We start from the raw sequence: 133,769 nt of genomic DNA on the forward strand, positions 1-133,769 counted from the left end.
GTGGTGATGCCATCTGGATCCCTCTCCTGACCAGACTGGGCCTTTGTGGTGCTGATCTCAAGAGAGATCTTGGCCCATGGGTGTGATGGTAGATCTTGGGGGTCCACGGAGATGGTGGGGTGGCAGCTGTGATGGAAAACCCCCTGCAGTGGTTGTTGGCAGCAATTGTTGCGTTTGCCTCCCCTCCTCCATCCACCTAGTTCCCCTCCCCCCCAACACACACAAGTCACTTATTTGTTAAAGAACCCCAAAGGGAGTGATGGGTAGGATAGCCCATCGCCTTATTATGTTGTTCACCAACAAGTTCTAATTTCCGACATCCCAATTCGGGTCCACTAACATCCGCTCCCACGCGTGTTTACCAGGGATGATCTTAACACAGTCCTTGAGTTTGGACTTATCTCATCTTTTTGTCTCTCTTTTGCATCTTTCCCCATCAACGTTTATTGCTATTGGTTATTGAGATGCTTTATGAACTTTTATCCACATTCCTGCAGTGAAGCCCACAGTTGAGATAAGCTTTTAGGCCCAATTATTACAACAGTGACCCTTCGTTTTGGTGCCACCACTTTCTCCCCACCCCCAGTCAAGTCCAAAGAGCCACGCTTAGCCATGGGCAGATTAAAGCCCCATCAACAGGGAACCCAGTATCCTGTTAGCCACATGATCATACTTTTAACATCTGCACAATCCACTGAGTCATCTCCTTGTGGCAGCTCACGTGGGTGGAGCTTATTTTGTGGGTGGCGCTTGATAGAGAACCGCTGCCTTTTCTATACCTATATGACCCTTAGTTAGAAGACCCTGAATTACAGAAAATGTTTGGCATTGGGATGTTCTTCACTCCCTGCTCAGGAGCACAGAGGACTCTGGAGATGATCCTGGAGCAGAGCCTTGACTCCAAGCAACCCTGGACTTGGGGGAAGTTTGGATCTGCAAATGGCTTTCCACCCTGATGTGGAAGACTCAAAAAGCTTAGATCGTTCAGATGCAGTTTGTGGTGGAACTTTTGGGTTCTTCTCTTGAATGGGAACTGTGACCCTTCTGAGCTTTGCCCAAAGCTCCAATCATTCCATTTCTCCATCTAGGTTTTTATACTATGCTCATGGCTATTCTATCAAAGCTTTTCACGGATTACTAGAGTCTTGACCACGTCTGTAGCCTATAAAATATAGTTCTAAGAGGAGATCTGTGCGTGTCTCTATCTGCCTGGTAGAATCTGAACCCACAGCCTATGGAACAGTTGGTCAGTAATGATATTAGTAACACAATACACATTTGTCATGAAGAACCTGCCATTTCTCAGCAGCTCCGAAGCTCTCATGAGTTGATGCCATCACTTCTCTGACTCTCTTGTGAGTGATGCCCCCTCAGTGTGATGGGACGGGGCTAGTGAGGGTAATTCCAGAAGTGACGTCTGATGCTGTGCTGAGCAACTGGCATTGACCCAGGGGCTATAAACAGCCTGCATGACTCATGAGGAGCTGTCTGGAGAGAATTATTGCACTGCAGGGAATGGCTCTAGAACAAAGGTGGAAAAATGAGGTGCAATGGGGAAGGAATTCTCCAGGGATGCAGTGGTAGTCCTGATGCATGTTGCGGCTTGGCTGTGAGACTAGACATTTGGACTGAGATAAGAATAATCAGAATGCGTTCTGCCTATAGAACGCTGACATTAAATTAGGTCATTGGACTGAAGCCTCATGATGTTCCCCTGTGAAGTATGTCACGATCACCCTCATTTTACCCATGGGAGGTGTGAACGGGGAAGAGGCCATGCAGGGAATCGGGGATAGGGCTGAAATGGAACCAAGGTGTCCCCTGCTCTAACCACTAGCAAACACACTCCTGAGTAGATCTCCAGATGAGCTCTGGATTAAGAGCCAAGGATGTAAGTGATATCTCAGTCCCATCCTCGTTGCCAGCAAAAAGCAACCGCCAACACTTCTGCATTTTTATTTTTTAAATAGTTATAAACTTTCTGAATGAACGTCGGGGCTGCCCCCGGACTGCAATAGGGGTATGCACGAGGATTTGCGACAGCGGGCTGGGAAGTTTTTGCCAACACCTTTGTTGGAAAATGCTGATTTGTTGAAACCAAAAATGTTTGCCAGAAATGGATCCGTCTTGAAGCGTTGGTTGGAAGCTTTCTGGGGCCAGGGTGGAATTTCTGGTCAAAACCGCAGCACAGGTGAGCTCCACCCCAGAACAGCCAATAGCCCAGGGGTTGGGATAGTCACCTGGAAGACCCAGGTTTAAGTCCCTGCTCTACTTGATTCAGAGGGTCCTGAGCCGGAGTCTCCCACATCCCAGCTGCTGGGCTGTGGGGTGTCTGCCTTGCTGGGTTTCCAGGAACATGTTTCATCCTAATACTGAAAGAAACCTCAAAATGTTCTTGTTTTCTGACCAGCTTTACTTGCTTCTGACACTGACCAGCACCTGGTTAAACAGTGAAGTCCATCTCAGGCTAGGAAGGGTGTACGGGGCACTGGCTGTCCCGCGCCCCAGGCATTCAGCTCCTATTCTAGCTCTCCTAAACAGACGCTGCCAGTTCTGCTGAATCATGTTTATTTGAGACCTGGATTCCTGCCTGCTGACAACCGGGTCCGAGATCTATCGTACTCGTCCCACTACGGACCTGGGATTGGCTTGGCTCTCTGTCCCAGAGGAGATGAACGAGAGAATCTCTGGTTGTTGATGAGCAGGGTTTGTTAACCCTTTCCAGGCTGTGGCTGTGGACAAATGGCAATGGCTACTCAGGTGAAAGCTTTGGGAGACTTCTGGAACCTGCCTGGATTCCAAGTGCCAGCTCTCCAGGCTCCGAGAGTCTCTGGGATTCTTTTCAGGTCACTAGCACCGGGCGAGTCTCTGTCTTGGAGTCTGACTCAGGAAGGGGGATTAGCTCAGGGATTTGTCAGAGCAGTAATATAGTAACAGTGAGTGAGACCGTGCTGCCCATCTAAGGCTGTGTCCCTGCGTCGGGCTGTAGGGGGGTTATGGGACTCCTCCCTGCCCATGGTGTCTGTGGGGCCATTGGGAATCCCCGTCAGCTGCTCCCTGCACTGGCAGCCCGGAGAACCCCAACCAGTCCAGCCTGGTGCTGGCTCTGCCCTTCCCAACCCGGAGAGGTCAATGCGACGTGCCGGCTTGGATTGGTCTGGTACGGTAATCCAGGGACCAGCCAGGGGTCCCATCGCAGCCCCAGTGCACACCTAGAGCAGGGCTGTGGGACGCTTGGCGTTGCCGTTTCCCAGAGCTGCCCTAGCAACCATGCAAGGGACTCTGGGAATGTAGCTCATGCAATTGGTGGAGGCACCTTGGAGCACCTGACGAGCTTTCCACAGCGTGATTGGGCGTCCTCTGCCCTGTGCTGATTGGGGCTTGGCTCCAGCCATCACCTACCCCCTCCATCAATTGCTTCATGCCGCACCTGCCCCTCTTATCCTCTTCTGCCCTGTCCCCCTCAAACCCTGCCCTGTGGCTGTTTGCTCTGTCGATTGAAAGCTCTTCAGGGCCCATCTGTAGCTATTTGTACAGCACCCTGCACAATGAGGCCCTGTTCTAGGCAGGTCCTCGGGCACTATCCTAATAAACCCGATTAATAACAGCAGCTGTGGTGGATGGGCAGTGCCTCTCCCCAGGGGCCTGGGTGTGTCTGGAAGGGGCAGGGTGGCCGCCACTGGCTGAGCTGCGGGCAGCCTGACTCGATAGCCACCCTGGGTGCCCTAAGGCTCAGCAGGTGGGTGGTAGCCCCTGGGGTCCTCTCTTAAGGGAGGGTGGGGCCTGGGCAGGGCTGGAGTAGGAGCTTAATTTCTATTTCTTGAACCTGAGTGTAGAAATTGGCTCCCAATCCCAGGAGATGGATCGACATCCAACCTCCATCAGGTGTGGGGTGCTCCAGCTTGGGCCTGTCTGTCGGGGAATCACCCACCTGGGGAAACTCCTCCGAGCTGGCCATTGGCCCAAGCCACGGCTCCAGGCACCAGGCCGTTCAGGGGTTTGCTGCCAGCATTTGGCCCAGCTTGGGACAGCTGGTGCTGTTTTGTGCCCAATCCGGCCTCCCCCCCCCATGAGGCTGGGGGGACGGCTGCCTGGGTGCAGCTCTGGGACCTGCTCTGTTGGAATGGCTGGGCTCCTCCGCAGCCTACGGCTTCTCCCCCCGGAGAGGCTAGTCTCCATTAGCCCTGCTAGGCGCTACCGTCCTGTAACTAAAGACGAATAGTCATTAATGCCAATGCTAGCACTGCACTGGTGGGGAATCATGGGTCCATGTTTCCTAGCGTGGCTAAAACCCTACTGGGCAAACTGAAAGGGCTGGAAGCTCAGCAGAGTGTAAAGGTTGCCTGGAGGTTTCCAGAAAACAGTGGCACGTTGGAGGAATGCCAGGGACGTGCGACTCCCAGAGCCTGGGTCTCAGGAGCCCAGCAGAGAGCGGTTCCGGGCAGGCGAGTCAAGTTAGTGTCGCTAAAACCAGGCCTGGGTCCACCCTCCGTCCTGCCAAGCAGAACAGCAAACCTTGGTTGCGGTTCAGAACCGATCCCGGTCCCCCGTTAAAATAAAGGTTCTTCGCCAAATCCTGGGCAACTGCTGCGCCCTCAGGGACTTGAACGGGGTTGATTCCACCCAGCACCGCTCAGGATTTGGCCCATTGATTCTAATCGCCGTCAGGAGGCGACAGCGCTGCAGCGGGTTTCCCGGAGTTCACCCCCTGAACGCTAAAGAGGCGGCCTGAGGCCTAGAGGACAAGCTCATCTCCTTCCTTATTCCCAGCCCGCTGCTGCCAAGAGACTGGGAAGTATCAGAGGGGTAGCCGTGTTAGTCTGAATCTGTAAAAAGCAACAGAGGGTCCTGTGGCACCTTTAAGACTAACAGAAGGGACTGGGAGAGATTCATTTCCTCTCTGGTTGCATGGGAATGGGCCTGTGGCCACGCCCCGAAGGCCATCACCAAGGCCACAGCAGAACAAGCCATGAAGTGCTGCTAGGGTGACCAGATGTCCCAATTTTATAGGGACAGTCCTGATTTTTGGGTCTTTCTTATATAGGCGCCTATTTCCCCCCCACCCCTCTCCTGACTTTTCACATTTGCTGTCTGGTCACCCTAAGCACTGTATCTCCTTAGTGCCACGCGTGCTGGAGCTCCTGCTAGCCACAGGGCCAGGAACTGACATGGTCCCCACTCCCCCATGACGCAATGCCTCGCATGGAAGACTGGTCTAATGCCTAGAAGCCCCAGGTTCAATTCCCAGCTCAGCCACTGACTCTGTGGGATCTTGAGCAAGTCACGGAGCCTCCCTGTGACGTAGGTGACAGCTATACAAGGAGAATAACGATTCCCTGCCTCGCAGGAGAAATACCCTGGCGCTGGGACGTTATGGTAGAGAGCATGGAGAGCGTTTCTCTTGGGTTTTGCAGCACTCGCTTACAAAGCAATCGGCCCCACCAAGGACGTGTGGATGGCTACACGCTAGCCACGGGGGAGGGCAGAGCACAGGGGAGAGGCAGCCGGGGGTTGCTTTATTGGATATTTTTTTTTTCAGATTTATTTGGGCAACTCGGTGAATGTGCTAGTACAAAATAAAAATAAAACAAAACATGGTTTTGGGGTGCAAGTGGCACCAGACAGGCCGCGATCTTCCTCCGTGCCAGGTGCCTGCTTATTTCTTGGCAGCTTCCTCAGGCTTTTTGGTGTCCGTCGGGGTGATCTGGGCATGGCTCTCAAAGGTGACGGGGATCGTGATCTCGGCGGACTGGATGGCTGGCTTGGGCAGGGGGGCTTCCACCGTCAGCATGCCGTCTGGGGAGAGCGAGGAGCGGACCGAGGTGGCATCGATGCCAGGGGGCAGGCTGCACAAGGGAGAGGAGAGTGAGCTCGTGGTGTCAGTGGGCTTGCCTGGTGGCGGATTCCTGTCTACACTAGTACCTGATTCCTGTCTACACTCTTCCAGCAGCACTCCTGTGATGCCACCCCATCCTACCCATAGAGGGCTGGAAGTAGATCCCTCCTGGAACCTGCCACCACTGCTCTCTGCACCACCCTTAGCTTCTGCCAGCCCAGGGAGAGACGTGGCCAGGAACCCAGATTCTGAGACCTGCCCTCTGCTGCGTTGCTTCTCACAAACTTTCCATGAACTCCTTGCTACCACAGGGCTAAGCTGGAGCTGGGGGACTGAGCACGGGAACCTTATCACATGGGAGCCTGACGGCCTGAGTCTCCCTGGAGAGCGTGTTCCAAATGGTGCATGGGAATACCAGCCTTCCGGGGATGGCACCATCTCCGCTGCCCCTGCCCCACTCAAGCAGCCACTCATCCCAGTGCCAGGGGTTGTCAGCTGATGTCCTTCCCCTAGGGCTAGCTAGACACCCCTCCCCCCCCCCGCGTCCAGTGTGGTGAGCTGCACCGTGCTTCTTGCAAAGAAATCTCCCCGACCTTCCGTGGCTGGTGGCTGATGAAGGCCAAGTGTCTCCCAAGAACCTTCTCTCCTCCAGCCCCAAGCTGAGCCAGCTACTTACGTGTATTTTCTGGTGAAGCACCTGGAGATGAAGCCGTGCTCGTCCTGCTTCTCCTCGTGTTTGCCTGGAAGAGGAGGCGACAGACAGTTTCAGGGGGTGAGCGATGCATGCAGGGGAATGATGCGTGGCTCAGCTGGAATTCTGCAGCTAGAGCTCCACAGGGCTTACCCAGCCGCTCCATTGCACCAGGAGAGTGGAGAAGGGAATGACCCGCCCCAGGCTCCGGGCACTCCTCCCCGGCCATCACGCCCCCCACAGGACTGCAAAGGTGACTACGAGCTGCTTGGCTGGGGAAGCAGAGAAGGACATGCTCCTGTTGTAGCTTCATTTCAGAGCTGGGAGCCTCGAGTCTGAAGCTGGGGGCGAGTGTGAGGACTCAAACCCCAGATCAGCCCTGGCAGTTCAGTTTCTCCCGCTCGGCCTCCAGCGAGGGGCAGCCTGTTTTCCACATAGCCGCAATCCTACGAGATCAGATTCCCACTACTGGGTGGAGAAGCTTGCCCATGGGCGGGACCGGGCAGAGGACTATGATGGGACTGTCTGGTTTTTATTCTGTGTATGTACAGCACCTAGCGCCATGGGGTCCTGGTCCAGGACTGGCCCTTCGAGGGGCTACAACTAATAATGTAATATGATCTGCCAATGCTCCTCCATTGCCCGGCCTGCCAGCCCGGAAGCTCCTCTGAGCTGAGCCTGCCACGGTCTTAGGAACGAATAGGCTGAGACTGCCAGGCTGGCTTCCACCGTGGTGTCCTTGAACCCAGCTGTCCAGTGGTGAAAAGCTGGTACGTCCCTAAGTGCAGGCAGCTTCCCTGGCTTGCAGTGGGAGCTCCCCCGTTGGGAGCCAGGGCCAGAGCCAAGCTGGGCTGCAAGTCTTACAGCTCCCAAAACCGCTGCTTGGCCTCCATCCTTCTAGTTCTGATCCTCTGCTTCCCTGTTACCATGGTTACCCTGCATGCGGGCGGGGCGGCCTTTGCATCTGTTATTATTGCCAATGGAAAAAACCAGCCCCCCCACTCATCAAGGCGGCTCTGTTACAAAACAGGGAGGCGGGACGCCTCTGAGCAAGGGCTGCAGCATCCAGGTTGCTCTGTCTGGTTTGCAGAGCATGAGCCAGGCAGAGCTGAACAGAGGGGAAAAGACCAGGAGAAACTACAAACTGAAGAAAAGCCCTGAGTCTCTCCCCTCCCCCCATCAATTGCAAAGGGAAGCTGGCATCGAACTCATCTCCTGGATTTGTGTCCTCAGGAAGGCAACACGCCAGCTGCAATCTGGGTGGTTCAAGCACGGGCTGGCTCACATGGTAGCCCTCCGCTCCCCCTGTCCACAGCTGCCAAGCCCCACATTTCAGAGGCAGCCTCGTTGCATCCCCCCCCCCCCCCGAAGTCTGAGTGTAGGGGCAGGTGCCTGGTTTGCGGTCCCTGTGCTTCTCATTAGGAGCTGGCTTCTAACCCCCCCCCCCCCCCCCAATTCTCTAAGGTACTTACGCAGCCCTTTACCTGGCAGGAATAGATTGAGGTGCTCAGATACTACAGTGAAGAGAAGTGCTATTATCCCTGGTTTACACAGATGACGGCCTGGGTCCTCAGGAATTTAGGCACCAACTCCCATTGATCTAAATCCCTTTGGCAAGCTGGGGCTAAGTCCATACCAGGCATCCATAGCAGAGCAGGGAGGGATAGCTCAGTGGTTTGAGCATTGGCCTGCTAAACCCAGGGTTGTGAGTTCAATCCTTGAGGGGGCCACTTAGGGATCTGGGGTAAAATTGGTCCTGCTAGTGAAGGCAGGGGGCTGGACTCAATGACCTTTCAGGGTCCCTTCCAGTTCTGAGATAGGTATATCTCCATATATTATTATATTATATTTGAACCTGTGTGCTGGGATCTCTGCCCAGCTGGGTCCTGACTGCCGACCTATTGTCCCACCGGAGCAGTGGGGCGTCCCACGAGTGAGCACTGTCTACCTTGGATTGAATCCGTCGTTTTAAGCTTTGATTCTGACGGCCACCGCTCTGAGTCAGTTTCACCTGCATGTTCTCAAACGTGCACCAGCCCTGCCAAGGGTTAACCACAAGAGTTTCCGGCTTTGCCAGGAGCTGCTGAGGTCAGAAGTGTTGTCTCGAGCTGGAAGGGACCTAGATCCTGTCCTGTAATCCATCGCTTTACAAGCCCAGCAGGCATTTCCCCCCAAACTGTCGAGGTGTCTTCTCTGTGCTGCAGATCCTTTTGGCTGGTCTTAGCAGCTGATGGCAGTGTGGGATGGCTCACGCTGGGCATGCAGGCATATAGCCTTTATTCTTTAAAGGAAAATGAACTCCCAGGTGTCAAATAATCAAACTGTTGCTTGTCAACTCCTTCTTAGCCAATGAGGTCACAGGCTAGTTGTGAGGGCTTCGGCGCAGAAACAGAAGTCGCTTTGCACACCAAAAAACCCAATTACCGCAACTCACCTGCCTTCAGGCTTCATAGCAAACACGGACCAGATCCTCAGCTGGTGTGAACTGGCATCACTCTATTGAAGTTTGTACCAGCTGATGACCTGGCCCTCAGACAGCTGGCTGCAAAAATTCCTTGAACAAAGTGGGGTAGGGGATGGCTCAGGGGGACCAGGGCTGATCTATACATGAGCCGATCCAAACCACAGCAGTTTTGTATGGTTGGGCCAAACCACACTGTGCTTTGTTGTTTGACTTAATTTCATGGGGTGTTTCTCAGTTGTAAATTTTTTTGGGGGTGGGGAGGAAGGAGGAGTTGAACAGAAGTGGCTGAAAATGGAGGGGTGGGGGAGGATTCGTCATAAATTCCATCCTCTTCACACACTTTGCTTTTCTCCTTGAAATGTTGAGGGAAGATGTTGGGAGGTGAAAGATTTTTGCCCAGCTCTCGTTTGGGATCTGATGCAGTGAGGGGAGGGGGAGAGGAGGCTGGAAGGAATATATTCAAATCCACCAGCAGCGGTCACCTGATTCCCCTGAGAACCAACGCCGCCATGTTTCGGGCCGCTCTAGAAAATGCGCCCTTTGCTGCCAGAGCATTCGCTGCCAAGTACGTGCGCGCACGAACGGAGCACTTGGGCCCAGATCCTCAAAGCTATATAGGCTCCTCGCTTTCATTGGAGGATCCTAGCAAAATCTATAGGCGCTGGAGGTAGCGTGGGCTGGAGGTTAGGCTGTGAACCAGACTCTCGGAAACCTGGTTCTGTTCCCAGCTCTGTCACTGACCTGCTGGGTGACCCTGGGCAAGTCATTTTCCAGCTCCGGGCCTCAGTTTCCCTTCCCGCCCTTTGCCTATTTAGACCGTATGCTCGATGGGGCAGGGCCTACTTCTTACTATGTGCTTGTCCAGTACCCAGCCCAATGGGGCCCTGATCTAGGTTTAGATCGTTGGGTGGGCATGGAATTACAGATAGTAACACAGGGTGGTACAGCCAGTTTAGTCCCTGTGTCAATTCCTTCCCCCATCCCTGGGGTCCCATGTATTGTATGTGCCTAGGTGGGCAAGTCCTTTCCCTCTTCTTCCATCACCGGAGCAAACGCCTTCCTGGCTGACGGCAAGGAGGAACGTGGCCCCTCACCCTCACTGCAAGCAGAGCAAGCAACGCGCTGCAGGCTGCATCCAGTGTGTGATGAGGAGTGGGGGCAATGGGTAGTAGCCTGCTCGGGGGGGGGGGGGAGGGGGGCTGAGCCAGAGGAAAGCGAGAGCTGCCAAGCCGAGGGACGAAGGTTTGAGAGGGCAAAGGGTGCACCTGTTCCCCAGCATTCCCCACGCAGGGACCCGCCTGTGCCACGGTCAGCGCTGGGGATAGAATCTGGGCTCTCCAGTGCCACGGGGAGCTGCCGCTGCCTCACATGGACCGGCCCGCCGGAGGCTGGGTCACGGACACCGCCCCGGGGGTGGCATGTGCAGCAGGCATAGGGCTACGAACAGGGCGAATGGCTCGGGTTCAAAGGAGACCAGGCCTGAGACCGGAGGAGCCAAAGGAAGCACTCACCGGTGATCTCCACCACGCCATCCTTGGTCTTCACCAGCAGCTCCTCCGGGGCAAAGTAGTTGACGTCCAGGGCAACCTTCCAGCCGTCCGAGGTCTGCCGGATCTCCGAGACGCCGCTGCTTAGCTGGCGGCTCAGGGCCCGGCTGTAGGCCGGGTTGGGGGAGGTTGGCGAGGTGACGATGGGGCTGGCGACAGCTACCGGCTCGGCAGCCTGGCTGGGCATCAGGCGGAGGTAACCCGGCCAGCTGGTGCTGCTCGGCCACTTGCCCCAGTCCTCGAGAATGTGGGGCATGCCGAAGGGCTGGTCGAAGAGCCGGCTGCCCAGGTACCAGTCCCGCCAGGGGTCCCAGCTGGGGCTGCGGAGGAAAGTGAAGGGCACCCGGCGCTCTGACATGTCGCGCTTCCTGCCCTTCCCCGACGGTCCGGCCTCGCTGCTGTGGCTGGAGGGGGAGCGAGCGCCCGCGTCTCTCTAGAGCCGCTCCCGCGGGCCGCCCCCTTATGAAAAGGCAGCTGGTTATTTTTAGCTGAGCATTTCAGCTGGCTATTAATGGAGATTACACAGGGGCTGAGTCACTGCAGATGAACAGCAGGTCAGCTGTCAGGCTCTGCCCGCTTTCTCCCAGCCCCTTTGTTATCCCACAGCTGCTCTGTCTGCGAGCGGGGGAGAATGGGGCTGGCTCCCCAGTATCGGGCAGCAGGAAGGCTGGCTTGGGAGTGAAAACACGCCACTGGGATACAGGAGTGCTGAGTTTAGTTCTCGGGCCCTGCCACAGCTTCTCTGTGTGACCCTGGGCAAGTCACTTAATCTCTCTGGGCCTCAGTCCCCCTACCTGTAAAATGGGGATAATGATGCTCGTGTATTTGTGCTGTGACCTCTGCAGGCTGGGGACTGTTTCTTACCGCATGGTTGTACAGCACCTAATGCAATGGGGCTTCGCTCTCGGGGCTGCAGTGTCAAACTGTTGGGGCACCCGGGCTTGTGGACTTGGTGTTTCCGAGCCCATGGTTGCACGTCCACACTGCGTAGTAAACCCGTGTTTCCAATGGCTGGACTCGGGTCTCACAATACTAACCTGACTCAGCTCTGCGGCTTGAGCTGTGTCCACACTGCACCATGACAGGGCTTGGCCCCAAGTCCCAGCAGGACTCTGGCTCTGACGCTCCCACTAGCCGGAGTAAAGGACCTGGGTGCTGAGTGCTTGTCAGACCGATTTCAGTGTGGACAGAAATGGGGGCGGGGGGGAGAGAAGTAGGCCTTGGACTCAAACCTGAGTCAGAGCTCAGGGTCAGTGTCCAGGGGAGATTCCCAAAGACTCCTGCAATGTAAATGCCCTGCCCAGCTGCAGCTGGTGGTCCAGGGCTTAGAATGGAGGGGCTCTTCACCTGCCCCTGGGACTTACCCTGGCTTTGGGGCTTCAGGGATGCAATGGTCCACCAGGGAGCCCGCTTGCAGAATGGCTTCGTAGGTAAAATGCAACAGCCCAGAACCACTGGACTCTTTGCTGCAGCTGTATCTCCCCCCCCACCTCACCCCCGTGCATCTAGGTCTGGCTGGGCTCCCTTGAGCTACTGGTGTAGCTTCTTTAACTCCCGTTGAAAAACGTTTGGCTGCTGGTGGTGGGTGCCAGGGAGGGGCTGGCTGCGTGCAGAGGCTTTGGAGCCGCATTCAGCTAGAGGCTGGGTGCAGGAGGGGAAAGGTGAGGGGAAGAGGGCTGCGGGTGGGTGGATGGAGCAGTGACGGGGAAGGGCCCAGATGGGTGGGGGAGGCTGTGTGGGAGGAGATGGAAAGGGGAGGTGTGTGAGCTGGTGAATGAATAGGAGGGCAGTGGAGAAATAGGTAGACATGGCCCAGGGAGTTCAGGATGTGGGCGGCTGTGACAGGCCAGGGCATGATCCCTCTTGCCCGTCCCTTCTCCCAGATTGCTGCCCTCTTCCCCCACTTCCACTGCGCCGGCCCCTCCTCCCGCCGCTTAGCAGAGACCGGTCCGTCTCCACTGCAGCTGGGGTTAATGCGCCGCTCGGGTGGCCGTACCCTCCGCTAAATGGAGCGGTGTGGCCGGGGTGGAGCGGGCGGTAGCTTGGGCTGGCTGCCCGCGGACATGACTAGGGGCTCGGATGGGGCCTGGGCAGTGGAGAATCCAGTCCAAGGGGTGCACATATCCTGTGTGCTACACAGGGGGTCTCTGGAGTCCTGGGGTGAGGGGCAGGCAGGAGAGGAACAAAAGCAGTGGGCCTACTGCTATGCAGCTGCAGGAGATGGGGGGGCTACCGATGCCAGCTTGGCTGGGCTGCCCAGTGAGGGAGGACGCAGGGATGGCCGACCAGCCGCTGCATGCCCCCGTGGTTACAAACCCCCAGCTAGCAGTCTCAAAGCAGACTGGGTCTCAGGCACGCGTCCGGCTCCCAGCCAGGCTGAGGGCAGAGATGGGGCTGGTGCCAGAGCGGGCAAGGTCACAGCCTCACCTTTCCCGGCTGCCTCCCTTGGCCGCGACCCGCACAGGGGCCGGGGTGTGTGTGCGAATATTGCTTGTTGCCTCAATTACCGGAGAGTGACAGGGCCCATCTGCTATGCAACATGCTGCTCCTACAGCTGCAATAATAATAGAGTGTGATGAGGCGGCTGAGAGCGGGGGAGGCAGGGAGAGACGCTGGGAATCATCCAGCACCTTCCCTCCCTCTCCCCCCACGGGGGACTCCATTCCCAGAACACACAGGCACAGCCAGCGGGATCTTCAAACCCATCACCCCAGCTTCCCCTGCCGGCCAGCTGCAGCACCAGCACCGGGCTGGTGCTGGCAGGGCTGGGGTGGGGGGGAAGCCCCTGGCCTCTCTGTTCTGTCCCCTGCTCCTGATCCCTTCTAAATCACCCCAGTAATGAGCCCCCCCCCCTCTTTATGGGCCTGGGGAGCAAATCTAATGTTCCCCCGGCAGCACAGCCATACCCCCACCACCACCACCGAGCAGAGGGCAGCCCCAGCTGAGGGCCAGAACGTGCCTGTCCCTGTGGGCTGGGGCGGGAGGTGACGGTGTCTCACCTAGGGAGGCAGTGGTTCAAAGGGTCGGGGGAGCTCATGGGTTTCTTTCTCCTCCGCCACAGGCTGATGCTGCCCCCCCCCTTCCTCCCACTAGGCAGATGTGGGGTGTGGTGGCCCTGGGGGCGGGAGCCGGTCTGCCCCCTCTGGCCTTGTGGCTTTTTATAACAGCTGTTTTTTGTCTGAGGCCTGTTGAGGTTTTGGTGGGGAAGGGAGAAGGGTCCCCGAGAAGCAACCTGCACTGCTCTAAGGAGATGCCCTGGTGATCCCAGCCTCCCCTCCCACCACCTGCCTGGCTCCGTGGCTCAGCTGGGCTGGGCTATTCCGCCAGCGAGGCTGGGCAGAGCTCCCAGGATGGAGGAAGAATGAGGACCAGGGTTCAGGGCATTTTCTGGGAGTTAATGGTGGGGGAGCTGGTGGCCATGTTGAGTGGAGGAGGGCTTAGAGAGCCCGTGTTCATGGCAATCTTCCCTCTCTGCAACGGTGGGACCAGAATCCCAGCGGTAGCATAAACCGGGGACTCTTGAGTAGAAGCAGAGATGTTATTTCACCTCTGTATTTGGCACTGGGGCGACTGCTGCTGGAATCCTGCCCACAGTTCAAGTGGGATGGTGATAAATGGGAGAGGGGTCAGAGAAGAGCCCTGAGAATGATTAAAGGATTAGAAAACCTGCCTTATAGCAATAGACTCCAGGAGCTCAATCTATTGAGCTTAACCAGGAGAAGGGTGTAGGGTGATTTGCTCACAGGCTATCCGTAGCTACATGGGAAACCAATATTGAATAATGGGCATGACAGCCCTTTCTCTGCTAGACAAACCCGATCCCATGGCTGGAAGTTGACGCTACACAGATTCGGAGTGGAAATACGGCGTGCATTTTTACCAGTGAGCGCAATTAACCATTGCACCAGCTTCCCAAGGGTCCTGACGCCGACAATGTTTAACTCCCGATGGGTTGTTTTTCCAGAAGCTCTGCTCTAGGGATTATTTTGGGACTGTTCTGTGGCCTGTGCAAGGCAGGAGGTCAGACTAGATGAGCACAGCAGTCTCTTCTGGACTTGCAATCTGTCTTCAGAGACGATTAGGGTTGGAAGGGACCTCAGGAGGTCATCTAGTCTAACCCCCTGCTTAAAGCAGGACCAATCCCCAACTAAATCATCCCAGCCAGGGCTTTGTCAAGCCGGGCCTTAAAAACCTCTAAGGAAGGAGATTCCACCACCTCCCTAGGGAACCCATTCCAGTGCTTCACCACCCTCCTAGTGAAATAGTGTTTCCTAATATCCAACCTAGACCTCCCCCACTGCAACTTGAGACCATTAAACCTTGTTCTGTCATCTGCCACCACTGAGAACAGCCGAGATCCATCCTCTTTGGAACCCCCCTTCAGGTAATTCAAGGCTGCTATCAAATCCCCCCTCACTCTTCTCTTCTGCAGACTAAACAAGCCCAGTTCCCTCAGCCTCTCCTTGTAAGTGCCCCAGCCCCCTACTCATTTTTGTTGCCCTCTGCTGGACTCTCTCCAGTTTGTCCACATCCTTTCTGTAGTGGGGGGCCCAAACTGGATGCAATACTCCCAATGTAGCCTCACCAGTGCTGAATAGAGGGGAATAATCACTTCCCTCGGTCTGCTGGCAATGCTCCTACTAATGCAGCCCAATATGCCATTAGCCTTCTTGGCAACAAGGGCAAACTGTTGACTCATATGCAGCTTCTTGTCCACTGTAATCCCCAGGTCCTTTTCTGCTTAGCCAGTCAGTCCCCAGCCTGTAGCGGTGCATGGGATTCTTCCGTCCTAAGTGCAGGACTCTGCACTTGTCCTTGTTGAACCTCATCAGATTTCTTTTGGCCCAAACCTCCAATTTGTCTAGGTCACTCTGGACCCTATCCCTACCCTCCAGCATATCTACCTCTCCCCCAGCTTAGTGTCATCCACAAACTTGCTGAGGGTGCAATCCATCCCATCATCCAGATCATTAATGAAGATGTTGAACAAAACCGGCTCCAGGACAGACCCCTGGGGCACTCTGCTTGATACCAGCTGCCAACTAGACATCAAGCTGTTGATCACTATCCATTGAGCCCGACGATCTAGCCAGCTTTCTATCCACCTTACAGTCCATTAATCTAATCCATACTTTTTTAACTTGCTGGCAAGAATACTGTGGGAGACCGTATTCAAAAGCTTTGCTAACAAGATATGTCCACCATTTTCCCCATATCCACAGAGCCAGTTATCTCATCATAGAAGGCAATCAGGTTGGTCAGGCATGACTTGCCCTTGGTGAATCCATGTTGACTGTTCCTGATCACCTTCCTCTCCTCCAAGAGCTTCAAAATGGATTCCTTGAGGACTTGATCTATGATTTTTCCAGGGACTGAGGTGAGGGTGACCGGTCTGTAGTTCCCCGGGTTCTCCTTCTTCCCTTTTTTGAAGATGGGCACTACATTAGCCTTTTTCCAATCATCTGGGACCTCCCCCGATCGCCACAAGTTTTCAAAGATAATGGCTCTGCAATCACAGCCAACTCACTCACCACCCTCGGATGCATTAGATCCAGACCCAGGGACTTGTGCTCGTCCAACTTTTCTAAATAGTCCTTAACTTATTCTTTCACCACTGAGGGCTGCTCACCTCCTCCCCATGCTGTGCCGCCCAGTGCAGCAGTCTGGGAGCTGACCTTGTCTGTGAAGAGCGAGGCAAAAAAAGCATTGAGTACTTCAGCTTTTTCCACATCTGTCACTAGGTTTCCTCCCCCATTCAGTAAGGGGCCCACCCTTTCCCTGACCACCTTCTTGTTGCTAACATACCTGTAGAAACCCTTCTTGTTACCCTTCACATCCCTTGCTAGCTGCAACTCCTTTGGCGTTCCTGATTACACCCCTTCATGCTCGAGCAATATTGTTATACTCCTTCCTAGTCATCTGTCCAAGTTTCCCCTTCTTGTAAGCTTCCTTTCTGTGTTTAAGCTCACCGAAGATTTCTCTGTTAAGCTAATTTGATCCCCTGCCATATTTGCTATTCTTTCCGCACATCGGGATGGTTTGTTCCTGCGCCCTCAATAAGACTTCTTTAAAATACAGCCAGCTCTCTTGGACTCCTTTCCTCCACATATTAGCCTCCCAGGAATCCTGCCCATCAGATTCCATCCTGCCTGAGGGAGTCAGTTTGCTTTTCTGAAGTCCAGGGTCTGTATTCTGCTGCTCTCCTTTCTTCCTTTTGTCAGGATCCTGAACTCGACCATCTCATGGTCACTGCTGCCCAGGTTGTCACCCACTTCTACTTCCCCTACCAATTCTTCCCTGTTTGTGAGCAGCAGGTCAAGAGGAGTATAGCCCTTAGTTGGTTCCTCCAGCACTTGTACCAGGAAGTTGTCCCCAACACTCTCCAGAAACGTCCTGGATTGTCTGTGCACCACTGTATTGCTCTCCCAGCAGATGTCAGGGTGATTGAAGTCCCCCATGAGAACTGAGGTCTGTGATCTGGAAACTTGTTAGTTGTCCAAAGAAAACCTCGTCCACCTCATCCCCCCTGGTCTGGTAGCAGGCGCCCACATCACCCTTGTTGCTCTCGCCTCTACCCTTAACCCAAAGACTCAACAGGCTTTTCTCCAATTTCATGCTTGAGCTCTGAGCAATCACACCGCTCCCTTACACACAGTGCCACTCCCCCACCTTTCCTCCCCTGCCTGTCCTTCCTGAACAGTTTATACCCATCCATGACAGTGCTCCGGACATGTGAGCTACCCCACCAAGTCTGTTATTCCAAACATGTCATCATTCCTTGACTGTGCCAGGACTTCCACTGCTTCCTACTTGTTTCCTAGGCTTCTTGCATTTGTCAAAGGCACCTAAGATAAGTAGCCGATTGCCCTGCTTTCTCAGTATGAAGCAGGAGGCCTCCCCTGTTGCACCCTCCTCCTTGTGTTTCCTCCTGGTATCCCAATTCCCTACACGCTGCCTCCCTGCGGTGGGTCCCTAGGGGGCTGTTCCTGAGAGCTGGGCTGTGCGCACTGCCATCCCCATGAGGATTTTAAACTGTCCGTGTTTCTGTCCTGCCAGCCTGGGTGACTGAACCCCCTAGAGCACGCACTGCCTAGACAGCTCCTTCCTGGGGGGCCCCAAAGATAACCCTTTCCCCAGGTACAGCTTGTCTTCTGAGTCAGGCAGCCTGTGGGCCAGGTGTGCTGCTGGGCTTGTGAGGCAGACACACTCGTTCTCAATGGACAAGTAATTGATTCCTAGGTTTTACAGCCAGGAGGAACCATTCTGGTCACTTCATTGGATTCCCGGCAGCTCCCCCAGGGAGTCCCGTCCTGAGCCCTCACGTGTGTGGCTGAGCGAGTGTATCCTCTCCAAAGCGTGAAAGCCTCCAAGTGATGGAGGATTTGCTGGACCCATGACCCTAGAGCAACCACAACAGCTTTCATCACTCTGAATTGGGACGGGTTCAGGGAGAATCTTCCTTTCATGTCATGCCTGATTCCCTCCACTCCCGTGCCCATTGCCAGTTTGTTATTGTAGGGTCGGTCTTGGGCCTACAGCTTTTGTTACTGTAGGGCCACTTTGGAGCGCTAGCTGGTTTGTTATAGGATCACACGTGCGGAATTGACATTGGCGAGAAATGAGATGAGCCTAGAAACCAGGTGCCCATTGTTAACAGAGGCGAGTGGCCATGGGAACTGGCTCCCGAGGGAAGAAGTGTATTCGCCTTCTCTCGAGGGCTCCAAAGCCAGACTTGGAGGCCTTTTGGGAAAAGATGCTTTAGCCCTATACAAGTTACTGGGGTAACTGGGTGAAATCCGCTGGCCTGTGTTGCACAGGAGCTCAGACCAGATCAGCCAAAGTTCCCTTCTGGCCTGAAAACCCCCAAAGCTACAAATACTGAATAATTAGTTATGGAGGAACCACCACCCCCCAGCTAGCAGGGACTTGGCAAACATCAGCAGAGCTGAGCTGCGTCCCTTTAAAGCTGGAGACTGACGCGCCCCCCACGGGGACTAATCATGTGCCCAGACTGGAAAGCCAGACTAGGCCTTATTAGCTTTCTGCAGCCAAGATATTACCATGGCAGCATCTCCCCTGCTCACAATAAAACTGCCTCCAGGCCCAGCAGCTGCTGCGTAGGGGGCCTCAAAGAGCATCATTCCCTGCACCCGTTAATGTACCTGCCCTGACTTCAAACAGCTCTGAGTAACACTCCCAGGTCTCAGGCCCACAATCCCTGCTCCGTCTAGCAGCAGGGTGACTTCTTCAATTATCGCTAAGTCCCAGCTCTTAGTACTTGATGTTTATAGTCCCATGAGCCATTTCTCCCTCCGATTTGGATCGCTTCCCTCTTGGAAGATGTTGTCTGTCTTTCCTGCTGTCTTTCTAGTCTTCTTCTCATGCTGTTCTTTCATCTCCGTTGTCTGCTCTAGCTTCTCTACGCCTTTTTCTCTCCTTTAGTATCCACTTATTTTGTTCTCCCCTCCCTGTCCGTTCATCTTTGTGCCCCTGCTCCCTTTCCACCTCTTAAATGAAAATCAAGCAAATCACCCTGCCAGCTCCCAAAGGCCCTGGTTGATTTCATGCAACCTGCAGCGCGGAGTTGATTTGCAACGTCTTTCTCCGTTCCCCTGTGGCATGGAGCTCGTCGAGGAGGGAGCGGAATGACTTAAGGTGGTGGGATGGGGTGAGGGCAGGAACCATGGACTCACTCCTGCTAGCAAAGCCCTAGATGCTTTGCAGACGGGGTTGGTATTGACGTCACAGGTGCTGCTCCAGCGTAACACACAATCACAATGATGAGCCCTAGCACCTACCTTCTGTCTGCGGCCTGACAGATCCCTGGAGTTTTGCACACCCCCCCCCCGCCCCCATGGTTGCTGATGTCTGTAGGCTTATTGGTGTCAGGGCAACTGCGCTTGGAGGAGTGAGCGCTGCCATGGAAACGGCTGCAGGGGAAGAAAAGCGGCTGGCGGGAGTGAGGAAAGTACTACAAATCTCAAGGGTGTGATCCTGCCAGGTGCTGAGAACTGCGCCCCGACCGCAGGGGTGAATGGAGTGGGAGATTAGACAGAGAGCAGGGAAACGGAAAGAGACAGAGGGAACCACTGACACATGGAGAAACCTAGAGACAGACATGCTGATGGATTAGCTACCTGGTGTGTACCGGGCCTTGAGCGAGATCTGGAGACAGAAGACAGCCTTTGCAAAACCCATCCCCATGCACTCTCCAGACACAGACCACTCGGCACCCTGCGAGTCCATTACAATATATACTGTATGTTTTATTAGACTCCATCCAGCTCACTGAGTCTACAGCTGTACTCACAACCCGAAAAAGGGGGCGGAGGGGGGTGGGGAGAGGAAAAAGAGGCAAATACTGAAATATTTCTACAGAGTATTTGTTCCAGTCAGCTCCCTCTGCCGAGCAGGGGACAGACACTGTAGAAGAACTCGAGGAAGACTGGACTTTTTCCCTGATGCGCTGTCTTTGTCTGGTGTGTCGCTGCTGTTGGGTGTGTCCGAGTAGTAGAACGCCAGGCTCGAGGGGGCTGCTTGTGGGGAGGAGGGTGTGGCCTTTCTTAGTACCTCATTTCACCCGTGGGTCTCCGAACGCAGTCACTCCAATGCATGCGTCTCAGCCTGACCGGTGCAGGACAGCACAAGGATTTGTGTGTGGGAGGGGAGGGTTTGTTGTCGGTACGTTGTCCTTGCTGTGGTATGGGGCACACAAGTGCAAATAAACCGTGACAGCAGGAAATCTTAATGGCAGTTGTTCAAACACGCTCTAGAATATCGTTTTTTCAAAAGCACGTTCCTTGCTTTGTATCTCTGCAGCAGCCAGTTAGCACAAATGTCCGGGAACGAGGTCGTTGACTGGAGCAAAGCATCGCTTTCCTCCACCGGGAACCTGTAGAGACCATTCGAGCCATAACCCCACCCTCGCTGCTTAATCTTGCCAGCCAGGGTACGCCAGCCCCGGACGGCGGAGCAGGGTGGCCAAGTGCGTTGGAGAGAAGGCCAATCGCTTCCGATGCGAGTGTGACGCAGGTTGGAAGTGCACAGTGATGAAAAGGGCTGTTTGTTCAGGTCACACGGACCACGTGCCCCCAGGCTCGCAGGACAGACTGAGTTGGTGATGGGCGTTGCGTTCCATTGCAGTGGTTGTGAGCTGCCCCTGCGACCTGCCCTGGGATAGCCATCCCGTCTCAGCAGGAGGGAATGCAGCGTGGGTTGGGCTGTGGAACAATTGCCTATGGGAAGTGGTAGAAGCCCCATCACCGGGGAGAGTCAAAACTAGGCCAAGTAAACACTAGCCAACAGCCTGGGATGAATAACCCTGCCCTGGTCAATTGATTTGTTCCACCCCTACCTTTTAAGGGTGGGTCAGCCTTTGAGAGTGGGGCTTAACTGGGGAGCTAGAGTCTCCCTCCCAGAAACAAACATGGCGTGACGAGTGGAGATGTAACAGGAGGCTCTGCCTATATAAAGCCCTGGGGCACTGGGGCCAGCCTGTCCTGTTTGATTACAAAACACAACTGGGAAGGCATCCAGCGTTCCCTATCCAGGGCTGGGAGAGCACAGTAGGCAGGAGTGTGGGGTCTGTGACTAGCCCTGGGGGCGGCATGTAGCGTGATCGGCCTCTGGGTCCCGGCAGCCTGCTTTGGTTGGGAGCGTTGTGTTTTGTGAGGTTTTGTTTGAACTGACAAAGCGGTGCCCTGGAGGAAGGGCCTGGGCTATGAGTCCTCATGCGCTGGCCAGACAGGCCAGCGGCCTACGGGCTGGCCAGCCCTGGAGGCTCACTGGAGTTGGAAGCCAGGACGTTGTCATTGGGATGTATCGGGGCTAGGAAAAGAGGTGCTTGATTTGCAGAAGTGAAAGCCTCAGCTCTCCTCACCACTCACAGGGCTGTAGGGCGAGTGCTCAAATTATTGCGGGGCTGGGTCGCCTTACTGCTTCTAGGAGCTACCTCACTCCTGGCTTATGGCCCCATTACTTCTCACTTCTGTTTAAAGTGAGCAAGCCACTTGCTAGTCAGGACCTGCCTTCTTTCCCCCCCTAAAATTCAAGCACTGACATTAGCCAATTGGGTCCCATCCTCCACCTCTGGCCCGAAGCAATGGGTCCACTACCCAGTCACTTAATGTGCCCTTGCTCTGTAAAGAAGCCACTTCAGCCCGTGCTCCAAAGTCAGTCCAAGTCTTAACCCCACTGGGCAATAACTTAGCAAGGGGGGAGGGGATAGTATCTGGTATCGTACAAGAGAGTGACGCCTTAAAACACGGTCAACCTGTGGAACTCCTTGCCAGAGGATGTTGTGAAGGCCAAGACTAGAACAGGGTTAAAAAAAGAACTAGATAAATTCATGAAGGATAGATCCATCAATGGCTATTAGCCAGGATGGGCAGGGATGGTGTCCCTAGCCTCTATTTGCCAGAAGCTGGGAATGGGCGACAGGGGTGGATCACTTGATTACCTGTTCTGTTCATTCCCTCTGGGGCACCTGGCATTGGCCACTGTCGGAAGACCGGATACTGGGCTAGGTGGACCTTTGGTCTGACCCAGTATGGATGTTCTTATTTCTCTTTAAAATCAGAAAGCACCCCAAGTCTTTGGAAAGTTGTTCTGTTCCTAATGTCAGTGGCTGGTCTGCAACGTTTGCTGAGACCAGATTGATGATCTAGGGATGCAACCTGCTGTTATCCATCCCTCGGCACTGTTCATTGCCAATTTCTCCGAGGATGCTTCGTTCAGCCCAGTTGGGGAGCACACTGCTGCTCTCCCCCCTCCCTCCCCCCGGTGCTCCGTGGCCGATCTGGCAGATGCTAGATATGTTTGCAACTAGTTTCAGTTCAAACAGCCACTCTGGTAACAATGAACATGTCAAGGAAGGACCAGACATACCCCCATAATCCCCTTAGACTTGGGTGACTGAAACACCAGAGTGGATTCTCCCTTGAAACAGCTCCTTTGACTGCAATGGAGCCTTGCCCATTACACCATCCCATGATCTGGCCCTCTGAACATCCCTAATCAAGAACCAAGCAGGAGTCAGAGTTATCTCCTCTTGGACAGCCTGGTCCATGCAAAGCTATAAGACGGTAGCTCGCTCAATTGGCAGTACAGGTCGAGACGGTGCCAGAGAACAAAGGCGTTTGACAGCCTGCATTTACAGAGTGAGGGTTTGTTCTTTAGCAGTGGATACAGTACAAGAAGCCTCCTTGGCGAATTTGATTTACTGGTCCTTATCACGTCTTTCCCGCTGCAGCTGCCAGGGGGCTCGGAGCTGAGGGCCAGGAGATAAATGCAGCTCTATGATGCGTTAGGATTTTTGAGACCACACCGCTGGGCTGTTCATTAACCATTTCTTCTCCTAAACCTATAATAGAGACGGGCTTGAATTGGAACCCTGGATCTGAGCACTGGAGCTGTTTGAAATATGAACCAGAGCCCTCTTTTACCCAGCTTTACCAGTGGCCCCAACCTGCAGGGTGCTCAGAATCTAGCTCAGGCTCTGTTTAATGGGCTGGGCCCATCTCTAATGTTAAATATCTATTGTGTGCATGGCGCCGAGACACCCAAACGTGCAGATCGATACCCAGTGAGATGTCTTACTCATTTGCACATGACAGAGATGCCAGGATTCAGGAAGTAAAGTTAAGGGCTGAGCGCTTCAGGGCTGACTAGGGGATTTAGGCACACAACTCCCCTTAGAATTAATTAGTGTGAGATCCTGGCTCATTTGAAGTCATCCTTTGAATGGCAAAACTCCTACAGACTTCAGTGGGCCCAGGAGTTCACCCCAGGTGTTTAAATCCCCTAGTCAGCTTTGCGGATCTCAACCTGGAGGTTCCACGTGTTCAGAACGTCCCACTTTCTGTCCGCGTTCCTATAATGGGAACAGCGTCTCAATGCTGTTCCCAGCCCCCGCTTGGCCAGTTTCTGTTGCCCAGGGAAAGGCTGCCATAGCAACACGAGCCCATGCTTTCAAGCACATGATCCCTCAGGAGAGGGAAGAGGAATGTTCCTGTCGAGAGTAACGCTGCTACACTCCAAGACTGGACCCGAGTCAGACCCCTTGCGGCGGTGAGGTTCTGCTGAGCCGCCCAGTCACCATGCCCATTGGACTGGGCTATTGTGATCCATGTCCCTCAGCGGGCTGAGCGAATCACCCAGAAATAATTGAGAACACTTTGCATGGCTGCTGGGCCCTTTCTCTGAGCGCCACATCGCTCCTTACCAAGGCAGGCGTCTGCCACCCTGGGGCCCACTCAGAGGTGCTGAACGCCCTCAACTGCCACTGACTTTGAGGGCATTAAGGGTGCTTAGCACCTTGGAAGATCAGGCCCTAGGGGTGCAAAGTACCATCAACATCAGACTGCTGCATAATGCCCTGGGATGGCAGCTCGTAATGCAGCACCTAGGCGTGGGAGTCACAAAGGGAGTTAGGTGCTTAACTCCCATGGAAATCAACTGGTGCCTAAATATCTTTTGGGAATCCCACCCAAGCAGCAATGGCCCTTCGCTCCTTGCGCGCCATACGCTTTCGCAAGGGATATGGTATTTCGCAGTCTGCACCTCGGGACCAGGCTGTGGAGAAGCACTAGAAACCTTTGCCTCTGATGCCATCGGTGCCCGCGCTGGGATGTATGACGGGTCAGGTGTGCAGATCTGACAGCATCCCAGCGCCTAGGCGACAGCACAGGTATGCCAGCAGCCCGGTTCTCACTCTGAACACTAGACGTTTCAGGCTAATACAGTGGGATGAGCCAAGCTATTAGGAAACACTATCGTTTCTCCTCCTTACCTTTCAAAGCTATTTGTAACTGCCTTTCTTTCTAAGCGATTGGCCCAGCCCCTCTCCAGATGAGGAAAGGACCAGCATGGAATAATAATGAACTCCTCTTGGGGAAGCGGAGGGTTTTGTAAGCATTAGCACCAGGCTCCGGTCAGAGGGGGGTGTTTACTCAGCCAGTCTTTAGAGCGTGGCTAACAGAGGAATAAGAGCAGGGCTTGGTTCCTCCTGGAGATGGGTCTGAGACTGCCCATCAGATGCCAGCTCTGATGAGAGGCGTTGCACTCAGGAGCTGTACCTAGAGCTGAATTGTAGGGGCTGGTGGAATCATTCTGGCCCAGATCCTCAAAGGTATTTAGATGCCTAAATCCCATTGGGGCTGAGGTGCCTAAGTACCATGAGATTCTGGGCCTCTGCCCTTGATTGGCCCAATTCCTAGACTTGGGGAACAGTTCCCAAGACCAAATGTCAGCCACTTGCTTCCTAGTCAGAGGCATAGACACTGACTTTTGGTTTTGAAGAGGGAGGGGTGTGTGTGTGTGTGTGTGTGTGTGTGTGTGTGTGTGTGTGTGTGTTTGGGTGGGGTGCTTTGCCAATTTTGGGGGGAAGCTATTTTCAGCATATTTATACATTTATTTCATATTCTAGTTCTTGAATGTGTCTACCATCATTGGTATCTTTACTATTTTAATAATGATTCAATTGTTATGAATGACATAATTACATTCTCCTGAATTACAGTATATTAAGATCATTGCAATCACCTACAAGCTGTCTTCACTAACGTCCCCGTTTAAAGAGATTACGTCTCACTGTAGCTTTCTGGATGAAACGGTCAGCAATCTTATTTACATCTAGTTCCCTGGTATGGTCTTGATGCACGTTGAGGACAGCTACATTAGTCAGTTACATCTGTCCCATTAGATAACTTGTAAGTCTTCTGAAGCAGGAGAATGAGCGTTCCACAGTTCAGGATGATCCAGGCCCAGTGAGCAGGATTCTGGTGAAATTGCAGTAATCTGCAAACATAGTGCTTCCAGAGTGCTGCAAATGACGCCAAGATCTTTCTTGATTTAGGCCCCATCATTTTGTATGTATTGTTGGGATTCTATCTTGCCATGTGCATTACTTTGCATTTAACACTGAATTTCATCAGCCATTTTGTTGCCCAGTCACCCAGTTTTGTGAGATCCCTTTGTAACTCTTTGCAGTCTGTTTTGGACTTAACTATCTTGAGTAATTTTGTATCATCTGCAAACTTTGCCACCTCACGGTTTACCCCTCTTTGCAGATAACTTATGAATATGTTGAACAGCCCTGATCCCAGACCAGTACAAGCCCCTCGGGGGACACCTCTATTTATTTCTCTCTCTTCTGAAAATGGGCCATTTATTCCTACCCTTTGTTTCCTATGTTTCGGAATGCTTTCAGGATCATCTAACGATCCTTAATTTAATGACAAGACTTTTGTTACCTTAAATACCCTGCCTCTGTTTCTAAACAAACTCCCGGCCCCAAGGGCAGAAGTTGTTAGCAGCACAGAACTCATCACATTCCACACTCTGAGCACCCACTGTTTCTCCCCCGCCCCCCCGTGGGTGCTTGAGCCCCGGAGCACCCACGGAGTCGGCGCCTGTGGTTGAAGGCCACCACGCTAGAGAGCGGCCGGTGTTAGGGCTCGGTGGACAGAGTGTTTAGCTTTTTTCTCAGCTCTGGAAGATGATCAGCAAAACCAGGGTTGGCACCTCCATCTAGCGAGAGGGGTGTGTGTGTGTGCACATATGCATCACTGTTTTGGCAAGTAGTGCGCGAAAGGAGCAAGCATAGGCTAGGGAGTAGCTTATACTCGGATGTCCTTAAAGCTCTATTGTCACCTTTGTAACTGGATAGAGTCACTGCAGGGTCCCTACCGCGTCTGCCCACTAAGCACAGGGAACACGTGTATCTGTGACACGCTGGCTTAGTATGTGTGATCACATCTCTGGCCAGTGAGGATAAAAGCCTATTCGAGGCTAGCAGTGACTCCTTTCGGCTCACGTGCTTTTGGGGCTGGGGGTCCAAGGTTTGATCCCTGCTGACGACTGCAGAGTCGACAGCCTGGACATACGCCGACCGTGTCTGTGACACTTGTATTGTATGGAGGGGCCTCTAAGCCCTGTGGGGCAGGCATATTCTATGCACATGTGGCTGGGAGGCAGCAGGTAGTAACTGGGAGGGTCCCTATAAGGAGATGCTTTTGGAGGGCTGTTCTGGTGTAGTGATGCACACAGCCCACCAGAGCGCCCCCTTGTGTCGGGGTGTGATGTTGTAGGGGTTTTGGCTCCGGTGCCCCCTGCAGGCTGGCTGTCTTTGCACGCCTCTGGCTGAGGAGCAGCTAGTGCTGCACAATGTGCAGATGTAGGCCGAAGTCCCAAAGAATCGACCTGTTCTTGGGGCCCTGGGCTCTGAGCTGGGGCAAGGGGAGGTATCTAGCACTGTCCTGCCCAAACTCAGTCCTCCTGAGGCTTCTCGCTCCACCGGCCTCTGGCGTTTTGGCCCTTCCCGGGCGCCAGGGAGCCCGTCACCCCAGACTGAACTCTCTCAGCCTGTTCGTAGGGCCCAGAGTCTGCCACGTCATCTCCTGAGCCTTGCTATGTCCCACCCTGGCTGGCTCACAAATACCAATCCAATTACTGCCCAGGTGGGCCTTGAACCCTTCACTGCCTGTGATGGGGAAGGGTCCCCCAATCACAGCTGGCAAATGGGGGAGGAATGAATGGAGTTAAAGACTGGGAACATGTGGGGTTCTGAGATGAGCTCAAAGGATTAGCCAGGAAAGAATCCAACCAACCCCCAGCACCGCAGCATTACAAGGGATCTCGGCGGCATATGCAGGCAACGACCCTTTACTTTGCGACCCTCTCCTGTCCTCCCTGTGCTGCTAACAAAGGAGGGCTGCAGACAAACAGCCCTGGCTCTGGGGTGGATCTCACGGGCCTGGGCTGCAAAATGCCCAGGCCTCTAGCCGCTGAGATAACGGGGCAACTGGAATGAAGCAAAGGAGCAACCCGCACCCATCAACTCCACATGTGGCTGCATCTGCTGGGTTCGGTCCCAGCAGTGCTTGAATTCTGCCCCTCGTTACTCAATCAGGAGCGGCTCCGGTGAATTGGGCCAAGGTTCAGTTTGAGCCAGCAGATTTCAAAATGCTTAAGCAGGTGGCTCACTTTATGGATAAGCCCACAACGCAATAGAAAGCTAAGGTGAGCTGGGTGCAGCTCCCCCTCCTTCCACTCGGGTCCCCACTCCCCTCCAGCCAAGGAACTAGAACGGTAATTTATTAACGATGGGCCACACACATACATGCGCCTGCTGTTTGGCCAAGATTTCTGCTCTCCAAAATGCACCGTGGCTGGGGGCTGAGACCTCCAACTCATTCCCCCAGCTAGCATTAAACTGCGGAGACCACTGACCTGTTAACCCCAGCGGGATTCAAAGAGGCGGCTGGCTCCTCCCAACCCCCTGAGGCATTGGACCCTCCTGCAAACAAAGGCTGGAAAAGAACAATAAAGCCCAGCCATGGACTAATCTGCAGCAGCTGCTCCCTCTGCCAGGGGAGGCTCCGATACATCATCCCTCCAGCCAGGCAGAAAGCATGTGGCTCACTGAGATTAAGTGAAAACAACAACAGAGCATTGTCATGCCGGCGGAAAGAGGAGATTTTGGAAGCCGCCTCGGTGCCCCTGCCTGCCGCCTGCTCAATGACAGAATGATTATTAAAGATGATCGAGATAAAGCTTTGCATAAATGTGTCCACAGGCTGCCCCAGCCCCATTTCCATTCAACAAAATCCCATCGACAGCACGTGGAGCGCCCTCCACAGGGCATCCTGGCCCTCTTAACATTCAAGCTGTCATCCAGGCAGTGCATTGTCCTGCTGCTACTCTGTCCTTCCCTGGTCTGAACTGGTCCAATTACATTCAGGAGCTGCAGCCTCCTTACCGATAGGAGACCTCTGAGCCATTGGTGTGCAAAGGTAAAGAGGTCGTGAGGGCCAGGCGAGGGGGTAAATGGTTGGGCCAGGGTTCATATCTGGAGCGGGCGTTGGAGGGGAAGGATTGGGATTTGATGGCTCTGAAATCTCTTGTGAAATTTTGGCCCCAAGTGGTGGAAATCTCACAAGGTCAGCTGATCCCACAGGGTTTTCAGTCCTATCCAAAGCAGGCCCCTTCCCCGTTCAGTTCCAACCTGGAACCAGAACCACATGTTTTATGAAGGGACAACTCAGTGCAACCAGAAGAAGACAATTTACGAGACTGCAGGGCGGGAACTTGCTGCTTTGATTAACTGCATCCCAAGAAAGTGGAGAGGAAACTACCACTGAAGGGAGGGGTGGGGCATGGCTCCATCCCATAATACTTCTTACCCCGACTTCTCCAGTACAGTGAGGACACTGAGGCAGGGGAACTTCATTTAGGTGTTGTGATAAGCCAAGGCCTAGGTGTCAGCTGAAAATTGGCAAACTCACAGCTGGAAGCCAGGCCAATTCACTTGTGTACTAGTATAGATCAAAGGTATTATTAAATAGATAAGAATGTATTTGGGGTTTTAAATGTCATGAAAACTAATGGGATGCTGCATGCATTGTTTTCACTTATCTGTATCCTGTTAGAATGTAATGGCAAACATTGATGGCTCATTTAGTTACAGGGGTGTTACAATGTCAAACAAGGAAGAAGCCTTGTGTAATGCCAGTGAAGAACTTTAACAGGACAGTGTTAATTCTTGTGCATTTGCAGGCAAGTGGTCATTGTGCGTGATGGTCCGAGATCATCAACGACCCTACATGCATGCCTCTCTCTCCGTCCTCAAAGAAAGAGCCCATGTGGGTAGTGACCCTGTCAGCTTGGTTTCTGTGAGAAGAAGCTATAAGTAGGGACACAAGAGAAAATTTTTCATCTCTGGACTGTTTGGATTCTAACAGGGCCGAGTAACTGAGTGAGAAGACTGAGATCCTCATAGTTCTTCTGGGTAGCCCTGAGAACCTTTCGGGAAACTGGCAGATTACTACACTTCTGCTACTATTTGGAATTATAGACCATGACTCGCCTATAGATATATTTTACCTGCTTTAACCTCTCAATAACTCTTACTTCCTTTTCTTAGCTAATAAACCTTTAAAATTGGTTACTGGCATTGTCTTTGGTGTGAGATCTGCGATGCAAATCAACCTGGTGAGTGGGACTGGGTGGAACCTGGTGGTTTTTGTGAGGAAATGACCATTTATCAGATAGTCCAGCTTGCCTGGGTGGCAAGCTAGCCTGGAGTCTCTAAAGGGACTGTCTGTGACTCCATTAGAAGACTTCCATAGTACTTTGGGAGTTCACATTTATTACTGGGTTGGTGAAATCTAATTCTAAAACATGCCACCAGTTGGGGGTTTGTGCTGCTTTTTGACATTTTGCCCTGAGGTTGGCACTATGGTCGTGACTCACTCCAGACACGTGTGTTTATTATGCTGTCTAGTCTTGTGTATCGATCATGCTGTTAAGTACAGAACAATGGGGCTTTAGGAGCCTATGCAAAGTCTGTATGCGTATGCTCTGTGCTACACCTATCATGTGCCCCTGAAGAGTTAACATGTGAACCCAGAGTGCCAACATGGCTAGAACTCTGGGAAGGGTGTGCATAAGCTTCTGAGGAGGTCCCCAGGCTGGGTCGTTGAACCATAGAGGTCTCAGTTCTCAGGAGAGAGTGCTAGACAGAGGAGCTGTATCCTGAGATTGTGCCTAGAAACCCCAAGTGAGGGGCAGTTCCTGGACTCTGTTCAGAGTCTAAAGGCTTAAAGCATGTGGCAGATCCCGGGCTGGGGTAAATTCTCATGGTGCTGCTGACGCCACTGGAGCCCAGTCACTTTTCAGCAGCTGAGGGTCTGCCCCGATGTTTCCTGAATGGTGACATCTGGCAGGGCAGTGATTGGTGGGGGAAGGAGTATGTGGCTGTAACCCCATCTGGGCTATCAACGGGGTTTGAACCTGGAACCTCCACTGCTAAAAGCTTGGGCCTGTACTGCTGGAGAAAAAAAGGAATGAGTCCATCTGCGGGAACCTGTAGAAGCCTGTTATCAGCTGATGTGGACCTGAAGGCGGACAAAGACACTGGCGCCCCAGTTTTACAACCTGCATGGGCCCTCATCAGAGTAGGAACTCAGGACTTCCAGTGCTTAAAGCACGCATCTAGGAAACAGCTGTAGTACACGCTTCGCTTATCCTCCTGGGGGGAATGGAGCAGGACAAAGTCCTATGCTCCCTTAGCGCATATGATGCCAGGCACCTCTAGGGTGACACTACCAATCTGACTAATTCCCTGTGCAAACTCAAGGAGAAGGAACGGCTTATAAGTGAGGTGTAAAGAGAACCATGGAAAGCTCTGGAGAGCAAGAAGGAGGACCAATAAGGGATATGGGAGGAAGTGATCAAAGAGAGACTAAAAGAAAAAGGGGGGGGGGGAAATCAGGAACTGGAACTTACAGGAATAAATGCCAACGCAGCAGCAAGAAGGTCATTCCAGGGACCTGTTGAATTTATCAGAGCACAAATGCAAGAAGGATAAGAAAAGTAGAAGTGCCGTGTCTGCCCAGTGGGAGAAATTCACCTCTAGAGCTGAAGGTCCTGCACCAGGCCTCAGTGAATTTCACCCAGAGTGAGAGGAGTTTTTGCCCTGCAGGGTTCCACTGAGATACATCAGGAAAGCAAAGATCTATAAATCAAATGCTTCGAAGTGATCAGGGGACACTGCATGGACAAGGCATTTGAACTTATTTCGCAAAGGAAGTTTGGAAGAAGAGACCCTGGAGGGATTCTAGCTGGGGAAGAATGGGCAAGGTGAAGGTAACCGAGGTGGTAGCACATAGGACTAACTGGGCAATGGTTTTCCCATCGCATGAGGAATTCTGAGATTTTTGAAAAATGTTCCAGTCCTGGAGCAGGATGAAAAGTCAGTCTTGAAAATTTTCTGAACCAAACATTTTCCTGTTTGGGTCAATCAAAACGTTTCCTTTGGATTTTCAACCTGCTTTTCTTTCTTCTCACCTTGCCTTAGTCTGAAGTCGCTAACATTTTTGGAACCAAAAATCATTTTGCCTCAAAATACTGAAACTTTCCTGTTCAAAAAAGTTGGAATTTTTTGCAAAAAATGTTTGCAGTGAAAGATTTAAACTAACGCTGGTTCAGGAACGGTTTTAACAAATCGGCATTTTTTTGGCAAACAATTCTCTGACCAACTCTAGTGGCCCTCCAGTGGGAGTCTGGGGTGGAAGCATAAAGGGGAATCGCCAAGCAAGGCTATGTCTTTGGAATTCAGGTTGGGATTTTGACATTCCTCCCCATAACTCTGAGGGTGTATATACGTTTTGGTAGGACCTAGAGCCCTCAACTCTCACACACTGAATGGCATTCCCTGCCCGCAGGTGTTTACAGTCTAAATAAGCAAGACTCACAAAGGGAGAAACTGAGACACAGAGCGAGGGGATGTGACTTACCCAAGGCTACGCAGCAGGGTAGTGGTAGCGTCAGAAATGGACCTCGCATCTCTCAACACCTAGTCCAGTTCTTGCTACGCTAAACCCTGCTGTCTCCCTTGGTCCAACATGGGTCAGGCTCCTCGCTCATATACATCAGTCTGTGCCATGGTGCTATGTGGATATAATGGATGTCACTAGGTTGTAACTAACCCTGGCACGGCCATGTCCTGAAACAATTCTGTTCTGGACGGGTAGCTTATCCCCTGGCTCGCCCCCCATGGCACTCAGGATAAAACCCTTTCCCTTAAACTGGGGAGCAGGCAGTCACCCCCTGAAGTCAATGGGACTAGGCGGGTGAATAAGTGCTCCCCAGGGCCAGTATGGGGTTCACAGCCTGGGCCTGAGAAGAGGCCTGCGACCAGTACGTACTCGACTCTCTGCAACCTCTTGCGTTGGGTAAGGCATGGCTACTCACCAGGGCAGGAGGAAGGGAGCCAGGCGCTGGGTTCTCTGATGCACACAGCCCCCCCAAGCTGGAGGATGAAATGAATTCCTCAAAAAAGGCAGCACCAGTACTGGAAGACGAGCTCCCCGGCTCAGCCTGCCATGCTGGGGGACGCAGCGCCTGGGGCCCAGGTCCTGGCATAGGCCATTCTCATGGTGAGCAGATGCTACCATTGCCAGTAGTGTGACTTGAGGTCATGTAACTGTGACTCCTGTGAGCTCCGCTGCACCGAGCCTGGCGTTAGGACGGGCAAAGACGCCGCCGCCGTGCTGGAACGTGCTGCTATTCTACTGGGGGCGACTTGCCACGGAGCTGCCACGCTCGTCCCGCCGGGAGCAGGTCAGAATGCACAGGGTTCTGCAAAGCACCCACGTGGGATCGGCTGCACAGCTGGGGTGCTCACGGACCTTCCAACCGCCCCCAAAACCAGACGTGCCCTCCATAACTTTTCAGCGGGGCCTGCATTGCAGCCGGGTGCTCTCTTGTCGGCCACGGTCCCAGAGATTTGCTGATGGCATCAGCACCCCCGAGCTGGCTGCTTCACCGGCCAACGGCAGAGGAGAACTTTGTTCAGTGGAGGCTCGTTGGGCGTTGTGTAGCTCCGGGAGGTGGGGGATGCCCTAGGCCGCCTCCCACGGGCCGATCCAGGCCCAAGCAACGACGTGGCAGCAGCGACTCCGCCGTTATGCCAGTGTCCAGGAAGAGCTGGGACGTTTCTCTGGATTGCATCAATCCCACAGATCTAGTGTCCCCTGCCACCCCCTTTCCTCCCCCACCTCATCCTACCTGCTTAACCCCCCCCCCTCCAAAATTTATACAGTTGTGCTCAAAAAAATAAATTAAATGAAATAAAGCGTAAGGACCTGTGACAGGCTTGAGCAATATAAATAGAAACAATCCACCCCCACCCTTCCTCGTGTCCAGGAGCTTTTTGTTCAGGAAAGGCCCCTCTCCTCTTTCCTTCCCCCCCCCCCCACCCCCTCTTCAGGAGGGTCAAGTCCAAGGTGTCTGTTAAATATTTTGTTCCCTTGCTCCCTCCCCCCCTCCCCCACCCTGGCATTTGTTTGTAGAAATGAGAAACTTCCCCCCCCCCCCCAAATTCATGATGTTTTGGAGTCCGCCCCCCCTGGTGCTGGGCAACTGCAGGGTTGTATTTGCCCAGTCACTGGAGCCTGCTGGGGGTGACATCAGCCTGGTCCCCTCCTCCACTGTCCTGCATGCGCCTTCAGCCAGGACAACACTGGGGGCTGGGCGCTGTCTGCATCCCACTCGTCAGCCTCGAGGGCCGGCTGTTAGCAGTTGCCCCTAGCCGTACCCCCCGCCCCGATCAGATGTCTCCCCTCCTGGGCTGGAGGGTCTCACCCGGCGGCTCCTTCTTCCTCCTCGAGGAGAAGGTGAGGATGTGCTGGAAGGACCCGGGTGGGAGGGGTGGGCACGGAGGCTGGTGACGGGTGGGGCCTGGGCGCCCTAGAGCCAATGGCGTCAGGGGGCGAGAGGGGGGCATGCCTGGTGCTGGCTCAGAACCCAGCGCTCTCCGAGCTGCTGCGGCTGTTGGAGCTGGGGCTGGGGCTCGGGCTGCGAGAGCGGCTGTGGGGGCTGCGAGTCCGGCTCCGGCTGGTACTGTAGCTGGCGTAGCTCCGGCTGTAGCTCCGGCTGTAGGAGTAGCTGCTCAGGGAGCTGGAAGAGGAAGGGCTGGGTCTGTAGTAGGGGATCGGGCGCTTGCGGGCACTGCAAAGGAAAGGGAAACTGAGTCAGGGCCAGGCAAGGCAAGACAGCGAGTTGGATTTGGTTCTGGGCTTTGGCTTGAGCACAGAGGGGGAAGCTGGGGGCGGCTCTAGTTTAGGGCCAGCTGAGCCCCACGTTCACCTCACAAACAAGTTTAGATTCAGATCTGGATCCAAAGGTGCTGGCTCAAGAGGCGGGACCCAGGGCCAGGACTCTGCCCAACTCAGCAGTTTCATGGCGTGGCTCCAGTGCGGCAGGCCTGGCGGGCAGTCGGTGCTGCTGCTAGGGGACAAGAGGCCCTGGGGGCCGTGGCTCACACCCGTGCCTTGCAGAGGCATGAGCGGCCTGCTGTGTTAATCTCCTCTGAGGCATCGCCTCCCCAAACCCCACGGCCAGCCCCCCGGCTGCCCCCACCGTGCCCAAGCCGTAACCCTGGGGTGTTAGTCCTGGATTAGGCAGCTATGACAGAGCAGGAAAAAGGTTAATTGTAGCGTGTGGTTTTTTTCCCCTGACACCAAAGAGTTAAAGCGGCTGAAAAACAGAAGTTAGGGATTAGTGGGAGGGCCAAGCTGCTGCTAATTCCCTGGGGCGGGAGCGCAGAACAAACCTGCCCTTGGTTCTCCCCAGCCCAAAGGGGAGGGGCAGCCGGTAAAGTTGCTCCCTGCTGTGGGGAGAGGGCCAGGGCCAGGGCCAGCACCCCCGCGGCACTGTGAGAGGGGAAGAAACGAAGGGGCAGCTAAGAACTGAGGGAAAGGAGAGCGGGCTTCCTGGAGGATTGGATCTCTTCACCCCACAGCTCCCTGGTACCTTTTATGGGCCCCCAAACCCTCCCCCATGGAATCTGTGACCTGCAAACCTTCCCCCATGGATTCTAAGGCCCTCAAATCTTCCCTCCTGGGCCCTGTGGCCTCCAAACCCTCCCGCTTGACCGCCAGACACTGCTAGGATGCTCTCTCATGGACTTCCATGTCCTTCCCCATCGGCCTCCAGGTGCCTTTCGCTGGGGGTCCCCTAAACCTGCCCCAATGGCCCTCCACCCCACCCCACTTCCTCATCACCCTGCCCCATGAGCCTTACGCCATTCCTCAGCTGGCCTCCCCTCAGCACAGTCCCCGTTCAGCCCGCCCCACACGCGGCCCCTCTTCCTCGGCTCGGCCCCATTCACAAACGCCTCGCCCCACCCCAGACTCAGAGGGCAGCTCGGGGGGGGGGGGGGGGGGGGGCACCTCAGGGTGTTAGCCCCTCAGGCCCCCAGCTGCAAGGCTCTCTGCAGCCGGCAAAGGCAGGGAGCCAGGCTGCTGGCCCCGGAAGCCCACTCGATCAGAAGTCACAGTCCATCCCCCCCATTCGCAGGCTCAGGCCAGTGGGGCTGGGGCTACCAGCAGGCAGTGAACGGGTGAGGAAGGAGTGAATGTCACCAACCCACCCCCGGCACACCGCCCGCCCCGGTGAGTGGTGTTAGTGGGAGCGAGAGCGCGAGACAGACGGCACAGACACAGCTTCGCGCTGAAGGCCTCACACTGTGAATTCAGGGAGACACGGGGAGGGGGGTCCTGGGCACCATGGTAACCAGGCCCGCGGCGACGCTCTCCGCGAGGAACCTTGAGACGGGCTGGAAAAGGAGAGGTTGGCATCAATAATGGAGGGGGAGGAACAGGTCAGACAAACACCCGGGGCACAGATGCAAACGCGGACGCTCCAGGCGCCTGCTGAATCTTCCCGTAGGCTGGGGGAGGCTTGGTGCTCCTTTGCAAGCAAAAGTCCCTGAGGCATCATCCCGTGTGTCTATGGCTGCCCCATTCCTGCAGTATCTGGGCACCTCATCAGCTTTGCAGCCATGCTGTGAGGCAGGGCCAGGCTTTTAGTCCCCATTTTTACAGAAGGGAAACTGAGGCACAGATAGGCAACGTGACTTGCCCCAGGTCCCACAGCAAACCTGGGGCAGAGCAGGGAACTGAGCGCAGGGCTCCCACATCCTAGGCTCATGCGCTAACCCTTGGACCTATTTGGGCCAAATGCCCCATTTCTGCCTCTATCCACCTCCCAGCCTAGCCAACCCCAAACAATCAGGACTCAGGTTCCCCCCCAAAATCATGAGAGATTGGCTTTAAAAGAAAAAAATCGCACGCTTGTGACTACAGTAAATGGCAGGGGCTGTTTAGTTGCTGGCTGGGTTTTATGCCTTCAGGGGGTCACGGGTTCAGGCTTTTTCCCACCAGCGCAAGGGCTAGGCGCTCCCTTTTCTTAAAAAAAAAAGAAAGCTGAGATTCGCTGTAATCACAGGACTCCAGCAGCTGGGCCTTTAAGAGACCCACCCAGCACTGCGAGACTGGTAATAAAATCATATGGCTGGGAAAGGCTGCACCAGGGCTGGAATCCACTAACACCATGGGGCCCCCACCCAGGTCCCTTGTGTGACAATCCTATCCAGCCCATATCTTGCCTTGTGGGAGGCAGGGAAGGGACATAGCAGGACATGTGTCTAGGGTGATTTGGAGGACCAGGACTGAGCACCAAAATAGGACTGTGGGCCCAATTCTGCATTGCCCTGTGACAACGCCCATGGCCTCCCCGGGGGATGCAGGAAGTGCAAGCCAGCAGCAAGCTTGCCTTGTTACTATAAACCCTATAAACTCGCGTCAAGGTGACTCGTGGGGTGCTGGGGTGGAATGGCGCAACAAGCCCCCCAAAGCCTCCCTCTGACTCTGGAAATGCAGGGCCTGGTGAGGCCGGAAGCTGCGCTGCAGAGGTTTGAAACTGGCCTAGGTCTTACATCGGGGACTCTCTGCCCGTCCCATCCAATGGGCGTCACTACAGCTGAGAGAAGGCACCAGATGGCTGGGTCCCCACCTTGCCCTCTGGAGCTGGTGCCATGGTACCATTGCTCTCTCATTCATGGAAAGGAAAGCTGCCAGTGGCCTCACCCCATCCATACACCCTCCAGTGGCTGATGCCATTACAGCCCAGAGCACCAGTGCAGACGGGACAGGACACTGGAGCATCCCAAAATCCCAGGGAACTGAAAATACAGCACTTTTTTATGGGGAGCTACATCCATTCTTGTCAATAGGGTCTCACAGCCAGGCCCTGTAGGTTTCACATACTGAGAAATCAACCCATCTGGCAAACTTCCAGTACCTCCATGGAGGAAAAAAGCCATTAGATCTGAAAGGCAGCTTCAAGAGACGATGGCTTAATTACACTTGGGGATGGGGGACGGACAGAACCCCAAGTGAGCTCTGTACAGTACCGTAGCAATAAGCCATGGCCGTAACACGGATTATACACACACTCATCACAGGTGCAGGAAAGCAAGTTACTGCTCCGTTACCAATGGTGTCACCTTGCAACACAGCTTCTCTTTTGCACTAACTATTTGACTTGCTTCATCAACCTGACCCTGCAAACCCACACCTGCATAACTTCAAGCATGGGTGCGTAGCTCTTTGCATGGCTGGGGCCTGGGTACCCGTGATGGCATGTGGTGCTCTAAAGATATGGGGCCAAGCTTCCTGCTGGTGCAAACGGGTGAACACGCCTTCGACTTCAGTGGTGTTTTGCCCACTTACATCAGCAGGGAAACTGGCCCATAATAAGGCAGGACTGCACTACTCTAACATAGCAAAGCCAAATGAGTTACAGGGGTCAAGAACACCAGCATTTCACACCATCATGTGTTTCGTTGGCTTCATATACAGAAAAGCTATAGGAGAAATCCACAGACAGCTTTAGCTCAGGGGTTCTCAAACTTTTGTACTGGTGACCCCTTTCACATTGAGTGCGACCCCCCTAATAAATTAAAAACACTTGTTTATATATTTAACACCATTATAAATGCTGGAGGCAAAGCGGGGTTTGGGGTGGAGGCTGACAGCTCGCAACCCCCCCAGGTAATAACCTCGTGACCCCCTGAGGGGTCCCGACCCCAGTTTGAGAACCCCCGTTCTATCTCATTGCACTGGTACTAATTTTCCTCTCCTCTCCACCTCTTAAGCCTTGAGTCTAATTGTCATGGGCAAGTTAGTGCTACAATTCTCACCACATGGCCTACGGCTGGTTTTCCATAAATCCAGCTGTCCAAGTATTAAGGCCCAGTAGCTCACAACTGACAGTAGCTAGAAACAAACAGTTTAGAAAAGGCAAATCTCAGTTTGAGGTTTAAATTTCTAGCTCTGAACAAGGGTCTAGACTTTCAAACTGGGTCTGGTCTCAGACTAAATATTGGAATTTAGGACTGTGATCCGTTTAATTTCAAAGAGGGGGAGATTCTGCATTTACAGCTCAAGAGAGAAACAGATCTGGGGCAGGATCTTTTGCTTTACAATATAAATAAAATGTTGTTAAAAGAAAATCTGTATTTATTTACTTATTTTGAAGGAGCTTAGAAGCTTGTAATGTTGGTATCTATCTCTCTATGCCCATACACACACATCTATCTATCTAGCATGAGGCCCACGGTTCGCCACAGAGGCCTTGTCTAGATTAGGATTTGGACAGTGCTAGCTAACACATGTTAACAGCCTAGTGTAGACAAGGCAGTGAACCTTTAACACCTGGGAAATTGATTGAATTAACTCTCTCTTTGCTGACCCGCTGCAGCAAAGGGCATTTTGGGGCAGACACTGGGGGTTTGAGGCTATCAGTGAATGAGTAAAACCCCTGAGCTGAGCCAGACCTGGACTCCCCGGGCTGAGCCCCTGTACCGTGAGAGCTACCTTGTAATTCTTCTGGGCTCCATGAAGCTGGGAGAGTCACGCCTTCTCTTCCTGATAGGGGAATAGCTTCTGGAGCGGCGCCTGGCCCGGGCAGGATCCGTGTCACTGTGCCGTGTTCGGGGCTCGTTGTCTTTCTCTCTGGATCCAAACCACACGTTAGCTAGGTCTGCATGCACCGTGGTGTGTGTGCTACAGGCCTATACGTATGCCCTGTGTGAGCTGTGGCTGTGAGAGTCCATATTTACTTGTGTATACACGCTGACCCCAGAGGTGGGTCATGTGTGGGAATGGAACCCAGGACCTGTGGAGTTAAAAACCCAAACCTCTACTGGTTGAGCTAAAGGAACAGCGCCGGTAGTTTGGAGGCAGTAGCAGACTCATAAACCCCCTTGCCTTGTCTAGCTACTAGGGCGAGACGAAGAACCACCCCATGTTAGCATAGGTTACAGCTGTGACCACACATGGCTTCCATGGGTAATACAGAAGTTGGCGCTGGAACAGGTCTATTCGGTCCCATCTCGTCCACCTCACAGGGGCCAGTGCAGGACTCTGACTGCTTTAACCGTCCCACGAGATGGGGCTTCCATGGCTTGTCCACCTGTGTGTATCTACACCCAGACATGTGGGCAGGCTGGCTGCAATGGGGCTAGCCCTGGGGACCACGCCAAAGCCTCAGCTAGTGCAGAATGGGGCAGCGTCTCTATGGAGCTGGTCACCCCCAAGCTGCCCTGGTTGCCCTCAGATCTTCACCACCCCCTTCCTGATCCATTAAGCCCTGTGTGGTTTGGGTGCTGAGCCTCTTAGAGATGCTGGTCTCGCTCCCTGGCCTCCTTACCCCAGCCACTGAGCTCAGCCGGGAGGCTGGAGCTGATTACCCCTTGACGAGCATGTACAGAGAAGGGAAAAGATGTTCCTAGTGAAGGATGTGGTTTCCGTCACCTTGGTCTGACAGAGATTGTTGCCCTTCTGGGACATTTATTTACTCAGGCCTCTCCTGATTGGATGGGTTGGTGTGTAAGGCACTCACGCCTCTCCTGATTGGATGGGTTGGTGTGTCAGGCCCATGTCTCCATGGCTACATCTGTCCCCATGTGTGTGCTGGTGTCCTTGTGCGTGTGTGAACACTGTCTGTGTGCATTTCTGTGCCCAAGCATCTGCTGGCATCCTGACTTGTGCCTTTGCCAGTTGTCTCTGTGCCCATGCACCGCTCCACCCCCCGTGATCCTGTCTGGGGGGGACGTGTGCCGCTGGGGCCTCACCTGCTTGCGTTTTTTTTCTGCGATGGAGACTGGCTCCGGCTCCGTGCTGCTCTTTTCTCCCGGGATCGCGACCGGGATTTGGATGGGGAGCCGCTGGAGCTCCAGGAGCTGCTACGGGACAGGCTCTTCCTTCTCTCGGAGTTGTGCCTGGAGTGCTTGACTGGTGACTGGGAGCAGCTGTTTGGCCTGCCCCGGTGGTGTCTGTCCTTCACCCTGCAAGACCATTGGATCAGATAGCCAGTCACTATCTCAGCCCCATTCCCTGTCACCCGCTGGCCTCCACCATGTTTCCAAGGAGACAGGAACACCCCAACCCACTTCCAGTTGAATCCCTTGAGAACAATGCGGTATGGGGATCCAGGAGCAACAACAGTTAGGGCCCGATTTTCAGAAGTGCTGGGCACCCATAATGACGTCAATGGGCCCTTTGGGTGCTCTGAAATTCAGGCCATGAACATTCAGTGACCCCACACAACTGTGTCAATTAGGGTGCCCATCAATGACTAATATAGGGCTAATCATAATTCTTCTGCTGCCAAGGCACTCCGTATACCGTACATAATTAACCTATGGAACTCACTGCCACAAGATAATACTTAGGCCAAGTTTAGCAGGATGCCAAAAAGTCAGAGACAGTCATATGACTAATAGGGACCTCAACGGTTCCACTAGATGCGACAAATATTTGTGAAAGGGATACAAATCCTCATGCTTCAGGGCATAAACCTACCACTTACTTTCAGGGGTCAGGAAGAAACTTCCCCAAGGAGCAGATTATTCCATTATTGTCCACTAAGGGGTTTCTAGCAGCTTCTTCTGAAGCATCTGGCACCAGCCACTGTGAGGACACAGGACTGTATGGACCAATGGTCTGATACGGCCTAGTGATACCTGTCTTCCTAGTATTGGGAAACGGAGGCTACAGTGGTTTGGGGTTGCCGTGTATAGTGTCTGATCCTGATTCTCAGGGGATTGCCATGCGCTCCACAAGAAGACCAGAAGAGAAGCAACTGGAAGCAGCTTTTCTCCTCTGGGCACGTTTCCCTGCAAACCTGGACTGTGCACACCTGAAATCTGCACCTCTAGGTCTGGCCCTGCTCTGATTCCATTTCCAATCTATAGACAGGGCAGATAAGGGAGGGCCGGTGGGGGTCCCGCTCACTTGGCCAGTGAATCCTGTGCCATGAAATCCCGCTATCCAGCGTACATTTCTCCTTCCTTAATGCTCCCACCCAGCCAGAACGATCCGTGGTGTGAATACCCTTTGGAGCCGGGTAGCCTGCGCTCACATTTCCCCTTTAGCAGCTCCTCCGCCTAGCGGGTGGATCCCCGCAAGCCAGCCCCTCCAGCGCCAGGATCATTTCCGGCACTCTTCTCTGTGCTGCTTCTAGCCAGTCAGTCAAACTTTGCCCCACGATCGCACCACCGCCATCAGCAGGGGCCCTGTTAGCTCCAAGGCCTCTGATTAATGGGTCTATCTACCCACCCCATGGCATCTCCGCCACTCGCACGCTTTAATGTCTTTACCCGGCTCCTGCGTGGCTGGGCAGGGCTACGAGCCCCGTTGGACAGGCAGGGAACTGTGGCCCGGAGAAGTAACGAGACACCCAGGGGAGTGCAGGGAGTTTATGGCGGGGCAGGGACTTGAACCCAGCTTTCCGGGGTGAAACGCCAGGCGACCTCACTGGTGGAGGATCAAGCCCTGCAGGCAGCAACCAGGCTCTGAGCTCTCCAGGACCCCTCCCTTCATGGCCCCGACTCTTACTTTTTCAAGTGCGCCCCGTGGTTCTTCTCCGCCCCCCGCGCCGCCGGGTAGTGGTGCGAGCAGGCCGACCCCTCCGAATCGCTGCTGTAGTCGGTGTGGCTGAGCGAGTGGGGCGACTCCTTCTGGGCGGAGGCCTTGCCCTTGCTCCTCCCCTTGTGTTTGTGCAGCGACGTGGACCGGGAGCGGCGGCGGTGGAGGTACTTGTCCCCTCCGGAGCATCGGCCTCCTTTCTCCGGCGACACCGACCGGGGGCTTCTGGGGCCACGTCTGCCACCCTTGGAGCGGGGGGAGGGCGGCTCGGTCTTGACGTGCCCCCTGGGAGAAGGGGACGTGGAATCCAGCCTCTGATGGGAAGAAAGAAAACAGGGGTGGGGAGGAAAGAAGAGAAGACAGAAGGGGAGAGAGGTCTTTAAAGGGGAACCCCAAGCCAGAAGTGCAATTCACAACGTCAACGCACATTGCATAAGGCAGGCTACACAGAACTCTACTCTGAACCTGCCCTCCTGCTCAGCCTTTCGACCTCAACAATGTAGCTCATGCAAATCTCCGCATGCAAAACACAAAAGAAATCCATAAATCAAAACCTGGGAGACGGGAGGGGGACTTCAAATGAAAAACCATCTGAAACGGAGTTTAAAAAACCCCAAAACCAACTGTGTGTAAACACCAAACAAACTAAACCAATAAAATAAGAGAGAGGTTGGAGGGGGGGAAATAAATTGGACACAATGAGGAAAAACCAAACCAAACCGGGATGTTGAAGGAAGTGGGCCTGAGGGGCAGGGATGGAGTGGAGGGTCTTATATATGGTGTTTGGGTTGAAACAAACCAAGGTGTGAGGAAGACAGCACAGAAAGATGGCGAGGGGCGGGGCCGGGAGGTAATGCGGGGGGGAGGGAGGGGCGGGAAAAACAAAGTATAAAAAACAAAAAGAAGGAAGAGAAACATTAAAGAAAAAAAGAAAAGAAAAGAAAACTCCACAAATGTCATCATTACTGAAATAAACGAATGGTTCTGAACTCTTCCTGGGAAACTGTTTTTATCTGTGACTGCAGAGCCCTGCTGAGTTCCCATCAGCGCTCTACATGGACTCCTCTTTCTGCTTCCTTTTTTTTTTTTTTCCTTTTTGTTAAATTCTGATTTTTTTTTTTTTAAGTCCCTCTTGGTTAACATCCACTTACCAAAAAAGTGGCATTTCCTCCTTTAGTAGGTAAGGTATGAAGAGAAGGGAAAAGCGGGGCAATATAAGTGCATCATTAGATTCACAAAAATGCAAGAGAGAACGAGAGAGAGAGAGAGAAAGAGAGAAAGAAGAGAAATAAAACGAAACAACTCACTTCTCCTAGGCCTCGGAAACATCAACCATGTGAGAAACCAACTCTAGCTGGATTTGTGTTTGCATCAGCCCTGCTTTGTTTGGTAAGCAAGTTCAGCGTAGGAGCACCTTTTTTGGTTGGCTGGACGGCTTTTACTTAAAAAATCGAGTTCAAAGCCTTTAGTGTCTGCATATTTCAGCCAGCGCCCTGCTACGTAGGCATTCAATAGCATGGTATCGGCCTGCCAAATCAGCAAAGGCCTCTAAGGAATTCTTTAGAGTAGGGCAATGAAATCCCATGGTGTGGATGGGAGCGGGGCAGTAGGGAAGTGGTACCAGCAAGGTTTTTTTTTCCAATGGTAATATTCCAGAATCTAACCAATGGCCCATGTGGCACAAGAGAGGCCTATGAGAAAGCAGCACAATTGTACATTGACTCTTAACTATGATATGGTATGAGCCTGCGTGTTGGCTTGACTCCCATCTTGCATGGAATTACTGTGGCTTGATATGAAATACACACACACGGATTTGCACATGAAGAACTAACTCCTGGGGCCTCGCAGTACATCAGCAAAGCGAAAGGGGGGAAATGGGGCACTTGCTCCCCTGATTTTAAATCAGTGGAAGTAGGAGAAAATGCCGCTGCCGCTGCCTGGAACCGCGGGCGTAGCAGTCTTCTCATTCCGTTCCGACTGGGTGAAGACACCCCCTGGCGACTGAGCTGTGCTGCCCAGTGGGGGCTGACAGCTCAGCTAGCCTATGACTACAACAGACAATGTGATCAGCCTAGTGCACCCCGCTAAATAAAGTGAATCAACAAACGGTGTCTGTTGTTGTGCTGCCTCCCTGCTCGAGGGGTTCGCTTGCCTATAGGGCTCAAGTGACGGTGTATAAACATTAGCCAAGTCATACCCCTTTGGGGGAGCGCAGCATTATTGGCCCCGTTCCACAGATGGGGAAACTGAGGCACAGAGCGGTTATGCTCACTCCCCTAGACCACACTCGAGTGGCTGCTTCTATTTTACCCTGTGCCCATTTGTACAACCCATAGAAGCGTCTGATATGCTGACAATGGAAACCTAGCAATGGTTCCTTCTAATTATTGTCAGTGCAAACCACCCCGGGAAACACACAGATATATACTATTTTAAGTCACACAAATGGTCGTATGTTTCCCTAGCATGTATCTTGACCCCACCCAAATACAAGTTATAGAACCTAGGGCTGATACTGCTTCAAGGGGAACAGGAGCAAACCATGGGCCATTAAAGTCAACGGAAAGACTCCCACTGACTTCAGCGGGTTTCGGATCAGGCTGTATGAGGCTGAGTATCTCCAGAATCCCTGCAAGCCGTTATAGCCGGGTTCCTATGAGCGGCCAGAGGCCATTGAAAAGAGTTTGAGCAAATAAACTGGGGCACAAAAAGGGGTCCTAAGTCTACCCTTAACTCTGCCCCACTCTCATGCTTTTCACCTTTACTGGATTTTCACCTCCCTGGTGCAATAGTGCGCTCTACCGAGTCACACCTGCTAACACAATTGTTTTAGTCACACATCTTACTTTCATTCTCACCAGTGCCGCTTGCCACGCGTCCTTACAGTTCAGGTTGCTGTTTATCCTTAGCTTCGCCGGAGGCGGGGGGAGTGGGCCGACGAGAATAATGGATCCATTCCCCCGGCTGCATTCAGACCTGCACTTACCCAAGCTGCCTGTGTGCCTTAATTCTGATCTGGAGCACCGCCTGGGACCCCACACAGCTCTGCCCATGCACCTCACAGCGGAGCTGGATTAGCCCCCTGCTGTTCCAGCCCTGGGACTCCACATCGGTCTACCAACGGCCACAGGATCGTGCACTATGGCAATCCTAGGTCTGGGCTAAGCAGAGATGGCCAGCTGCGGCGAACAGATTTGGGGCAGTTGCTGGCTAGGGATTAACCCGAGAGTGAAAAATTCATTGCCAGGTGGGGCAGGACCCAGCCCTAGCTCCCCGATGGGGAAGACTGCAGCATCCCCCAATCAAAGCTAAAGGTGCTCTTCAGCCGCTTCAAAGGGGAACTGGGTTGGCCTGAGCGGTACCTGGTAGGCTGCGAGCTCTGGAGACTGACGTCCTCTCTTTACCCACAGATCAGACAAAGCAAGGGAATCGGCCGCACAAGTGTCTCCCACCCCACCTCGGTGTCTCTGCACTGCTAGGAAGACATTGTGTCCTACAGGGGAGGGTCTGTCTGTGCTGGACCGGCCAGCGCGGGGGGCTTAGTGACGGGAGTTTACTGACCTGGATTCCAGTGCAGGTGGCACTGACCTGAGACCATTGGAATTCACAGCGGGAAAATGCTCTCTGCCAGTTGGAAACCTGGGGGCCTCAATCTAACTTTAGGCTCCTAAATCCAAGTGGCCTCCTATTCAGAGCTGCTCCCAGTCCCTGGAGGCGATGCCCAGTCAAGGAGCTTGGTGGGTGCACAGCACCTTGGAAAACCGGCCACTTTCTTCTAGCTGCCCAGATTCAGGAAATGGTTCCTATGATTTGCCAAGCGGGTCAAGGTACCCAACCAAGGGGCTTGGTGCTCAACTCCCATTGGATTCCAATGAGATTTGGGCGACCGCCTAACTCCCTGGGGCTCCTCTGAAAGACCCAGCCTGGATGCTACATTCACAGTTAGGCACGTAAGTGGCCTGATTTTGAAGACTGCTGAGCAGCGGCCAGTGCGTTCAGTGGGTACGGGACTGGTCCCATACGTGATGACAAGGTCTCAGAGTGAACGGAGTCCAGTGGCTTGTAATGGGGAACTCAATTTTGCCTCTGAACCCTCCCTCTCCTGGTCTCTCTTGCAGTATCAGGGGCAAAGACCCGAGCTTTGAGTTCTGCATCCAGACAGGGCCCCGGGGCCTTTTCTCTCAGTGTCCTTTGCTGCCTTCTGGCCCATCTCAGCTGACATTAGGGATAGGATGAGTTACATCGGCTTGGCTGGCTTTCCCTGGGAACGCACTGAACACTGCAGGGGAACGAACACCATGCAGTCAGACGTGTCAAACCCAGAACAACTGCAAACCGGGCCCAATCACCCAGCGACACGCCCTTGACTCACCGCATGAGCATTTCCACTCTCGTCTCCTGGCCCAAGGACACCGGCTCCCCTCCGGGCTCAGCTTCTCCTGCCCGGGGGCTTTGTAACATCCCCACCCCCATGGTTTATCCTCCCTCGCCCGCTGTGCCTCAGACTCACAGCCCAGGGAGGCTTGTTCCTGCATTCCCACCTCATGTCTACATCTGAGGATCCCCCGTGTGCCCCACATCACGGGATCCCCGACCCTATCTCACGTCCTGGGGGGTCCCTGTCCGAGGAGTTTCCCTGGCATCTCAGCACCTTCAGACAAGATGACAGTAATAACAGTCACAGCGAATCAAAGCTGCGAGCAACGGTCCTGAACTAAGCGACTGACAAGGGCACACAAGTGGCTAAGAGGCTAGCGTTGAGCCCTGTAACAATCCCCTCGGCTGCACTGGGGAAGCCCACGTCCATTCTCACTGCTGCATTGCTCAGTCGTGTCAGCGAACCTGCTGCACACAGATGGAAAAGGCACGCAATTCTTACAAGCCTGAGCCCCATTTCACACGTGTTCAGCCTGGAACTAAGGCCTACATTTTTGACAGTGACGGTAATTAACCGATGGAACAATTTTCCAAGAGCCCTGGTGGATTCTCCATCATGGACACTTTTTAAATCCAGATGGGATGGTTTTCTAACAGCTCAGCTCTAGGAATTATTTGGGGGCAGGTCTCTGGCCTGTGCTAGGTGTTAAATCCAGGCTAGGTGATCACAATGATCCCTTCTGGCCTTAGCAGCTATGAATCTACACCCCCGTCACAACCACCACCATCTCCCCGCTGACGGGTGAGGCGCTTAGCTACCGGTGAACACAGTGCATCCGAAGTGGAAATCTCTGCTCTAGTCACCTAATTCAGACCAGGAGGCCGGTTTTTACGGTTAGGCTCCTGAGTTAGGTCACCAGCTTCCACATCTGGGCGGCCAAATTGGCACGTAGGCTCGGATCTCCAAAGGTGTTTAGGAGTCGCTCTGCTCAGCATCGTTGTGCCTAAGTGATTTGGGAGCCCGAGGCCCAGATTTTTAAAGGGATTCGGGTGCCATTCCCTCCTAAGCCAGCTAGGCGTCGCACTGCTGAGCGGTGCACCGCCTAAACGTCTGTCAAAAGCTAGAGCCTTTGAGGATCTGGGCCGTAGCTCTGTGATATAGATTTAGCTCTGATCCGAGGACCCGAAGGCTCCATCCTCTCCCCATTCAAGTCAACGACAAAGCTCCTGTTGATTTCAGGATCAGACCCCAACCGCCCAGCGGGGTGACTTGATTAAGATGCCCGTGTACCATAACAGGCCTGTGCCTCGGTGGGTTGGAATCGGGGCAATTTCTGCATGTGCGGCCTGGCTTTCAGGGACTCACGTGGGTAGGGTTTAGATGGGCCATAGGCAGCAGCAGGGGAGAGTGCTAGAACGTACAGCAGCCGCATTGCTCGAGGTTTCCAGCTGAATTTTGTCTGGGACATTACGGCTCGATGCCAGGGGTATGCTGGCGGCGTCCCCAGCGCTTGGGATGAGACACGTGACCTAGGCAGGACTAAAAAGCTGCATTGTTAAAGTTCCTCGCAAGCAAACGGGTAATTAGCAGGGATGGGAAGCGGAATTTGGGGAAAGCTCATGAGCGTTAGTGAGGCTCTGGGGAAGATACGCAGGTTGGCACTGAAAGTCACCCCTAGCTTTAAAATGTACCTGGATGTGGCCGGGCTCCTTTAATAAGTTGCCATGGGGACTAACTCCCCCAGGTTGGGCGGACAGGATCCACTGATTCACGCTACTGAGTACATACATCGAAATTACATCCAGTGGCAACAGTGCCCAGGAAGTGGGTGGGAAGACACAGCCCGCTTCATTTCCCTTCCTAGCATCCTCTCCCATGGTTCTGCAGTGGTGAGACTGAGCGGCTCTCTCAGGCTCTGGCCAGTTACACTCTTGTAACGCTGAAAACGACCGTGCGCTAATTTCGGTTCTTTTAACCCTTTACCGACACAGGGAGCGAGAGAAACTGCAGATCTGCTTGCTGAGCTAAAAGCTGCCCTCCAGACCTACCCCTCTCTGACTAGCTCTGTTTCTTCGCTATCTCTACTAGCCCCAGGAGTGAACCATCCGAAAATACTTTGTCAGGAATAAAAGCAAAATTGACCAACATTGTCACGTTCAACCAGAGAAGCTCAAGGACAACACTGAGCGGGCTCCATTGGTGAGGATGATTATTATTTTAAATTGACAATGCCTTAGGGGGCTGGAATACCTCTCCCCAGGCCTGCAGACGCCTATTCCCAGGAGGAGTGGTTTCTAGCAGGCGGTGGGCTACTTACAGTGGGTGAAAGTCACCCTCGTGCATCGACGCAGCACAAGGCCTGTGCATGCATTATGTCCCCTTAAGCGCTAATTTTAAGGCCCAGTGCTGGTCCTGTGAACTTCATCCTTGCACTAAGTTAGCACGGGCAAGCTTTTCAAAAAGGAGCCCCTCACGCGGGGCTCGTGAAGCCACACTTAGGTACCTGGCTCATTCTCATAGCAGTGACCGGGAGTTCTGGGAGGCTGGTCACTTCCGACAGGCAGCCAGGTGTCGCAGTACCCGTTTGGGAACCTAGGTGTGTGTCTCCTCCCCACCCCCGCATTTGCATGATCAGGCCCATAATTTACAACACTCTCTCTGCTCTCAATTCGGCAAAGCACCTACACACCTGTATTAAAGTCAGTGGGACATAATCAGGTGCTTAAAGTTACGTATGTGTTTAAGGTTTTTCCATATAGGGACGATTTGCTGAATCAAGACCAAGTCCAACCAAAATTGCTTCTTAGCCTGAACCAGACACCACAAATAGAACAAGAGGCTGATTAGAAGATGGTAAAAAGAACATCTCTATATTGTCTCCCCCTTAATGACCTAATGGACTAAACTTCCTAAACTTCCAATAACCCAAGAAATAAGCAGGTTGGAACAATCATTAGAATCGCTGGTCCTTTTTTGTTTTGTTTTGTCTCTATTTGTCATTAAGTTTGTTTGTCTCGTTACCCAGCCCCTAAAAAAATCACAGAGGAAATCAAATTGACTAGACAGAATTATACCATTTATGGAAACAAACACAGAGTTGGAGGGCTAATACACACAGAAATGCATTCTAACAACGGAACAAGAAAAGGGGCGGGGAGGAAAGGAAAGAAAAAAAGAAAAAAAATTACATGGACAGAAAAAAAAATAAGTGAAAGAAGAGTATGGCTTTGTAGCTAACTGGGAAAAATAATACAAGTTAAAAAATTATACAGAGCCACCAAAAAGAGACAAAATGAAAAGAGAAAAAGAGAGAGCGAGAGAGAGAGAGAGAGAGAGAGAGAGAGAAAATAACATTAAATCAAGCTACGGTGTTTTTCAACAGGCTCATCTGCAGAAGTGAACGTGCAGAGGCGGACAAAATACCTACCTTCTGCTTTGTCAGTGACAGGAATGCAATAATAAAAAAGAAAACAATAAACTCCACATTTGGAGTGCAGAATGGGAAAAAGACAATGACTCTTTAGTAATGTGATTTAGACCCCTTTGTGATCAAGTTAGCTTTGCTCTGAACTGGTTTGGCTTGTTGGCATTGGGCTGGTTTTTACTGATCTTGTTCAGCGGGCGAACGAGGCAGCCGTATTGGGGGTTCGTTTGGTGGGTTAACCAGCCCTCTAAGTAGCAGCGCTTCTGTTCTGTTTTAAAGTCTCTAGGTACCATCACAAAGTCCCAAAGAGCATGCAAGGAAAGCAACGGATGAAGGCAGAACATGTCAAGGTTTACTGGGTTATTTGGACACTGGGGTAGGCTAGGAGTGTCCCACAGAAAAAAAAAGAGAGAGAGATACCAGAGAGTGAGTATGGGAGAGAGAGAGAGAAAGAGAGGGAAGGGAAGGGAAGGCAACAGGAGTGAAAGGATGGGATGAAAATGTGAATGGTCCATTTAAAAGGGAAGTCAACTCCACCTGAACAGTGACAATACTGTTTGTTTGCCCCCGACAGGCCAATACTCCTCCCAGGTTAATTTTAGGGGTGGGGTTTGGTGAACACCGTTCAGGAAATGCACTCAGTCAATACAACCTCCCTATTTCCAAGCTCCCTGACTGTTCTCTGGGGGTTGAAGGACGAGCAATGCTGCCTGGTGGATGATGTAGTAGCAGCCTATGTCAAGCCCCACCCCACCAAAGCACGCCGTGTGGCCAACTCTTATGATGTTACCTCTTACGTTCTTGGGGAGGGGCGGGGGGTTTAAAGCTTCCGGTCCCGGAGTCGTGAATCCATGAGACACTCAGCTGTCAGGTTCTAGCCCCCGTGACTGTGGGGCAAAGCTTGAAACCGACTTGAAGTCATTTCCAGCATACACAGGGTTTACAGTTTGGTTCGATGGCTCTCAGCACCCCCACTGTACAAATTGTTCCAGCACCAGGGCAAGGACTGTCTTTTTGTTCTGAGTTTGTACAGCCCCTAGCACAATCGGGCTCTGGTCCATGACTGGGGTTCCAAGGTGCTACCACAATACAAATAAATAAATACATAACCAGACTAATAATAAATCTCGTTACTGACTTTTGTGCCTTGAGAGCAGAAAGAAAAGGACATATAGGGTTTTTTTGGGGGAGCGGGTTAGATTTTGAATTTGGAAATAAGCCCAGCGACTTTTCTTATCTGCACAGTTATCTTCCCTTTTAAATTCTCGGTTAAAAATATAGAGATGGAAATACAACGTTCAACGGTTGTCAATATTAAGATAACGCAGCTGCTTCTTTTTTTTTTTTCCTTCTCCACATTAACACGCAGCAAAGCAAAAAAATTCTAAGACGACACAACGACGACAGGAAAAGAAATAGAGAAATATAGAGTTTGCATTTCTGTACGTCACAAAGGGAAAATAAATCAATGATTTTTTAAAAAGGAAACTAAACAAGGAAAAAGCACGTTCAGTCGCCCTCCCGCCCCACCCCCCGCCCTGCTTCTGCTGAGCAAGAAATGGAATTGTATATTACCGTTTTCAAACGGGAAGCTAAAGAAAAACACAGATGGGATTAAAAAGAAAACAAACCAAAAAAGAGAGAGAGAGAGAGAGAGAAAGAGAGAGAATTGTCGGAGAAAAGCACCGCCAGCGCTTGTTAACAAAAGGAACTCGTGTTTATTCAGCCGTGACTCTGATATGATGGGGCAGCAACGAAGGGACACAGAGATGGTGGGCTCTTTTTGGTAATCTCCGCATCGTTATCCAAATGACACGCTCAGCGGCTTGCTAAATCCACACGGGACCTTTGATCCGGGGGTGGGGGGGGATTTCAGGGAAGGGTTCACAAAGACTAAGGACAATCGATAAATCACCATGGGTTTGTGAAGGGGGGTGGGGGTGCTTGTGGGATGGGAAGTAGAATCATAATAAAAATGAACCATATTAAAAAAAAACCCACAATAGAGAGGAAATCGAAGAGCCGCTACAGGGATTGGACTGAAATCTCTGGGTTGGGCAATATAATTGGTGGGAATTAGCCTCAAAGGCAGTGGGGATTGGGGGGAGGGAAGGAAAGGAAGGGGAATATGAAAATGTAAAATTTGATTGCCGAAATATACTAGAGCCATAGGATTGCATTTGCGTAAGGCCACTATACACCATTCCCCCCCGCCGCCCCCGTGCAAGAAGATCTCCAAAACCTCTCTCATCACATCCTGATTGTTACAGAACCAACCCCAGTTCTTTCCACTCTGGCCCAAAGCCCAACCAAGTCCATGCAGAGACACCCGCTGACTTTGACAGACTTTTGATCAGGCAGCATCCTGATACAGGAGGCCTCTGGTGCAAAGCTTGGAAGCACAGTTCAGAGTTCAAAGGCAGAACACTTCTCCCTGGCTCAGGGTGGCTCCCTGAGCGCTCGCCTTGGGAGGAACCCTCTTGGCCAGAAATCCCTGGGGAAGCCTGTCCTAAAGCAAAGTTCTCCGTTACTAGAGCGGAGTGGGAATGGGGATTTCTGTCCCGGGGGAATGCCGACATTTCAGCAGTTGTTTTTGTCCTAAATTGGGATAAAAAGCTGAAAAATATTGAAATTTTTCCTAGACTGAAACGTTCTGAAAAGTGCCAATTTGGAAATGGCGAATGCTTCTGTTTCTGATGGAAATGAAACATTCCGATGTTCCCAAATTGAGAGGTTTCCTTTCCGTTGGTCGAAATGACCCAGAACGTTTCGTTGTGAGTCAGTTCAACATTAAACGGCATTTCCCTAGTGTGCCGCCTTGCCCCATGGGAGCTGGAGTTTGGCTGTGACATGCCCATTCTCCTCTATGGGCCGGGTTCAATGGCCAGACTACATTTCCCATGATGCAGCACACCATTCAATAAGAAGAGAAACTATGCTACATCATGGAAGACGCAGTCTAGCCAGGGTGCCTGACCCACAGGAGAGAATGGGCTCTTCAGATACCCTGAACTACAAGTCCCATGAGGCAATGCTGTAGTTTAATGCTGAACGGACTTAAAATGAAACATTTTGGATCCGTTTAACAAACCAGAATCTTTGGGTGAACTAACCCAAAATGAAATATTTTGTTTCCATTTTCCTGATGGAAAAATGGAAATTTTCTTTCAGAAAATTTTGATTTTGCTCAAACTACATTTTCCGTCAGAAATCGTTCAAATGGAAAATTTCCAATCAGCTCCCTCCATTACAGCCTTCTGCTGAGGGTGGAGGGGCATTTTTTGTAAGGGGGCGGGGGTGTTCCTCGCTGATAGGCAATACTGCCAACTAAAATACTCAAAACCCAAGAGTCAGATCCACCTAAAATCATGAGATTGGCTTAAAAAGTCATGAGAGTTAAAAAAAAAATGTGGTGCTCTTTCTGAAGGAAGGCAGTGTTTCCTAGTGCATAGGGCATGGGACTGGGAGTCCAGTTCAACTCCTGACTCTGTGGCTCGGGGACCATGGCCAAGTCATTTCCCTTACCCGTGCCTCAGTTTCCCCATCTGTAAAATGGGGATAATGACCCTGACCACCCTTGTGAAGTGCTTTGAAATCTAAAGATGAGAAGTGCTATACAAGAGCTAGGGATTTTTTATTATTTTTATTTGTCTCTTATCTGAGTCTTTAGGTTTCACATTTTCAAGCATTTTTCCACAACCAGAAGGGCTAGAAACTTATCAAGAAAAAAACCCAAAGGTGATTCTCTCACAATCACATGACTCCAGGAGGTGGGGTTTTAAGAAAAACTCCAAATAGCACAAGACCTGCAATAAAATTGTGAGAGCTGGCAATTCAGGACAGGCGCATGGAGGGCAGAGCAAAATCCCTCTTCATGGGCAAATACTTTTGCAAATAAAAGTGCTGGGCTCTATGTCAGCTCAGTTATTGCTCAAGTATCCAGACGGGTGCAGTGAGATTCCCAGAATCCTCACAAACAAGCATTTGTCCAAACCGTTGTATGGCGAAGTGCTTTGCTCACTAACTGGCTATTGGTCAGCTTCCTATTTAAAGTCAGGAATCAGACACCACGCCCTGACTCAGATGGACAAGGACGCTAGAGCAAAGCATGTGCTTGAGGCAGCTGGCTGGTGAACGTGCTGTGGGATGGACGCTGTCCAGACAGCCTGTTTGCCAAGTGCTAAGGAACGATGCACCGGATAGAAATCAGGCAGTGCGAGACACTCGCTGACCAACAAAGGGGGAAGGGATCTGTGTGGAGAAATTCCTGCTACCCGAATGACACACTCGCCTCTTCCTTTGCAGAGCTGCCAAGCTTTGTGCAATCTCCTCTGTGACATGACCCTCCTGGGGCACCCCAGTAGTGGGATTGGGGGGGGGGGGAGAGGCAGCAGCCTGGCCCTGCATCCCCCAGCTGCAGGGTGGATGGGCACAGCCCTGGTCAGCCTGGAGAAGCCAATAGTGAGCAGGGGGCTTGGAAGGAGTCGGGGGTGACTATGGGGGAGGGACACTTCTTTGGGAAGCTGAGAGGCGCAGGTGGGGGGGGGGAGTACTGGGGGGCTGTGGGGGGGGCTGGAGCAAGCTCCCCATTCTGTGCCTGTTTCTTACCCCCCACCCCATTATCTCAGCCTGAGCCCTTCTACTCCTACGCCCCCAGCCTGTTCCCTATGTCTCTCTTCTGCCCCGGTCCCCGCCCTCTGCTCCCCACCCCTCTGTATTCAGGTCAGGTTGCTTCCCCCTTCTCCTCTATGCAGGCTGGGCACAGATGAAACACCGCTGATACCACAGCAGCCCCTGCTGGCCAGGTGTAGCAATTGCTGGGAAAGTCTGGCTCCATCCCTGTTGGGTCCAGTCTTATTCAGCTTCTGATGCCAGCGTCTGGCCTTGATCCGAATTTTCAAAGCAACAAATGGATCAAGCCCCAGCTACGTCACAGACCAAATTCTGACCTACAAACCCCGGCAACAGCTGTGCTCCTGTGGCACAGCGCAGGTCCCGAAGCCCAGAAGGAAGCGTGTGAGAGCTGGGTCTAAACAAGGAGGCGGCCCGGTATCTGTCCTGAATCCACAGCAGCGAACCACCATGTTGCTAGTCCAGATCTGTGCACCAGTGCAAGGTATGGACCAAACCACTCGCACGTGCACTGCGACCGAGGCCCTGGTGTAAATAGCTCACCATCGGCCTGCAAAGGGAACGTGGCCTACTGCTCTGATTGTCTGCATTAGAGAATGAAATCCCTTCTGAAGTGGTAACAACACCCAGCCTAGGATGACCAGATAGCAAGTGTAAAAAATCTGGACAGAGGGTGGGGGGTAATAGGCACCTATGTAAGAAAAAGCCCCAAATATCTGGACTGTCCCTATAAAATTGGGACATCTGGTCACCCTAACCCGGCCCCATGCAGGATCAGGCCTGTAGCTTGCTCACTCTTGGGCATGTAGCTGCTGGGGACAAGGGAGAGGCAGTTTGCAAGCCTACACATGCTGATTTGTTTCAGCAGAAGCAGCATTCCCTTGGGCCTGGCCTCACAGTAATCCGCAAACAGATTCAAATCTGCTAGTTAGCTCAATAAAAATGTGTTCGTCTCCCAGTTATTGGACTTCTGTTGCCTTGAGCGGTTGATTGGTCTGAAGGTCCCTGTCCAGCAAACAGTCCTCACACAACTCGCTCCTTCACCAGAGACTGCTCATCTCACTGGGCAGAAAATAGGGTTTCAAATGCAATCCTGGCCCAGTTGTAGAAGGCCTGATTCTGGTCTTGCTTACACTGGTTCCACGCTCACACAGCCCCACTGACTTCAAGGGCATTACTAGGGTTTCCCACCAAGGCAACAGAAATCAGCTCGGCTCCGATTACCTGAGCCTCAAATACCCATAATACGTCCAGTATCTCCAACAGGCTCATGGCCCCTGACGTGTATGAATGACGCTGGTCAAGCCGGGGTAAGCTTTGAAGGCAGCAGCGTAACACAGCTGTAAGTGAGAGGAGATCCACAGAGAACATCAGCGCCTCAGAGACCGCCAGCATCCCGAAGGCTTCATTCAGCCCTCGGACGGCTGAGGCTGGGCCATACAGACAGACGCAGCTGTTTAACACTGGGCCTGCGTCCAAACCGGGGTTCTCTGACCGCCACCCAAAGTGGGCGTCTAGGTCCAAACTTTGCAGCTGGGCCCAAACAGATCCCCAGATCTGGCTCCAACCTCAGGCCTATCTCGCTACTAACCCAGCTGCCTTTGACATTCCATGCTTGGCTCTAACAGGAAAGGGCTGGGGGGGTTGTTAGTTTTAACCCCCTTCGTGCCTGTCTGAGATAAATCCAGGGTAGAGACCAGCCCCAGGTGAGGTGCTGGGGCCCCCTGCGTACCTGTCAGCAATCATGGCTGGTCACTCCCTCCCCTCAGCTTCAACAGGACCCCTGTGCCTGGTGTGCTGACAGGATGGGGGCCCTCCTGGGGGACGTGGGCAGATGAGCCCTGAGCTCAGAAGCACGGTGGGTTTGTTTCACATAACCCTGGCCGGGGTTTAATGGGCTGAAGCAATTTGGATTTCAGGATTAGTTGAGGGGGAAAAAACGTAACAGCCCGTTTTAAAATTCGGCCCTCGGGCTGTAAGATCCCGAAGCACGGAACAGCCCTGCCCAGCAGGCGCCCAATGAACCAGGCGCCCCACCAGCATCTGTGGAAACGCAGCCCTGCCGCGCAGGGAGACTCCTCGGCCCAGCTGTTGTCCCGGTGGGGAGTTCCCCGCATTAAGAGTCTGGGTTTGTGGAAAGGAGATTCCCCCCCCGGCAAAATCCCTCTGTTGCTTCTCTCATCTGTCCGCTGCCAAGAGGGATCCCGCTCTCTGAGCTGGGTTCTGGGCACCGGGAGACCTTCCCCCACCTAGTGCCCAGCCCGGGGAGCCACGCTTTGATGGCCGATGCCCCCAGCACACAGGAGGGAGCTGCCTGGGCTCAGTGAGTGGGGGTGGGGGGATGTAGCCAGGCAGGCCCAGTGCCTCCCGCAGCATTGGTCAGGCTGTGCGTGCCAGCAAGTGCTAGGGACACGCTGCTGGGTGCCCGGTACAGTGCAGGCATCTCCTGGCTCCGTGCAAGCCACACACTGGCCAGGCCGTGCTAAGGGTGCTCTTGCATCAGAGGTAAGTTCTGTGTTGGCCTGACTGAGTCAAGAAGACTCGTTTCAGTGTGAACTGGTCCCTGTGGCTCCTGACCCAGGGCAGCTCAAAGGGCCCCAAGGACTGAACCCCAGAGAAGAGGAGGCTAACGAAGGATCAGTGACAACTAGCCTCAACTCCTACACCGCTTTTCATCCCAAGATCTCAAAGCACTTCGCAAACATTAAGGGCTGGAATCTGACTTCAGAGAGACTGATGGAAATCTAGAGCAACTCCATTAACGTCAGGGGACTTCCTCTGGCTTTAAAGCAGGGGGAGTGAAATCTGAATCTGGCCCTAGATATGAAGCCTCCAGGCAAGTGTCAGTCATCACCCCCATTTTACAGCTGGGGAAACTGAGGCACAGAAAGGTTAAGCGTCTTGCCCAAGGCCACTCAGCAAATCAGTAGCAGAGGTGGGTCAGAACCCAGCAGTCCTCACTTCACTAAGCCCACTTTCTAAAGTCCCCCTGGGAGATTTTAAAACCCCACCATTTACCCTTCTTTCCAGCAACTCTGGGAGTCTCCATCAAGCATTCTACCCTGTCTCTGGCTCGGGCACGGATACATTTGGCTCAGTCAAGGCCAGCTGCTGTGTACTGCAAGCCGGTCACTGCCAAAATGCCAGAGGGACTCTGCTGAGCTGCCCCTGGGGTCTAACACTGATCCCGATTTCAACTGGGGAGCAGATGTACTGGATGGTGGCAAAGGAAGGATGGTCTAATGGTTAGGGCAGTAGCTAGATCAGGGGTCGGCAACCTTTCAGAAGTGGTGTGCCGAGTCTTCATTTATTCACTCTAATTTAAGGTTTCACGTGCCGGTAATACATGTTAATGTTTTTAGAAGGTCTCTTTCTATAAGTCTATATTATATAACTAAACTATTGTATGTAAAGTAAACAAGGTTTTCAAAATGTTTAAGAAGCGTCATTTAAAATTAAATTAAAATGCTGATCTTATGCCACCAGCCTGCTCAGCTCGCTGCCAGCCTGGGGTTCTGTTCACCTAGGCCGGCAGCGGGCTGAGCAGGGCCTATGGCCAGGACCCCAGACCTGGGGGGGGGGGGGTGTTTCAGGGGTCAGGGCAGAGGGCTGGGGTGTGTGGGGGTGCAGGGCAGAAGGCTGGGGTGTGTGGGGGTTCAAGGGTCAGGTCAGAGGGCTGGGGGGCGTGCAGGGCAGAAGGCCAGGTGTGTGTTGGGGTGTGGGGGGTTCAGGGCAGAGGGCTGGGGGGGTGTGGGGGTGCAGGGCAGAAGGCTGGGGGTGTGTGGGGTGGGGGGGTTCAGGGCTGGGGCTGTGGGGGGGGTTCAAGGGTCAGGGCAGAGGGCTGGGGGCTGTGGGGGGTGCAGGGCAGAAGGCCAGGTGTCTGTTGGGGTGTGGGGGGTTCAGGGCAGAGGGGTGTGGGGGGTGCAGGGCAGAAGGCTGGGTGTGTGTTGGGGTGTGCGGGGTTCAGGGCAGAGGGTGTGGGGGGATCAGGGCAGAAGGCTGGGTGTGGGGGGGTCAGGGCAGAAGGCTGGAGGCTGTGGGGGGTGCAGGGCAGAAGGCTGGGTGTGTGTTGGGGTGTGGGGGGTTCAGGGCAGAAGGCTGGGTGTGTGTGGGGGTTCAAGGGTCAGGGCAGAGGGCTGGGGGGGTTCAGGGCAGAAGGCTGGGTGTGTGTTGCTGTGTGGGGGGGTTCAGGGCAGAAGGCTGGATGTGTGTTGGGTGGGAGAGGGGGTCAGGGCAGAGGGGTGTGTGTTGGGGTGGGGGGTTCAGGGCAGAGGGCTGGGGGTGTATGGGGGTGCAGGGCAGAAGGCTGGGGTGTGTGGGGGTGCAGGGCAGAAGGCTGGGGTGCTCAGCTCATGGGGGTGCTCCCAGCCCCCTGCCCTGAGCAGCTCACGGCAGGGGGCTGGAAGGGATATGCCCTGTTCCACCCAGGCTCCATCCCTACCTCTCTCTGTCTTCTCTACAGAGCTGTGTGCACGCTGCCGCTCTTCCCCCTCCCCCTCGCTAGGGCCCTCAGCTGATCGGCACAGGGACGGAGAGGAGGAGGGGCAGGAAAGCACCACGCTGGGGGAAGAAGCAGGGGAGGGAGGAAGCTTGGCTGCTGCAGAACCAAGCTTCTGCCTCCTGCCCCCGCAGGGGAGAGCGGTGGGCGGAGGGGCTGAGGGCCGTGACTGTGGCAGGGAGCTGCGCGCCACTCAAAATCGGCTCACGTGCCGTGTTTGGTACGCGTGCCGTAGGTTGCCAACCCCTGAGCTAGGTTCAATTCCCTGCACTGCCACAGGTTCTCTCTGTGACCTTGGTCAAGTCACTTAGTCCCAGTTCCCCATCTGTGAAATGAGGATCACGGCAATGCTTTATCATAACTGGCACTATTTATCCTGGCCTCATGGGGGACAAACGCCAGAGCTGGTTGGAAATTTTCAACAGAACAGGTCTGTCAGAATCTGCAGTTTCGCTGAAAGCAAAGTGTTTTGCAGGAACATCTGGATTTCTGTCGAAAATGTCATTAAAATGTCCAAACGAATAGTTTGGACTTTTTCATTTCCTTTTGAGAAGGTACAAAATGTTTCATTTTGACTCATTTTGTTTTGTTTAGACTAGTATATATTAATTTATTATTGTATATACTTAACATAATCGTAATATATAACGTTTTATATATACACAAGCTTTATGCCATTATATCTCATTAACTATCTAATGTTTCCACATTACCAGAACAGAACATTTAAAGGTTTCCAACTCAAAATTTTTCAGAATTTCCTTCCTGGGAGAAATTGACTTTTCGCTCCAATTTGGATCAGAAAAAGTGTGAAAATCTGGAATCTCCTCCAGGAAGGAAATTCTGTTTTCCAACCCACTCTCGGGTTCAAAGTTTGTGAGGTGCCCAGACAGGGGCCAAAGAAGGGCCTGAGATAAAGAGGCAAACCCTAGTAGGTCTGGTCCGCCTGGAAGCACATTAGGAATGGGCCAGTGGCCCATACGAAGTCACAGTCCAGTATTCTGCACCGATAACACCAAGTACCGTAGTCACTTGGGCCATTACCATCATACATTGGCATGAGGTCTCAATAAGAAGTCTGCTCAGGAGGAGTTTTGGGCTCCGATCCATCGGAGCAGGAGCACAGTCCCGTGGGAGTCATGGCAGGTTTGAGCACTGTGGGCAACTTTCGTCATGAAACCCCCAAACCACATGAAACTCGCCCGGTTTGGGGACAGCCCTGAACCCCAGCCAAGGTTCTCCGCCTGAAGCCAGGTCCAGTTCTGAGCGAGAAAGGCCTGGCTTAGGCTCCTGGGGGACTCACCATCTCACATGATACCAGGAGAAGCTCTGCAGCTTCTACCAGGTTTTTCCCCCCTTGACTTTTTCAGGCTCCCAGGGGTTGAGCTCTACATGGAGGGAAACCAAGGCTTCCTACCAAGCACCAGGGCCCCATGGCTCTCGGGAAAGGCCCGAAGCTTTGTGCGAGGAAGGAGGCTGTAGCCAAAGTGGGCACGAAGTCCCCAGACGCAAGGGGAATAGCCAACATCTCTCCAGCCCCTGCTCACGCAGAAGGGCTGAGGTTAGCTAGCCAGACCTACAGGCCGTGGGGACACTAGGCTGCAGGCCTTGCTCGCTCCATTGACTTCCATGGAGTAAGGGCGGCAGGGCGTGGCCATGGGGAAGGATCGGAGAGTGGAGTTAGAGGGGAAGGCGGTGGGGGAGGATCCCGGCGGATGTGAGTTGAGGGCTCCCGCCACAGTGAGCTCCCTGACTCTACTGCCGCTGAGCTCCTTCCTAAGCGGGCTTCCGCCATTCTGGCTAAGCCAGATGCATCGTGGGGAGGGTGGTGACCAACTTTCGCCACCTGTATCAGAGATGCTGCTCCCCCCTGGTTATTGAATCGGGCCCACCGGGAAGCGCCACGCAGGGCGGAAGATGGCACTGAACGCTCCCCGCCCCTCCTCGGCACCCTTGGGAGGAGTCAGTGAGGAGGGGGCAGCTGGAAAAGCCCCACTCTTTGCTCCGCTCAGGGGTGTTTATTGGGAAATCTTGATGCGAACCGTGAAATAAACCTCAGAAAAGCGCTTCCTGCTCCCACCCACGCCACACGCCCCTCCGGCCACACCTGTCCAGTCCCCCAGCAGTGCATCGGGCTGCCCAGGCCTAGGCCCAGGGCGCATGTCAATGGTGATGGAGGGGGCGGGTCAGTGCATGGCACAGCCTGTCTGGCAGACAGGCCAGGCCTCTGGCCCTGCCCCACGCCGAGAGCTAGGCTCGCATGGCTGAGTTTGCCAGCTCTGGCTTTGCAAGCGCTGAGCATAGTGAGTGAAGGAGAAGGGTAGATGATGGGGGGGGAGGAGGAAGGCAGGGCAGGGAGGGGGCGAACGGTGGTAACAGAAGAGCATACGTACATCCTGCTGTTTTTCACCCGGGGTGCCGTGGCTGTGCCGGCCGTTCTGGGCGCTGCCCTTGTGCCCGTTCTGGTGCGGCGTGGCCGAGCGGCTGTGCCAGGTGCGAGAGGAGGACGGGCTGCGGCTGGAGCGGAGGCTGCTGGGCTTGTGTCCGTCCTCTCTGTGCTTGGGGGTTAGTCTGCAGGAGAAAGCGGAGGACAGATGACTGCGGGTGGGCTCCTAGGAGAGGCGAGGGGGGTGGGGGCAGCTGTGGGTGGGGGGCAGGGAAGAGGCAGGCTGGCGTAGCTCCAGTACTTCCTGAAGGCGAGCATCTCCCTGAGCGGCATTATACACATACACACAGTCACCAGCGGGGCTGCGCCCCACAGTGTCCCCTGCTGGCCATGCATGGTGCTGCAGGTGTCCCCTGACTCAGTTTCCCCCTCCAACATGGGCCCCCTACCCCTGCTGCCTTCCCACACAGGCTGGAGGTGGTGCCACAGCTGAGCCCTCTGGCCGAGTGACTCACTAAACCTTAACCCCTCCCAGGGTAACAAACGGCCAAACAAACAAAAGGTTCTTCCACCCACTGTGCCTCTCCTCAGCCCACCCTGTGGGCTCAGCTCCAGCCCTCTGGGCTCCCTTCCAGTCCCTCTGTTCTTGGACAGAGCCCTGACTCCCGGCTGCTTCTCTGGAGCCCTTCCAGACCCCGCTTCAGGACCTGCCACAGCAGCCCACACGCTCCCTGGGGTTCCTCCCCACACTGAGCCCTCTGCCCTTTTAAAGCCCAGGTGTTTACCAGGCTGTCACATGACCCCATTAGTCCCGCCCCCCTCCAGCTGAGAGGCAGCTAATTATGGCCCCGGCAGGGCTGATTGAACAGGGCTGGCTGGTCCAAAGCCGCCTGGCCCTTAAAGGGGCAGGCCATTCTGTTACGCACACACAGATACCTCTCCACAACGCACACATACCCACGTACATGCACGATGGGCCTGATTCTGACCTCACTTGTGGCATTTTACGTCACTGGGACTCCACTGAGGTCACTCCTTCAGCCCCGACTGCTCCAAAAGTGTGAGTCAGGTAGGGTGACCAGACAGCAAATGTGAAAAATCAGGACAGGGGGTGGGGGGTAATAGGAGCCTATACAAGAAAAAGGCCCAAAAATCGGGACTGTCCCTATAAAATCGGGACATCTGGTCACCCTAGAGTCAGGCCTCCCCAAATCATGAGATTGGCGTAAAAATCAGATTTGTTTAAAAAAAAAACCCCCAACCGTTTGGGGCTCTTTATTTGCGGTCTGGTTTTGGAGCCTTCAGGGGTCACATTTCTAAGCTTTTCTCCAGACCTGCCAGGGCTGGAAACGCCCCCTGACTCCAGGCGCTGGGGCTTTCGGAAAGTGTGCCAGGCTGGTGGTGCTGCGCGCTGCTGGGAGATCAGAACCAGACCCCCTCTTCTCGCCCCATAGCACAAGGGGAGGGGAGAGCCAGGTCTAAAGTGGGGAGCCTGCACCTCTGACAGCCTCACCCATCCCTTCCCACCCCGCCACCCCAGAGCTGCCTTAAGTCTTCTCGCAAGAGGTGGAGTTTCCCCCCACCTCCCACCTGCCCGAGGTCCAGGACAGGCCAAGGTTCCTTGGGGGACCAGGCTTACCTGCCGGGCGATTTGGAGTGGCTGTAATCGGATGAGAGCGAAGCGCTGGGAGAGCTGTAGCTGCTATGCCTGTGGCCTCTGCGCGCTGGGGAGTTGCTGGGGGATCTGCAAGAGAGAGAGAAAAGGGAGAGGAGGCGGGTGAAGGACCTGGCCAGAAATCAAGGCCCTGCTCCCACCTGGAACCTCACCTGGGCTTGCATCTGAAACCTCACCTCTTTCGCTCTTTGTTTTTCTCTTTCCTTTTGTTCTTGGGGCTCCGGGACCTACGGAACAGCAGAGAACTGAAAACACAGAGGCAGTGCACGGCTCGGCCCCGAGAGGGACGTGTGGATGGGGAGGGGTTGTCTTCCAAGCTGCCATCCAACCGGCCAGCCCCGAGCGCGGCGCTCAGCGTGGGTGCACACGGGGGCTTGCACCGGGAGAGGGAGCAACACAACGGAAAAGGGCTCTCAGGACCTCTGCCACGCCCATCCCCATCTTAGCACGTGGGCTGAGACCGACAAGGCTGCACACGCCCCACGCTGGGGCAATTTCTCTGCTGGTGTCAATGGGGGCGGCTCCAATGGCGTTTCGCCCATTTACATCAGCAGGGAATTGGTCCCATCACCACTTCAATGATCCCGGCCAGACTCACTCACTCGGCGCGCTGAGACCCCACTGAACTGTTGGGTGCATGTTTACCTTGGCCCATCCCTGGTGATTTCCAGCATTGTGTGATTTGCATTGGTTTCCAATCCCCCCACTTTGAATTTTGAGTTCAGACGCCCTCCCCCTGCCCTCGCTCCAAATTCAAAGCAAACCTCCTTCAGCACAGAGGGAGCTTGGCACCGGTTTCGATGCTAAACCAGTGATCAGCCTAGGTTTGCCGAACACTGGGCCCCACGTCCTGAGAGCTTCCCATGACCCTTGGCTCCGTTTCACGGGGATTCTCCATCACCTGTGGTCTTTACATCAAGACGGGGTGTCTTTCTCAAAGAGATGCTCCCGCTCGAGCAAGAGGCATTGGGCTGGATGCAGAATCACTGGGGGGCTCCCCCGGGCTGTGCATCGCAGATCAGAGCACGAGGATCCCGGCTGGCTTTAGTATCCATGGCTCTAAGTCTGCCACATACCCCAAAGCCGGAGGCCGTTCTCATGGGCAGGCCAGGAGTTGCCCATGGCTCCACCCCCGCCCACTTTATCCCCCTCTCCAGTTTTCTCTGGGGCTGTTTCCACCAGCAGAGGGCAGCAGCGTACCAACACAAAGCCAGCCCATGGGTTCGACAAGGCAACATGTCTAACCTCCCGCCCCCAGCCAGGGGGACATCTCCATTGGAGCTGGAGGTGTCGTTTCCAGCTCAGAAGGAACCCGCGCCAGCTCGGATTGAAACAGCAGGTTAAAAATAGCAGCGCTGCCGTGCAGGAACTATCCGCCCTGAGCACGTCTCCAGCATCTTGGACCGGATCGTGCTTCGGGGCTAGCCCCTGGCTCCACCGTGCCCACACGACTGTTACTGGGTGGGTCTCCCTGGGCTGGAAATCACACCTCCGGCTCCAGCCTAGCCCTGCCGCAGGCCTGGACCCACTGAATCCCAGTGGAACGGCCAGTAGAGGGCCTGGCTTTTCCGTCCCCACTTGAGCCTCGTTTCAAAACACAAGGCAGAGGGCAAAGCCGGAGCGGAGCGATGTGCTTGGAGTTAGACCGGCAACCTGAAATAAGGCACGGATCCTCATGCTGCTGGGGGGCAGGGGGAGGGATCCTGGATCTGGGGGTGCTGCTGGGGGGCAGGAATCCTGGATCTGGGCGTGCTGCTGGGGGGCAGGGGGAGGGATCCTGGATCTGGGGGTGCTGCTGGGGGGCAGGGGGAGGGATCCTGGATCTGAGGGTGCTGCTGAGGGGCAGGGGGAGGGATCCTGGATCTGGGGGTGCTGCTGGGGGCAAGGAGAGGGATTCTGGATCTGGGGGTGCTGCTGGGGGGCAGGGGGAGGGATCCTGGATCTGGGGGTGCTGTTGGGGGCCAGGGGGAGGGATCCTGGATCAGGGGAGTTGCAGGGGGAGGAATCCTGGATCTGGGGGTGCTGCTGAGGGGCAAGGAGAGGGATCCTGGATCTGGGGGTGCTGCTGAGGGGCAGGGAGAGGGATCCTGGATCTGGGGGTGCTGCTGGGGGGCAGGGAGAGGGATCCTGGATCAGGGGAGTTGCAGGGGGAGGGATCCTGGATCTGGGGGTGCTGCTGGGGGGCAGGGGGAGGGATCCTGGATCTGGGGGTGCTGCTGGAGGGCAGGGGGAGGGATCCTGGATCAGGGGAGTTGCAGGGGGAGGAATCCTGGATCTGGGGGTGCTGCTGAGGGGCAGGGAGAGGGATCCTGGATCAGGGGAGTTGCAGGGGGAGGGATCCTGGATCTGGGGGTGCTGCTGAGGGGCAGGGAGAGGGATCCTGGATCTGGGGGTGCGGCTGAGGGGCAGGGAGAGGGATCCTGGATCTGGGGGTGCCGCTGGGGGGCAGGGGGAGGGATCCTGGATCTGGCGCTGCTGCTGAGGGTCAGGGGGAGGGATCCTGGATCTGGGGGTGCTGCTGGGGGGCAGGGGGAGGGATGCTGGATCTGGGGGTGCTGCTGGGGGGCAGGGGGAGGGATCCTGGATCTGGCGCTGCTGCTGAGGGTCAGGGGAAGGGATCCTGGATCTGGGGGTGCTGCTGGGGGGCAGGGGGAGGGATCCTGGATCTGGATTCCCCCCGCTGTGTAAGCTGGAAGGCTTGTCTCTCTCCCCAACAGAAGCTGGACCAATCAAAAATCCCCCTCCCCGACCGTGTCTCTCTAATTAGCGTAGGGGTCAGGGAGGCACATCAGAGGCATGACAGTGGATTTCTTTGCCTTCCTCTGAAGCATGGAGCCGGCTATCTGAAGGGCACCGGGCTGGTTAGACAAGTGGCCTGATGGCTCCCAGGGCCTGTTCCATTGGAGAGAGTCCGTTACGTCTGCACGCTGAGGAGCAGATGTAGCCCATTCGCAGCAGCCCGGCCTTGCCGAATGCACAGGAGGCTGGGATCTGTTGGGAGCTGCCAGGCCGGAATGCAGCCCCCCTGGGGCCCAGCCGGTACGCACGGGACCAACCTGGAAGTGACTCTTTGCAAGCGTCTTACCGGTGGCCTCTGATGGAGCAGGGGAGGAGGTTGGTGCTGGCGGCGAAGTGAAGATGGGGCGTTACCGTCTGGCAGCTCCACCCCGAGCCCCCTTTGCTCCTGGCTCTCAGGGGGAATCCTGCTGCCTGGATGGGTGCAAATGGGCCTGGCCCTGCTCCCGCACCCACTTGGTGTGGACACAGTCAGACAGCCCACGGGCACACGACCCTGCCCGACCCAGGCCACCCCTGAACGGTCACTGGGACGGCAAAGGCCAGGAGGGAGGAGAAGGTGCCGCGGGGGCACCAGCGGGTGGGGTGGGCCAAGCTAGGGGGTGAGGCTCTTGCACCGTTCGCTCTCACCTGTGTCTTCTCTTCTTCCGGGATCCAGACTCAGACCTGAGGGACAACAGGGACGAGAGAAACAAAGCAGAGGGGTTGAGATGCGCCCTGAGGGGGTCAGACACCCCGAGGGAAGGGAAACTGGTAGCCAGGGAGCTCTGGGCAGAGGGACAATGCCCTTATATTTCAGTGGTGCATCTACGTACCCCCCCTAAAAACCCTCTATCCACCGTCCCCATACATGCCTGCCTACCCAGCCCTCCAGCCCCAGATATGCCCACCTAGTTATCTACCGCAGACAAATGTATTTCCATGTTTTTCAGCCAGCTCTCCGGTGAAATTATTTCACCCGCAAACCACTTGCAGCTGAATCTGGGTGGGAGGCAGCAGCGGTTTAAACAGCCCATGACACAGCAGCTTGGAACAGGGGAGGCAGAAGAATCCTGTGTCCATTTGACAGGGGCGGCTCTAGCTTTTTTGCCGCCCCAAGCACGGCAGGCAGGCTGCCTTCGGCGGCTTGCCTGCGGGAGGTCCCCGGTCCCGCGGCTTCGGCGTACCCGCCGCCGAATTGCCACCGAATCCATGGGACCGGCGGACCTCCCGCAGGCAAGCTGCCGAAGGCAGCCTCACTGCCGCCCTCGCAGGGACCGACAGGGCGCCCCCCGCGGCTTGCCGCCCCAGGCACGCGCTTGGAGTGCTGGTGCCTGGAGTCGCCGCTGCCATTTGAAATGGGGCTTGGGGGGGGGGAGGATTTAGTTCAGAATAGAATGACCTGCCCCGGGACTGAGGCAGGACCCCGGGGCGAACTCCCCGACTCATGCAAAACATGGGATCTCCACGAACCACAACTGGCCAGGACCTGGATTTTACATCTGGGCCCAAAGAAGCCACCTTCACCAGCGCAGCGCCCCCGGCACCATGCCAGGCCATCGGCTCCGTGCTGATTCAGAGACATTGTGCCACCAATACCGGCTGGGACTTGCCTGGAGGGTTGAGCCAGCCCTGCCCCGGTTACTTTCTGAGAGCTGATGGGCTCGCAGCTCAAGGCTCCTTATAACAGTAATGCTCAAGTCTGTCTACTTGCTACAGTAACACACGAGTGTAACGTCCCCCAGTAACACCAGCGTACGGCTGCCGATGGCCGAACACTCAACGTACGGTAGTAATACCCAAGTACGGCTGCATATTACAGTAACGCCTGTATGCTAGAAGCCCTAAGCCAGCCTGGCCATCTTCTCTGGTTCTGGTCCAGCTGGGACGAGTGAGGTGCTGTTGGGATCACACCTCCCTGGGGCGTGTTAGCCCGAAAAGAAGGAGGTGGGGGGGATCAAAGATTTATTAATGATCATTTATTCAAACTTTGGAGTCCTTTGACCCAATAAGATGGCAGCATGCAAAGGAACCAGTCAGCTGCCCGGCAGGCCGGAGAAGGATTGGCTGAGCCACCTCTGATGTCACCCAGGTTGTGCTGTACCTCTTGGGATGCTAGTGGCAGAGGGACACAGGAACCAGAAGGGCAGGTGTGTAATCTAAAGGACAGCGACCTGTGTGGTCTCTGGGGTGGGGGTGACCCTACATGATTGATCTAAGGAGGGCAGGGGGCTCTCCAGCTGGACCCTACCGATGCCGCTCCTTGGTTGGCCCTTGGGATTAGCACCCGGTGCTCTCTGTCCACCAGGGCCGAGCCCAGGGAGGTGAAACGAGGTCCAGGCTGAAGCCCAGGTTCAAGGGGAGAGACAGGCTCAGCGAGGTTGGGATTTCACTGGCAAAATAGGAGGGACTCGGTGTCACCCGTTCCCTGGCCATGCAGCCAGCCGCTCCTTCCGCCACGGCGGCGTCTGGGCCTTAGCCCCCGCGGGGAGACGCCAGGCAGCGCGAGCGGAGAGCCGGGGGACAGGATCCAGCGTGACAGAGTGTGGCGCTCTGCCCGCCTGTAGGGGTGGCCGGGCCATGGAGAGAGGTTGACGGGCCCGCTATGGCTGTGGCTGACAGAGGGGCTCTTTTAGCTCAGGCAGGAGAGGCTCCTGCTTCAGGATCCAGAGGTCCCAGGGTGGATCCCCACTGCCGACGACCGGCCCGGGGGCTGCAGCCTCAGCTAAGCAGCCCCACCATATTGGTTAGAGCCCAGCCCTACCTCTCCTTCAGGGCGCAGGACGCCACCCGCTTCCTGGCAAGAGGCAATTTGCACCTGGGCGGCCCCTAGCCCTTCCAAACTCCCCCCACCCCCAGCCCAGGGCCTGCTGCAGGCGCAGGTGCTGCCTGGAGCCTCTGCCCGCTGCATCGGATTCCCCAGCGATGTCCTAATTGCTTTGTGAAATACAGGCTGCTCGGCATTGGTCATTTATAACATCCCGCTGCCCTCCTATCCCGGGGGGGATGACTTCATTACCGGGCAGGGGGAGGAGGGAGCGCTGAGTTCAGGTTTAAGGGCCTTAGCCCAGACGGCTGCTTTGTAAGCACGATCGGCTGCTTGCCCTGCATTATTCACGGCCCCGGAGTTCCGTAGTGCAATACCGGCAGCTGCCGGAAGCTGTAGGGCCAGAGCCTGGTGTGAGTCAATCGAATTACACCCAGGGGAGCTTTGGCCCTTCCCCCCAAGCCACGGACAGATTAACCCTTTTTGCTGCGTGGCCCAGCCCAGCCCAGGAGGGAGCGAGCTGGGGAAGGAGGGTGGAGAAGGACGGAGCAGCGAGGGGAAGGATCGCGGCTTCCCTGGCCCAGTACCTGTCTCGTCTGTGTTTCTTCCCATTCTTCTTTTTCTTCTCCTTCCGGAGGGGCGAGGAGCTGTCGCAGCTGGAAAGCAAACACGGGTGCCTTTGAGTGGTGGGTGGGGTGGGACCTTCCTGCCCCGGGACGGGGCCTCCTGAGGGCCGCAGAGTTTGCTAGGACCAGTGTCTGAGAACACGGCCCCCTCCTCCCGGATACCCGGCATGGGCCCGAACCCTCCCGAACAGCCAGCGCTGTGTCCCCATGAGCCGGCGCACACCCAGCCCGACACAGGGAGGTTTCAGAGAGAAAGGCTGAGATCCCTCCAAGCGGCCAAAGGGGTTTGGACACCGAATTATAACAGGGTGTTCAAATCCACTGGGTGGCTCAGAAAGTCTCAGCCAGCAAAAATAGTCAAGAGCATTAAAGAGGGTCTGAAAAATGGGGGAAAGGATTTTCCTGGGGGGTCTTTTGATTGAAATTTTGTTTAAAAATGTGATTGAAATGTTTTTTTAAACGTTCCGGCCACCTCTAAAAACACTTCTGTTGCATCTCAGCGCCACCTTGTGGTCCCTGTAGGATCTAACAGGAAACGGGTCACAAAGCCCATGGGCCAAAGATTCCTAATTAGTATTATGATTTATGCTAATCGTAGGCGCTGTGCAAACACAGACTGAACTGAGAGCCCCTGCCCCAAAGAGCGTACAGGCTACGGAACCTTAATACACCAGCTGGAATCGGATTCGCCAAAGCCCTCAGCGCTGGCGCGTCCACTGAAATCACCCTTCTGCAAATCCTGGCTCGAGTCAGCTTGCGGGCGCCAGCTGGCGCCAATCAGTGCCGCCCTGCAGGCTTCCCTGGTTGCAGACTCACTGCTATTGTTCCTCAGGCAGCTAGATCAAAGCTAGCTCCGGTCTGTCTCCATGTGCTGCAGTCCCACCCAGACACGCCCGTAGATACCCACCCAGCTGGTTCAGGGAGGCACAAACTGATGCGCAGGGGATTGGCTCGGCGCGACGTATCGCCTGTTCCTGAGCCGAAGAGGCCACAGCCTGACTTCGGAGGGGGTTCGACATGGACATGGCCCGAGCAGAAGCTGGGGAGGGAGCCGAGGGTTTGGCCCATGGCTTGCAGCTCTGGGAATATGGACTTACCTCGAGTGAGGGAAGAACCCTGTGCTGGAAAGAATGGCCAGCCTGCTGCCACCTCCCATCCCTTACATTTCAGGGGGCCCGCGAGGAGGAGGAGCAGGCTCCCGCGTCACTCACCTGCGCTCTGATCCGGGTTTCCTCTTTTTGCTGACATTGGGGGAGGAAACAGATAAAACACATGTTAGTGGCAGCAGCGTCTTGCCAGTGGGCAGAGGGCCAGAGCCCGGGACCCATTCAGGAGCTGGGCCCCCAATGGGGACCTTCTACTTAGCCCTTTCTGTAGGACTCGGGGCCCGAATCCTGCTCAGTTACCACCACCCTGATGCTGAGCATCAGTCTCCCCACCATGGGCCGGGCCTGCTCCCAGCACGTGCCCTGAAATTTGTTCGGCTGGCTGATGGCACATCTGCTAATGACATAATTCCATGTGATGATTATCTCATGCACGCACAGTAATTGCCTCGTTAGGACGTGGCATTGCAGAGAGGGGAAACATTACGGGGCTGGGTGCGTTCCAGGACAAAAACCACACAAACTCCCATCAGAGGAGCCAGAGCTCCCAGCGGCAGAGAGAGCCGGGCAGCTCCAGACGAGGAGGGGATGGAAGTGGCCACAGCGACAAAGGGTCCTTGAACGTGCTTGATTGTGCTTGGCAACTGGGGGCGAAGGGAATTACCCCTCCGCTGTTATCTCCTGTTCTCAGTTTGCATTTGAGCCAGGGTGGCCATATTAACCAAAGTAAAATCGGGACCCCGCACGGGGCTGGTCCGAGCTGCCTGTCTGACATCACCGTTTGCCTGAGGACACACACAACCCCCTGGCTCCCACGGGGCTGTCCCAAGCCACCTGGCATTGCTGCTCGGCCGGGCCCCATGGCACCCAGGACTGGGGCTGACCCCCCGCACTCCGCATCCCCCTGGGCCGACTGCCCGAGCACCACACTGCCCAGGCCTGGGTTTGTCCACCTGAGCCCCATGACTCCCTGACTCCCCAAGACCCACATCACCCTGGGCTGACTGCCTGAGCCCCGCCATCCAGCGCCTCGTGTTGCCACTGGCCTCCCCAAATATTCCTCCACACCCCAACAGCTGGCACTCTTGCCAACTGATCAGAGCAACTTGCAACTGGCAAGGGCAAATGGGACAAATGCCCAGTTTTGCCAAAAAAAGTCAGGACGTCCGGGACAGGGCTTATAAAGGGGGCTGTCCCGGCCAAAACGGGATGTATGTTGGTCACCCTAATTTGAGCCTTACTGTAAGGTGCGTGTGTGCATGTCTGGATGTGTGTGTGTCTTTCCCTCTGGCAGTTGTGTGTGTGTTTGTGCATGCCTGGAGCTGTGCATAGTTCTAGCTCTCTGTTATCTTCATCTGTGTGTGTGTGTGTGTGTGTGTGTGTGTGTGTGTGTGTGTGTGTGTGTGTGTGTGTGTGTGTGTGTGTGTCCCCATAACAGTGTCTTTCCTTCTCTGCATGTCTCTGGATCTGTGTGTATGTCGGTGTTGTACCTCACGGTGTGTGTCTGTGCATAGCAATCTCAGTGATGTGTGTCTCTGTATCTCTGTGAGTGTTTTGTGTGTGTGTGTGCAGGTCTCTGTCACAGCATCTCGCTATCAACAATCCTGCCTCTCTCTCCGCCTCGGTGAGTGTCTCTGGATCCACAGCAGCTTGTTCCCCGCCTGGGATTACAGGCAGCCTCCCCTCGCCCTGTCTGACCCCAGCAATCCAGCACCGGGCACTTGGCCACGCCTGGCAGGACAGGGAAACACTGCCGCCCCGTGGCAGCTGGGACCCATGGCATGCCCCTGAGTTGAACCACGCTCACACCTAACAGGGTCACACGCTGACTCCGGGTGGGACGGGTGGAATTTAAGACTCAAGGGCAATGTAGCTAGCTGTGGGGGTCCTGTTAACATGCCTGGGAGCTGGGTGACTAATTCCCATTGACCCCAAAGCTCGGTGCTGGCTTCTGACAGGCTCGGATTATCCTAACTCTGCATATTCAGAGAGTCACCTTGCCTCTTAAAGTGGTGACGCCATATCCATTTCTGGGCCCTTCCCTCTCAAGTGAAAGCTTGCCAAGTGGTGAAAAGGAATGTGTCAGACTCCCTCCGAATCGACCTGTTGCTGGAGCAGGAGGCAAGCCCCAGGGGGTGGTGTCGGGGGACAGAGTCCCAGGGAACGGGGAGGGGAGAGCCGAACAAACAGAGGGAGAGGGTGGATGGAGAGGAACAAGGATAAGGCAGGAGTTGGGGTTGGCAGGGGAGTACCGGGCTGGGGCACAGGAAGGCAGTCGGTCCCTGATTAATCACCAGCCAGGCCGGGCTCATTAAAGCTGCTGGCTCGGCTCTGCAGATAGTCATTAGCGGTGCCAAGGCAGGGGGAGGTGGCTGTGCCGGGCGAGGAATGCGAGGAACAGCGGGGACAGGGCCTGGGGCGGCACATTATAAAATACGCTCACCCTTTGGGGGCCAGATCCTTGGCTACAGCTGTGCAAAAGGGGACCCACAGCTGCTGAGGAGCCCCCCAGCACCTCGGCTCTCCAAACCGGGGCAGCTCAGGGGCGTGACATGGTGGCCAGAGGGAGGCAGGACCGTAGCAGACAGATTCAGCAAGCATAAGCTAGAGCAGCCCGGTGGTCCCTCTACTTTACGCAAGGAGTCAATTTAGCCCTAGGATCGATGGTGGGGGGAATCCATCCCAGAGACTCTAGGGGGACAGACAATATTGCCTCCATCTGCCCTGGGAATGCTGGGATTTCTGTGAGGGGCTGGGAGCCTGCTAGACAGCAGTGTCGCCACCAATTCATATGGGCCTTGGGGTCAGCACACCAGCTTGGGACAGACAGCAAGCGAGCGAGCTTTTTGCACCAACAGCTTCCTGTCTGGGTGGAAAGCACTCCAAAGAAACTCGTAATGAAGCCATAAAACCACCCCCAGTCCATGGAACCAGCCCTGGTCATTTGTCATTTCCAGGGGAGGCGGCGTGGCTAACCGCTGGGCTGGGACTCCGGACTCCCGGGTTTCATAGGCACTGACTCGCTGTGGGTAGGGCTACACTGCAGTGGGAGGTCTGAGCGCTGCTCGTGTAGGTTTCCCTGAGCTCGCTTTGTTCTAGCCACAGCAGTAACCCTGGGTACTTATTCGAGTGGCGGCATTGGCTTCACTGCTATTGTTACTGGAGCTGGCTGGATCAACGCTAGCTTGGGTAGGTCACCAGGTGCGGCAGACACCTCCCACTGCAGAGTAGACGTACCCTACGTGACCTTAGACAAGGCATTTCCCCCGCGTTGTGCCTCAGTTTCCCCATCTGTAAAGCAGGGATAAGGGAGCTCATTAAATGCCAGCACCAGGGGGCGCATCTCTCCGAGTCTCCCCTCCCCACAGTCTGACCAGTCAGCGTCCTGCTGAGGCTGCAGCGTGAGCCGCATAGTCATTGTGGGCCCACGGCGGGCCAGGCCCGAGCCTGCTGCTCGGGCGCGAGATGGGGGAAGCGGCAGGGCAGGGAGCTGGGGGGATGGCAGGAGGCTGGAGGAGGGGCAGGCTGCTGCATCGATGGGGGAAGAGAAGGTGTTCTGGCAGGTGCTGGGGCATATCCAAGCCAAGGTCACACTGCAGGGAGAACGCCAGCACCCCCGGGCTGCCCTGCCCCCTGGGAGTCCCAGGGACTCTGAGAGCCAGCCCAGGGCACGAGGGATGAGGTCAAAGAAGGGAACCTCAGGCTGGGGCGAAGGGGAGCATTATGGTAGGCGCTGCAGCCGTATAGGGAAGGTGCAGGAGCTCCCGGCGGCAGCTGTCGGCCCAGACCGGGCGCTTCCACTGGGGCAGAGCCCTGTGCCCCTTTGGCCCAGCCTCTCAGTGCTGGCTGCCCCACCCTAGCCAGGGGAAGGGGAGGGGAAGGAGAGGGTGGCTGGGGAAGGGAGTGAGGGGTCCCCAGGGAACCGGCTGGCGAAGGGCTGAGGGTCCTGCTTGGCTTGGGGTCAGGCAGGTATCCCCCTCCCAGTGGCGGGGCGCATGGACCAGGCCAGAGCAGCGGGGCGGGGCAGGCAGGTGACTCACCGGCTCCGGCGATGACCCGATTTCTTTTTCTTTTTCTTCTTGGGTGGCGGCGAGGTGGAGCTGCTCATCCTCCTCTTCAGCCTGCGGGGGAGGGGAGAGGCTCAGGGCGGGGAGCAGTAACCGTGAGCCCCCCCACGACCCAGCCCCTGCGCAGAGCGGTGGGGGGTGCCTCACCCCCAGTGTGTGTCGGGGGGAAGAAGTGTGTATATCTGGCCAGGTCTTTGTTAGGGATAAAGGTGTTTTCAAGGTGACATAGTAACTAGCACATGTTAAAACCCTAGTGTAAACGCAGCTGTTTATATCTCAGCATGTGCGGGAGGGTGTCAGCCCTACGGGGGAGCCTAGAATTTATCGTAACCAGCTAACACGTGTTAAAACTACGGCCTACTGCTGCTCCCCGCTAGGATAACAACCTACCGCTGTTCCCTGATAGGATAACAACCTACCGCTGCTACCCGCTAGGATAACAACCTACTGCTGCTCCCCGCTAGCAGAGCTGTGCCTGTAGCTCAAACAACAGAGGTTAGCGCTGTGACGCTGAAGATCTCAGGCTCGAGCCAATGTGGCAGGGGGAAGTGATTACAGAATCTCAGCAGCGAGCCTCCAGGTGATCATTGCTTAGGAGAGGAGTAACGGGCGCGCGTACAATACACCGCACCGTGTTCCCCCCCGGCAGGTGCTGGACGCTCACGTTAGCAGACATGGCCACAGACGGAGAGACACCAGGCTTGGTTTCTGAACTCATCTGCTGCCATGATCCAGCCATGCTGCCTGGGAGCCCCCGGGCTCGACCTGCTCCCACTGGTTGATGGAGCAGCTTGTCCATGAGATGCACTGGCGCAGGGCCTGAGCCAAAGCTCTTTGAAACCGACGGGACCGCCCTGGGCTTTGGATCGGGTCCGGAGTGCTCGGGCCAGGTCCCTCTCTAGTGGCTCTCCCAGCCTGCCGCGTGCCCCTTTAGCTTAGGGCGTGTGCTTTTGCTGCTGAAGGAGGCTAACCGGGTTCCTTGGGGGCTGGCAGCTTGTTCCTTTGGAACCAGGTTTCTACGCCCACTGACGTGTGTCTATATGTGTCCTTACAAGGAAGCTGTGTGGCGACCCCTTGTGGTGGATGTGTGCATCGGCATGGCAGCACCTGCCTTGGCAGAAAGATTCTGCAGGAAGCCAGAGGTCTGGCTTTGGCACTGGGCTGGCAGCATTGAAATGATCATTTATTTTTCATCTCAAAGGGCTTTCCTGCCCCCCCTCGCACCTAACCACCAGAAGGAGGGAGCCCACAGAGAGAGCAGCAATAAGGGGAACCATCAAAGGGCTGGAAGGACTGCCTGCCGAAGCTGCATTGGAGGGTCCCAAGGGAAGGAGTGGGAGCTCTGTTGCTTGGCCACTGGAAACTAGATGGTCCCCCATGGGGGTCGGATTAAGCGAGCCCACATGGCTCCTTTGGAAAGCTCTTACTGCACACACAAAATGTACATGCAAATGATTGCACGCCTGATTGGCACGTGCAATTCCCGTGCTTCGTGGCACAGGCTGGGCACTATTCTGCACGCATTCAGCCGCCCGCTGGGCATGGGTCATTGTTGCAACTGGGCACACATATTAGGCCCCCGTTTGCCTGCACATGTGGCCACAGTCCCAGTCTGACCCTTTTTCCAAACCGGGCCTCCTGTGTGTCTTTCCCAGGTTGAAGATTTGTCGAATCCACGGCTGAGAGGCGCTTACTGGCCCCGAATCCCAGTTCAGGTGGAACTGGGAGGAGTGCTTGGTTCTCAGGTGTACCCTTGGCCGCCTGCAAACACTCGAAGGCTGTGTGTGTTGGAATGTGATCCTGTTCTCCTAAGAGCCCTGGAGCGGAGCTGGTGCCAATAATGTAAGCATGTTCTCCGGGGGACCCAGGCATGGATCTGGCACTCTCAAATGCCCCCCTGCCAGCCCCCCAGCCACTCACCTGTGCTCTCTGTGGCTGCAGTGGTCTCGGTAGCAGTCGGTTGGGCAGTCACACGGCAGCAGGCAGCCCTCTCCGTACGCTGGGTACTCCATGGCGTACTCCTCCATGTGGTGGTTTTCGATCACTCTGCCCAAGGGAGAAGAACCAGTTTGAGCAGGATTGTCACTGACTATAGACCAGGCCGTGCCAATGCCACCATCGCCCCAGGCCTGTGCCTAGCCTGTCCTTGGGGGGGCATCTCTCCAAAGGCCTGGTTCGAGGTGCCTTCTCCTCCAGCCATACTAGTGCCCTAACCACTGGGCCATCTGTCCTGTGGCCCCGTGGGGCTCTAGCCCAAAGCAGATCACTGGCGACCAGGCCACTGGAGAAATGCATCAGCAATACAAATGCCCCGTGGGTGACTTTCCTTGAGCCCAGGTGCAGGCTCTGTTTCATTAAGATGTGACTGCTAATTACCCTGGAATTAGTCAGTGGCCCATACGTTCCTCTGGCAGCAGCAGCAAACCAAGCCCCAAAGACGGCAGGATTTCATGCGAGTGATAGAGAGACCGAGAGCTGCGTGGGCAGCAGCCCCGTGCCACACAGGTTGGGAGACCCATCCTGCCGGAGGGTGACCCATCCTGCCGGAGGGCCGGGCCCCTTTTTGGAAAGCAATGACTGGCAGTAGTTCCCCGGACCGCTCGTTCCAGCCTGAGATGGGATCTGAGCCGACCTGTCTCAGGGGAGAGCAGATACATCCCTTTCTATTGCAGGGGCTTCCGCTCGGTCTGATGGGGGCAACACAGCACCCAGAACAAGGGGATCCTGGTCCTAGATGCTACCGTAATACACCGAATAAACAACACGCAGCCCCCAGTTCAATGGGACCCTGGTCCGTGACGGGGCTCCTAGGTGCTACCGTAATACACCTAATAGACAACATTCAGCCCCCAGTTCAATGGGACCCTGGTCCATGACGGGGATGCCTAGGTGCTACCATAATACAACTAATAAATAAAATGCAGCCCCCACCACAATGGGGTCCTGGTCCATGACGGGGGCCCCTAGGCACTCCCACCACACATATAACTAACAATATGATGCCCCAAGAGGCCGTAGACCAGCCAGCCTCAACTGGATGAGTGTCACAATCTGGCCCTGGTGGCCTTTGTTACAATGGAAGGACTGTTGGGGTTGTAAATCACAGAGGGTGAACTTGATCGAGCACGAGGCCTAGGGACCACTGAGACCTACGTCAGCCCCGAGAGGACTCAGTGGGAGGTCTGGCTCGATAAATGCAAGTTATTGTCCCCTTAAAATTCCTCCCACTCTGGAATCCTGCGAAGGAAAATTATTGGTTGCACAGTTTTCTCTCTTGCCCATCAGGACCGTGGGTGTATCAAAGTGAGCGAGCAAGAGGAAAAGCTGCCTTCTGGTTAAGGCAGGGACTTGGGAGTCAGGAGATTGGGAAATCAACACTTCGCTCTACCACAGATTCCCTCTATGACCTTGGGCAAGTCACTTCATCGCTCTCTGCCTCAGTTTCCCATCTGTAAAATGGGAATAATAATTCTGTCTTGTCTATGTCGATGGTAATCTCTCACTGAATGTGTGCACAGCACCTTGCACAATGAGGCTTCGATCTTGGTTGGGGCTTCCAAGTAACAGTCAGGCGATAAGAGGGAAGGTCCTCTCATTAAAAGATAGGAGGCAAAGGTAGGAATAGATGGTCAGTTTTCACAATGGAGAGAGGTAAATAGTGGGGTCCCCCAAGGCTCTGTACTGGGCCCAGTCCTATTCAACATGTTCGTAAATGATCTGGAAAAAGAGGTAAACAGTGAAGTGGCAAAGTTTGCAACCGACACAAAATTACTCATGATAGTTAAGTCCCAGGCAGACTGCGAAGAGCTACAAAAGAATCTCACAAAGCTGGGTGACTGGGCGACAAAGTGGCAGATGAAATTCAGTGTTAATAAATGCAAAGTAATGCACATTGCAAAACATAATCCCAACTGTACATACAAAATGATGGGTCTAAATAAGCTGTAACCACTCAGGAAAGAGATCTTGGAGTCATTGTGGATAGTTCTCTGAAAACATCCACTCAATGTGCAGCGGCAGTCAAAAAAGCAAACAGAATGTTAGAAACCATTGGGAAAGGGCTAGATAATAAGACAGAAAATATAATGCCACTATGTAAATCCATGGTACACCCGCACCTTGTATTGTGTGTGTAGTTCTGGTTGTCCCATCTCAAAAAAAAAAAAAAAGTTAGAATTGGAAAAAGTACAGAGAAGGGCAACAAAAAGGATTAAGGGCATGGAACAGCTTCCATACGAGGAGAGATTAAAACACTGGGACTGTTCAGTTCAGAAAAGAGTCAGCTAAGGGGGGGATATGACAGAGGTCTATAAAATCATGACTGGTGTGGAGAACGTGAATAGGGAAGTGTTGTTTACCCCCTTCCCATAACACAAGAACTAGGGGTCATGTGATGAAATGAATAGGTAGCAGGTTTAAAACAAACATCAGGAAGTACCTCTTCACACCCCGCACAGTCAACCTGTGGAACTCACTGCCAGGGGATGTTGTGAAGGCCAAAAGTATAACTGGGTTCAAAGAAGAATTAGATTCTTCCTAGAGGTTAAGTCCATCAAAGGCTATTAGCCAAGATGGTCAGAGATGCAACCCCAACTATCAGTTAGAACACGTAAAGACAGCCTGAGGATGTTGAGGGTTCTGTCTGAGATCACTACAGTGGTTGCAATATAAAGTCAATATAAAGGTTCGATGGGGTCACACCCCATTGGCTGGGATCAATGGGATTGAGCGGAGGTTGTGCGGGGCCCAGTTGATATCTGGAGTTGCTGGAGATGTTAGCCTGGATTTTCGCAGTTCCGTGGGGCTTGTGCGGTCCCTCCGTAGATCAGAGAAGGATTATCCGGGATTAGCAGGGGGTGAAGAAGTCAATGAAGATCACTGGGAGAGGGTTAGGCCAGGTTATCTCTGAAGGAGCTTAGCCCGTGTTCTGTTGAAAGCCGGGATGGATTACCGAGGGCAAAGAAAGCTGAACAGCAATCTGGCCACTCAGCAGGATTATCTGGTCATTGGCAGGAGCTGCCCAAGATGACCGAGGATTTTGAGCTGCTCACCTGAGTCACCAGAGGGACATTTGGAGCTACTGAGGGTCACCTTCAGTCCACCTGGGGTCGGAGGCCATGTGGAAGTTAATTGCCAGGGTATCAGATCTCACCACTGGTGAGTGCAGAGGGTTCACAGCGGCCATGTAGGTTACCGGGGAATGGAAAGGGCCACCTGGAGTGGTAGGACAAGGTTATCTGAAGGTCACATACGGCCACTTGAAGGTGAGATGGTTTCAGTGTCAACTGAGGCTAGTCCATGTGGGATACCCAGGCAAGCTGCTGGCTGAGGCCAGTCGAGATGGGGCAGGGTCTGGCTTGCCTGTTGCAGAGAAGCTGGGAGAAGATGGTTAATGAGAGGAACGGCATGAGGGAAACCCTTGGTATCTCTCCTCCCACCAAGGGGTTTATCTGCTTAATACCAATGGGTGCAACCATGTTCCCATGGAAACCAAGGGGATTTGCCATGGGCTACAATGAATGGCAACAGGATGGGGCCTGGTGACTTGTATGTCGGCAGTAACCTTTTGTTTAAGGATCTCAAAGCTCTTTGCAGACACCCATGAAGAAGTGTGCAGCACCCATGGAGGGTTGGTCAATATCGCTGTCCCACTGATGGGGAGACACCAACACAGAGGGACAATACAGCTCCACTTTCAACCTCGGGAGCCTGACATCAGGGAGCCGGCTCGATATTGGGCCTGGTTCCTCCAGGGGCACTGTGGTTGCTCTGAACATCGGACCGTAGCTTTACATGCCTAAATATGGCTTCAGGGGCCTAACCCCAGAATCTGAACACTTTGGTCTGAGTGCTTGGCTGCTGATCACACAGTAATTGAGGTGGAGAATCAGGGTTAGGACCCAGGAGTCCCGGCCCACTATCCTCTGCACTAACCACTACTACTGCATAGACTGTAAGGTCAGAAGGGACCATCATGATCATCTAGTCTGACCTGCATATCACAGGCCACAAAACCTCACCCACCCACTCCTGTGATAGACCCCGAACCTCTGGCTGAGTTACTGACGTCCTCAAATCATGACAGAGAATCCACTTGACCTCCCTGTTTCGGGCATCAAGGAGTCTGGGCAGGACGGCTGGTGAAATGCACTCTGGGAATGCGCATACAGACTTGGAGCCTCAAAATCACACGTGGCCTGGAGGCGATTCAGTGCAATTCCCCGCGCTGCCAGGCAGACCCTCCCCGGCAGGACGGTAAGGGACTAGCGCCACCCAGGGGAGTGGGACTCAGGGAGAGCCCTGCATGCCCCTGCACCAGGAGCTTGGGGTGCAGTGCACCCCCAGCAGCGAAGGGGCACTGCGGGAGGGTTTGTGAGGGCCAGTTTTCCAAAGCACTCTGGCGGCAGCAAGCGCATGAGAAATCCCTGCTGACCCTGTGAGCCCTGAACAGGCCGCCTGGCTCCCAGCAGAGGCCTGTCGGCTGGAAAGTGCCTGCTCTCTCTGGAGTTGGGAGAGCCTTAGCCCTGTCTAGGAAGGCTGGCTGGAGGGAGAAGAGGCCCCTTGGCCCAGCTGGCCTCCCAGTTTATCACCCCACCCTCCGGATGGCAGCTGGAAAACTCCCCCTTAGAGTGTTGGCTTCAATGGAAGTCACTGGTCGGCCTCAGTCCCTGGCTTGGGCCTGCTACAGTGGGGCCTCGATGTTTCATTCAGACTCTGGCCTTCCCCGGCTGCTCTAACCCTTCCTCCCAGCCTCCCGGCACTCGCAGTCCCTCCTCTCAGCTCCCCCTCTCCTGTCCCTCTGAACCTGGCTCTCTGCTCTCCCAGCTTCGCTCACCCCCTCTCTGCTCTCTCCAGCCCCTCTGGTTTTTCTGCTCTGGATCCCGTCCCTGCCGCCTCCAGTTCCTCTCTCTGGGTACGTCTACACTGCAATCTGAGGACGTGCAGACATACTCGAGCTAGATTTGATCTAGTTAGTTCCAATAACAGAAGCAGCAAAGCCAGGGCAGTAGCCTACATAGCCGGGTCCCCCGCTTGCCACACTCCTCTCTCTGCTAACTCTCTCTCATCTCTCTGTTCTCCAGCCCTCTCTCTACCCCCGGAGCAGCGTGAAAACTTGAACCGAGCCTTCCTCTGCCTCTACATGCAAACAGTACTCACTGGGAGAAAGGGTGTCGCAAGCTAGCCCCTAGGGAGGGAGGATGTGGGGGGCGGGGTGTGGCCAAGGCACTAGCCAAGCGTAGAGGAGCTCGGACTCTGATCCCCAGCTCTCCCGCTGACTCCCTGGTCCCAGCTCTTCAAAAAGAATTCAGCCCCCAGCAGCTCTGATTGACACAACTAAGCAAGTGGCTGGTTTTTCAAAAGTGGCCGGCTGCCATTGAGAACAATGGGAGGTGCAGAGTGCTTTTGAAAATCTGGCCCTCAGTGTCTCGTCTGTAAAATGGAGTTAATAGTACTGCCTTTCCCCCACTATGTGTGTTTAGACTGTCGCTCTCCAGGGCAGGGACCCTCTCGCCTAACATATCTGTGCAGTGCCTAGCGCCAGGGTCCAGAGATGAGCTAATGTAATGCTGCTGTTTAACACTAACCTAAAGTGCCGCTCCTGCAAAATGATCTGCAGGGGCACAGGCCAGTGCTCAGAAGGGGCTGCCCTGGGGCTCTGCCTGGCTAGATCAGACTGCAGGATCGGGGCCCAAAGCACCTGCAAATCATGGTGGCCTAAAAACGGTGAGCTCGGAAACAAAGGCTCAGTTAAGGCCTGGCTCAAAATCAGGCCCTGGATCGAAACTCTCCAGTTCTCCAGCATTTCCATTTGCACACAGATCCCATATTCCCCACTGGAAGGGGGCGGCAAACAAGGACTGGCTGGAACCAGCTCTTAGCGAAATGAAGGTGGGGATGAGAGGGGTTAGGGTGAGACCCTCTAGCTGGGGAGTTTGAAACTGGAACAGGTGAGGAGTGACTCCACATTGTTCCCCTCGGATGGCTCATTGGGGGTCTACAGGACACAAATTGGGCAGGGCAGTTCCTAGTGGCCGAGCATCCGTCCCATTTGTCCCCTGTCCAAGAGGCCTAGGGCTGAATGGGCCTCAGAGACAGAATTCTCCATCTAATCCCTAAGGTTGGTCTCGCCGGGTCATCGGGGTTGGCAGGGCAGCATGGGGAAGCTGCCTGGGCTGTACCATGGCCGTCAAGCTGAATCAGCTCGTAAATCATGTTCAATAAGACAGCAGGCCGGGGCAGACAGCTCTGCTCAGAGCCTGCGCCTGGCGCTGCGGCGGGATTTGCAGCGCACGTGCTGCACGCAGACCCTCCCCTCCCTTCACTAGTTGTACCCTGCAGCAATTTCATTGACTCCTGACCAGCACTGAGGGACGGACCAGGCCCGAAGCCTTGACACTACTCCAGTGCTTGGAAGATGGCTCCTTAGCCGCTCATTAAGCATCAGATAACTAGTGTCACACTCCTTCCAACTGGAAACGGCATTTAACAGAGCTGGCAGGACCCAGCTCAGGCTTCCCCTGGGACTCCGACAGCACTGTAGTTTGATGATGTGATTTACATTAAGGCTGATAAACGCTCTTCTAAACTGGCCTCACTTTGCGCCTCCTTCCCCTCTGCAGCCATTGAGCAGGGGATGACAAGCGGCAGCATCTCTCCATGCACATGAACCTCTGCCCCTCGGGGAGTTTCACCCAATTAAGAGCTGAGTGAACAATCACCTGTTTTAAGGGAGTGAAAACCAGGGTGTTGTGGACTCAAAGTACAAGCCAGATCTCTTCCTTTCTACTGCAAATTACCCTTCCTCCCAGGAGGCCGCCCAGCTGCCAGCCAGAGAGACAGGGACGGTGGCTGGTATTAGAAAGGCTTTTCTCAGGGTAGCTGCCTTCATTTTTCCAATGGCTTGTTTCTCGGTGATTGGGTTGTGACACATTTCAAGATGCTGGATTTTGATGACTTGGCCAGGTGATAACATTCAGCACCATGAACAGCTCCCAGGCTAGGCTGTCCCGGCCCTAAAATCATCCCATCCAAAGCTTTTCTCTCCTTAGCTTTGCTTAACCAGTCAGAACCAGCTTTTGCTGCCTGGATGATTTTTAGTAGGAACTCAGAGGCAGTAGGAACAGTGAGCAGAAGACCTGGGTTCTATTCCTGGTTCTGCACTGGCCTGCTGAGTGACTTTGGATAACCCACTTTAATCTCCGTGTGCCTCAATTTCTCCATCTGTAAAATGGGGAGAACGCTGCTGATGCTGACATGCTTTCTATGGTTCTTGGCGCTGAATGGCTGCAAAGAGCTCCGTGCTATTGGTATATAGCACATACACCAAAATGACATTAAAAGAACATGCATTTTGCAAAGCCAAGCACCCAGAAATTAGGAAATGCCAACATTCCAGTTGTCTGGGCAACCTGAATCTGACCCCCTTGTGCATACGCAGCATGAGCCAGTCTTTAATTACATGACCACATACTGTTTTTGCCCCAGTACCCCGGCCTCATTCAGTGACTGGGCTGAACTGCGGCCACTCAATAGTTTGTCTTCTTCTCATTGCCCACTGTGTGGCCCCAGGCCTTAGCTGCTGCTTACTATCCAAATCCCAAATCTGAAGACAAAATTGTTTTCTTCATGGGATTTCTATTGTGTCCAAGTGCTTCACAGCCATTAATATATCCTCACGACACCTCTGCGGGATGAGGGGGTGGTATGATTTCCATTTCACACCTGGGAAACTGAGGCACACAGAGGTTCAGGTCCAAAGTATCCATTCATTTTAGGTGCCCACTTTGAGACAGCATTACACAGGGAATGACCTGCTCCGGTCACGTCAGCTCTGGGCTGGGGCATGCTCAGTGTGGATGGAACATTTGAGAATTAGCCTGGGCTCTAGCAAGGCTCCTCTGACTTTGCGCAAGCTGTAATTTTTCAGAGGCTTATAGCTTAAAGGGGAGACTGCAGCGGGTAGTACTGAAAGGTGAACTGTCAGGTTGGAGGGAGGTCACCAGTGGGGTTCCTCAAGGTTTGGTTTTGGGTCCGATTTTATTTAATCTATTTATTACTGACCTCGGAACCGAATGTAGGAGTGGGCTGATAAAGTTTGCGGATGACACAAAGTTGGGAGGTATTGCCAATTCGGAGAAGGATTGGGATATCCTGCAGGGAGACTTGGATGACCTTGTAAATTGGAGTAATAGTAATAGGATGAAATTTAATAGTGAGAAGTGTAAGGTGATGCATTTAGGGATGACTAACAAGAATTTTAGTTATAAGCTGGGGACGCATCGGTTGGAAGTAATGGAGGAGGAGAAGGACCTCGGAGTCCTGGTTGACCGCAGGATGACTATGAGTCGGCAATGTGACGTGGCTGTGAAAAAAGCTAATGCGATCTTGGGATGCATTAGGCGAGGTATTTCTAGTAGGGACAAGGAGGTGCTGCTTCCATTATACAAGGCACTGGTGAGACTTCATTTGGAGTACTGTGTGCAGTTCTGGTCTCCTATGTTTAAAAAGGATGAACTCAAACTGGAACGGGTACAGAGAAGGGCCACTAGGATGATCCGAGGAATGGAAAACCTTTCGTATGAAAGGAGACTTGAGGAGCTCGGTTTGTTTAGCCTAACCAAAAGAAGGCTGAGGGGAGATATGATTGCTCTCTTTAAATATATCAGAGGGATAAATACCAGGGAGGGAGAGGAATTATTTCAGCTCAGTACTAATGTGGACACGAGAACAAATGGATATAAACTGGCCGTGGGGAAGTTTAGGCTTGAAATTAGACGAAGGTTTCTAACCATCAGAGGGGTGAAATTTTGGAACCGCCTTCCGAGGGAAACGGTGGGGGCAAAAGACCTCTCTGGCTTCAAGATTAGGCTAGATAAGTTTATGGAGGGAATGGTTTGATGGGATAACGTGATTTTAGTCAATTAGGCAATAACGTGCCATCGCTGGTAAAAAGAGGGTCCGGCTGGAGAATCTTGCCTGTATGCTCGGGGTTCTACTGATCGCCATATTTGGGGTCGGGAAGGAATTTTCCTCCAGGGTAGATTGGCAGAGGCCCTGGAGGTTTTTTGCCTTCCTCCGCAGCATGGGGCAGGGGTCACTTGCTGGAGGATTCTCTGCGACTTGAAGTCTTTAAATCATGATTTGGGAACTTCAACAGCTGAGTTAAGGGAAAGTGGGTGGGTCAGCTTTTGTGGCCTGCATCATGCGGGAGGTCAGACTAGATGACCATAATGGTCCCTTCTGACCTTAAAGTCTATGAGTCTATGAGCTTGGCCTAATTTGGGGAGATTTTCACAGGGACAACAAAAGGCACAGCCCCAGGACAAAAGCTGCCCCCTGCCACATTTCAAGTCTCTGCTCCAAAGCCTGGTGGGCGCTAGAGCTTCTAACAAAGGTCACGAGGATCTTTTACCACGGGCAAAACAATGTATGTTTCCCTAACCTTGTACTCGGAAATGGCTGAACCAAGATTGGGCTCAATGCTTGGAAAGTACTTCGGAGAGGAAATGTGCCCCTGAAGTACTAAGGATTGTTAGCAAGGCAGTGTAGAAGAACCCTCATCCCAGCTCAGCAATTCCCCTCTATCCCCAGGGGTAATGCATGGAAATTCATCAGCACGTAGACACCTCCGCAGGGGAAAACTACTATATTGAACTACTACTACTAGATGAACACGATTTGTTGGGGAAGAGTCAACATGATTTTTGTAAAGGGAAATCACGCCTCACCAATCTACTAGAATTCTTTGAGGGGGGTCAACAAGGGGGATCCAGTGGACACAGTGTACTTAGAGTTTCAGAAAGCCTTTGTCAAAGTGCATCACCAAAGGTTCGTAAGCAAAATAAGCTGTCATGGGATAAAACAGAAGGTCATCTCATGTATCAGTAACTGGTTAAAAGATGGGAAACAAAGGGTAGAAATAAATGGTCAGAATGGAGAATGGTAAATAGTGGTGTCCCCCAGGGTCCGTACTGGGACCAGTCCTATTCAACATATTCATAAATGATCTGGAAAAAGGGGTAAACAGTGAGGTGGCAAAATTTTCAGATGATACAAAACTACTTAAGATAGTTAAATCCAAAGCAGACTGCGAAAAGTTACAAAGGGATCTCACAAAATTGCGTGACTGGGCAACAAAACGGCAGATGAAATTCAATGTTGATAAATGCAAAGTCATGCACATTGGAAAACATAATCCCAACTACACATATAAAATGATAGGGTCTAAATTAGCTGTTACCCCTCAAGAGAAAGATCTGGGAGTCATTGTGGATAGTTCTCTGAAAACATCCGCTCAATGTGCAGCGTCAGTCAAAAAAGCGAACAGAATGTTGGGAATCATTAAGGGATAGATAAGACAGAAAATATCATATTGCTTATATATAAATCCACGGTACGCCCACATCTTGATTACTGCGTGCAGGTCTAGTCGCTCCATATCAAAAAAAGATATTGGAATTGAAAAAAGGGCAACAAAAATTATTAGGGGTCTGGATCAGCTTCCATATGAGGAGAGATTAATAAGACTGGGACTTTTCAGCTTGGAAAAGAGATGGCTAAGGGGGGATATGATAGAGGTCTACAAAATAATGACTAATGTGGAGAAAGTAGATAAGGAAGTGTTATTTACTCCTTCTCATTGCATAAGAACTAGGGGTCATCAAATGAAATTAACAGGCAGCAGGTTTAAAACAAACAAAAGGAAGTATTTCTTCACACAACCCACAGTGAACCTGTGGAACTCCTTGCCAGAGGATGTTGTGAAGGCCAAGACCATAACAGCGTTCAAAAAAAGAACTAGATAAGTTCATGGAGGATAGGTCCATCAATGGCTATTAGCCAGGATGGGCAGGGATGGTGTCCCTAGCCTCTGTTTGCCAGAAGCTGGGAATGGACCACAGGGGATGAATCACCTGTTCTGTTCATTTCCACTGATGCACCTGGCACTGGCCACTGTTGGAAGACAGATTACTGGGCTAGATGGACCTTTGGTCTGACCCAATGTGGCCGTTCTTATGTTCTTATTCTTAGCTTGTAAGAATCTTGGAGCAGAGATTGTCATTTTGTGATGTGTCTGTACCGCACCCAGCACAATGGGGTCTAGGACCAGGGCCCCTAGGCACTGCTGACGTACAAATCAACAAGAACATGAATAATATCAACCTCACTTACGCCCAGGACCATCTCTGTTCTGTGTTTGTACAGCACCTAGCACAACGGGGTCCTGGGCCAAGAGTGGGACTCTTCGGCGCTACTACAGTCATCAGCTGGGGTTTCTTCTATGTGAGGCTATCGCCCCCTCCGCCCAGCATAACCTGAGAGCGACATCGACACTTGAATTCCTTCCCAAGCCCATTTTCTAATCCTGGACTAAGTTTCCAGACTCTTGCTACCTTGACAGCAGCTGAAGCGTGCTACACAAGATTGCTTTTTTGTTACTTAGATGCTAGCCTGCACTTACCCCCGCTCCTGCTTTACGGCCTAAAACGAAGATCCGTGTCTGGGCGGGTGAGCTCGGAGACAGCAGTACAGTAGCTGGCAGAATTTATAGAATGCCGACCAGGTGTCAGACATCTCCATTTCCTGTCCTATGTGCCGCACAAGTCTCGCAGCCCTTCTCTCCCCTTGGGACTCCCCGTGACATTGCAAAGTCTGCAAATAGTTCGACTGGTCACCCCACCGCCGACGCACACTGCAGAGGTGTCAGGAGGAGGAGCCCCAAACCTCAGCAGGTGTAACCCGGCATCAACCACAGAGCAATGCCCATGTGAGCCAGCTGGCCCCCTCCAGACTCCAGTTCTGCAAAATTGCATGAATCCTGCCAAGGTCCCAGTGAGCAAGGGGTTAATCTTAGCTCACATTGCCTGCTTAGAGGGTGGAGATGGAGGCCCAGGGACCAGAGGGCTGGGATGATCTCCGAGCTGGGAAGTGTTTTTCTATTCACTTTCCGCTCCTGGGGGTCTTATTTTGCTCCCTCGTTCGGGAAGCCCTCCCTTGGGGAAGACATCTTGCTGACTGCAGCTGGATTTGCCTGCCAAGTCCTTCCACCAGCCACTTGAGTGAGCGACCAAGCAAGGGAGCAGATCTCAGCAGGGCTTTGCGATGCTCTCTGACGCTGAAACCCGGGTACCCTTTGAGCTGTACCCAGCTGTGCTTTTCGGCCGGCATGTGGTTGCAGAAGTTTCTGCCCCACCCCCACCCCCCCAGTGCTGCAGTTCTTTCTCACTGCCCTGATTTCCTGAGCCTAATGAAGCATTAATATTCAGTGAACCTACAGGATCTATTCCTGTCCCGGAGTGACCTGCTTTCCAGGCTGATAGATGATGTGTGGCTTGCCAACTGCGCTCGCTGTGCCATTAAGCATTTCACAGATAAATCACGATCAAGCTGGGGCAGAACCAAGCGCTGACAGGGATATTCCTGGAGCTGCGCCGGGGGAGGAGGGAGAGGAGAGGGGGAAAGAAATCAGAACCTAAGAATCGGGGTCTTTGCAGCACAAGCTGTGCCACTCACCTGAATGATTTGAGAGTGGAAACCCCTTTGTTCCATTCCAGAGAGACCCACACATACACAGGATGGGAGTTATCCTAGGCCAGATTCTGACTTCGGAGGAGTCACTCCCAATGTGGAGCAGTGTAACTGAAGTCAGTGTGTTCACATGCCTCAGTGCAGCCAGTGAAGTTACTTTGGATTTACACAAGATGCGAAGTGAAAAATGAGTGGGGGGCAACTCTGGATTTAAATTGACCTACCCCTAATTACAGCAAATTCAGTGCAGTGCCTAGCAAAATGGGGCCAAGGCAGGTAGTGTAATCGATTGACACAGCAGTGACTGATATCAGGCTCTGCTGAAGTCAATGGAGTTACTCCAGATTTACCCAGATCTGGCCCACTACACCAGCAATTAATTTCAAGGGCTGACAGACAGCTGCACCCCACCGGTCCATGGCCTCCCCGATGCAGAAAAGAAAGTGACTGACAGGAGAAGAGCAGAGGAGAGATTTTCTGGAATGGCAGGAAGTGGCCAGAAGCTTGGAACTGCCTAAGCTGGGAAACCCCGGGACTCTTCACAGAGCTGAGACTCAAGGGACTTGGGTTCTCTTCCTGGCTGTGCCACTGGCTGACCTGGGACAAGTCACTTCCCTCCCTATGCCTCAGTTTCCCCATCTGTAAAATAGGAGTGATGACACTGATGCCTTCTGCTGATGAACAGTGCGATAAAAAAGCTAGGTGTTCTCCACAGGCATAAGGACACAGAAGGCCCGCTTTATATATTTCTCACCTGTGCTGCAGTGAAGGGAGATCACCATTGCTCATCCTCCCTGTGCACCATTATTTAGCTGAGTAACCCGCAGAGGTATCGCATGCAGTGAGATTTCCCAGGAGAGTTGGGAACTCTTTGGGGGTTGCTTGGCCAGACCACAGAATCGAAGCCGAGTTTAGAAAGCCGGGCTCCATGCAGTCTGGAGGCCAGCCAGGCCTCTGGGATCTTGCTGCCCTGGATTTGAGGGGTGTATATACCCCAGAATGTGATCAAGCTAATTGCAACTATATTACTTGCATTTAGCCACCATCAATGAATGAAATAGAACACCACATCGTTAAGAGTTAATTTGGAGACAGGCTTTCAGAAGCAAGGTCATATCTAGCTAGCAGTTTTTGCTAATTAGAAGAGGAGGAGGGACAGACAAGTAAACAGCTGAGACTGAAAACCTTGGTGGTTGGAAAACCTTGAATCTAGACGCCACTAATATTAAAAAGTGCATTAAAAGTTAGGAAAAGTGATGATCCAAGAGGGGCCATTATGACCTATGTGCTTTGTAAAAGTTAGTTATAAAAAGTAAGCTACTAGAGTGTACTTTGAAGCAGTTCTCTGAAGCCATCTTAAGAAACATGTTTCCTGACACCTTTTCTCCCCAGCGGGTGAGCAACTGACCACTGCAAACCTGCTGTTAATTACTCAATACCATTCCAGATGTTGGGTAAATATCTGGGATGTTCTAAACCTATCGTTCATATCTGTGTGTGCTTAAATCTAATAAACTGCAATGTTGGACAAGAGCACGCTGACTTGCATGAATCTTATCAGACGGAATTGCTGTGTTCCCATTGACATTGCCTGGAGTGAAATCGTTAAATTGCCCCTGCTGGGGGTTCTGAAAACACCAGGTAACAATCTCAGACCCATTCATTTCCTCCACCGTCAGCCTATGCAATGTGATGGGGAAACGAACGCAGCTCGCTGTCGTATTTACTGGGAGGGGAGAGAAGGGAAGGAGAACTGCCCTGCGTCAGTGGATCCTGATCCGCTCCCAAGAGGGAGGGGAAATTGGCGTGACAAGAGATCATGAAGCGAGGACAGGGTGAGGTGAGAATTCAACCCTTCTCCATGCACCCCCCACCCGGGCCCGGCTGAGTGACTCTTCCATACTCACATCTGGCGCCCGTGCTGGTCCTCCCTGGTGAGCACTCCCTCCTTCTCCATCAGCATTTGCCGGAAGGTCCCCACTTTCTGCCGGATCTCCTCTTCAGAATACCTGGGGCGGAGAGAGAGCTGGAGAGTCAGGGACGCCGTCGCCCTGAGGTGGCACTCCGCTGACGATGCCTCCATGCCGCGCTTCCTTCCCTCCCCCACTCTCCTCTCCGGGCCTTCAGCTCACCGCGCCCTGTGTCCGGAGCCCCCTCCCTGTGCCAGGGCATCGCCCTGCCCCCCTGACTGGCGGGCTCAGCTGAGCGGCCAAGGTCGGATCGGCCCATGGGGACCCCACGCCCTCCCTATCCCCAGAGGTTAAGGGGGGAGAGCAGGGTGGGGAAAGCACGCACATTGTTACAGCGCCTGTGGGGCAGTACATCTCCACTGCCAGCATGGGCCAGGACAGAGCCACCGTTGGGTATTAACTCTGCCAGCTCTCCCTACCCCTTGGGGGCAGGGCCTGGCTCTCCTGGGGTGGGAGTGCCCGGCTCTCCTGGGGGGGCGGGCAGTGCCCAGCTTCCACCCAGACTGGGCTAGGGGACCAGCTCCATACCCCCTCCCCACCCCCCTGCACACTGCAGGCTCCGGATAAGGGACAGGCTGCACACGCTCTCCCTCCGCTGTCCCCCACTCCCAGTGACTTCATGGAGGGCGTGTGGCCTAAATAAGGACTTCCAGGGTTGGGCCCGTGTTAAAGTAAAGGGGCCAGACCCTGAGCACAGACTCCCCACTCGGGAGGCGTTCCAGGGTGGGCAGAGAGTGGGACGGGGCACAGCCGGAGCAGGCTTGCTCTGGGACCCTGGGCTGGGGGGGAGAGGGGGGACCCCTGCCGGCTGGGCATTAACCTGCTCCGTGGCACAAAGCCGACGGGAGCTGTCAGAACAAAGGAGGAGAGGATGGACAGCTTCCTCCCCAAGGGCTCTGCCCGCTCGGAGAGAAGCAAAGCAAGTGAGCAGAAAATAACAGACCCATCTCCTCCCTCTCCCGTGCACGCACACAGCAAGCCAAGCGCTATCGACCAGCTGGCAAAGCCAACAGGGAGCCTGCCGGAGACCACAGCCCATGAGCAGCGGCTGGAGAAACGGCCTGTGCCCACAGAGAGGCCTTAACTCAGGATTAACAACTTGTGCGAGCTAGGAGATGAGGGAGAAACACCCCCTAAATGCCGGAGCCGGCAGCCCGGGGCGCCCTCGCCATCCGTTGCAAAGGAAAACAAGGCCAGGGTTTAATCATCCAGGCCAAGTGACAGGGATAAACTGGCCCGACCCCTGGGGAGTTTTCACTCCCATCGCCCTCATCCCTTTGTGCCTGGTAACCCCCGAGGCCTGTAGCTTCCTGGAGAGGCCCTGGCGTGCCAATGCCAAGCTGTGCTAATGCTGGCACCTTGCGCTGTTCCTGCCAGGCCTCAGGGTGCCGCTGGCTGCCCCAGGCAGCTTTCGCCCACTTCTGCCTCCAGAACACCACACTGTGGCAGCACAAGGAGAGTGCAGGCCCTAGGAAAGGAAGCTCAACCCAGTAGTTAAGGTGTTTGCCTGGGACTTGTGAGACTCTGCCACAGACTGCCCATGTGACCTTGGGTAAGTCACTTGGTCTCTCTGTGCCTCAGTTCCCCCTCTGAACAACTGCCCTGCCTCTGGGGGGGTGTTATGAAGATAAATATGTTAGCGCCTGGGGTGCTCAGACACCAGTGTGAGGGGACCATGCGAGCACCATGGATAGAAGGGCCCCAGGCCCCCAATTTGCAACTCACATGGGGGGGGGCTATCCCAGGAATATCTGGGTACGGCGCTAGCCCCGGTGAGGGGCGTGCGGCTGCCAAGAGCAATGCTCACCCTTCCTCGTGGACAACGGGGCTGTGAACTGCGGAAACGGCAGGCTCCGGCGCTTGTTAGCGTTAGGTCTAGTAACGGACGCGTCGGATCTCAGCTGTCGGTGCTGTCCGGGGTGTGTGTGTGTGTGTGTTTAAAAACACCACTTACATGCGTGTCCAAAACATCCTGTGTGACAGGGCACCTAGGAGCCATGGGTACAGACAGCTCATCCTGCCGTGCTGGGCACTGAAATCTCCAGGCCCCCTTGCTGGGGGTGACTGCTGGACACCCCACATGGGAGGGGCAGGCGGCGACAGCCCTAGCTTGATGCAAATTGCTAGGGACGCAGACAGTCAAGTGCCTCTGCACCAGGGCGATGTCCTTCTTTCGCCGATGGTGGGGAGGGCGCGTCTCCAGGGAAGAGCCCCTCCCCTGGGCAGAGGCAGCACAAACAGAGCTCGCTCGGTCTGGCCCAAAGCCAACGGTGCAGACAGCAAACTGTTGCCTGGGCCATCTGCCATCGCTCTCCTGCTAAGCTGGCTCGGCTCCATCCACCTCCCAGCTTCACCCTCCCTCCCCCCGTCTACTTTACTGTCCAAAACAGACCAGGATTTGGTTTATTATTCACAGTGACCAGCAGCTATTTGGCACCCATCACCGTGGCATCCGGGCACTCACAGTGCTTCAGTGGAGATGATCCACATCCCAGCTGGAGACACTAAGCGCCCAGACATGGTACCTGCACCGAAGAGGTTTGCATCAGGAGCTAAGTAGCCAAGGACGGTGGTGTTCATTATCCCCAGAGTATAGATGGGGGATGGAGGCAAGGGGAAATTGTGCAACTTGGCCAAGGTCACTGGCACAGCTGAGATTGGAACCCACAAGCTCCAAGGCTGGCCTGTGGATGGATTCAGCCTGGAGCAGGGCCCTGGGCAAGGAGGTTCTTCATGGTTTGCTCTGTGAGGTGATCCCCTACTGCTTCCAGAAAGTGCCAGGGGACCTCTTGCCTGGAGAGCCGCCCAAGATGGGCTGAGAGGTCCTCAGTGACAAATCCCATCCTGAGGATGGTTTATGATTGAGTGGGAGGCAGGCAAACCCTTCAGCAAAGCCTCCGCCATCCCATGGCTCATCACCTCCTCCCCTCATATCTCCGAGCCTCTGTGGCTGCACACGGGGAACCTTGAAGCCATCTCAGACATGCCACCCAGTTTGTTGATTTTACAGCCACCTCCTCAATTATTCTCTGTGCAAGTGACAAATGGAAACGCGATTTCTCCAGCCCAGCCAGGGACGAGCTTAATGCAAGTCTGCGACTCAGCCGCAACCAGTCGGTCCTGGAGCCGGCACCATCGGGCCGCATCTCAGGTAGGGAAGCCAGAGCATCGGGGCCGGAGAGCTGGGCGGGAACCAGATTGATTGTCTTGCAGGAAATTCCGTGATTTGGAACATGCTTCTGTTCCACAATGGAATGAACACGATTCTCCCCCCGCCCCCCCAAAATTTCCCCATGAAACAAAATTGTGAACAAAATTTTCAGTTGAATTGTTTCATTTGGATCCAACGGAAACGTTTTGCGCTGATTTTGACTTTTCAAAAGCAAACGAACACGGGATTAGAGACATTTGAAAACAAAGTTGTTCCAAAAACAAAAAACAAAGAAAAACTTCAAAACACTCGGGTCCAAAAATGTCAACACAATGTTTCAACCTATTGAAAACTCCCCCCCTCCCCCCCTTATTTCCCCCTCCACCCGCCAGAAACAAAGTTTCATTGAAATAACACGTTTCGAAGAAACAAATCGGCATTTTCCAGCGAGGTCGTTTGCCATCAGGTAATTTCCTCCCAGCTGTACTTAACATTCCATGGTCTGTGTGAGAGCCCCGGTCCCCCACGGGGAAACGCCACTGACTGGCACTGAGGTCACATGACTTTACGGCCAGACAGGTGGCATTAGACGAGTCGAGGACTCTGAGCTGTTTGTGGGCCACCAGCTGGCACGAGCCACAGGTCACGCGCTCCATTCTGGAGCAGGGACGGCACGTTCTACCCCCTTTTACATAACTTTCTCTGCCAGAGGGACTGAAAGGCACCAAACCAACAGCTCTGGGAGCTGGAGATTTTGCTACCCAGGGAACAAGGCCAGCAGCAGTGAAAGTCTCCCATATACCCCTGCCAATGTGCCATATGTCTGAACAAGAGAGACCGATTAAGGGACATCGGTTTCCTTGGCCTTTCTAATGACGCCACCGAGGGATCAAATCAGTGGCAGACGTGGGGGTGGTTTCAGGGACGTGGCTGTTAAGTGGGAGTTAAACGGTTTAAGGGGCTTAATTCACTCCTCCACACTGGGGTGGATTTCAGCCGTTGCATATGCACTCGGCTGATCTAGGCTGAAGGAGCATGCCTGAACCAGCCCTGAGCACAGCCGTGAAGCAAGGAATCTGGAGCTCTTAAGTAGGGGTGCATGAGGAAGCTATCGCCCAAAGCAAGCAGGGTCTGGAGTGAGATTAGGCGGTGGCCCACTTGTCTGGAATAAGCCGGGAGAGGAAATCCCCCATTGGCTCATTCAGCTACTGAGTTTTGTAAGCAATGTTCTTTTTGCCCTGTCGGGCTGTCCGCAGTATCATTCGATTTCACCCACGTAGTCTTCATTTTCCTGGGACTCTTTTCTCAGGGTCAGATCCTGAGCCCTGCAGAGCGCTTGCCACGAGTCCCGGCAGCTCAGCGCCCCTCCCAGGATTTGGCCCTAAATGTGGAAGTTCTGGTAATTAGGAAATCAATTATTCTGATTTATCTAACTTCAAAAGCAGCCCGGCTGTGAAAAGCCAGAGCGCTGAACCTGGATGTCAGTCAGCAGCGCTTTGAAGAGGAGCGCGGAGGTTCAGAGACATGGAAGATGTGCCTGCTACAGGGAGAGAGCCACGGACATCTTAGCACAGAGCAGATGAGTGGCAATGTCTGAATCCAGCTGGATCCAACGGCTCATTTGAGGCCTAGTGGGCTAAGCTCAGGACTGGAAAATTGGATGACTGGGCATAGGCGCCGACTCCGTGGGTGCTCCGGGGCTGGAGAACCCATGGGGAAAAATTAGTGGGTGCTCTGCACCCACTGGCAGCCAAGCTCCCCGCCCGTCCCACCTCACCTCCTCCCCTGAGCGCGCTGCGTCCCCGCTCCTCCCACCTCCCTCCCAGTGCTTGCCACCGCCAAACAGCTGTAGCAAGCTCCGGGAGGGAGGGAAGAGGCGTGGCCGGGGTGGGGATTTGGGGAAGGAATTGAATAGGGGCCTGGAGGGGGCGGATTTGCGGCAGGGACTTTGGGAAAGGGGTTGGAATGGGGGTGGGAGGGGCAGAGGGGGGTTGAGCATCCACTGGCGCCATTAGAAGTCGGCGCCTACGTGACTGGGGATCTGGTCCCAATCCTGATAATGCCTCATGGATTGTGTTTACATGGGGTTAGTTGCATGGATGCTCTTACTTCAATTTAACAGTGGCTTACTGCATTTTACCTTAAAGCTGTTCCCAATCGATGCGAGCAAAAAGGAAAAGAGCCCCTCTGAAATTGAAATCCGATTATCCGCAGAGAGGTCTGCGCCAGTTTAACGACATCAGTTTAAATTCACACCTTGGGTTAAACTGGTGCAACTTTCCCATGTGGACAAGGCCTAACTGATTTAAACGAAACTTGATTAAGGCTGGTTTAAACCAAAATAAGTCAGTCTACGTGGCCTTTTGTGCCAATTTAACAAAGCCAGTTTAAAAGTCGCCCCTCTATAAACCAGTGCAACTCTGCATGTAGGCAGAGCCGTAGTGTGGGCGAGCCACTGATCCGCCCTGCCTCCAACTTGTGATCTGTAACTCAGAGATACAAATACTCATCCCAGGGCTTGTCTACCCAGGGGAACTGACCACAATTCAATTCACCCCCTCTTTTATTCCGGAATAATTTCCCCATGCAGACAAGCCCTACTTCACAAGCCCGTGGAGCGGATCGGTGAATGTTTGAAAGGTGCTTTGAGGATGAAATAGACAAGTGCTAAAGACTATCACGTTCCAGCTAATCTCTATTTCTCCGTAATCAAGTCTTCAGGTAACAGCAATAGACCTGTTCAGCCAGGAGTTCTTTGCTGGAAAAATCTCACCTCCTTTTCTGCTTGCAAAGTGCCCACAGAGTGAGGAATTCCCCCCGCCCCTTGAATTTGATTTGATATTGGAAATAATTTGCCAAATCATTTCCAGGAATAACGCTCAATTGGGAGACTTCTATTCCAAATGTAAGCTATTTTGATTGGACACTGTGATGAAGTGGGACTCTTCCGTAACATTTTAGTGAGGCCTGTGGGTGCCTCAGTTTCCCCTATGTGCGGCAGGGTTACCTAGTGGGTAGAAAGGGTTGTTTGCTCTCTGCTGAGGCTATGACACAGGTTTGAATGGTACCTAGCTGACTGGGGCTTGGGCCAGCTTTTGAGAAGACCATGGCAAACCCAATCACTGGGACTTTGATACCTAACCATCAGCTACTACGGATGGCCCATCTTTCTGCAGGAAGCCAAGCAGCGTTTGCCCAGCGGGGGAACGGAGGACTGGGGAGGTGCCGGGGGATGGTTAAGGGTTGGCTGCTGTGGGCTTCCAGGGGGCCGTTCACCCGGGGACTGACAAAGAGAGGTCAGAGAGACAGAGCTGGACCCCAGGGGTTCACCAGTGGTTCTCAGACTTGCTTGATCACACACCCCTTCTTTGTGTCTGTAGTAGTCTATGTCTCGGCCTCCCCCCCGCCACACAAGTAAATACACCAACAAAAAACCCCCACAACATGCATCTCTCACTAACTATTAAGAACAGCCAGGCATTGATTCAAACACAGCCAACCATCCACTGTAATAACAAAAGCAAAACTGGGATCGTGGTCGACGCTTACAATTAAACATGCGCACCGCGCCGTAGCCAACGGATTGATGTACCGATGGCAACAACTTTGTCTAATGCGCTGCAAGCGTAGCAGAAATCCATCAACACGCACAGCGCCATCTAGAGTCAAATGCGCAGCACCACCGGTGGACCTGATCTGTCTGGAGGAATCGGCATTGCTAGTTATTCATTGCTGGGGGTAAAATGTGAGCAGTACTTTTCCCTCCCAGAGCTTCTCATGCCCCCCCTAATATATCCCCCTGCTCACCGCCCAGTTTGAGAACCTCTGCTCTAGGGTAACCACAATGGACCAGACTCCAACTTTCACTTCTCTGTGCTCACCTAAGGACTTTCTGCACTGCCTTCCAGTCGCCGAACAAACCCGGCAGTGGCTGAGCGGCCTGCAGAGGTGCATGGCTCCCTGACTGCGTACCAGTCTCAGCTGGACTCTCTGAGCAGAGCTCACAGTGTGAAGCAGGAGTGCGGCCAGCCCAGATCCAGTCCAAGGAGGCGGTGAGGCCATGGGGCTTACCCTGGGGGAGGAGTGAGACCCCGAGGGGGTCGGGCACACTAAAGGGGTTACGGACAGAGACTGCTCTGAAGCTACACCCATAGCACCAATCCTGTGGATCTATGATTGGCACTGAGCAGGACACCATCACCATGGCAGGGACTGGTGGTGCAGAGGCCACCTGCCTCAGTTTCCCCAATCAGTACTCCCCCACTTTCTCTGGTGGTTTACATGGCTCAGCCCTCCAGCCAAGTCACTACAAAGGTCAATTCCTTCCAAGCTAGCAGAGTCCAAAGTCACCATCCAAACCACCACAAACTAATCAAATCTATGCTACAGCTGGCTTTGCTCTCCGTCCTTTCAGGGTTATCCAGCTCTCAGCCGCCCCACTACCAGGGCCTGGCCTAAAAACCATCAGCAGGTCCAAAGAGGTCCCGGTCAGGGCCTACCTGCCCTCTGGGGAGGCTCAATCAGGCATGAGTCCTATCCTAGCTTCTCTCGCCACACCAGGGCTGTTGGTCTTTTCTCCTCCTCGCTGGGGCAGGCTCTTCCCTTCTGGCCTGACACCTGCTACAGGTGTGGCAGGCGGGGCTGACTGGGGTCACAGCAGCACATTAACCCTTCCAGCTCCGTGTGGGCTTGGCGACCCCCTAACAGACACAGACACACATATCACAGGGTGGGTGTTGAGCCGCTCGGAGCCACAGCCGTAAGAATAATCCGGGTCACAGCTCGGAGCCCCGGGAAGTGGAAAGCCAACCTCCGTGGGGGATGGGCAAAAGACAGTTCCTGCCCCGAGGGGCTTCTGGGCTAAGCGGTGCAAGAACCTTCTCCTCTGCATCTCCTGCCTCCTTGCATCAGGATCTCATCAGCTTTCCATCTCAGTTCATATCTCATCTGGAAACAGCTCTCCCGGATCTCTGCCTCTTCAATTCCTTCTCCCCTGGCTGTCCTGTACCTCTGTCGTCTGTTCTTATGGGATGTCTGTGATCTAAGGCCCTGGTCTCTCTTAAACAGAGGCAGCAGGACCGCACTGCCTCCCACCCCCCAGCCACAGCTTAGACCGGCATTCAGACTCTAATGAATCTTTCATGGAATCAGGACCTGCTACTGTCCAATAAGGGAGCAGCTCGCCAAATGGTTGCAAAGCTCACGCCAGCCAGGTCTCTCTCAGCAACCCCATCTGGTGTTTGCCCTGCCCTGCATTCTGCAGTGCGGGGGGCACAGGTTCGAAGGGGGGGGCTCTCCCGGACTGTGCCTGGTACGTGGCAAAAGAGAGGGCCTGAGTCTCCGTGCCCGGCAAGGCTCTGCCTTTCACCCAGCACTCAGCCCTGTCGCAAATGATCCTTCCCATAGGTCCCCTGGTCTCCGAAGGGCCGATCCCTTCCCAGGATTGATGGCACACTATGTGTGCAGCTCCCAGGAGAAGCCATTGCCGGGACCCAGGATTAAGTTAACTAAGGCTCTGATGCAGAAAGGCGAGATTTCTGGGCTTGCTCATGGATCCACCACAGCAGGAATGCAGGACACTGGGGATTTGTACAGCACTGTGCAGCACTGTCACTAATTAATCCTCCCAACCCCCGGCAGGAACCCTACTCACAGATGGGGAAACTGAGGCACAGAGCAAGCCAGTCCAAGGGAGCCTATGGCCGAGTCCAGACTGGGATGCAGAAGGCTCCCGGCCTTGTGCTCTGATCAGTAGCATGGGCCTCTCTCTTAGACCAAGAGGTTGGGGATGAGATACAGAGCCTGCAGCGGGGACCTCGCCTTGGGAAGCACAGACTGGCCTGCCAGCTCCTCTTTGCTACACGGAGGGGCCACCCCCCCTCCTAGGCCATCTCCGCAGTAGCTGTATCAGAGCAATGTCTCTACCCAGCCAGCGCTTGGTGTGGCTTGGTGCCCAGGACTGTAGGACAAGAGATGGTAACAGAGACGACACTGACTCATTGCCTGGCCCAGCCAGGTAACAGGATCCCTCCCGCTGGATGGGGTGGGCAGAGCTCTCTTCTCTGGAGTCTCCCTGCTCGGTGAGGGAGGGGAGCTGCGGGCGGTGACATTAGCTAGCGCGGTGAGACAGCAAGGAAGGCCACGTGGGACAGGGGGATTGAAGGCAACAGCTGTCCTGGTTTTCAGGAGCTGACCACTGGAGCTAACCAATGCGGGGCCCGATCCTCAGCGGGTCTAAATGGATGTAGCTGCATTGACTTCAGTGGAACGACGTTGCTCACTTCAGTGGGGCAACACCGAGCTGCACCAGCTGAGGGCCAGACCTGCAATTTTGGAGGCCTCAGAGATCCTGGCGTGTCCCAATCCCTCATTCCGAGGAGACCTGCACCATGTCTCTGCGCCTCTCTGCTCCCTCGCTTTCATTCTCATCCAAAAACCCGCCTTCCTTCCTTCTCCCAGAGGATCCGCCCGGCCAACGTATCGCTGACAACCAGCGCTCTCTGCCTCACACCAGCGTCTCTGCAAACACAGCCAGGTCTGGCCTGGCGCTAGGTGTGTGCTGCCCAAAGCTGGGGGGATTTGGACCCGGTGTTTTGGTTCGGTACGCTAGAGAGATGGGAGACATCAGCACAGCATCACAGCTGAGAATCTAGCCTAGAAACCGGCAGAAAAATTCAGTTCAAACTCTGAACCTTCCTTAAGTTCAAAGGTCTTTGGATCGGGTCCAGGCCGGTCTCTCCCCAGGTGTACCCCGTGCCCGTTTGAGTGCCAGGGAGATGAGGCTAAGGCAGCTAACATTCTCCCTCCCTGTGATCCTGTCTTGGGTGACAGCTGGTGCTACCAGATGTGAGTAGCTCAGGAGAGGCCTGTGCTGATGCCCTTGTCCGGCTGAATTTATCACACTTCAAAAGCCAGCTGGTCCCAGAATTGCCCATCTATGGGGCCCTGTGGCACGGCCCCGAAGGGACACTCTGTGTTTTCTGCTCGGGAACCTGCTCTGCCATTCGCCAGGAGCAGCGCCTGGTCTGAAAGTCTGGCGTACTTTTCATGTCATGCCTGGAAGAGGCAGACCGGCCCCCTCCGTGCGGCTGCGATTGGCTTCTGCAGGCCGGGGTTCGGTAACAGTTTGTGTAATCGACATGACGGGGGGGAGTTACTTAGTCACGGACTGGACTTGAATAAATCAGGCACTGCGCTCCAATCAGCCTCGCTCGCTCTCTGAGGCGCTGCGTCTGGAAAGACACAAGCCCCATGAAAACACTCTTCGGCTCGGTGACGTTTCAGGCCGGCTGTCGCCTGCGAGGCCGGGAAGGAGGGGAGCAGGAGAGGGAAAAGGCAGAGGCATGTAACAGACTCACGGGTCGCTCTTTAAAATATACATCAAACTGCGCAACAGGAAGAGAGACGCTGGCTGCAAAGCGAATGGCCGCCAGAAGGCAAGCGCCAAGCCGGGATCCGCCCCGAGAATAGAGGGATTCCCGGACACCGGACTTTAAATGGCTGGCACCGCTTTGAAGTGTCCGGCAGGGCGGCTGGGAGGGGGGACGGATTAAGGCACTGAGATAGCAGTTTCCTTCATCCCTTCCAAACCATTTCTTTTCCGTAATACCATTAGGCACCATTGGCCTGCGGAATTCATGGCTGGAGCTGGGCGGGAAATGGATTTCTTGTCCTGGAAAATGTTTTGAGATTTAGAAAAATTTCCCGTCCCGAATCCTGGGAAGAAAACTCGAAATCCGGACCGTTTTTGGCAAACTGAACATTTGAAAAAATCTTTCAGCTGGGCTGCACTAGCTGCAGCTCCGGCCCGTTCGCTCCATGGGAACTACACCCCTTGACACCAGGGGAGGATGCAGCCCCATTGACTCCAGAGCAGTGATGGGTCCGACCCCCGAGTTAGTCGGCAGGAAGAAGAGGGGCAGAGAAAGCAGAACGCCGTGGTCAAGGAGGGGAACATTTCGACGCCCTCACTCACAGAGGTTCCACGCTTGGATTCACACTGGCCTCGGCTGCGCTAAGACTCCGCGCCGCAGTCACAGCCAACCCGCTCTCCCTCTGCTGAGCCCCGAGAGCTGGTCTGTGTCATAAAAGGATGAAAGGCGGGAGATCCCCTGAAATGTCTCTGCGCAGGGCAGGGAAACGGCCAGCGACAGTCTCCGGGAAGAGCTTGTTGGCAGAGATCTGCCCCCCGTGGGCTCTGTGTCTAGGTGACGCTTTGTCTCGTGTCTAGGATGAGATAGGAGCCCAGGGTGCTGTTCCCATCACTGACACAGACGTGCTCTGTGACCTATCCCTCTCCGTGCCTCAGTTTCCCCTCCCACCCTTACTCTGCCGTGTGTTTAGATTGTGAACTCACTGGCGCACTTAGTCTCTCTCCCCATGTGTACGTACAGCACCTGGCACAATGGGGCCCTGATTGTCGCTGGGAGCTACTGTCAAACAAATCATAATCCATCGGGGAAGCTTGCCACTCTGCAGGAATGATTTCCCCTCCGCTAAGCCCTTCTCTCCCATTCCTGGGGGTCTGCGGCTGGATTAAAGGAGGATCCATCACTGAGAGAAAGAAAAGCCAGCGAGGAGCTCGGAGGGAGCAGCTTGGGGCTCCCGCTGCGTCTGACCCAGGCCCTTCCAGACGCTCTGAGATACAGCCGCCTGCAGAGCAGGAGGATGGGCGTCACTGGAGGCCTAGCAGCCCTGCTCTGCTCCACAGGGCCTGATCTCGCCAGAGACTGCCTGGCTTGGGCTGCACCCCTTTCGCTGCCCTGCCGACGGGAAACACCAGTAACAGCGCTCTGCCCTTCCCAGCCGAGGGGCTCCAAACGCTGCAGAGACGCTAACAAATCAATCGCCCTGCGAGGCAGGCATCATTAGCTCCAATGTACAGATGGGGAAACTGAGGGCCAGAGAAGGAAAGCGATTTAGCCAAGTGACTGAACCCAGGAGTCCGGACTTCCAGTCCCCAGCACTAACTCTATCCTTGCACTTAACAATACCATTTCCCAGCTCCTGACATCAGTAGATCTCAAAGCACTTTACAAAGCTCATTATCCCCATTTTACAGATGGGGAAACTGAGGCATAGGAAGGTGAAGCACCTTGCCCCAGGTCGCCCTGCAGGCCAGAGCTGGGAATAGAACCCATGTTTCCCATACCTGAGTCTAGGGCACTGGCGTCTGGACCATGCTAACTCCTGACTGCATTAGTCACATGGATAGCTAGCCCTACTTTGTGGGATTCTTCCACACAAGGCAGAGAACAGTCACCACAAGGAGAGCCAGATGTAGCCGGGCACGGAGGCTGCAAGCAAGCCCTGGGATGGTGGGCATCTCAGCGGCTCGCTCTGCAATTCCTCCTCCCCCTTCTGTCTCATCCTTTTGCTGCCATTCATACTTCTGTTCCTTGAATGTTTCCAGAACATGGAGCGTAATGAAACCACCTCAGAGCTCCAACCGCACCCTGGGCGGGGACTATATTCATCCCAGGATCTGATTCTCTGCTCTCCTTTCCCTTAGGAAGTCATCTCTGCCAGGGCAGGGTGGGTGCCCCGTGCTACCAATCAGGCATCTCCATTCACTCCCCCCGGGGTAGCATTTTGCACCTAGATGGCCCAAGTGGGAACGACAAGGCAGCGGGGAAGCAGGCCCGCAGCTGGTGGAGAAGGGAGTGCAAGGTCCTGTGGCAGCAGATGGTCTATGGAGGAGCGAGGAGGCTACGGTGGTAAGGCATCACAATGCACGTGTCCCTGGTAGGTCTGAGTTGTGTGCGTACACACAGTGGGTCGGATTGGATACACCGCTGGCATAGCCCCATTGACTGCGCTTGCTTTCAGGGAGCTGCCCCGGTTGGCACCAGCACAGCCGAGCTGCACACAAGAACGCACCGGAGGCAGGCAGCCAATCCCAACAGGCAGGCCTCGTCGGCACGAAGGAATATCTCCCTAATCTCAATGGGCGGCACTGGCAAAGCAGGGCTGAGGCTGGGGAACACAGCAGACAACCTTGGCAAAGAAGGGTTAGAATGGAACCGTGGCTAGGACGTCCCACATAGAGGCAGTAGGGACGAGAGCCCACCAGCCCAGGCTAGGGTTTGCCTCGACGTTGAATCCCGCACCAATCAATGGGAGTAGCCGGCGAGTAAATCAAGGCAGGGATTCCCACAGGAGCAGGAATCACTGGGACCACGGGTGGGTGTAAATCGGTGGGGTGACCGATCAAGAGCAACAGGCGAGGAGGTTGGTCCGTGGATGTCAATCAGTGGTTCGGCAAAGGGCTGTGACTAAAAGGGGTGGCTCAGGGGCGTAAGCCAACCAGGGGAGCTGAGGGTAGATCAGCCAGGCTGCGAGTGGGCCGTGTACCAATTATCAAGGCAGTGACTCGACGAGGGTGCAGTGAGTGATCGGGTGTGATTGGTACAGGCCACTTCCACTCCCCGTCCAGCCATTGATTGCACTGTATCTCTCTGCTCTGAAACTCCAAAGGGCTCCGGAAACTGCCTCGCTTTTTGTTCCCAGAGCCTGCACAACCAGCCCGACTGCCCAAGCGCGAGCGAGCTGGGTACAGAGCATTCAGTGGTGGAAATTGATAAGGGTTGATTTACACCTGGCTGTTGATGAATCAGGAGTGTCAGCTGATCAACAATACAATCCGGGTGTACGTTAGCCAGGCGTGAAGTGAAGCGGGTGGGAACTGATGGTGTGAGCCACACGGGGGTGTAACCAGGAGCGCAAGCTGCTCAGTGGTGTAACTGGGGCAGAAAGGGGGCCAGGTGTCATTTGCACAGGAGTGTGATGCAGTGCAAAATCCCTACCACCACCATTAGACCTGGTGGAAGTATCAGCCCTACCCTGAATCTTGAGCCACGCCAGGCTCCCTGGGCTGAGCATCAGGCCACACGTCCCTCTCTAGTTGCCAGCGCGTCTGGGCTGGGCTGCAGCTGGCCACCTATCCGAACCCCTATCCCTTATCACTGGCCCAGGGCACGTCGGGTTGGCACGATCCCACCTGCCGTTTCCACCCGCTGTCCTTCCGTTGATGGCGCTGTATCTCTCTGCTCTGAAACGTCATGGGCTCCGGAAGCTGACTCTCTACCTATTCCCAGAGCCTGCATAAATGTTCTCAATCAGCCAACTGCATGTGCTGTGAACGCCGCTGCGCCGCGCCTGCCGTCCTGCATCTCAGAACCCACCGTCTGACTTGAAAGGGCCGCTATCATCCCAGGGCGCCTGTGCCCAAGGAGGACCCAGAGGGGGGATGAGGCAGGAAAGCAAACAGCACAAAATGAAGGCATGTGCTGAAATTGGAGAGACAGCAAGGATAACACAGACTGCAAGCATGCTGCTCGACAAACGTTCCCCCGGCGATCGGGGGGCTGCGTGTGCCTGGCTTCATGGGGCCCGGAGAGGGGTCCATGGGCTGCGTATGGGGGATCAGAGAGGGGGGTGATGGGGAGTCTGGGTGCGGGATGCTGGGTTTGTGCGCATGGTGGGGGTGGGGAGGGTGGCGTGGTAGGCATGTGTGGGTGCTGGGGATACAGCCTTGTCACCATCCCAAGGTCAGCACTTTCCACGCCCAGCCATTTCCTCCCCCAAATCTAGGGGAACTCCGCACTGTGTCGGGCAGCAGCGGGGGCAGATTCTCCCCTGACCCGCGTGCCAGGCCTCAGCCCATACAAGCTGCAGTGCCGCGGGCTGGGGCCTGGCAGAACCACCTGCAACCCTTCCCCTGCCCAGATTTTCTATGGCTATTGAATCTCCTGAAACTCTCGTTGGAAGTGTGACATTCACAGAGCTCCCCGGGAAAGAGGGGAGGGGTGCGGAAGGAATTCATATGAACGAGTTCATTTGCACTGAAATGGCCTCATTAGCACGCAAGCTGGTGACAGTTCCTGAAACCTGCTCACCGTGTGGACCCCCCACCCCCGGTCCTAAAGAAAGCACCCCCCTATCTCTGCTGGGGGTAACCCCAGCCCCAGCAGTGGACAAGTCTTAACAACCACCGGGGGCAGCTCTAGGCTTTGCCGAGGTATGTACAAAGTCCCCCGGGTCCCCGGCAGAGGTCCCAACCCCCCTAGCCAGCAGCGCGGTGACATGAAGTGTGGGGATTTCGCTGCCGGAAGCTGGGGGTGGTTCGTGGGTTTGCCACTGCTGGGGGCAGGGAGCAGAGCAGGTAATGTGCGAGCAAGTGCCAGCGTGTCAGGGCCTGGCACAAAGGGGGGTGTCCAGTGGGTGGGTGCGGTCGTGGGCATTTGCCAGGATAGGGAGGGAGGTCGGAGAGCAGCATCCCCAAAGAGCCTGTCAGGAAGCTGCATCCCTGGACCAGTCTATTGTCCAACCAGTCTGTCCATTTAATGCGCTATCCTAGATCTCTCTCTCATCCCCCCACACATCCAGCATCCATCCATCTATCCTTCCATCCATCCATCCCCATACACACCCAGCATCCATCCATCCCCACACACACCCAGCATCCATCCATCCATCCCCATACACACCCACCATCTATCTCTCCATCCCTACACACACCCAGCATCCATCCATCCATCCCCATTCACACCCAGCATCTATCTCTCCATCCCCACACACACCCAGCATCCATCCATCCATCCCCATACACACCAACCATCTCTCTCTCTCTCCATCCCCACACACAACCAGCATCCATCCATCTATCCTTCCATCCATCCCCATACACACCCACCATCTATCTCTCCATCCCCATACACACCCAGCATCTATCTATCTCTCATCCCCATACACACCCAGCATCCATCTATCCTTCCATCCATCCATCCCCATACACACCCAGCATCCAGCCATCTATCCTTCCATCCATCCATCCCCATACACACCCATCATCTATCCATCCATCCCCATACATACCCAGCATCTATCTCTCCATCCCCCTACACACCCAGCATCCATCCATCCCCATATACACCCAGCATCCATCCATCCATCTATCCTTCCATCCATCCATCCCCATACACACCCAGCATCCATCCATCCATCTATCCTTCCATCCATCCCCATACACACCAACCATCTATTTATCTCTCCATCCCCATACACACCCAGCATCCATCCATCTATCCTTCCATCCATCCATCCCCATACACACCCACCATCTCTCCATCCCCATTCACACCCACCATCTATCTCTCCATCCCCACACACACCCAGCATCCATCCATCCCCATACACACCCAGCATCCATCCATCCATCTATCCTTCCATCCATCCCCATATACACCCAGCATCCATCCATCCATCTATCCTTCCATCCATCCATCCCCATACACACCCAGCATCCATCCATCCATCTATCTCTCCATCCCCACCACACCCAGCGTCCATCCATCCATCTATCCTTCCATCCATCCATCCCCATACACACCCAGCATCCATCCATCCATCCCCATACACACCCCGCATCTATCTATCCATCCTCATACACATCCAGCATCCATCCATCTATCCATCCATCCCAATACACACCCATTAACTATCTATCCATCCATGCCGATACACACCCCTCTATCTCGCTTTCCATGACCATGGCATCGGGGCCCTTGATTTAAGGTTACTGATAGAAGCCCCATGAAACTCAGTGGCTCAGCCTAGTTCTGACCCCAAGCTGGGCGATTTCTGATGCCTTTTTCTTGGGGTTACTGTGTTCAACCCCAGCCATCCAGGGAAGACTCAGGGGCCACAAGCAGAACGTGACCCAAAGGTTTGCACTGCCTGAGCTCCCCACGACCCCCAGCCAATGCCCCCCAGCTCTGCGTGTGACACAGCCGCCTCCTGGAGAACCACTTCCTGTTTGCAGGGGTGCTGAGCGCCACGTGATGCCAGCAGGCGTCAGGGGGAACTGTGGGTGCTCAGCCTGCACCAGAGTCAGTCCCAGCTGCAGCCTCGGGCCAGCTGCATGGGTGAGACCCACGGAGAAAGCAAAGGGGGGAGGGGGCTTGATTCAGAGCCGGAGCAAAGCTCTGGAGTCCAATGCAGGCGCCACGGTCCCCAGCGCCCCCCTCCCCCGCGCACCCAGCAGCCTCCGCTCGGCGGTTCCACATAAAAACCGGCCCCGGCCCCCCAGGAGGCCACGCAATGGTTCAGCTGCTCTCTGGCGGCTTCATTAGGCCGAGCGCCAGACGCTTCTTCGGCGTCACCTCGAGATTTAAGAGCCCTCTTGTAGCCAGCGTTTTCTCCCCCCGAAGGTCAAGTCACCTCTGGAGCTCCCTTTTCACAAACCCAACGGATCGAGCTCTTTAAGTCACTAGCTGTGAGGCCTTTCCTCCAGCCCCCCGACTTACTCGTGGGGCTCTCCTCTGCACCCTCCCCAGTTTTTCAACGTCCTTAGAAAAATGTGGCACCCACCAGGGCTGGATCAGTTGCCCCGACTCGCCTGTGCTGCATACAGAGGTGATGTCCCCTCCCAGCTCGCTACTCCCCTCTGTGCACTGCTGGGGGGCAGGCTGGCAGCCCGAGGCTGTGGGCCAAGAAAGCTGCAGTGCGGTTATCGACCCCTAGGGAGATTCGGTGGAAAAGAGGTGCAAAGAGGCCTGGGCATGACAAGAAATTGCCAGGACGAGGGTTGCCAGATGTCCAGTTTTTTACCAGAATGCCCGGGCAAACAGGGACCCTGGCGGCTCCAGTCAGCACCACTGACTAGGCCGTTAAAAGTCTGGTTGGTGGGGCAGGCAGGCTCCCTACCTGGCTCTGTGCAGCTCCCCGGAAGCGGAGAAATGTCCCTTGGGCTCCTAGGTGGAGGCGCGGCCAGGTGGGCTCCACGCGCTGCCCCCGCCCCAAGCACCAGCTCCGCAGCTCCCATTGGCCAGGAACCGCAGCCAATGGGAACTGCGGGGGCGGTGCCTGTGGGTGGAGGCAGCGTGCACTGTGCAGAGCCACCTGGCCGTGCCTCTGCCTAGGAGCCAAGGGACATGTCTCCGCTTGCGGGGAGCCCCAAGGTAAGCGCCGCCCCACTCCCACTCCCCCTCCTATGCCCCAACCCCCTTCCCCAGCCCTGAGCCCCCTCCCGCACCCTGTACCCCAACCCCCAGCCCTGAGTGCTCTTCTGCACCCAAACTCCCTCCTGGAGCCTGCACCCCCTCCCAAGCCCCAACCCCCTGCCCCAGCCCGGAGCCCCCTCCCACACTCCGTCATGCAGCCCAAACCCCTCATCCCCGGCCCGACCCCAGAACCTGCACCCGCAGCCCTCACCCCCTCCCGCACCCCAACTATGCCCCAGCCTGGTGAAAATGAGTGAATGAGTGAGGGTGGGGGAGAGCGAGTCACAGAGGGAGGGGGGATGGAGTGAGTGGGGGCGGGACCTCAGAGAAGGGGTGGGGCATGGGGCAGGGCCTCAGAGAAGGGGCGGGGCAGGGGGCGGGGCAAGGGTGTTCGGCTTTGTGCGATTAGAAAGTTGGCAACCCTAGCCAGGACTAGGGGGATTTGGCTCGTTAAGGAGAAGAGCTAGAAAGGTCTTGACGCAGGCAGGGAAAATGATTGAGGGCCTCATGCAAGCTGATCAGTCCCTCCTCTTTGCATTGCTCTGGAACAGCGGTTCTCAAATTTTTGTACTGGTGACCCCTTTCACATAGCTAGTCTATGAGTGCGACCCCCCCTTATAAATTAAAACCACATTTTTATATATTAAACACCATTATAAATGCTGGATGCAAAGCTTGGTTTGAGGTGGAGGCTGACAGCTCGTAACCCCCCCCCCATGTAATAACCTCACGACCCCCTGAAGGGTCCCGACCCCCAGTTTGAGAACCCCTGCTCTGGAATATGGGAGCAAGGGGATACTCAGGGAAGCAGCAGGGCAGTGAATCTAGAGCCAGTCAGAGGCAATACTTCCTCATGCAGCAACTTGCTGGTTAGCGGCTGCAGAGAGCCATCCGGACTAGTGCCAGGGTTAGCAGAGTGGCACAGGGCAGGCCGGTCCCTTTAAGAGGCTGTCGGGGTTCAGCTCCGACACTGGTGTTGCCTACAATTCCCAGGGTCCCTCTGAGAAGTCCCCAGCGTGCCTTCTTCTTGGGCTGCTCCCAGGAACAGGGGCTGGTTGAAGCCTTCTTAAAGGGGCAGCTTGCTTTGTGAGAAGTCCAAAAGGGACAGTTAATCTAACGGCTGTTGATAACATTTGGGGCTAGGCAAGTGAAGAGAAGGGCGATCGTCGGCCAGGCAATGATCGCAAATATTCCCTTCTCCCGCCAACATGCACAGCCCTGACCAATCGAGCAGGGGCATTGGCAGCACCTTCGTTTTCCTCTGCAGCATCAGGCACAAGCAGGGCCTGGCTTGCAAATCAGCTAGACCCACAAGCTGATCCGGCGTGTAAACCCCACCCCTGCCATCACACCCTAATTCCTTCCCCAACACAAGTGGGGCAAACTTCGTCCCAGGTCTAACCCCCACTGAGGTCAATGAAACTCTGGCCCATGCCAGCTCAAGGGTGGGACAGGAGTGCTGGCCTTCTGTGGACATAGTCTGGAGTCATCTCTGTAGGTTGTGCATGGTGTTCGGAAAGGCCGTAGCACAACAAGGAGGAAGGACGACACAGTGGTTAGGTCACAGACCTGGGTTCAAGTCCCTGCAGACTCCCCGTGTGACCTTGGCCAAGTCACTTAACCTCAGTTCCCCATCTCTAAAGTGGGGATAAAGCCCTGCTCTGCCTCACACGGGTATTATAAGGCTAGGGATTTTACAGACTCTGAGGCACTCAGATATTGCTGTACAGGGACCATGTAAGTACCTAGATAGATCCCTGTTCAGTGCATGGTTGTTTGCTGACTGGTGTCAGAAATAATACGGAGGCAGCCTACAAAGGGAGCAAATGTGGCATCTCCCGAGTTGCTTGGGGTTTTGAAGCAGGGGATGGAGAAGCAGGAACAAACACGTTGCGGGGGGGGGCTATCCTCAGGGACACAGTTAATTCAGGTCTTCAAGGCTTTGGCTTTTATTAACGGGACGCTGAAGAGTGGGATTGTAGGAGCTGGGTCTCAAGCCCTTTCGATGGAGCCTTCTGGAGAAGGCAGGGCCCTGGGACTCAGCAGACCCGGGTTCAGGTCCTTGTTCTCTCTCCGACTCCTTGCTCACTCTTTGCCTCAATCGCCCATCTGGAAAGCAGAGGTAATGATCCTTCTTTCCTCTAACCTTCTTGTGTTTTTCAATTCTAAGCCCCGTGGGTCAGGGCCTGTCTCTTACTCACAATGGGGCCACGCTCCAAGTCTGGGGCGTCTAGGGTCCTCATGCAGGACAAATGATGAATGATATTACCTCAATCTGTGGCTACGTCTGGAGTGAACAGGTCACAACTGCATCCTACGCAGCTAAGGATGCCGGCTTCTAAGAGCAAATTGCATCTGCTTGGTGACAGATCTTCTGTGACTAAATTGCTTGGTAACAAAAAAAGCAGAGCGGGGACTCAGACGCTCACTTGTCCCCTTGAATGCGGTCTGTACCTCCTGTTAGTTCCATCTCTGGCCTGCCACTCTTCTATATACTTACAGTCTGGCTTGTTGACTAGTTAATGGACAGTGACTGAGCTTTTCATGGAGCATTTTGTGCCTCTCTCAAGCGGATTCTTTCCATTGGGGCTGAAAGTTTCTTGTTTCCCTTCCCAAATTAAGCGTGTTAAATGCGAAACATCTACCCGACGGGAAGGTAGCAGGGTTAAAAACAAAGCCAGGAAATGCAGAAAAGAGATACAGAGGGGAATGTGCAGTGTTTACACACACTTCGATACTCTAAGCCAGATTTTCCAAAGGACTCTGGCCCAGATCAAAGGTATTTAGGCACCTAACTTCCACTGATTTGAGGGGTCCGGGCCTCTAGGCCTTGGGTGCATCTGGGTGCTGAGCCCTTTGGAAAATCTGACCTTATGTGTCCCACGGGGACTTGTGGGGTGCTGAGCAGTGTTTAAAATCAGGCCCTTATTTTGGCACCTAAATGGGAGTTAAGCACTGCTACAAATCTGGCCGGGTGGGTGCTGAGATATGTACATCTAGTCCTGCACTGATGGGTATGAGTGAAACACCAGAGAGAGGTTATATTTCGTATTCCTTTTTGTGGGTGTGCACGCTAACGTTTTCTGTTTATTCATTATTATTCTAGTAGAGCCCAATAATAACGATGCCTAGCTCTTACATAGCAGTTTTCACCAGTAGCTCTCAAACCACTGGGGAAACTGAGGCACGAGGGGTCGGAAGTGACTTGTCTAAGGTGACCCAGCAGAGCTGAGACTAGAATCCAGGTTGCTTGAGTCCCACTCCAGGGCTCTATCCCACTAGACCACACAGCCCCTAGGAACCCAACACAAGGATCAGGGCCTCAGTAGGTGCTGCACACAAAGAAACCAAAAATATATATATACACTCCCTGCCTTGGAGATCTTTTGCAGTGCTGAATCTGCTTCATAAAATATACTTCACTCTCACAGAGAAATCTCCATCCATGGATTTCAAAGCACTGAACAGAACAAAGACAGCCTCATTATCCTCATTTTGCAGCTGGGGAAACCAAGACACAGCTTGGTTAAGTGTCTGGCCTGACAAAATCCAAAAGCCCAGAAAACACCCCTGATTGGGCGCAGATCTAAACAAGAAAATGTATACAGCCAAGCATTTCTCTAGGGGACAGTCTTGCACTGGCAGGGAGATGGACTGACTGAACAAGTCCCATCTCTAAGGTCTGTGATGCTATGCTATATACCAGTAGGACACACCTTGTTAGATTTGAGAGGATCTAAAGAGCTGAAAGCTCTTTGCATCTCATCAGAGGAGACAATCCCCCGCTTGTTTGTAGCCCCCAAAATCTGGAGTCCAGGATGGAATGTCTTCAATCCACCTCTCAGGATGCCAAGGTTACAGCCAGAGACCTGTGCTGGCAGCTGTATTGCTGTGGTCCAAAAGCAGCCCCCAGTGGTCAGTGAAGATAATCCCGTCTCTATCTCCGCTTCCCTCCTCCCTTCTTTAAAGGTGACCTCTGCAAATCTTCTGACCTGTTTCTCCTAGCTGTAGCGACACGCACTGAACAGCAACATGGCCGAGCATTTCAGCACATTGTCAGCTAAACAGGACCTGCCAAATAACGCACAAATGGGCGCCCTTGCAAATCCCGGACAGCAAATTGGGTGCCGAATAGTCTATTTGCATGGGCCCTGTTCAGTGATTTGGGCACGAAGAGGCACAAAGGCAGGACAACCACAGACTTCCCAGCTGTAACTTCCACTGTAACCTGAAGCTTCTCAAAATGCACTTGCTGGCAAAGGCAGAAATATAGAGCGTGAAACACCTTTAGAAGTCAGAACACGCTTGTCAGTTTCGATTCAGGAAGCCCCTTGCCCAAAGAGAAATGGCAATCAGCCAGTCACACTGGAGAGCCTGCCCTCCCTTCGCCATTCAAAGCTAAAATTCAGATAATCAATACAGCAATTTAGAAAAACTCCAAAGCAAGTTTCTCAGCCGGTCTCTGTCACTCACAAAACCACGACCGCTGGAAGCTAGGGCTGGTTCTGCTTTTCGCAGTATGGCTTGCTTCGTGCTGTGACAGTCTGTTGATTCAAAGAACAGGCCCCAGGGTCAAGGACGGTTCTATCGCAGGGTTTTATATTGCCGTTCATCCTCATGCCACCTGGGTGCCAGTGTTCCAATAAGGATAAACTTACATAGGTCAACTTTTCATTCAAGATCTAACAGGGTCCCTGTTGTGAGTGCCAATTATGGGAGAGCCACAGGGTATGTCTCAGTGCAATCCGAGGTGTGACTGGGGTGTGTGTAGACATAGCAGCAAAGCTGTGTGGCATGAGTGCCGCTGTGACTTCACTGCTACTGTTAGTGGTGCTAGTTAGACCAAAACTAGTTTGGGTTTGTCTACACATGCTCCATTCACACCTCTGACTGCACTGGAGACAAACCCCAGACTGATTTAGGGGTAGTTGGTCAGGGATTCAGGTTGACCGCCCGGTATCCGCCACCAGGCCATCAAAGGTTTTGGACCCATGTTATTTACTGGGGAACAAGTGATCCAGGAATAGTTTCGTTTTTTATAAACGTTGTTAAAAACTCTCAAACCTAAAAATATCTAGAAAACATCTCTCCAGAGCTGAGCTTTTATTAACACTGCTAAATTCAAACGATCAAAGCAAAATCAAACAAATTAGTCGCAGTATTGGATTGGAGCTGAATCATCCAATTAGTACTAAAAATAATCAATCTTATGTAAATTCTAAGGAGTCTAAGGAGGCGGCTCTCCATTCAGTTCTAGATCCCAAAGCTCAAGATCAACCTCCAAATACAACTCCCCTAAAAATAAGGACCGAGAAAACTCCCAGCACAACTTGTTACTCATAGGCCACTTTCCGTCAGTAGATTTCAAAGCGCTTTACAAAGGAGATCAGTGTCATTATCCGTGTTTTACAGGTGGGGAAACTGAGGCACAGAGCAGTGACGTGACTTGCCAAAGGTCACCCAATGGGCTAGTGGCAGAGCCAAAAATAGAAGCCAGGTCTTCTGAATGGCAGGCCACACCCCCTCCTGCAACAAAGCCAGCTGATTAAACGCTTGCTGATCAGCGACATGAAAATAAAATCAAACTTATACCATCAGTGTGACCATCTCCACTTTCTTCTCCACTAATCAAACCAGAGACATATGTTCTTAGGCTTCCTGGAAGCAAGGCGATTACAGTGCCCTTTCTATGCTGGACTCGGACGACAAGTCCGACAGCTTATCTTCCGAAAGCTACATCTCGACAGAGAAACGCTACTTGAAAGATCATCAAGATGAACCTACTTAAAATGAAAACAAAGACATTTGCCGGGAGGTCCGCGTGCCCGCTCAGCGGACGTGGGCCGGGGAATTTTCCTCCACAGGTGCAGAGGAAACCCCGTGGCACTGCCCATCCCAGCCCTAGGTCAGTGCACTGACATCGTGGCAAACCCACCGTTCCCTTGGCCACTTCTCCGCTGGCCCAGCCCTAGCCCCCGCCAGCCCCGGGGGGGAACAGTGCTCCGCAGTGAGCAGGGACTGGGACACACGTGCCAGGCTAGGTCCAGGCAGGCTGTCCCCAAGCCATGCCACAGTGGAAGTGCATTGGATCTGCTGGGTCAGGCTCTGAGCCATGGGGAGAGGCAAGTAACAAGAATCTCTCTAGAGCAGGCCTGCACAACATGCGGCCCGGGGGCCGCATGCGGCCCGCATGGGATCACTGTGCAGCCCGCGGGGGGTGAGTAGGCAAGCGGCGGGTGAGGGAGGGGGACTGAGTAGGCGAGCAGGCAGGCAGTGGCGGGGAGTGAGTAGGCGAGCCGGGGAGTGTGGGGGGCTGAGGAGGCAAGAGGGCGGGCAGTGGCTGGGGGGGGGTAGGTGAGCCGGCGGCAGGGGAGGGGGGGCTGAGGAGGCGAGCGGGATGGCAGTGGCAGGGGGTGAGTAGGCGAGCTGCGGGAGGAGGGCTGAGGAGGCAACCGGCGAATCGGTGGCTGACCTGTTCTACTGATCTGGTCTGGCTCCCATCCCCTCTCCAAGGGTTGCAGCTGTCTGGAGGTGCCTGCCTTCCATGCCTACCTCATTCAGTCAACAGGGCAATTGATTACAAAGTGGGGGGGAGATCTTATTCTACTTCTAGCAAAAAGACATTTTTCTTTTACCTTAATTATACTACCTTAGGGGCCCGCTATAACATATTACCGAGGTTCAATACTGCTGTTTCGGTGGGGAGGCGCTGGGGAAGGAGGGTTTGTTTCCGCGGGGCAGGCAGCACTGGGGGGGAGTGTTTCCGTGGGGCGGGCGGCGCCGGGGGGGGAGGTGTTGTGTTTCGGGGGGGGCTGGGTGGCACTGGGAGGGTTTCGGCAGGGCCGGGGGGGGGGGGGGGTGTTGGCCCTCAGCTGGTTTCTTTGGAGTAATATGGCCCTGGCCGCTTTACGAGTTGTGCAGGCCTGCTCTAGAGGGCTGTAATTCTGACCATGGTGGGTGGATCACTGGGTCCAGGCAGAAGCTGTCACAGTAGAGAAGAGAGGGGGCCTGGCTCCAGGGAAGTTTCTATTGGGCGGCTGGACACAGACAGACCCTGTGGTTCTCTCTGGCTCTGCTGGCCACAGCCAGAGCTGCCTAGTGACACCACGGGCTCACACTTCAGCTCGTGTCGCCCCATGCAAGAAAGGAGCGAAGAGGGAAAGGGAACAAAACATCGAGGGGGGAAAGAGCAGGGAGGTGGTTTGGATGTAGATTTGGGTCTGAGACGGCGCTTGGGTTCCAACGTGACCGCAGCAAGAATCGCGCCTTGCTGCTGCTGGGAGGTTTTGGCTGAAGAGGGCAGAAATTTCACATAATCTACTGGCAAGATGCTTGCCATCTCCCCTCCTTCAGATCTGACCCAGACCCACAAGTGTGGGAACCCGGATCCCAGACACCAACCCTGCCCTACTCTCCAACACTCAGGGGAGTGGGGAGAGTTGGTTTGAGGTTCCTTTTTGGCCCCATCACTACAATAGCCGCGATGTACATACCACACATAGACAGCCCCCTACTTCCAGCCAAGCAGCTGCATCAGGCACAAGGACCAGAGTTGGTCCTTTAGCCAGAGATACACGTTTTTAACTGAATCACTTGAAAAAACTACCAATCCATAAAGTTACATTTCAGAGGGAAAAAACACCTTTTAAAACGAGGTAGCAGCAGCGTTTGAACCATGCCCCTGCCACGCTAAAAAAGCAAGAGTCTCTACCCCTTGAGCTAAAGCTCCATTAGCTTGTAGCAGTAGTAGGCTCTTATATTCTTATGCTGACCAACCACTAGAGCGCAGCAAAGCCCCGCCTTGTACTAGTGGCGGTTATGCGAATTCAGACTCCTTTTGTTAACCTAAACGGAATCAGTTCCAAGGCCCCAAAGGCTGCTGGGTTCTCCTCAACCCCAGAGCCAGACTGGGCTCAAGGGATTTCGATGATGAACAAACATATGGTTTGATGCATGACAGGAAAGAGCTCAGATGACGAGCATGGTAGAAGCATCTGCATAGAACAGACTAGACCGGTCACTACATTTTCCCCATGTCGTCCACCCGCCGTTCCACGGACGGGCTATCAAAGCCAGCTGCCCTGGGCTCCGACACAGACCTGCCACCCATAGGGTTTCCCTCTCACCTCGGCTGCTATTTCTTGTTACAGCCCTAATGCAGCAGAGGCAAGACAACGCAAGCCAGGCCTGGGCTGGGGGTGAGGAGGGCAGGCGAGCCCAGAGGGGCGAATTGCACCCAACGTTTGCCTTGGCTGCTGAGCGTGAAATTCAATCTCGCCCGGCACTCAGAGCATGTCAAGTGCCTGCCACTTCTGCCCCCCTGGAGGCCAGGGAATAATTGAAAAACTCAATAATTTATCAGCAACTTTCACCAAGAGCAGCGGTAAACAAAGCAAGCAAAGAAACACCCTCTCCCACCTCCACTGTAAACCAAGCCATGGAGCATTCAACTGCCTCCCAGCTGCATTATTTTCTCCACAGCCTCTTTCCCAAGCCCTGCGAACTACGGGAGAAGGTCAGGGCTTCAAAGCATCGTTTGGCTGTGGCGCAGTGCAGGGGCCCCCGGTTATATATCGAAGGCCGGGCACATGTCAGGCCCGGCCCGGCATCAGCCATTGGGGTGATGTACTGAGCAGGAGCAGAGCTGACACGGGCTCTGGGGGACGTCCTCATGGAGAGATTCAGGGCTTGCAAGTTTGACACGGATAGATCACTTAGATTCGAATCTATGCTTAGCTCCCTTCTACGCCGGCCATTGCACTGAGTTGGAGATCTCGCTTTAAACGCAGTTGCAGGGTCTAACCAAGGATGTGGCCAGATCAGGTTTCAAACAGGGTTTCTAGTGCAAATCCCCACTTAGGTGGTGAAACCGAGCTAGAAACGAGTTTAACCGGCAGATCAGAATCCCTGCTGCGGTGAGCGGAGAGCAGAACGTTGCCCCCGCTGAAGGCTCGAGGACTTCTCTTGGCAGAGATACACTTTGCAACATAAACCCACGCAACGCACCACCCCGTTGTGTACCCAACTCTGGTACTGATGTGCTTGTCCCTTAATATCCGCATGCCACAATCTTTGCTGCATTTAGCCCCACAGCACCCAGGAGAAGCAAGGCTAAGCTATTACCCCCATGGTACAGACAGGGAAACTGAGGCACAGAGCGATGATGTGACTTACCCAGTCTGTGTCTGAGAAGAGAATTGCACTTAGTGCTAGCTTCTTGCAAGCAAGCAAGGAAACCACTGAACCATCCTTCCACACATGGAGGATAGGCCCATCAATGGCTATTAGCCAGGATGGGCAGGGATGGTGTCCCTAGCCTCTGCCAGAAGCTGGGAATGGGCGACAGGGGATGGATCACTTGATTCCCTGTTCTGTTCATTCCCTCTGGGGCACCTGGCATTGGCCACTGTCGGTAGACAGGATACATGGACCTTTGGTCTGACCCAGTGTGGCCGTTCTGATGTTCTAGTCAATGACTCACAGCACAGGTAACTCTCAATCCTTTTTCACTTCAAACCCGTCTTATTCCTGCAGCACTGAATCTAACCTGAATCTTGCCAAAGGCACCGTGAGCACTGGGTGTCAACAAGGATCAAAGCCCAGTTTTCAGAAGAGATTAGGGCCAGATAGCCACGTGCTCAGTGCCCACTCGCTCCCACGTGCCCCTTCTCTTGAAACTCTGGATCCTACGTGCATGAGGCGTTTGGCCTTTGTTCTCGGTAAGACTTTCTGAGAAAGGCGCCCCCTCCTCTCCGCCCAAGAAAAGGGAGAAGAAAATTTTAGCAAACAGAGAAAACATGCATTTCTACAGCCCCGTCTCTCAAAAATACCTTCAGGCATTCCAGCGGGCCTGTGCACGGAGACTGAGGACTCCCACCCATACGGAGAATTTAACCCAGACAGGGAACAACTGGGGCTGAAATATGCATAATTAGACAGTGGAACTCATTGTCACTGGATGCGGCTCAGGCCAAGAACTTAGGAAGAATCAAAGAGGGATGGGATATGGATAACAAGACTATCCAGAGTTATAACGGTTAATGTTAATACATTTTTGGAAGGGATATTAACCTTCCTGCATCAGGCCTTAAACCAATCCCTAATTAGGATGAGACCTTCATGGGGGGCAGATATCTGCTATGGTGGGGTTTCCTGCACCTTCCTCTGAGACATCGGGTGCTGGGCGCTGTCCGAGACAAGATCCTGGACAAGGTGGCTCATGGGTGTGATCCAGTCTGGAGTTTCCTGTGTCCCTAATTGAAATATGATCACCAAGCTCCTTTCCCAATGCAAACCACACCCTCTAGCTTGCCCACGTGTGCCCTGCTTTCACTGGGATGCTGCCCTCACTCAGTCTGCTGGGCATTGCCTCTGGATTCATTCCTGTGGCTGAACGTTGCCCGGATTCTCCAGTCCCATCTACGCCCTGATAAAAGATACACCCTCTGCCACCGTGCTGCCAGCCAGCGAACCTGGCATGGGGCCGGGCTTGCTACAAAGCTCTCCGGACCAGCCTTTGGCGATGGAAAGATGGAGACAGCCTCTCTCCATGTGTGAATGCCCCAGACTGGCAGCTCCAGACAGCTCTGGGTGTTGTCAGTGCAGATGACATCTTGCCTGCCTACCCAGCTGGAGAAATGCCTAGGGTGGGAAGCTGTCAGAAAAGGCTGGGAGAAAACGACAGAGATGGAAAAGAAGGGTCATGTGTGGAAGAGGCAGACGGTTCCCCTGCGATCAGACAGAGAGAGGGGATTCAGAACCAGGAGGCAGCCACTTAGCCACCTTGTAGCTTCTAAGCAGGACAGAAAAACACGGACACGTTACGTTTTGGGCTAACAATGCGTCTCACTGCCCGTCCGTTTATCTACCTGTCTCTGATCGTACCCTGCAGTGCACCCACCGGCCTGGGCTCAGTAAGATCTGGCCCCAAAATACTTTGGGGCAGATCTCCTGAGGGCATAGAGCAGGAGGGCAGTCTGGACGGAGGAAGAGGGAACGGAGAAGAGACCCACATGCTAGTCATCTGGGTGGCGGCATTCTGGATGAGATGGGCCATGGGTCTGATCCCTGTGTTCCTGGGAGAACATGATGTGCTCTGAGAGGTGCACGAGCAGGATCTGGGAGCGTCGGGGTGGACCGTGGATCTGCCAGGACCTCTGGTTTGGTAGCAGCAGCTTAGCCTTGGTGCTTTCCCAGTCTTACACCCCATAAGGGAGAGAACCCACCGCAGGAACCACCCTGCACCCCAACCTCTTGGCCACTCCAGCCTCTCCCTTGCTTCCTCTGACTGACCACTGGAGTGGCAGCATGGTCTGCACGAACGGGCACGGGGCTGGGAGATCCTGAGTGCTAATCCTGGCTCTCTGTGCTCTTGGGCTAAGTCACTTTGGCCCAGGTCTTGGGGCTCCTAGCTTCCATTGAAATCAACAGGCGTTAGGTACCTAAGCCCCTTGAGGAGCTGTCAGGTAACACTGAGCTGGAATGAGGCAACGGCCAATGTTTCCAACCAGAGGAGCCACAGCTTAGTCTCCAAAATCCATATTTAGCCACAGATTTCAGAAATGCCTCTGGGAGTAGGCGCACAAGCCCCACTCAAGTCAGTAGGACCTTGGCTCCTAACTCACCTCGGCACTTTTGTAAAACCCACCGACATTCAGCCACAGGGGCCTTACTTGAAGCCCCTATTTTTGATCCTTTGGGCCAGCATCTGTCGAGCACTGGGGATGTATAAAGCACTAGACAGCTGCTACGTCTTTAGTCCCAAGGCCTCCTGCCCTCAGGCTGTAACATAGATTCATAGATTCTAGGACTGGAAGGGACCTCGAGAGGTCATCGAGGCCAGTCCCCTGCCCTCATGGCAGGACCAAATACTGTCTAGACCATCCCGGATAGACATTTATCTAACCTACTCCTAAACCTCTCCAGAGATGGAGATTCCACAACCTCCCTAAGCAATTTATTCCAGTGTTTAACCACCCTGACAGTTAGGAACTTTTTCCTAATGTCCAACCTAAACCTCCCTTGCTGCAGTTTAAGCCCATTGCTTCTTGTTCTATCCTTAGAGGCTAAGGTGAACAAGTTTTCTCCCTCCTCCTTATGACACCCTTTTAGATACCTGAAAACTGCTATCATGTCCCCTCTGAGACTTCTCTTTTCCAAACTAAACAAACCCAATTCTTTCAGCCTTCCTTCATAGGTGTTCTCAAGACCTTTAATCATTCTTGTTGCTCTTCTCTGGACCCTCTCCAATTTCTCCACATCTTTCTTGAAATGCGGTGCCCATGAGCCGCCCTGGCCTAGACTGTGGTGAGTGGTGGAGAAATCCAGCATGGTCTAGTGGATTGAATATGGGGCTGGGGACAAGGGATTCCCAGGCACTGCCCTGCTGTGGGTGAGGATGGCCAATGACCTGCTCTGGGATGTGATGTACTGGGTTGCAGGTGGCCTGGCTCTGATGGCCTCTTCGGAGAGCAGTGTGCCTAGTCTGGAGTGTATGGTGTGGACTTTGCTAGGGGAGAAACGGTCCCCCCTGCCACACTCAGGAAAGCATCCCCCTCCAGAAGGACATCACTCACCCTTGTTCCTCCATCATCTCCTGCAGCTCCATGCACTTCAGCTCCACCCGCCGCTTCCGCTCGTGATCCAGGATCTCCCGGTGAGCCTTTTTCACCAGGCTGGGCTCCACCAGACGCACCTCCTCCTCCGGCTTGTGCCAGGTGCCAGAGGCGCCGGGTTGGGGAAAGCCATTGGCCGCCTCCTGGGGGGAAGGCATCTTGGCCCCGTTATTATATAGGGCCATCCCAGCGTGTGCCCTCCGACTCCACAGCCCCTGCGAGGGATAGAAACAAATTCATGGTAAGTCATTTCCAGCTTCCCTATCCCCAACCAGGAGGGAGGGAAAAAAATACAGCTGAGCATTAAGCCACTCTGCTAAATTAATACTGACAGCTTAATGGGGGACGAGCTGTTCTAATCTGCTTCTCAGCACATCGGGGACGCACGCCGGCAGCCAGGCAGGGCGGCTGCTGTTAAGTCAGAGAGAGAAGGAGATTCTAATCCAGGAGGGGTCCTGGAGCCATGGGGCTGCAAATGAAAGGGCAGTGGGCACAGATCCCATGTCATCCAGCAATAAAAGCATCACGTGAAAGACCCTCCTTCAACAGGGGATCCCATCCCTGGACCAACTGCAGCGAGGTCCAGATTGGTTGGCTTTAGAAAGTGAGGTCCCACTCAGCAAAGAGACTGTAGAAGTAGCATCTGGGTTCATCGTGTCAACAGGATTTTCAGCTCAAACCTGATCAGTTTACTAGCAAATGCCTGGGATCTGAGAGTCAAGCTGGGTTCTTTTCTTTCTTGCACATCATCACCAGTAATCAAGGTTCTGCTGGCCAAACCATGCCGTTGGTGACATCTGTGCAACCCCATTGTCTTCCTATTTGCCCTGGATCACAACTCTGCAGCCGCCACCCCCACATCTAAACCAGCATTGCATGTGTTTAACTGATTGGAACTTAGCAAACAATTCTGCTGCTGATACACCGGGAGGGCCAACAGGAATGAAATGTAGCCACAATCAATTTTGATTCCTAAAGCCAGCAGATCTGACTGACACACACAAGGAAGCAGGTCTGTGGAACTAGGAGGTGTCACTTAATAGAGCGCCTCGTTAGAGGAGAGCTGCATTTGAAATAGCACCACAAGACTGTAGTCACCTATCCCTGGAAAATCTAAGGAGAGCTGACCCGCTGGGATTCAAATCTGTATTCACAGTAAGGCAACCCACATGCTTATCGCTGTAGCCAGACTTACAATGCGGCTCTTCTGTCTCCCTGTAGAGGCCGGACCATGCCTAGAGCTGTGTGAATCTGTTACTGCCTAAGAGCTACAGAGCTGGTTATTAAGATCACATAGTAGTGGCTCACGCTTTTAGAGCCAGAAGTCCCGGGTTCAGCGCTCACAGACAGCCAGAGCAGGGGGTTGCTTACACACCAGTCAGTCATCCCTTCTGGTAGTGGTAGCATTCGACCTGCTTCAGAACCGCTTCCCCGCATCTTAATTTGATCCTGGAGTTTGGTCACTGGCTTCAAGGGAAGGCAGATTCCGCCGTCTCTGAGAGCTTTTATACAATTCTACCCCCCTCGCCCGAGACATGCCACTTGAGAAGAGATCTCTCTGCCCTGCTCCACTGAGCCATCTCTTTTGATTCCCCGGCTGTAGCAAAGCACCATCAGTCCGTGGGTCATCTTGTTGAAGTGGATTATTTCATTAAACACAAGCTGAAACCGGGCATTTTGCACAAGTCTAGGAGCTTCTATGATGGCCACACTGCAGAAAAACCCCAGCTGAGCTCCTCAGCTAATGATAAAGGGTTGAGCGAGCTGGGCGTGCTGGGAGGAAAGCCACAGCTACCTGCAAACTGAGACAATGATGAGGTACCGATTGCGAATTACCAGGCACAGTGCAGCCTCCCATATCCCCAGAGCCTGTAGATGAAATCTGGCTGCTGCGTGTCTCTTGGAAAGTAGGTTATGAAATTAAGCACAAAACTTAATTATTCGTATCAGGTGCCCATTGCAAAAAGCTTTGGGGGTGCAGTTTGCCTGGCTTAGAATAAAGGCAGGAACATCTCCCCAGTACAGGGAGCAAGGACCCCATAACACCCTGCAGCCTCCCCATATTAGAGGACAGAGACAAGGAAACCTGCCTAGCAATCTCAACGCGTGAGTTCCAGAGCTGGGACAAAGAGCTCCCCTACGGCCCTCGAGTGCGTCAGTCTGGTTTGCCCGTCCGCCTCGTTGCAGCAATGCATTGTGGGAACATCGAGGGCGCTAGCCCGGAACACCTCAGTGTCCCTGAGATGAGCGCCTGGCCCACTCAGGCAGACGCATCAATGGCTCTTGTTGCTGCGCCCTGAGCACCCGGGAGCAGAGAGGAGCCCAGACTTGTGGCCCACTTTGCCAATGAGCAGAGACACTCCCACTGCTGAGGGAGCGGCTAGAGCTGGTGCCAATCTGCCAGGGAGGCTCCGCCAGGCCGCCGCCCCTTCGCCTCATCTGAAGGGAGCTGCAGGGGTGGGGGGAGTTTCGGCAGACCTTAGGAGCCCACGGCTCTGGCCAGGAGCCCATGCTCCAGTCATTTCCTTCCACCCGCGAGACTGGAGGGAGTGACTTCTCCAGGCTGCCTTGGCCAGCCGCTGCATCCCCTGCTTCCCACGGGACAGCACTGCAGGAAACCTGCCTCCAGGTGCCCACCCTGGCAGGCTACTTGGGAACGAATGGGACTCCTGGTTCGAGTGCCCTGGGCCAGACTGGCACTGCCCCGCTGCGCGAGCGTGATCAATGATCAACAGATCCAGGCAGGAAACGGCCCAAACCATCCAGCTACCATGCCCTGAGTGCGCTGGGAGCCTGCCTAGAGAGGTCAGGAGGGCTCTGCATCTCGGAGGGGCCACAGCTGGGCAGGCCAGGCCCCACTCCCCGAGCCCCTGTGCCGAGGGACTGGCCCAGTGCCCCTTCCACAGGTGCAGGAGATGCCAGTGCAAACCCCGTTTCCAGCTCCCTTCCCCACCCAAAGGACACTCCGCTTGGCATGGAAATCGTACCCACAGGCACAATTTAGCCCCATACATGTGCCAATTAAGAACAGCTTACGCTAATGGGGGCTGCTCCCTCTCTCTCTCTCTTCCCCCCCACAGCTCTGAACTCGTACAGTCATCTCTTTACATCTGGGGAACAAACCGAGCAGCTTGTCTTTACAGGGTAGTTAAAGCACCGGCCTGGGGCGCCGGAGAACTGGGCGCTATTCCCAGCAAGGCCACAGAAGCCATTTGTGACCCTGAGCAAGTCACTGCCCTGCTCTGTGCCTCAGTTTCCCCCTTTGTAACCGTGGGGGTCAGCGCCTGGGCACAGGACTGGTATAGGGGGTTGGTGTGTTTCACGGTGGGGGGAGGTATCCCCTGGGGTTGGTTCCCCCCTTTCAAGGCCCTTGTGCCCTGCCTAGGTGTTGTAAACACCTGGCAGAATGGAGACTGGGGGTGTAATTCACCCCAGGAGTGGGTTCTGGGTCAGGACCACAGAGTTTGCCCTGAGGAAGGACCGAGTCAGGCCCCCAGGCCCTGGCACGCTGCTCCCTGGCAGTGTGGCTCCAGGCCATGCACGGGGCACAGGGACAAATGGCAGCTACGGGGCTCGTTAACTGCGCCAACTTTTATTTGCAAAGGGTCAACATCCAGAGCTATTTTAATTCACTGATCCAATGTACTGCCGGTTGCCAGGCAACACAGCCCTCTGTTGCCGCCTGTGCAGAAGCTTGTAAGGACTTGGTCGGCAGTGGAAGGGGGGGAGATTTGGGGGTGGGGGAGAAAAATGGCTCCGAAAATGCCATCCCCAATGCCCACTGCCTCCCCTGCCCATCCCAAAGGGCGGGGGGGGGGGGAGGGAGGGAGCTCCAGGGCCTTGTGCCCAGAGATGCTGGCTGCCACAGGCACTATACCATGAGGCGGGTAAGGGCAAGATGTGGTGGGGGGGCCCACCTCCAAAGGCTCTTATTGCCCATGGACAGTGCATGGCTATGGGAAAGCACAAAGGTCCGGAGGGGAAGTGGAGGCACAGAGTGGGAAAGTGACTTGACCAAGGTCATGCAACACATAAGTGGCAGACTCGGGACTAGAGCACAGCTCCTCCTCACTAGCCCATGCTGCCCAGGGGCACTGAAGAAGCCTAGAGCTCCGCCTCCTAAGGGGAATTTCCTTAATGGCTCCCAGCATGCATAGGGGCCACTGCCCCCCACCCCGGTGGGCAAAGCGGCTCTGATCTCAGCTCTGCTGAGGTGCCCCTGTACCATGGCTGTAACCCTACACATGAAGGCATGAACAGGAGTGGGCCAGATCCACAGCTGGTGTAAATCAGATTAACCACACCGCTTAGCACTGGGGGCATACGGAAGGCCACCCTTCCTCTTGTGGTCGGAGCCGAGAAAATCTTACCGTAGTACGGATCCGCTTTGTTGTGCGGATGGAGGAAGACGGAATCCAGCCAAGCTTGTTCTAACTCAACTAGCCAGAACGAAAGGTTTCCTGCTCCTGCATCTCTCTTATGAGTGATTCTTGTCTCCAGAAAAGCTTTTCTCTATTTATTCGATCATCAAATATTAACTCGTGTCTGGGACGCTCCTAGAGCCTGGAAAATTAAACTGGAGAGGGGAAGCCCCAGAGGGAAGCTGGAAATTCAGAGGTTCCGATACAACGCTAGGTGAGAACGGCTGGATTTTCTCAGCAGCTCAGCATGTTGGCTGCGTGGCTCTGAAAAAATCTGGCCCTACGTGATCTGCCAATTGAGTCTACAGCAGAGATGGGAATTGAGTCTACAGCTGTGTGACGAAGTGGGAATGTTCTTAATATTTTCTCTGAATACTGTGTGGGTGCCTCAGTTTCCCCTATGCATTTCTCAAGTATCTAGGTGGTGGGATAAGGGGCTGTGATTGTTGCAGAGCAGAGGGCCAGTGTGATGCTGTTTGCACAGAGAATGGCCAACACCCTGTCTCCTGGCAACTGATGGCCTGGGCCCCTCCCCTGCAAAGGTGCCAACTGAAGGTGCTGGAGAACAAAAATCAGGTGGCCCCCTGGCCTGGGAAAGAGACAAAGGCGAGAGGAAGGGCTGGAGAGTTTAAGTTTGGAGCTGGCTGGGGAAACGAGGGAGCCCCATGGCTGGGGTCTAAACTCCCTGCCCCCCAAGATGGACCTGACTGAGGGGGTCCTGTGTCTGTACCTACAAGCTCTGTTTTGGACTGTGTTCCTGTTGTCTAATAAACCTTCTGTTTTACTGGCTGGCTGAGAGTCATGGTGAATTGCAGGAAGTGCGGGGTGCAGGGCCCTGACTCTCCCACACTCTGTGACAAGCTGCGTGATGGATTCATTAGATGACCTCCTGAGGTCCTTTCCAGCCCTATGATTCTATAAGCCACAAGCCTCCTGCGAACCAGCCATGTGTTCAGCTCCAAACACCAGGTCTAGCTCATCCCCTCCCTCTCTCTTCACACACACTAGTACCCTCCAAAGACCCACATTCACAGGCGCACCGGTAGGCAACCGCACTTGGATGGAGGACACAGGCGCCTCTGAAACAGACGGTTGCCTGTGCATTGACTCCACTGACGCTTTGATTCCAGGACTGCTGAAAATGATTGTAAATGAACAGACCGGCTGAAAAACCAGGGCCCAGTTCGCATCCTGCTCTCACCTCTCGCACACAACCACGGTGCTTCTGCTCCCTTCCAGGCCCAGTCCTGAAGCCATCTCCCCTGGGCCGGGCTGGGAAGATGGGCAAGAGACGCTCATGTCCGGGGAAGCAGTGGCAGTCTGGGCCAGGCTGCTCTGATGAAGATTAATTGACGGTGAAATGGCCCAGCTGTAACGCGGCACCCAATCTGCTTCCAAAATTTCGCCTACCGCCGGGGAAAGCTGTTATGCTAATGAGCTAATCACTCATGGGGGAGCAGCACATCCAGCCATGTCTGTTTCAGGAAGACCTAGAGGAAGCGTATCTGGGTGATAGCAGCCTCTTGCTGGGGCTTGGAGACAGTCACCTTCTCAGAGCAATTCACTGCAGCTACAAAACGTTTTCACAGGGCTACGATCGGGGGAGGGGAAGCATACCCTGCCCCCACTCCTAAATCTCAGGGGATCAGGTGCAAACTGATGGTCCCCAGTCATTTGCTGTCCAAGCGGGAAAGCGTATTGGTGTGGCCTGCCGGATAAATGCCCTCAAACAACAGAAATATGACCCAGCTTCATGATCATTCATTCATTAAGCCTCACAATCCACTTATGCGACATTATCCTCATTTTACAGGTGGGGAAACCGAGGCACGGAAAGGTTAAGTGACTCACCCAAGGTCACAGAGCGAGGCAGTGGCCAAGAGCCACTAGAATGAAGGGGGCTTAACTCTAACCACTAGACATGCTCCCTGAAACCTTTGATCTCGAACAGCGCCTGCTCGGAGTTCATTTACCAGGCAACCCCTGGGCTGGTAATGCTCCGATTTACAGACATTTCTGAGGCAGTATTGAGCCCAAGCAAAGCCAGTTGTTCTGTGGGGCACCCCCAAACTCCGTGCTGCTACAGTGAATGGGCTTAGTACATATGAGTAGGTCTATAGCTGCCTGCTCCAGGAGCTGCCTGGTTTGATCCCCAGGGCCCTCCAGGGTGTTCTCATGCACACAGCCACAGCTTCTCGCACGCCACCTGCAGGGCCCGGGGAAGAAACAGCTCCCACTGCCAGGCCTTCTACAGCAGGCAGGACCACCAATAGGCTGCTCAGGCCCTGATCCTCCACCACAGCAGTTGGAGGCCATGCATCCCTAGCAAACTCTGCAGGTCATTGGCTGGCCCCGTCTCCCATCCCAGTGCTGGCACCAAAAGAGGAGTTGTCTTACTTTCTGGCACTGGGGCCCTGAACTTCTTGGCCCTAAATTCCTTAAAGTTTAACAGCTCAGGGATTACAGGGCCAAGAGATCCCACTGCATCTGATCCTCTGGGAATCGCACGGTGCAGCCGGAAGCTGGACCATTTGCCCCTGCGGCTGCAATGCCAAGCGCCTCACAGCCCATCCCTTCTCTGACAGCTGATCTTAAACCCAGAGACGCACGCACCTTCCTTGTATGCTCTGACGTGAACACATTGGCCATGGACGCGCCATGGCGACGCCCTTTAGTGCTCGGGGCCCGTGGGGCCAGGCCTGCCGGCTGCTTTGATTCAGACCCTCCGCCAGGTGGAGCTAAAGACTCAGCCGGGGGCATCCCTCCCTCGGATCCAGTGCTCACTCGGTGCCCCGGCAGGGCACTAGGCGTCTGTGCGGAGGGAGGGGCTGTCTCTTTGGGGAGTGATCCTGACCTCTTGAGGTCACTGAAGTTCCCATGGCAAGTCTACTGCCAGTGTGTGTGGCTGGGGGAGGGGTTGCTAAAGGCCCGGTGGGGTCGGCTTTAGGTGCCCCAAGCAAGGCCCCCATCCCGGATATTCCTCCTTTCCCCAGTGAATCCTGAGTCGACCCTCCCGCATCTAGGTAGCGCTGCTCAGGATGGGATGGACGGGAGTGGAACCCCTTCTCCCGCACTCCTTTCGGGGCTGTCCCATCAGTCCCAGGACCCCCATCGCACGTTTCTGTGCCTCCCAAACAGCAGCTCGGTCAAATCCCAGCCCTGGCGGTTTCTTTCCACCTCTCCACATTCCCCTGTGGTTTCCATTAACTACGCTGCCCTTCATTCCCTGTCCTACACCGTCAGCTGGGGTCGCCGTGTGCTGTTCAACAGCGGCTATGCCCCACCCCAGAAGTGGCTACAGCTCTGCAGTACAGTCGGCTGTTGCTCTTGTATGTATTGCAGCAGCACCTAGTTGGGATCAGGGGTGCATTGTGCTGCACGGTGTATACACACAGGCCTCAGGCTGTACAGCTTACACTCCGTATGTGCAAGGGAGAGAAACAGGAGCCTTGAGCAGTAACTTGGCCACATCACACAACGGGGGCAGGAAACCAGAGCTTCTGAATCCCAGCCTACTGCCTTCCCCACAGCCGGGTCAGTCCCCCTGCTAGTTTGTCAAGCCCTTCGAGAGGCGAGGTGCTATTCACCAAGCCCAGTATGGACTATTAACGGCTGGACCACACCAGCGGGTGGAAGAGCCTTTGAATAGCCGACACTGTGGCAGAGGTGAAAAAGGCAGCGATTCTATGCTGGTCACACAGCCGGCTATGAGCTAATCCATGAACAGTCTTTGAATTGCCGATCGCTGCTTAGCACTTCTAACCCACAGGGCAATGGTTCCCCAGCCAAAACGGGCGCCCAGGGTCTCCCTGCAGCCCCACCCTCCTCCCCAGCATCTGTTTCCCATGGGAGAGGAAGAGCCCATGTACAACACTTCTTGTTTATCATCCTCTCTCTCCTCCCCTCTTTTCTCTCCTGCTCTTTCACCTTCACGTGTCCCTGTCTGCTTCCTCCACGATCAAATTCCAATCTCTTTTTCTTTGCTCCAAAAATAACCAGCAGTGCCCCCACCCGGAATGAGAAACCTGGGTCTCGGCTAACATTCCCCCAGGCCGGGGAGGAGAGCCGTAAATACTTTTGGATCCAGGATGCCCCAATTCAATCAGGAAGACGAGAGGCATCTATGCAGGTTGTGACATTCTGCATCCACCACCGCATTAGGCTCAGATCGGACTTTTCCTGGTGTGAAAGTCAGGCCCTTGTCTTCTGGGGAGCAACAGCACACTTGTCTTTCCTACTCACAACCCCAGCAAGGACCCAGGAAGCAGAGCCAAGCTACAATGGGGAGACAGCTGATCTGTACATGCAGATCTAGGCAGCGCTCTCCAGTGATTAGATCCAGGAGTCCTGTGGCCTGATTTTCAAAAGAGCAGCACGCCCAGCATCTCCTACTGGTGGGTGCTTATTTGGGTGCCTAAATAGGGATTTAGGGCTGTGAACTTTAGGCATCTAGTTTTCCAGATCCCAGCCCTGAATTCTAGTCTTGGCTCTGCCGGGAGTGATCTTGAGCAAGTCACTGCCCTGCTCTGTGCCTCGGTTTCCCCATCAAAAATTGGGCTAATAATACTTAGCCACCTTTTGTAAAATGTTTTGGGATTCTTGGCTGAAAAGCCCTATCTGAGTGCTTAGTGCTCATAGGATATATTGTTCTTCTTAATAATCAAATCAAATCTGTCTTTGCTTTGCCTTTGATGTTCAGTGATTCTTGCTGTTGCCAAAGAAGTCTCCAAAAATGGAGAGGTCTGACATCGCAGATAATCAACGTGAGTCTCAGAGGTCAGGTGCTCTGAGCTCTCTGCTAATCAAGGCCCCTTTAAGGCATCACAAACTGCGCCGTGAAAAATGGAGGCACCTCGCCTCTTTTACCAATCTCGGCTGAAACCCTTTGCGATTCCTTGGGACGGATGCGAGCCCTGTTTGGATAATTCCCCATGGGTCAGCCGTGCAATCCTTAGAGTAGGCCCAGCTCCCTCACAGGGTAGGTCTACACTGGCTCTGAGCTTAGGTGGCTAGTCTGAGCCTCTGGCCACGCAGAAACGTCCACGTTACTAGTGCACTAGTTTGATCCCTTATAGCTCAGGTCTGTCTACCCGCTGCAGTGTAGACATCCCCACGGATGTCCCCTTATAACCATTTAGCATAGGCACCTCTCTCTCTCTCTCTTTCCCCCGCCCATCTATCTATCCACCCATCCCCACATCATTTAATCTACCTAACCCAGTGGTTCTCAACAAGGGGTACAAGTACCCCTGGGGGTACGCAGAGGTCTTCCAGGGGGAACATCAACTCCTTTAGATATTTGCCTAGTTTTACAACAGGCTACATAAAAAGCACTAGTGAAATCAATACACACTAACATTTCATACAGACAATGACTTGTTTATACTGCTCGATAGACTATACACTGAAATGTAAGTATGATATTTATATTCCAATCGATTTATTTTATAATTACATGGTAAAAAGGAGAGAGTCAGCAATTTGTCAGTAATAGTGCGCTGGGACACTTATGTCTGATTTTGTAAGCAAGTTGTTTTTAAGTGAGCTGGAAATTGGGGGTATGAAAGATAAATCAGACTCCGGAAAGGGGTACAGTACATTGGAATGGTTGAGAACCACTGATGTAACTTCTGATGCCACCCCCATCACTGTCAGGTCTAGAGACATGATGCTGTAATGTTCTGGGGAATTTTAAAGGCGAACACCAAATATTGGTGTCTTTTCACAAGGGCAAAAGTAGCTTCATTGTGGGCTTGAGTCTTGACAGCATCAGCTGAAATGCCACATTCTCTGCTAGGACTTTCCTGCCCTCGCAGCTGGGCTGGGAAGGGCAGAGCTGGCAGTACAGCTGTGTGGTGGGAGCTGTCCGCAGAGTTGCGGTGCTGAAAGTATCAGTGGAGAACTGAACGGAGGAACATGCATTTTAAAGCCAGATGTTATTAGATGTGCCTGAGCATGAGAGACCTTGGGATAGCTACTTCCATGGAGGAGACAGGCTCCCCAGTCTGGCTGTGTAAGGCCGCAGGGAATTCCTTCCTGGGAATTACTTATGGGTTCTCCTGGGACTGAAAGTCACTGCAGCTCGAATCGTTCTGGGACACACGGTAAAGCAGTGTCAAACAGCCTTGCACAGTGGTTAGAGAAGAGGATCAGGAGTCGGGACACGTGGTGTGAACAGCACCTGCGTTGAAGCTCAGATATACTTGAAATCAACTCTGGCTGGAGTCTGATCTGTTTGCAAGATCATCGATAGGCCACTCAGGTTCTGTGCCCATAATGTTCAAGGAAGCTGGATAGGAATTTTGGGGTCTCTCTCTGGGTAGCTGAGATCTTGCTGAGTCTTCCCATCACCGAGGCCCCCAACCGTGGTCCCATGGGATGCATCGCAGGGCTCAGTCCAGCATGGCCAGTACGCCTCCTCCTGGTCTCACCACCCCAGAGCTGCCTTGTGGAGCAGAGCGAGATCCAGCAATGGGAAGATCAAACCCTGACCTTTTTCTGTTGTTACACTGCAGAGCCTGGGAACCCACACACAGCTGTTCTGACAAAAACCATTCGTAAGTCGACTCTGAACAGCACTTGGAAGGGTTCGCACAGCTCTGCTCAGACTCCTGGGTTCTATCTCCTGTACTTACAGGGTCCCCTTTGCCATGGAATCTGAGCACCTCACAATCTGTGATGTATCTGTCCTCACAACACCCCTGGGAGGCAGGGCAGGGCTGTCATCCCCATTGGACAGATGGGCACCAAGGCACAGAGACTAAGTGACTTACCCAAGGCCACGCAGCGACCAAGGAAGTGAACCCAAGTCTTAGGCCGATGCCCTAACCACTGGACCCATTCTTCCTCTGTAGGGCCCGCCTCTGCTACTGACTCATTGTGTGACTTAGAGCAAGCCACTTAGCCCCTGATTCTGCCAACACTTAATCAAATGCTGCACTTACTCAACTGAGCACTGCCATTGAAATCAATGGGACTTACATGAGACAAGTTAAGCACATGCCTAGGGGTTTACAGGCCTTTGTGCGACAGTTTCTCCACCTGTAAAACAGGGGGAATAATACGGAACCCTTTCAGTTTGTTGAACTGACCCAAAGTGTTTCGTTTTAAGTCAATTCAACATGAAACTGTAGTTCCCTATGGTGCTGCATTGCCTCCTGGGAATTGTAGTTCAGGTGCCCTGAAGCCCCCATTCTCCACTACGGGACAGGCTGCCTGGCTGGACTACATCTCCCAGGAAGCAATGCGGTCTCCCCTCTGACTGAGCTGCGTGGTACATCATGGGAGATGAAACTCTTCAGTGGAGAGACCATCTTTTTATTATCGTTTTTTTTTATCGCGTCCAGCACAATGGGGCCCTGATCCCTGCTGTGCAATACAGAAATAAATAATAAAGACACGCTTCAAGAAAGACAAGTGAAAATATGATAATACAGCTGGCCAATTACACAGTACTAAACCTTGGGGTCAAAATGTATTCTAAAGCCTCCGTCGAATACTAGTTTTTATTTCCTTATTCCATCATGGTGCACCTAAGCAGTCATCTTAACTCTATTGCTTATGCACTGGGGTACACAATCATGCTAGTGCCAGTCAAGCACTGTCTCTCTCTCCGTGTATATATATATTTAAAGAGCTAGAGAAAAGAGAGGAGGAAAAAGAGGGCACTTGAAAAAATAATTCATTCCCTCACGGGAGCTCCTCGGCTCTGCTTCCCAGCGCAGTCTCTGGGGAAAGCCCCTCAATCCATCTACACTTCACGCATCCAGTCTATGATTTGGACACGCTAAAGGTAGGTGCACTTGGATATGAGCTCCTCCTAGAAAATTAGGGGCTGGCAGTCAGAGCATGGGCTAGTGGCAAGGTAATTTCCCCTAGATTGGCAGTAATCACATTTGACCTCTGATTTCAGGATACGGTTATCTCCATA

At 54.1% G+C, this 133,769-nt stretch overlaps 2 protein-coding genes across 2 annotated transcripts; both read right to left on the reverse strand.

The window, feature by feature from the left end:
• Window positions 1-5,656: 5,656 nt before the first annotated feature.
• Window positions 5,657-10,896, reverse strand: HSPB1 (heat shock protein family B (small) member 1). The gene is made up of 3 exons (XM_065418446.1): window positions 10,503-10,896; window positions 6,513-6,576; window positions 5,657-5,846 (listed from the first exon to the last, which is right to left on the reverse strand). The coding sequence occupies exons 1-3, from the start codon at window positions 10,894-10,896 to the stop codon at window positions 5,657-5,659; spliced, it is 648 nt and encodes a 215-aa protein (XP_065274518.1).
• Window positions 10,897-33,838: 22,942 nt separating this feature from the next.
• On the reverse strand, window positions 33,839-121,603 carry SRRM3 (serine/arginine repetitive matrix 3). Its single transcript, XM_065418571.1, has 14 exons — window positions 121,380-121,603; window positions 90,589-90,690; window positions 76,073-76,198; window positions 74,126-74,206; window positions 70,191-70,220; window positions 68,941-69,009; window positions 66,238-66,273; window positions 62,988-63,038; window positions 62,776-62,880; window positions 61,144-61,321; window positions 41,786-42,129; window positions 40,021-40,233; window positions 38,762-38,899; window positions 33,839-34,049 (listed from the first exon to the last, which is right to left on the reverse strand). The coding sequence occupies exons 1-14, from the start codon at window positions 121,601-121,603 to the stop codon at window positions 33,839-33,841; spliced, it is 1,908 nt and encodes a 635-aa protein (XP_065274643.1).
• Between the last annotated feature and the right edge of the window lie 12,166 nt (window positions 121,604-133,769).

This window comes from Emys orbicularis, chromosome 17 (assembly GCF_028017835.1).
Source record: "Emys orbicularis isolate rEmyOrb1 chromosome 17, rEmyOrb1.hap1, whole genome shotgun sequence".
Lineage (NCBI taxonomy): Eukaryota > Metazoa > Chordata > Testudines > Emydidae > Emys > Emys orbicularis.

Coding starts and splice junctions, on each gene's coding strand:
- SRRM3 (XM_065418571.1), bottom strand. CDS start 121,603: ATGGCCCTATATAATAACGGGGCCAAGATGCCTTCCCCCCAGGAGGCG. Junction 69,010..70,190: donor AAACCCGGATCAGAGCGCAG/GTGAGTGACGCG, acceptor TTTGCTTTCCAG/CTGCGACAGCTCCTCGCCCC. Junction 42,130..61,143: donor CGGGTGAAAAACAGCAGGAT/GTACGTATGCTC, acceptor TCTTCCCATCAG/AGGCTGGATTCCACGTCCCC.
- HSPB1 (XM_065418446.1), bottom strand. CDS start 10,896: ATGTCAGAGCGCCGGGTGCCCTTCACTTTCCTCCGCAGCCCCAGCTGG. Junction 6,577..10,502: donor TGGCGTGGTGGAGATCACCG/GTGAGTGCTTCC, acceptor CTCCTCTTCCAG/GCAAACACGAGGAGAAGCAG. Junction 5,847..6,512: donor TGCTTCACCAGAAAATACAC/GTAAGTAGCTGG, acceptor TCCCTTGTGCAG/CCTGCCCCCTGGCATCGATG.